The sequence below is a fragment of the Convolutriloba macropyga genome, chromosome 10, assembly GCF_964194025.1.
Source record: "Convolutriloba macropyga chromosome 10, txConMacr16.3, whole genome shotgun sequence".
Classification (NCBI taxonomy): Eukaryota; Metazoa; Xenacoelomorpha; order Acoela; family Convolutidae; genus Convolutriloba; species Convolutriloba macropyga.
In genome coordinates, this window is record NC_134477.1 from 55,523,881 (window position 1) to 55,668,059 (window position 144,179).

General features: G+C 35.4%; 3 protein-coding genes across 3 annotated transcripts; all 3 read right to left on the reverse strand.

The window, feature by feature from the left end:
• Positions 1 to 34,707: 34,707 nt before the first annotated feature.
• On the reverse strand, positions 34,708 to 51,805 carry LOC142348212 (uncharacterized). Its single transcript, XM_075399479.1, has 11 exons — positions 51,522 to 51,805; positions 49,902 to 50,086; positions 47,644 to 47,754; positions 46,789 to 46,987; positions 46,378 to 46,525; positions 44,820 to 45,695; positions 43,641 to 43,856; positions 40,991 to 41,163; positions 40,363 to 40,527; positions 39,657 to 39,844; positions 34,708 to 35,845 (listed from the first exon to the last, which is right to left on the reverse strand). The coding sequence occupies exons 1-11, from the start codon at positions 51,703 to 51,705 to the stop codon at positions 35,786 to 35,788; spliced, it is 2,505 nt and encodes an 834-aa protein (XP_075255594.1). The 5' UTR covers positions 51,706 to 51,805; the 3' UTR covers positions 34,708 to 35,785.
• Positions 51,806 to 51,859: 54 nt separating this feature from the next.
• Positions 51,860 to 54,027, reverse strand: LOC142348214 (rab9 effector protein with kelch motifs-like). Its single transcript, XM_075399480.1, has 2 exons — positions 53,963 to 54,027; positions 51,860 to 53,434 (listed from the first exon to the last, which is right to left on the reverse strand). Exon 2 carries the CDS (start codon positions 53,423 to 53,425, stop codon positions 52,169 to 52,171), a length of 1,257 nt encoding a protein of 418 aa, XP_075255595.1. The 5' UTR covers positions 53,426 to 53,434; positions 53,963 to 54,027; the 3' UTR covers positions 51,860 to 52,168.
• A 1,657-nt stretch (positions 54,028 to 55,684) lies between these two features.
• Positions 55,685 to 70,744, reverse strand: LOC142348726 (lipoamide acyltransferase component of branched-chain alpha-keto acid dehydrogenase complex, mitochondrial-like). Its single transcript, XM_075400195.1, has 5 exons — positions 70,150 to 70,744; positions 61,756 to 61,851; positions 61,229 to 61,423; positions 60,516 to 60,693; positions 55,685 to 56,291 (listed from the first exon to the last, which is right to left on the reverse strand). Exons 1-5 carry the CDS (start codon positions 70,705 to 70,707, stop codon positions 55,873 to 55,875), a joined length of 1,446 nt encoding a protein of 481 aa, XP_075256310.1. The 5' UTR covers positions 70,708 to 70,744; the 3' UTR covers positions 55,685 to 55,872.
• Positions 70,745 to 144,179: the final 73,435 nt, after the last annotated feature.

The following is a 144,179-nucleotide window of genomic DNA, read 5'->3' on the forward strand; positions in this document are numbered from 1 at the left end:
AAGACATTGTAGTAATTTGTTTTCATTTTTCTACGCATTGGCAAAAAGTCGAAGTCAATACAAAGTTGGTTTATTTCATTCAGTCTAATTTTCAATTCTTTTGTTCGAGCGTTTTGTTGACGACAATCGTGAAAGTTCTCAATTTTTTCTGGTTTGACCATGTCATAATGAAACTTGATTTGTGATTTTTTTTCTATTATGAGCTCAGATGGTAGGATTCTTGTCTGTATTAGAAAATCTCTTACTCTGTGATATTTTTCATGTAGAAGGCACAACCTTATAACCCATTTAATCTGTCGGTTAATCCGTGGCAAGTTTTTCCTAATAAATCTTGAAAAAAAATGAAAAGACCAAGCGTGAACACAAGTGATTTCAAAAACAACTCGCATGTTCATGCAAATTTGACGTCTTATTTGATATATTGATCGGATAGCATGCGCCATCGTTTGTAACCTTTTATTCAGCTGCTCGTCATAACTAGGGTTCCCGTCGATTTAAATACCAAGGTACTTGCAACTTTTGTGAGTTGTAAAAACTTCCCACTTAAAGAAAAATATCCCAAACTGCAACTGTTGCGTGAAAAAAATGAATTTGGTTTTCTTTGTATGCAAGGTAAGCTTATTTATCTCCATTTATTCTTCTAATTTCTGCGTGATTTCTTTGACTTTTCCATGTAAACTACTTTCCTTTCCACTACAGACAGTACTTAAGTCATGTGCGAACTAAATTAATTTCTCCCTTGTTTCTATGTTAATTGAAAAATCGTTCACATATGAATAAAAAATGGGTGGCCGTAAAGTGGGTGCCCGAAAAAAATTTCTCCGCAAAATAACTTGTTCCTATTTTCCCGCAAATGTAATCCGTCATTTTGTCTTACTTTCAATTGTATATCACTGAAATATGCGTCACTTGATAATAAACTTTATCGAATATCTATGTACATCCACCAATCGCCCGACAAAACGGAAACAATTTTGTTACAGTGTCGGAAGGGAATTTCTCTGTTCTATGGCCCAGTTTTGAAAAACCATGATGAGTTCACGCATATCTTAAAGTAACATCCTGGCAGTAAAAATTTATGGTGAAATTCTTCTCAATAAACACAATGTATTTTGTGTGGAAGTATTACTGACTATAGCAGTCAGTGTTTTAGATACAGCATGATGAATACCGTGTAGTTAATTTCATTTTTTAGCAAGTCATACTTTTTTGTTTTGGATAGGAAATGATCATAATTAGGAAAATTAGCTAAAATTATTTGTGAGTGCTTTGTTTGATTGCTTTTTAAACATAATCATTAACCTGTGCATTGAGTGTTAAATAAGTAATTTCCAAAAAAAATCATATAGAGCGTTCCCGACTGACATACAAAACATCAACTGCTTTCAAAAGTTGTCGAGGACAACTAGAGTTTTCTTTTTTGTACTTGAAATCTAACGAAAGCCACATCAAGAAATTGTGGATATTCACAGACTGTTAGGTCCTTGTTTCTAACTCTACAGAGCGCTACAGACATCAAGTAATTTTTCAAACAATTTGTTTAGTTCACATAAAACTTGAACATAGTGTTAAATGAATGATCAAAAATGAGATTTCAACAGTTCCCTTGATAATATTATCAAGTCAAGATTTCATAACTAATGAAACTGAAAAATATACTCAAGAACATCCTTTTTGAATTTTCATCCCAATTTTTTAAAAGAATCAATTTGTATTTCGTTTTTTTTTGTTGAATATGGCTTTATAGAAAAAAATTGTCTAAATAGTTTTTGTATTCGGTGCCTATTTTTTTCCAAAATCAACAGCTGCCTAATTACTTTGCGCAAAATTTTAACTCCCGTTACTTAATAAGGAAATGAGAAACGTTTTGTGTTCTATATAAAACCTCATTTGTATGCAAAATTGGAGATCAAGTCGGAGATAATCATCAATTTAAATCAAAATAATTCAATAAAAAACCGCACTTGTAAATTTTAACTCGTAAAATATTCGTTGAAACTCACTATGTTATTAATCTTAATATCAAGCCTGTTTTTCAACAATACTGTAACTTTCATCGCGCTTCCTTAGTTTAAACCTCGACCTATAAAACGACCTCACTTGACCAAAATTGCTGACGAAAAATCTCTTATTGCTCAACTTACGAACAGCCTTTTGCTCGAATCATGAGAAGCTTGGGCTTTGGTTTTTGCACGTGCGTTGAAATAAATTCGCCGAGTTGATGAGAGCTAAGCTCGAAATTGAACTCCTTTAAAATTTGGAACAACCTTATTGAAGTAAATTACCTCAAGAGTTCAAGACCGAGCTTCAAAACCCGGTGAGATAGTTCTTGATCACCCCACCCCCCCTCCAACGTCGTACCGCCGCCAGCCCTTAAAAAAAAGCAGTCGAGTACTGCAACAGAAATAGAAAGCAGTGGTCGACAACAACACGATCAAAAGTCTAGCTATCGCAAAAAAGAACCTTCGATTCGGGAAAGCACTTCGTTTTTTTTACGATTTGCAATCCCCCGTATGATATAAATACAGTTTCGAATATGGGAAAAATGAATTACAATCTAAGAAAAACTGTTGTGAACGATAGTGTTCGTCTGCAAATCCAGTCTCAAGATAATGCTAGCTCACGAGACATCATTGATGACTCTGACCCCATCAGTGATGCAAATACTGGTTTGACGCAAAACTTTCAAGACTTGAGTGTAAAAGACCAATTCCACACAACACCAGGAACCATACTTTTCATCCCCGACACTGTCAACAAACTCTATAAGGTGCAAGTGTTAGAAAACTCGGGGCATGAAACCAAAATTAGATATAGTGGTTGGGGCTCAGAGCACGACACGTGGTTTAATGCGAAATCAGTTTGGGCCTATTCGAAGCACAAACGTAACTTGAAGAATCGCAAAAAAATAACAAAAGAAATTTCAGATAAAATTGACCTACTCCTCGCGTCGTGTGAGCAGAACCAGCTTGATGATAATTTCTTTGAAAACGTTGAACAAACAATACTAAACGAGAACAAAAAGTTGCCCTCTTTACAGACAATAGTTAGTTCACATGTTCCAACATGCCGTTTCGTTCCGGTCAAATTTAGAACTAAGTGGTCACAACTGCTAACCAGCATTCTGGATGATTGTGCCACAACACCAGATGACGAACTAAATTGGCAGAAATTGTTTTCTGTTTCGAAGTGTATCCTGCGTGCGAGCAACCGAGGAGGTAAAAACATAAACGAAATCACGATCAGCGGCTCTCCGATCGCATCGATCGATGGAATGCGGGTGAATATGCAAACCTTTGGACAGAAGCTTTGGCAATGAAACAAGCGAGGAAAAAATTCACAAACGGAATAGAAGAATTAGCCAGCAGAGCTAAAAGTCTATGTTTGCAAGGTCAATTTGGTCGCGCCGCAAAAATACTGTCATCTGAGGGACTTTCGCCTAATAACAGAGGTACTCTGAAAGCACTAGAAGAGCTACATCCCAAAGAAGTGCCTCCAACTTTGCTCCAACCAGACAATGTTGCTTCAAGTGCGTATCAATTTAGTGATAACATAGTTTTTGAACAATTGAAAACTTTCAGCAAGTACACTGCAGCTGGTCCTTCCAAGATGTATCCAGATCATCTATTGCACGCAGTAGAGTGTACTGCTCCCGACCACCCTGAATCCGCCCTTAAAGCAATAACAAGGTATGTAAATACAGGAAGCAGGGGTAATTTCCCTTCATTTGTTCCAAAAGCCCTCTGCAGCGCATCGCTCACCGCTCTATCCAAAAAGAAAGGAGGAGTACGTCCAATAGCTGTCAGTGAAATCCTGAGGCGCCTGATTGCTAAATGTTTGGTGAAAGAAGCAAAATCAGAAGCAACTGAGTTGTTCGATTCCATTCAGCTAGGGGTTGGAGTCAGCGGAGGTGCGGAAGCAATTATCCACTCTGCAGAAATCACCTACGAAAAGATCCTCAACGCTGAATCTAATGAAGGAGTGCTTCAGATTGATTTCCGAAATGCCTTTAATTCGGTTAAGCGTTCACACTTTTGCAAGCAGCATGCGATTTCACACCAGGTATCGCAGCCTTCACATATTTTTGCTACTCTCAGCATGTGCCACTACTGTACAATAACGCCAGTCTTCAAAGTGAATCGGGTGTTCAGCAAGGAGATCCCTTGGGTCCACTTCTCTTTTCGTTGACGTTATGGCCTGTAATAGAAAAAATAAGAGACGCGGTTCCAAATCTTACCCAGCACACTTGGTATTTGGACGATGGTTTTGTTGCAGGTTCAGAAGATCAAATCCGAACTAAGCTCGATATCTTAGCTAATGAAGGTCCAAAAAGGGGTCTGTATTTGAGGAAAGACAAGTGCGAACTCTGGTCAATCGTAGATCTACCTTCAGTTGATCGAGAAGTTACAAGAAATATGGGCAATGGTTTTGAAGTACTGGGTGCCGTAGTCGGATCACCAGAATTTGTTTCTTCTTGCCTGCAGAAACGTATTCAGAAGGTTGTGTCGCTCTTGGAAAATTTGAGTTATCTGGATGATCCTCAATGCGCTCTCGGCATACTTCGTTATTGCCTAGGGACACCAAAGTTAGTCTACTCTATACGCACTAACACGCCGACAAGACATCTGATCGATGTTTTAAAAGTTTTTGATTCCAGCCAACGGGATGCGTTAGATCAAATAATAGGTGCTGTCACCTCTGACAATGCGTGGCTGCAGTCAACTTTGCCAATAAACAGTTCAGGCCTCGGAGTGCGACAATCGCAAGAGCAGTACAGAGCCGCATATGTGGGCTCAGTGATAGCATCTGATGACTTGGTTCAGAAAATTACAAACCAGCGCGCGTCAGACAGTAGAGTTTTTAAGGAACTCTATGCAAGCCTTGAACCTTTCAACTTAAATTCCTACACACAGAAGAAAATTCAAGAAGCTGTAGATACTGAAAAGTTTTCAGAGCTGCTAAGAAATCAGTCGTCAAACAGGGAGAAGGCAAGACTGCAATCACTCTCTTTGCCTCATTCCGGCGCATGGCTTGCGGCACCTCCAGTTCCTGCCTTAGGTCTCCATATGTGTCCCAGTGAATTTCAAATTAGTGTCAAATACAGACTAGGTATTGCAGTTTATGAAGATGAAAGAAAATGCCCTTACTGCAGGTCTGGGACCCTTGACATTTTTGGTGACCACGCCGTCATCTGTCCTGGAAGAGGGATGCAATTTCTCGGCATGACAGGATTCGTGACCGTTTTGCATCAGCTTGCTCAGCAGCTAATTTGTCCCCAGTCATAGAAAAACGGAACCTTATTGCAAGAAACGGTTCTCGCCCAGGCGACATATTCCTGCCTTCATGGAAATCAGGTCGTCCAGCTGCTCTAGACGTCACCGTAACTTCTCCACTGCAACCAAACATTATAAATCATGCGGCAGAGAAGTCTGGTTACGCGATTGAAGCAGCCGATGAGCGAAAGTATGCACAACACAAAAATGATTGCTCTGAGCAAGGAATTTTGTTTGTTCCCCTTGCTGTTGAGTCATTGGGTGGTCTGTCAGTGACTCTCAAGAAAGCGTTAAAGCGCATAGCCCTGTTAGCTGACAGCAGGAATTATCAGTCGCAAGGACATGCTATCGCTTTTGATAGATTGGCTCAGTCGGTTTCCGTTGTGATTGTACGAGGATCGGCTACAATGTTGCTTGCACGAGTCCCGTAACCCCAACTTTCGCAATATTTTTGGACAAATTCTATTTTGGGCAAACATTGTGAACTCCAAGAAGAGTGGAATCTTTTGAGAAGTGTCACCCAATGAGAGGGGACCTTCGTTTTTGTAAATATTGTCTCACCCAATGAGCAGGGAGAACATAAATAATTTTCAAGAGTTCATAGAAGATTGAAACGAGAAGAATTCTGAAACTTAAGGAGAACAGGACTGATGTTATAGAGTGCGATTGAGAAGAGTGAAGAATTCTTCAACAAAAAACACACTTATTTGAACCTTTAATGAGCAAAAACTTTTGATTCCGAATCAAAGTTTGATAACAAAGATTTGTATTAATTCATTAATTGATCCCTGGAAAAAAAAATTAATATCATGAATTGCCTTCTTTGGAAATTAAAAAGATTCCGATTTAGTGCTGTATCTTGCTGGAACATTGTTCTCATAACCATCGACATTTACGGAGGCCAGAAACACGAATCGACATCTGGCTGGTACAACTCGTTATTCATCCGGAAATGGCGACTGCGCTTCCTGATTTTACTAACTTGGGTATTCGGGTTTTCAGTTATGATCCATAACGTCTGGTGTTACAGCGAGCGAGACCGCAAATGCGTTCTCAATTGGTACAACGATGCCCTGAGATACGGAAGCGGAATTATTCAATGCACTTACCTTATAATTTTACCCCCAGTTATTATGATAACTTGTTATGGAAAGCTACTGTTTAAATTAATCGACGCTAAGAGGTACTACAATGCCAGGCGGGAGGTCTACCCCGGGCAAAAAACAGAGATGGAGTACCAGACAATCAAGAAATTCCTATCATCGTCAAGAATTAGAATCGCGGCTATTTTGGCGGTCTATCTGCTAACTTGGATTCCTAACCAGTGTATCTGGTATTCTTACCTTTTCGGGTTTGCAAGTCCAGATATTTTTCAGTCCTGGTACGGTCATATAACCCAGTTTTTGCCCTTTTGCAACTCTGCTCTGAACCCGGTTATCTATGGATGGTCTTGGTTCGAGTTCCGCCATGTAGCGTTGAGAAGAATTCACGCTTGCTGTTTCAGAGAGCAGAATGAACAAAACATACCGTCAGCGTTGCCTTCGGCTAGAACGACGGGAGGCTTTTTGGGCGTGTCTGCTAGTCAGAAAAGGTTTGCGGATAATCAGCAACTAATTACGAAAAGCGGAGGAACGAGCGGTGGAAATAATCCGTCTTTTTCTGAGGACTCTTCGCTTAGTAGCAGTGAATCTAATTGAGCAAATATTGTAACCAAATATGCAGTTTATTCATACTAGTGATTGTTCTAAAGAGAAACCAAGAAATTTTACAGGTTAGAATTGCTTTTAATTATTAGAGAATCAAACATCCCTATAAATTAAAACACTATGTGCGGTTTAACTAATGGGAATGAGGTTGCAACGACAATAATTTTAGAATTGCGTCTACTTAGAATTTCAAAAAAAAATGCAATCATGTCGTACTTTTTTATTTCGCGGCTGTTTCAGCGGCGCGAAAGACACTTTTTATTTTAATTCGGATTTCGCCCAGCGAAATACTTAGTAAAAATTCTGAGCTCAGCTTTGCAGCGCAAAATCACCAGAGAGCTTGATAACTGAATTTGAACTGGTTAAATTAAAAGAATGAAAAGTGAAGTCGTTTTCAACAAACGTGTGTATGAACAGGCTAAAAATTTTTGAACTTTTAGAGGCGGGTAATCCAAAAATTTTCAGCGATAAATACCGACTTATCCCCGATCCCAAAAATAATTTTAAGTGTGCGGTAATGAGCGTGACTGTTTTCAGGCATTACAAAAGGCAAACATTGTTACAATGGTGCTTCGAAATTTTTTCTAATTTATTTTGGTTTGAGAAAATTGTTGCGAAAAATGTTTTGCTGACACAAAAGCACGAGGTTTTAATAAAAAAAAACAACATTACAAACAGAACGAATTATTTACTATCAATGTCTCATGGTCGTTTTTTAGGCAGCGCAAAAGAATTATCATTTTTTTGAAGTTTTAATTGAAATTTTTTTTCCAAAAACGAACTTAACGCTTTTACCTTAATAAAAGCTTATTAATTTAACCCTGGCTACCCACAAATGTGTTGGAATATTAGGTCAAGGAGGCAGACTCGTAATAAAAACATCAACAACTTTCAAGTCATCTGAATTTCGTGATGCAATAAATAAGATGCCTGGCGAATAATTTCAAATCGAATTCTTCCTGCAATCATCTAGTTTGAGATACGAACTAACTTGATTCAAATTCATTCAAATCCGTTTTCTTCCAGAGCACCCTATTTCTGCCAATTTTTTCCATTAATTCCTGTTTTCAAAACTGTCTCAACTTTGTTTGATTTAGTTAATTTAAACAGGAGTTGAACTAAAATAGAAAAATGTTTGATGTTCGCAAAAATTATTGCGAAATCTACTTTTAATACAGCTACATTTATTTTCAAAAATCAGAACTATTTCCATCTCTATTGGCGCAATAGCCGAGAAATGAAGCGCGTTACTAGCACGGCAATGAGTGACAGCTCCATCCCCTGCCTCCGAGAAGCTGTCTGCATGAGAATGAGCCCTCATTTGTCTGTGTGACGATTAACTCTTACTTAACCATAGCTTCAGGTTCACCATAGCCTGACCAATGTTGGCTGCAATGATGGTACCACGTGAAAGTTTCAGACGCCAAAAAATTGACTATAGTCACCAAAAAAGAGCAATGTTGCTCATAAAAAGATTAGTCTGAAATGTGGGGAATAATAAGAAAAAGTACAGCTGAGAACAGGCCGCTGTGGCCTAATGCTATTTCGCTGCAATTACGCAGGAACTACAATTATTATTAATTATTATTTAGCCATAGTTTCAGGTCAGCCATATCCTGACCAATTGCGAATTAATATATGGTTTAACGTAAAGTTTCCTTTTTTAGGATTGCAAATATGTAAACACAGCAAAAAATAAACAAACGCAAGGAAAGTTTCAGTCAACTAAAGAAAAAAATACAATTAATCAAAACAACAGTTTGAAATGTTTGAAATGTGAAGACCAATAAAGAAAAAAATAGCTAGGAACACAGCGCTATGATCTTATGCTGTATCGCGAAAATTACACCAAAGCCTTATTTTTTATTATCATCAGAATGGCGATTCGAGCAAAATATTTTTGCTCTGCTTCAGAGATAGACTGAGTCTGAAATCACAGTAATTATGAGAAAACCTAGTCATGGTTCAAAACTCAATCAAGCTCTGCTTCTTGTATGAATAAAGAACAATTTCTGACCCACAGACGTGAAGTATTTAACAGAAAAATTTTGCACCTCAGAATCGTCAGTATTAGTCAGATTGAAAAATAAGCCAGTCGTCATTAAACCGAAATAAAACATCATCTTAGACATAAAAAGTATTCTACCATAAAGGCTTTTAATTTTCAGCGGATTCTGAAATCCTTTCATTTGCAGTGTTGTCAAAATAGCCTCAAAATTGCTGTCAAAAACAATTCGTAGTTAGTTGACGGCGCTGGATGTAAAAGTTCACGAGTAAGTGAAATTGTTCTCAAACAAATCAATTGAAATACTCTGAAAAATATTCTCAATGGCAAGTTGTTATGTAATTCCAAAATTTTTCACCTGTGGCAAGAAGAAAAGGAATGAAAGACAGTTTTTTCCAAATTATTTGGCCTGGCATTAATCTAAACTTACTTCGACTCCTTTCCGTCAATGCATTAAGAAATTCAAAATGAAAAACTTTGTCTGGGTGTAGTTTGCAGAAAGTAATAGAATTTTGAAAACTAAAAATTCATAATGTCTACTTAGAATTTAACTAAAATGCCATCAAGTTAAAAGCGTAACCAAGGCTATCTCTGAGAATCATTCTGAGTTTCCGAAAGAATATATAAGCTTCTGAAAAAATAACATACTGAAAAATCGAATGATTCCGCTGCTCAAACATTGGTTTGGTGATCACAGTGACATCACATCAAACTGTTTAGTAAGCTCTGAACAGAAGATTATTCAACGATCCAAAAGGGAAAAGAGCAAATACTATACACAAAAACCCTAAACTCCTTAAAGCAGATTAAATTACAGCCGAAAACAGATTCACACGATAACTTAATAATCTTAGAACTGAAGCAATGGGCAAATACAAAAATAAAAAATTTTATAGATTGACAGACTCACATTGAAATCTAAAAAGCGATGAGTTATACTGCTATTGGAGTAAAAATTGCGCATTGTTGTCCGTACGCCATTTATTTTTTGCCAAGAAATCTAAAACTAAAAGTTTGACAAAAATATGAAACACTTGAAAACAAAAAAAATGCACATTGAAGCTCACTTTGACCTAAGAAGAGATTTTAAAAAAATGTTCGGATGACGATGAGGAAAGAGACGCTGAAATTTCATCCAAAATTGCTTTGGAGTTCTCAATCTGAGTTGATATGTGTTGAAGAAAATCTTGACATCAACCAAACGGAAATGTTGTAAACAAACCGCTACTGGGGAAATTTGGCACTCGCGAGGGGCTATGTACGCCTTTGTGGCTTAACAATCAGGGGGGGGGGGGGGTGCAATCAAAATGGAAACGCAGAGGGCAAAATTGAAGCTCATAATATCGATGAATTTGATACTAAAGTACAGGGTAATCAATTATTTCGATAGCATTGCAAAAGATAACCAAAAGATCCTGATTTTCAGGTTAAAAATCCCGAGAAGAATTGAAATTCCAAGCCAGCAACAGTTAAACAGAGCCAACGCCCAGAAAAAGCTGTCAATTTTTCCAAAGCGAACTCCTGCCAATCAACCTACCTGCGTGACTTCAGTGAAAAAGAGCGACAGAATTATCAAAACTCACAACGGAGTTTGAAAGAGCACTTTTTTCAGATACTTCAATGCGTTCTGATTACCGGGATTGGTTCAAATAAACAGAAGCAAAACAAAAAAGTATTGCATGATGAAAAAGCTCCACAAGATCTTGAAGAAACCTAATTATAAACAGGTGCTTTGCGAATTTGATAAAAATTGTTGAAACCTATTTTGCAATCGCATGGAAAAAGATATCGCATGGAAAAAGATATCGAATTTTTCAAAACACAAACTTCTAAGGTTATTGGCAATTTACTTGAGAGACAGAAGACGTCAAAAAGCAACAGTCGTGTTGATCCTCCAGTGAAAATTTATCAACCAAAAATGGTACCCCAATTTGCCAAGCAATTAGTTATATCTGATAGCACTTTTCGAAAAGTAAATCAGCATGACATTTCGCAGCAGACTGCAATCCACTCATATTCTTCTGCAACAATAGGAGACATTTCTAATGTAGTTGATTGCTATTCTCCTGGAGCCAAAACGGAAACTTTAATTGTACATGTTGGTCATAATTCAATTGACAAAGGTGTTGCTGGACAGGAGGCAGCGACTCAACTCAAGGAAACAGTCGATAAATGTATGCAAAAATTGAAACCTCATCGTGTTGCTATATGCAAAATTGGTCCGGTAAAAGAGGGTTGCTAGGAAGGAAAACAAACAACGAGAAAATATCTAAACTCAATGACCCTCTAGAAATGATAAGCCTGGAGCATGATGGATCCTATCCTTCGTCACGGATTGAAGTTTTGGAAAATGCGCTATCAATTGATGATATATGTTTTGATGGAGTGCATCCCAATAATGGCGGTATAAAAAATCTGGTAGAAAGCATGCGTCACTATAATATAATACATAACCTACCGGCATCACAGAATACAGTTCAACCTCGGAAATTACATAGAAATTTGAACTTTGCTTGAGTTCAGTAGCTTTTTTGACATGATATTTTTATCGTTTGTTTTAACTTTCTGGTTTTTTTTGGAAATGTGAAAGACCAGGTATACATTAAGCAACGTTACTTAACTCAAGTAAATAAGAAACATGATAACTTAGAAAACCTGCTGATTTATTGCCAGAGAAAGCTGATTTTATTGTTCATTGCGGCTGTTCGTTGTGTTTCACGTTTTCCTAACAGAAGTTTTTTGCTTCTTTGTGTTGACATAGAAAAAAGTTCTGGAGCCTTTGATGCTTCAAAACTTTCTACTTTGGACGATGCTATATTTGGCGCTCAAAATGGCATCAAATTTCTACTTTTCAACGCTCGCAGCATACAAAATAAGTATAAAGATATATCAACTTGCTTCAGCAGCTGGATTCGGAAACTATTGTTATAGTAACTGAAACTTGGATGAGCGAAGAACAAAGCTTGGATATAAACCTCAGCGCTGAGCACAATTTTTTTAATAAAAATTGGTCACATCAAACAGGAGCAGCTAAGGGTGCTGGTGTAGGAATATGGATTCCAAAGAACAAAAATTTTAAACGCAGAAGAGTTAGCTGATCCGAAATTTTTTGGAACCTTGTGGCTGGAACTAGGCAACCCATTAACGGAAAAATGTCTAATTAGCATCTCCTATTGTCCACATCAAAGCCTGGGTGACTTCTTTTTAGACGAATTAAGTGCAGAGGTTTCCAAAGCGTTTTCAGCTACAGATAATTTTCTCTTATTTGGTCATTATAACATTGATATGTTGAGTGTAAATGGGAAGAAAAGCCTTCAGAATTTTGCGGCAAGACTAGGATTACAGTTATCTAACATTGATATTCCTATACTCATAAGCAACAATAAAAGAAGTTTGATAGATCACTGTTTTTCGACTAATGAGCAAATCACTAGTTGAAAAGTTTGCTTACCTCCTTTCGATATTGATCATAATGTAATTTTTTTTCAGAGCAAATTTTTTTATTAGAAAAAAAAAACAAAATTGTTTTATTAAACGAGATACAAAGAATTTTGTCGATGAATTTTGTCGATGAAATAGAGATCTGGCTCTTGCAGATTGGAGAACAGTTTATCAACAAAGAAACTGCGATGAAATATTTGCAGAGTTTAACAGAAATTTTATGACAATACTCGAGAAGAATGCACCAACAGAGAAGAAATTAGTTTCTAATATAAAAAAAGACTAGTTCAGAAAAACCTTGGGTGCAAAAAGAAATTCAACATTTCGTTGCCGAGAAACATCGTTACTTCAATGACTACAAGTTGACATAAAGTGCTGAATCATTTGTGTCATTTAAAAAGTATCGCACCTTGTAAATCGAAAGTTAAAAGAAACAGAAAATCAATTTTCGGAGGAGTTTTTAAAGAAAATTGAAACCTCAAAAGTGAAATTGAATTTCATTAATTAAAAAAACGGAAAGAAAAACAACAGTCCAAAGATCACAAAAATTGAGGAGAATGGTAGAAAAACGAAAGACAAAAAATCAATATGTAACGCTTTTAACAGAGTTTTCTGCGAAATGGGCATCTACAGAGGGCAGATTGTTCCATTGAACGTCAAAAAAATAGAGCGAAAATATCAAGAGTTTAACATCAGACCTTTTACTTTGAGGGAAATTATAATGTTATTGACAATCTAGATAACAACAAAGCACCAGCGCCGGGATACATCAATGCTTGGGCATTGAAAACCCGATAATTTGCTCTTGGGACACATCTTCAGATTACATTTAACGATTGTATTCAAGAGAATGTTTTTCTAACAATTCTCAAGGATGCGCACATCACACCAATTTTCAACAAAGGAAATGTTTTTGTTTTAACTAATTATCGTTCAATTTCTGTAACATCAACTTTCGCAAAAGTTTTCGAAAGGCTTTTACTTAAACAGTTAGTAGAATATCTTGAAAATTTTGGGCTCTTGAACAAAAACGAAATTGGTTTCCAATCTCGAGAGTTGTCTACTGATGCTGTGCTTTATTTTATTAAAAAAATAATAGGAAATACGGAAGATAACAACAACACAGGTGCTGTGTTCTTAGATCTTGCAAAAGCTTTCAATTCAATTTCACATATGAAATTTCTCAAGAAAGCTGAAAATTTCAACCTCTCTCAATCATCAATTTTACTTCTTAAATCTTTTCTCGAAAACCGAACACAATAAGTAAAGCTGGGTATTGACTTATCAGATAAAATAACTATTAATCAAGGTGTTCCACAGGGAACTGTGTTAGGACCTCTTAATTTTCTGTTATATGTCAACGATTTTTCTGAAAAGCTGGAAGGTGAAAATGATATTGTTCAATTTGCGGATGACACTAGTATTATATGCAAATTTGAACGTAATGAAAACATTCCCCCAAAAATTAAAAAAAAAATTAGAACAAACAGGCAAATACCTGGCAGAGAATCAACTCACTTTAAATGCCGATAAAACAGAGATGTTATTCTTTGCATATCATATTAATTCGGATCATTTAGAGGCGGAGTTTTCATTTAAAGGCGAAGTTATCAAACCAGCTCATACATGTCGTTATCTGGGAGTACAAAATGATTCAAACCTAACTTTTGAAAATCACTTGAACTTAGTTTTAAGCAAAATGGCTAATGCAATTCGTTCTTTGTATCCTGTAAGAAATCAAATACCTTTGAAGGTAAGAATTGATGTTTTCAAGTCAGTTGTACTCTCTCATCTCTCTTTCAGTGGAGTATTCCTTCAAACTCTTACAGTGAAAAACATAAACCGCCTAAACAGGCAAATTAACTGGGGAGTAAAGTTTGTTATTTTCGTCAAAAAATTGACCACTCCATTGTTCTTCTCATTAAGGATCCTATCCTGCCAACCGAAGTGTTTATCTCAAAAGATAGCCTAATGAAGCTACAAACAGACATAAGACAATGGGAAACATCCGATATTTTTGAAATGTTTTCTAGTCGCCAAGACGCTAGACAGAACAAGAGAACAAATCAAATTATTTTAAAAAAGAAAACGAAAACGAAGTGGAGTAACAAATCCTTAATCTTGAAAATCGTTCAAAAATGGAACAAATTGCCCTCTTCAATAAGAAATTTTAACAGTGAAACTTGCTTTAAACATGTTTTAACCGAGTTTCTGCTCGATCAACACAAGAAAGTACCCGTTAATAGACAAATAGGAGCCATCAAATCCTATTTTTACCTATGAAAACGAACAGCCACAATTTGAAGATTATTATATTAATAACAATGCTGATTAATTTATTTAACATTTTAGAGCATGTAGATATCTGACCTTAGGGTTATAGTCTGAGTAATTTACATGTTTCAAAAAAACAAAAATGAAAATATTTCATAATTTGTTTATCTATTGTTCTGGCGATGATTAAGTCAAATAAAATTTTCATATAGTACTCGATATCCTAACAAGCAATTATACATATTAAAATTATTATTTTCATGTCTGCAATTATCTAGTATTTTCTAATTTTTTTTAACATAACTGTTCTCATCGTTGTTTATGTTATTCATTTTCTGTTCCATACTTTAAAAAATTTCGATACACCAGTGGAAATGCGTTGCAGTAGTTGATTGCTGTTTACTGAATTTTAGTTCAAGTTTTCTTCTCGTGATCTGCGATATTACTCCCGGGTCGAGAAATTTTCCAAATATTATGTAAGAAAAGCGCTGAGAAGCGCTGTCTTTTAAAAATTCCTGTGCAAAAACCTTTCATAATAATGCTTTGAAATGCGCTGAATTTTTGCAATAAATGAGTTAAAAATTTCAATTGGTTATATATATATATATATATATATATATATATATATATATATATATATGAACTGTTTATTAAAAAATGCGCTGAAATTATGTAAGAAATGCTCTGAAAATTCAGCGCATTTATTACATAATTTCAGCAAATTTCATCGCATTTCAGCGCATTCAGCTCCTTTCTTACATCATTTTAACACATTCGGCGCTTTTCTTACAAAATATTGCACTGAAACGGAGCTGACATCTCGACCCGGGCTGCGGTTGACATAGGTATAGCAAAAGGATCAAAAATATGGCCTTCAATCTAGTAACCGTGCCGTGAATTATTTTTTCTGTCCTAATTTTCTTTTAAATTCATTCTCCTTAATTTGACATGCAAGAAAAGTTGTGCCTTTTAATCTGTAAATTTGTCCTGTGTTTTAACTGGGTCACTTAGTCAATATAGATGTGATCGTAGCAAACGCGCACTTGTTTTCAGTTATAAGTCAGTTTTGAGCATCGCAAAATCCATTGGCAATTGTAAGGAATATAAAAAATGGTAGTTCAAAATTTTTTTCGGTACGTCACCCTTGCGTAAATCATAATAATTGTTGCTGGTGAGTTTGTCGACTTTTTGCACATAAGACAGCCATCAAGCTGGACTAAGGAAAACTAGTTTCTTCTCAGTTCTATTACCTGTCATTGGTTTGCATTCTTAATTTTCAAAATACTCTTGATCGATTGTTATTGACAATTTTTTTATCAGATATCAATTAGTTACGGGTTCTAGATGGTTCTATCTGCCTGAGTAAACTGTATTAATTAGCGAATAAATCAGTATTTTCTAGGAAACTGAAATAAAAACAAAGAACTAAAGACAAAGAAATTCAACAGGGTCAGTTGTAATTGTGATGGTTTGGAAGAAAATCAAGAAACTTAGAAGTTATTCCTGGTAAAGTTCGGAAAGCAAAAAAAGACCTTACGTGACGAACTCTATTGCTATGTCGGTAAATAATGGCTGCAAAATTAAAATAGATTCTAATTTCATTTTGGTCTTGGCGCCATCATTGTCTTATTTGAACTGTCCTCAGATGTCAAAAGTTAAATCTTCCCGCCTATATAAACTTGATTCTAACATCCAATGACTTATAACCGATGAGCTCGACTCCCTTGAAGAAAAACAAAAATAGAAAATCATGTCCGGGATTGGGAGCAAAAATCTATTCGAATGTCAATCATACAAAATAAATTAAGCTAATCTAACTTTTCTCTGTATAATTTCGGATAGATAAGCCCCTATAAATGCAAGCGAATTTTTGTATACTTTCAACGCATAATTTAATTTAAAAATCTACTTATTGAATTCTTTGAGTTGTGTTACAGACCACGACAATAGCGTCTAGACCACCGACTGACCATAAAAAAGTTTGATCCGCAGAAAGCTGAATCTTGTACTGCCTGAATTATTTCTTTCGAGCAGAAAAAGCAGAGGACAAATCTGACACTCACGGTACCATCGCACCGATGAGGAAACGAACCATCCTACCATCTTATCACGTACTTTCCTACCATCATGTACCATCCTATGAGGTAACGAAAGTCTTTCTTAGCTTGTGTAGGCATTCCTAAAGCTATGAGCCGAATGACTTCCCTGCATTTTTTAGACACTGCGTTTAAAGAGATCAGATTAGCCATTAAAAACATAATCTCTAAAGAGAAAGCAGTAACAGCAGGAAAGGCTAAATTTCACTTCATAATGCAAGGTGTAGGGGAATTAAACTAGCACGCTAAGATAAGAAGCAAGCTATGATTACTCGGAAAAGTTGAAAACAATCGGGCAAAGTTGAAAAGTTATCAGTCGGGAGAACAAATTGGTGAAAACAAAATTAATTTCAGAATTGATAAACCCCGAAGCAAAACTTATAATACAGGACGGTTAAATAAGCAACGCACGTTCTTCAATTAGACTGAGAGTTTGGGGTTCCGAAAACAGGCAATAGCTCTTGCAAAAATTTTATCAGGTATAAAGTTTTATAATTTGAAGAAGAATTTGGATACAACTTCAAACATACTTTTTTGAAGAACAAATGAAAAACTCACTGCCAGCAAAAGAAACAATTTGTGCACTAGATGTGGAGGTAAACTACATTATATTAGGTTTTACCCATCGCCAAAGAAAAAAATGCAACCGCTGTGAAAAGATGGACATTCCTCAAAATTGTGTAGCGGCAAACACCAACCGTTTTAATTAAGCACAATAAACAAAATAAATTTTGTGAAGAGAACAATTTTTCTGAGCAAGCATTTCAGGATTGGAGATGGAAGCCTTTCATACTAATGAAATAATCTTTAGGATGTCTGCGACATAAAAAAAGTCTGATTAAATAACTGCAAGCAATATTTGCAGGTAGTTACAGGTGCGGATAGCACAATGATATCGTCTAAAATATGATCTGAGGTTGATAAACTTCAGTTAGATATTATAATCAATAAACAAAAAATCTGGAATCTTATGACGGCCATCAATTTTTGCTTCTGTGATTAACTGCTTGTGAAATTGAGTAAAACGGAGGCAGGTACATAGAGAAGCAACTAGCAGTTGTGAACTCTGATAAAGAAATTGGACTACCGTCAAGAAACTTTCTACCCAAGCACAGTGTCAACATTATGACAACCGAAGGCTAGCGCGCTATGAAGGGTTACGAAACGTTTGCGAAGTCAATACCAGGATCTCATCCTGAAAAACACTCTAACTCTTCTAGGCAAGGTCGCAAAAAACCTGGAACCAAGCCAAGCCTCCTTGATCAAAGGCAGCAGGGAGAAGTCACTAATGCATCTCCAGTTGTTTTGCAATGTCAGACGAGTGGAGAATTGAGACTTTGCCTGAGCTTGAAAGTGCATATCAATGTGCAAGGTCATGAACGAAGACTGGCTAGTATTTTCCAAAATCTTCATATTCTAAGCAATATTCCGAATTTTAATGGGGCCTCATAAATTATCAGAAATGACCTCTTAAACACCTATTAATCAAAATGAAATTGACAAACAGACAAAGGACATATGGTCAATCAAAACGTCTCAAGGACAATTCGATTTTTACCGACTAACTCAAGAATTAAAAAAGTGTTCCTCAATAAAACTGAAAAGCATAGAATCAACGCTCAAAGGAATCAAGGGTGTACTGATCTTTCAAGACGATGTGCTGGAAAATAAAACTACCAAAAAGCGGTTCGATAAGCAAACGCTTACACTCAAGAGTCAAACAAGTCCGAAATCCTTTAGTTTTAATTAAAACCATCTGACTAAATTAAAATCAATATTAATGGTTGTTCGGCATACCTATTTTTGTAGACGGAATAGAATCGGATCTGAAACGTGCTGAAAAAAAGAAGTTTCGAAAACCCACAACGATCAATTCGAATCACTTTTGGGCTAGCGAATTGCTATGGAAGAATTATTGCCGAATCTTCAACAGAAAACCTACCTCCGAAACACATGAGAAATAGCAAATTCTCGTTGAATCAAATGAAACAGACATCTGTGAAGGTATGAAAAACGAATATTGAGCTCAAGTACTTGAACAGCCTGATAGTTTTCAAAAAGAAGTCGCAGCTACCGCTGACGCCTTTGATAAAGCAGTGGGCGGAGTTTTTTCCTAAGAGGATCATCCAGTAGTGTATATCTCAAACAAATTGACTCCAATGGAGCAAAAGTAATCATAGAGCAGGAAACAATAGCAATTCTCGGTAGAGAGAGAAAATTGCAAAAGTTTCCTTTTGTAAGACAATTTCAGACAGACCGCAAGCCATTGAAATAATTCGTTGCAACAGATGAGGACATCCCAAATGTGGCATCAGCTAGAATCACAAGATGGGCAAAAACTGATTGGGCTTGGGCAAGAGTTGAAGTACACATCATGTAAGCAGAAACCCCACGCGGATGCTTTGAGCAAAAAAGAGTTTGATGAAGACCAATCTTACAGCGATCAAGCGTGCTTAGCGAGAAACAACAGTTTTTCTGCTCAGAGAGTTTTGGTAACCCACGAAGAAATCAAAAAAACTAGAATCAAACAGAATAATCCGAGGCGTAATGAAACGAATCCAAACAGGCTATTAAAAACAATTTTGTGCATTAATTATTTGCACAACAAAACGATTCCTTGGCCATACACAATGGAATCATCTTGAGAGATGTTGTTTCATTTACTCGACCCAAACTGATATCTGGTTTAAGCGGAAGCACAGGAGACGAATGCTAGGAAAAATGCAACCGAAGTGTGAATCAGAATGATTGCCGATAAGATTACCCAAGACTTTCAATATTTTTGTGAGTAAATGTACGAATTGTTAAATGAAAAGGCTTATCCTGGAAAAACAGTCTAAACGTGGCCAGAAACCGACGAATGGGAACCGCTCCATAAACACTGTGATCATGCTAAAGAACTAGCTAACATCTAAGTAATTGTTGACGCCGGTGAAGCTGTCCCAAATTGGAAACAGTCAAAGTTTATTTTTGTCAAATCTTTGCACGATTCGGACTGCCTTTTGAATAAACAGTGTCGTGAATCACAGAATCATGAAACGGAATCACTTGTTTTTTATCCGTGATCTATTAGACTAGATTAAACAGCAGTTCCGACAGTGAAGTGGTCACTATTAGCCTGGTGTCCCAATCTCAGCGTGTCATCTGGCAACTTCTGGCAAAATGCATTGTTGACACATCACATCATTTCAAGAACGAGGTGCAAACTCCAGCCAAACTGCTTCTGGGATGCAGAGTCAAACAATCAGCAACAACAGATTTCGGCTTGTGCGAACCCAGCCTATTCAAAGCCAATGAAAGGACAAAGACTTGTCCTGCAACTTTTGTCATCAGACAGTGCTTGAAAACATCCGTCATACATCCTGAGAAATCAACTCGGACTATTTCAATCAGATAGCCACACCAGATGAGGACAATGTGAAAACTGGACCAGCAGTGGAGAAAAAAGAAATCCATTCAGGACCACAGGTCGGGGATCTTAACATGTTCATTATTCACATCAATTGCATACTAAACACCGTAATGGTCAGAACCCTCCAGGACAGCAACAAGAAACAGACAGGAACCAGATCAATTTGGAAAACCTATCCCCAGAATCTTATTTAGAAAGGCGGAAGGATGTGATGGTTTTGAAAGAACGTCAATAAATTTGGAGTAATTGTTTGTAATTACTCGGAAAGCAAACGAAGAACTTACCGGTAGTACTCTTTTGCTATTTTCATGAATAGTAGCCACAAAAATGAAATCGATTTGCATGCTAATTTCTCTTGGCGCTAGAATTTTCATATTCGACCTATCAATCAGATGTCCGAAGTTAAATCCTCGCACCTATAGATATCTCATTCTCACATCCACCGACCTGAAACTGGCGAACTTGACTTCCATGGAAAAAAAACCAAAATAGAAAATTACGTCCAGTATTCAGATCCCAGTTCTATTCATTTTTCAATCGCGTAATTTGTTTTTAACTAATCTAAATTTCTCTGTATTTTTTTTGGATAGGTAACCACTATAAATATGAGCAAGATTTTTGTATATTTTCGGTTCATAAATTTATTTATTAATCCACTTACTGAATTCTTTGACTCGTTTTATTGGCCACTGCAGTAATTTTTCCTTGAAACTTTTCTCATATAAACATTATATGAATGAACTTGAGCTATTTTTATTTGCTTTTTAATCTCCCATTGCTTTTATCTTGAACCACGGCGAATTGTGAAAATAAATCAACAATCACTTTGCTGATAAAAAAATGCCATGAACTTGAAAAAAAGGTTTAACCAAATTTTTACAAATGAATAACCGCTTTGATCAATATCATCAACTGAAAGACCTTTTAAATTTTTTCAAGCAATCATAATTGCACGCAGGTTTTATGTTTTTATCTTCTTTTCGGCAAGGGCTCGCTGAGCGACAGGGCTACAACACCCCTCCCCCCCCCCCCCTCCCACCACCCACCAGCCTTCACTTGACGTCTTTTTTTTTAAAAAAAAATCACCTTTGGTGACCATGAGTGACCATTGGCTCAACTTGTAACAACATAGATTCAATGTTAACAAGCTTTTTCTATAATTCTGTAAATGTTTGTACTTGTTTGATAGGAATCTTCTAGTTGACCATTTCAGGAACAGAAAATAAAAACTGTACAGCATTAAATTGAAAATTAAATTGCACAATATGATATGTAAGATAGACCCAAAGTCCCACGCCCAATTTCACTAAATGAAACTCTCTCGTCTATGTTTAAAAATAATTTAACCCCCTTTTATAATTTCAACAATTTTAAAAGATTCCAAGTTTGTCAAAAAATGATCTGTTCATAGAAAAATTATGCTTTCCCGTTTGATTGTAATTCATTTAGCTTGCTCCCGCATCTTGTAATTGTGTCCCTTCCGTTCATTCCTAGTTCACATGTTTGTTTGTTTGTTTTTGTTTACTTTGGCACTGCTGGTTTTCCTCTCTTCATGTCTTCCTGTAGCATTTCTGGAGTCAAGTTCTGAACAATTTCTTTAGTGACCCCAGTCGCACTGTTCAACTGTGAGCTGCTGTTCTTGTGTGACAGAGACAACAGATCCATCCTTCGGCTCAACTCGTCTTCGGCTATTATCCCGTCGGCTAAACAGTTTAATATATTGAGGCATAAACAGGTATATATGCATTAGATTGCTCAACTAGCCGAACTATCAATAAGCCAAAAAATAAAGATAAAAATTAATCAAGAAATTGGCAGAATAAATTGATCTTTTGTCCAAATGTACTTGAAGTTAAGCGTTCATATATTGTTTCCCACGAAAATTAAATTTTCCCAGTGTCCCTGGCAGTGCAAATATCACTATGTAGATTAAAAGAAAAAAGTTGAAAAAATTCCCGTTCTTGAAAGAAAAAGGACCAGATAAAAACTTCTACGATTCTTATCAGCAAATATTTCGAGTTTTTATCTTATAAAAATAATTAACTCGACGTACTTCGTAACTCATCTGTTATTTCCGCCGTGAACAAAATTACCATTTTCATAACCAACAAACAAATTCGTTTAACAAAATTATTACCAAATATGTCCTCTATAGCCTAATGGGAGGTCGATTTATTTATTACTATTAAAAATATACTATAGTATAAAATTTTGTAAAATATACTTAGTATTGGTATTAAATATCAAAAACAGATTGTGATAACCGACCTGGGGGGGGGGGGGGGGGGGGTCAGTTTTAATATTTTTCTTTCAAAAAAAAAACTTACACAGAGGCAAAGCTTTGCTGACGACAATTGCGACGACAGCGAAAAGAGCGAAAGTCAAACTGTTCATTTTTACTAATTCAAGCTAAACAAGCCAAATAATCTTTTCACGAATGAATTCAGCTCGCTAATATAACCCCAAAATACACAATGAGTAACTTTTTCAATTTTACGTACAATATATACTATTGGGCTAGCCTGCTTTACTTTTCAAGATGGTCAACCAAAAGTTCCTATCCATTGATTTAGGGAAAATCTATTTGATCGAGTTTAGCAAATGTTGACACCGTGAAGGCTTGAATATCACGAGACTAATTAACCTGGTTAGCAGTTATGATCTACTAACTAACTTAGTAACTTTTCATTACATGAGACCATACTTACCAATGAATGCATGCTCAGTTCATTGCTTGCACCAGAGATAAAAAACTAACAAATTGGATTAAAACAATTTTAGGGGTGGTGGGTGTTAATCATTTCAAGTTACATTAAATTGTTAATATCAGAATAAGTCAACTCAGTTCGAGGTCCTCATTCAAAATGACTCATAATCGGGCCACCAAAAAACCGGGTGGGGGGGGGGGGGTGAGATGAATTCAAAATTACACGCGCGAGGACATTTCTAACAGCGAGCCAAAGTTTGATCGTAACTGACTTTGAACGAGCCATAGTCGGATCAAGACTGAGTTTGAACGAGTCAAAATCTGATCGTAAACTAATTTTTGAAGATGGCCTCGGCATAGGAACAAAAACCGAACTGATGAAAAAAATTAGTTCAAATTTGTTTGATCAGCTGATGTTTCTTAGACACAAAGGCTGTCATGTAAGAAGACAAAAATTTACCTCAACAATGTTCTTGGTTTTCACAAAAACTTTGGAAATTTTTTCGTGAAAACCATAAACATTGATGAGGTAAATTCTTCGCCTCTGTTATCTGATACACTATCGTACCGAAAAGGTACTACAGCGGAATTTGTGCTCCTCAAGAGTTATTTTGCTTAAAACGTTTGATTTGCGCTTAGGCGTGAAGAAAAGGGTGAGGTTTTGAAGTTTGAAACGAGTTTTTATTCTCGTTTTTTCTGCTTACACAGAAAATGGTTAAGCTGCTTTGTTCTTTTACTACTTGCCATTATGTTGCGATTCAAAATGTCAAATTTTCCTGGACAGAAAACAGAGCAACTTAGTCCAAAATTCAGATCAAATACACATTATACATTGAAGCCATTGAAGCTATACCAAAAACGGACAAGGCTCAAGGCGTCGTCTCCAGCGAAAGAGCTGAGCGAGTTCGTTGGAGAAATGGAATATGATTTTCTGACAAAAACAAACAAAAAAACCGTATCTGCCCATCCGCATCTATTGTACCCCATAATATAAAAGATTACTTATATTTTGAGGTACAATGGAGTCAGATGGGCGGATACGATTTCTTAGATGATTAAACACGCTAAAGGTCCTTGTTTACTTCAAACATTTGGAAAAGAGTGCAAAAAATTTGCACCTTCAAAAATTTGCCCCTCTTGTCTTAAATCAAAGATAGTACTCAATTTCGTCCATATAAATTTATATATCTGCTTTACTTCCAAACCACTTTTCAACAGTTATCAATAAAATTCGATTGAAATTTTTGTGCGAATACTACCAATGTTGAACTTAGTCAACGTGCCGGCGGAATTATGAGAAAACATACAATTACATGCATGATGTCATAAAAATTTTCACGTAGTTCTTCCTTGAATCTTTGCAATGAAGCTAAGATCAAGCACACATGATAATTGTCATGGAAAACAAGGAAACCATAAAATAGATCCCAACTTGATTTCAAAGAGAAGCCATTGCAAAAATTGATTTTGAACCCTGGAAATGTTTATGTATGGGTGATCACCCATACATCAACGTTTTTTAGGGTTCAAAATCAATTTTTGCAATCGTTTCTCCTTGCAAACAAGTTGGGATCTTTTTTCTGGTTTCCTTGTGTTCCATGAAAATAATCAACTTTTTACAAACCAATTGTACAAAGAGACCGATTTTCCAAACTTTGATTCAAAAACTTGAGGATAATCTTGTCAAAAAAGCTAAGACCAGCGAAAAAAAAAATATCCTAGCTTAACTGGTGGGTAGGTTGTGAATGCTTAATTTCGCTTTGTATTGCTTATAACTGTGGATCAGGTACTAGAAAAGATTATATTATAATAAATCTTTTTAAAAACAAAACACCATTAATCTACCTGATCATATAGGTGAATCACAAACTTCGACTTTCCTTCTACACACAATAAAGTTATTTCATTATAAGGCTAGAATGAAAAAAAAATGTGGATAATTTCAGACATGGTTGCTTTACTGATATATTTTGGCCCTTAAGATTTGTTAATGATAGAAGCTTTTCCGTCTGTTTTACAACTCGACCACTCTCTAACAAAATTATTCCGTCTACGCTGAGTTCTGTTCCACTTCAATTTTAGTTCAGATTTTTAAGAAATCTCAACTCGTTTTTAATTCACAATTTATCTGCTCGGGTTCAGCATTAATTTACAATGAATCTGCTCCGAAAGCGGCTTTAATTGACATCGTGTCTGTTGCGGAATGAGTATTTTCTCACATCATTTCTGCTCCGGACTCGCCTTCAACTTACTTCCTGAAGGGAAAAGATGCGCACGTCACACGTGCAATGAACAGAGGGGACCCTTAGAAAATAATTGAATTGCGTAGACCGATTTGGTACAACTGATACTAAAAATACGTTGCTGCTACTCTTTATTAAGTCACATTCGAGCCCTCTAGCCCTTTATTCGAAATAGTGCTGATTTATTCGGCACTCTAACTGATTTTTTCTCTAAAGTTATCGGACAGTATTTTGGCATGTAGTTCAGAAAAATTCAGAGAAACTAGGATACTATTTTTTTTCTGTGATCGTTGTAAATTTTGAAATGAATAAAATACCGATTAAACCTTTTTACAGAATAAAATACAGAAATGTTAATTTGATTCAGAGCTGGAAAAAATGTGAGCTCTGTCCGGAATTATAATTCAGTGACTAAAACGATACTAATCTTTTAATTTTTTCAAAGTTTGTAAAAACATTTCAAAAATATACAGTCGATTAAAGATAATATTTTTCGAGTACAACTGATTATTTGGAATTTACATTAGCTCCAGGATGGAATTTTTGTGTCATGAAAAAATATCTCCGAAGAAACTTCTTATGGGAGAGAGCGTTAATAGTATGCATCATTTATGACAACAAACGTCTTGATGAAAAAAAATTAATTACGGAAGCTCTTCAATATAAATTTTAATCAAACCACACGAAATTAGCGGAGTTTTTCCAATAAACAATTTTTGATAGTAAAAACATCCAAGTTCGACCATACCTGAAAATACCATTTTTGAATCAAAATTGTTTTTCGCAAAATTTGTTGATAATCTGAACAGTAATTACTGTTTCGGCCTTTAAAGAAACAAAAAGATGTGAGATATTAGTTGTCATAGTTCACAGGTTTCGATGCAAAGAAAAATTTGCTTCCACTTTGAATCCAATTTCAGCTAACAACAATTTCAAATCTTTGAAGGTTTTATTAAATTGTTAAGTTATTGCAATTTATCTCAACTTTTTTCCATGTACTTATAGACTTTGAATATCTTTTTAAGTGAAGTTTTTTTCTTAAATTTTAGTGTCGCAGAAATACTCTTCTCAACTGAATTTAAAAGTGTTCAACAGAAATTATCCCCGTTGAAGTTTTCTGTAGAAAAATAGAGTGCTTACAGCTCTTCATTTTTATCAGCAGCGCCATGTAATCGGTGGCGAGTTCAAGTGCTAAATAAAAATTAGTTTAAAAAACTGTTGCGGCTGACAAATACCAGCAAAGAAAAAATATAATTCGTACTGCCGCGAAAGAAAAAAGTTACCAATTAAATGCTTTTTGTCTACCAGATTTAATTATTTGTCCTTAATAATCATTACTAAGGTCCAAAGTTCAGGCTATTAATTATACAATTCTTCTTAATAAGTAATCGTAATCTAGGGTAGCCAAAATCCAGAGACTTAAAAAGTGTCGTCAAATGAATGTAGGCCGTTGTAGTTAATATAATTTCTGTTCCGACCCACTTTAGTTTTTTTGTTCAGACAATTTTGGCTGATCGATATAATCATCGTAGAGAGTTGTGAGTAGCATCATTAGAAAACCCGTCCAGCGTAGAATATAGAAATAAATAGATTTTTTCGATTTTCGTTTTTTTTAGGCAGTTATCGAGATTTGAAATATTGTGAATGTTACATGTAATTCAGCTGTTTTTATTCACATTTTCGTTAAACTTTGCTAAAATATGTCAAAATTGTTAACTGTAATGTTATCAATTTTTACTCATAAGATAGGGGAGGGTTGCTGAATTGTTCCATCCGAGTTCTTTGGCAAGAATTTATGCTAATTTTTTCGAAATTCTTAATTTTTTTGTCAAAAACAGGACCAAAATTGATTTTTAGCCGACTTGCTTTGAATTTGCTGAGAGTAGACACCTTAAAACTGCTGCGATATTCTTTTTAAGCTCAAAACAGAGCTAGTTGTAATCCCGTTGGCTTTAACAGTCTTCTGGATTTATAATTTTCCATTTTTTTCAAATTTAAACTCAATAATTGTACAAAATTCACTATTTAATTTTTGACACATTGAAAAATTTTGTATAAAAATGATCTATTTTGCAACCAATTGAACAATTGATTGTTTTGTTAGACGCGCAACCAAAAATTGGGCCGATCTTGTTCTCACCATGGATCCTCACGATAAGTAAATTTTTAGAGTTTAATGGGGCCCAAAATTTTTTTTTTTAATATTTCCGCTATGTAAATGTCTTTTATGTAATTTACTGACAGGAAATTCAAAACAGGGCTCAATTAATGACAGATACTATTTAGAAAAAACGAGTAACAACAAGATTATATGATGGTTTCAGAATTAAGCTCGTGGTTTTTATGGCTGACCAATCGTTTTTGTGAAAATTTTTTGGACTTCTTGAGCTTTGTTTTCATTTATTATACTTTTTGCAGCCCAATGACTAAGTGTCCCCATTAAAAGATCCAATTAGCTTTTTTAAGGTTTAAATAAACCCACACAATTTATTAAAATGTTACTTTATGTCTGCTTTCACTTTGAATATAATTGTTTTAAGAAAAAATCTGTAATTTTTTGATATTTGCAATCAATTTCATTTTTTTCTCTTATTTTTGGTCTCAGTAAAAACAGGAGGAAAGCAACTTGCTGTGAATTATCAATTAATTCTGGTAACGGTTTTATGTTCAACTGTTGGTTTTTTTGTTTTGATAGTATGCGTTTTCAATTTTTTATATTTGAGCATAATTGCTTTTCTTATGAGTTCATTTTGTTTTCTTGTCGAATTATCACATTATTGACAAAACCAATTGAAAAAAAGCATAGTAGGGAAAATGTACAGCGTTTAGAAATTTTGTATCGGGATATGTTAATTGTGTATGTTGAATAGTTTCAGGCTTTTTGTCTGAGAGTCATTTATCTCGCAAATTTGTAGGGTTTTTTTTGTTTTTGTCTATGTTTGTCTCTCTGATTATTGTTGTATTACAAGTACTTGATAACAAAAAAAACTGAGTTTTGTCCCAGGAAGTGGACGTAACTCATTTTAGTTAGATATTTCAGTTTATAGCTGTTTGTTTTAATGATTTTCAATTTAAGTTTAAAAAAAAAGATTGTCTCCTTTTTTGTCTCACCTAAAAAACTATCTCCTTTATGCTTTCATTTTTGTCACCATGTATCTCAATCTCACCAATTAGAAGTGTTAATGACATTTATTAACGCAAATTATTTTTTCGCGCTTGTTTATATGTTGTGACCGATTGCTTCGACCATTCAGTTTTATTAAAAAGTTTTCGAGAATTCTGTACTGTTCAACTTTTGGATTTCGTTTTGTTGTCATGTCTACATAGTCCTCTTATAACGAAGACTCGTAGATGTTAGAATGAGGAAAAAATTCTGATTTACTGTTGTAGCAGGTAGAATACTATAACTCTAGAGCCTTGAACATTGTGAGAAAAAACTGTTTTAAGTTTTGGACTTTTTATGTATTTGTTGTTAATTTGTGATGTCTTGACAAAATCTCATTTTTAACAGGCGCAATTGGCTTCCTTAAATTCGCCATAGTGATCCATTGCTTCTATTTGAAATCTTTTGTTTGTCATGATTTTTGAAAGTAATTGTTTTCAAAATCGTATTTGGGTTTTTGAGCTTCGTCTTTTTTAAGTAGTTTTCGGTCGTTTTGTGGCTCATTCTCTGTAAACAACGGTCACAACCCAATTCCAGCGCGCAATGATTTTATCTACATGACGGTTTTATTTTCAAACATTTGTTTCTTGGCTTTGTTGCTACTGATACTACGAGATTGCATAAAATGTTCGAGATTTTTATTTCTTTGTTCATTTTAAAGGCTTTTTGTTTTCTTTTTGTTTTTAACGGTAATCGTAAGTCCCATTGGCTTTGAAAAGTTGCTTCTTATGAAGATATAAATGAAAATTTTAGTGATTTCAGTTTGGAAACTAATGACATATAACTGTGAAATTAATTGTTTTCAAAAATTGAAACGTATTTCTGAACTTCGCACTTCTTTTTTGTCGACCTGTTAACAAGTCGCATTGAAGACAGTTACCGCATTTTTTAAAATAAATTATAGGTTATAGTGTTTTCTTTAGGTTTTATCTGATGCAAATTTGGTTTTGTTATGGTTTTTTTATTATCGACTTCGAGATTTGGTCGTAAATAATGTTTGTTGTTTGATTTTTTATTTTCCTTTCTATTAGTCTTATTATCAACAACTTTCATCGGCCCTCCATTCTGGCATAAATTTATTCCATTGGTTGTTAATTGAACGATATGTTTTTGAAAGTTTTCTATCTCTTCATCCTTTGGTAGCCAGTTAAGTCAATAATGTGGGTGAGCGGAGTCGGAACATTATGTGCGTACGCACATTAACGAGCCTCCTTGTTCGAAATAAAATGCGCTGATAACTTCTGTTTGTTGATAGCTGCTTAAGTTTTAGCGAATTAGTAGAAAGAGAATACGAAAATATTTTACGTCTCCATTTTAACATAAATCTAACTACAAAAGCAAAAAAAATGTCTTACTAGAACCTTTTATAAAAGCACATTGCCTTCTAGGAACCTGTTAGTTTTTTTTTATTTTTGGGTGGAGTAGAGTTTTTGAGTAGTTTTTGTTGATAATTGAAGTGCTATGAAGGTTTATTCATTATGATTTTTGAATTTAGATCTAATTGTAGTTGATTGTCGAAAAAAAGTAATTGCTGAGAAGTTTTCACTTATTTTAAAACTTTTTTGCTATTTAACATGATCCCACTAACGTCGGAAAAATTGCTCTCAACCGACTGGCGAGGCAAACTATTTAGAAGCGGGCTTTAGCTTAAAAAAACTTCAAGCCCTAGATAAGAATTAGCATAAACAATTGTCGTGGCTAGCAAGTACCAACAAAGAAAAATGTAATGCCGCGAAGAAAGTTAGTTAAAAATTAAATGCTTTTTCGCTTACGATATTTACCCAGGCTTTAATAACCAATACTTAACCAAAGTTAATGCTGTTAATTATATATATTTTTTTAATAAGTAATCGTAGTATAAACTAGTTAAAACCCAGAGACTGAAAAAGGTTGTCAAATGAATAAACGCCATTGTAATTAATATAACTGTTCAAAATAAAATACGTTTAAGCGAATTAGTAGAGAGAGAATATGAACAGATTTTTAGTTTTCCTTTTATCATGAACAAAAATCTAACTACGAAAGCACACAAAATATTAATTTGTTCACTGTGAGTCAAAAACTCCTTTCAGTTAAAGCCAAATCTCTTGTCCTTCTTGTACTTCGTTCCCTCGGTCAAATTTTATGTCAGCATCCATGGAATAAAGAACATTTTTCTTTTTCATAGTGAACGCGTTTCTTTTTGAAAAAGATGGCAACAGTTTGAAAAATTGTTGTAAACTCACGGAGGACTCCAAGTAGTGTGTTAAAGCAATTAAAATTTTTTTGCAGGAGCTCATTTTTTGCACGTTTAAGTTCGAATACGAATCTGCGTAGCCAACTATGATAAATTTTAATATGGGCATCCACAGTATCTTATCTTCTTCCACTGTTCCCTGCCCAACTCCAACTGGTTCCACCAAAAACAATTTAATCAAAATTTCTTGCTAAATATGATAAAGGTTATCTGTATAACGCTAGCACTTCAAGATTTTCAAAAAAAAACCAATGCCCAAATTTCTTCTAGGTCTATAATGTATCAAAAATTTAAAAAACTTGTTTGGTTTTTCTATAGCTTGAGTCAGCTGGTAAAAGCACATCGTCTTCTAGGATCCTGTTTTTTTTAATTCATGGGCGGCATAGAGCGCTGCGACGCAAAGCAAGCCGACAGAAAAGTCAGACAAAAATATGTAATGCAATTGCGTAATGCGTAGAATAACGCAGACAGCAGATAAGATGTTACGTAATCTCCCTTAACCATGCATTTACCATACGCTTGATCACTTGCTTTGTTTTAAATTGCCGTTAACGAACGTAGTTTCAAATTTAAAAAAATGAACAGTATTACATATTATCTGGGCAAAAATAAAGGACGCAATTTGTTTGAAATGTTTTTATTTAAAATAAACAAAAAAGCCCCCAAAAGTGTTTTTTAAGTGCATTAACAAAATCTGCGAGAGTCGAATGGCTCTTTCAAAGGACTTGAGAAATATGTAAATGACCTAGCCCGGAACGTAATCATTCAGCGCCCGTTGAGCAAATCGAAAATGTTACTTTCAGACAAAAAGTGTTATCGGAGATTCAAAACAACCTAAAAAAATGATTGAAAGAAGTATACCAGGAAAAAATTGAAAAAACAACCGAAAAGTTTTTTTTTCCTACAAGCAAAAAAGAAGATCAATGCAAAACACGAGAAAACGATCACTGCAGCCACTTCCAGAAAACGTCCACGAAGTTCTTTTTAAAGGAGAATGGAAAAACTTACAACGGAGATCAATTCTTCTTGGCGGAAGATCACGATGCTGGTATTTTTATTCCTTTCACAGCAATAAGTTAAAAATTTTTGGGAAGTGCAACTGCTATTATATGCAATGGGAACTTTAAATTGGCATCAAAACCATTTGCTCAGCTTTATGTTTGTTTGCCCTATTCGAGGACCACAAGTTGCTTGTTGTTTGGGCACTTCTTGCCCGAAAAAATGAAAATATTTACGGCATTCTATTGTTGACTTTGCAACCTAAGTGCCTCGAGCAAAGCCAAAAAAAATTTGAACTAGACTATGTTTTGTCTGATTATGAATCGGGATTCCTGTCGGCAGTACGGCGCTATTTTCCTGATTCCAATCAAATTGGATGTTATTTGGATGCACGCAGTGTTTGTACCAAAAATTTCAATTTCTTGATCTGACTCAAGAATTCAAAAAAAAGTCCAGCATTTCAAAAAGTTGTCCAAAGAATGTTCATTTTGCTCTATTTGCCCGAAGACAACGTGTATTCATTATTTGTTCAATACAGAGATTCCAGTCTCAGCAAAAGAGCTGTCATTTTAAATCCTAATCTAAAAAAATTGTAGGTTCATATCGAAAAAAACGGATTGCTTCTGTTACCACGCCGATTAAATTGTGGAACGTTTACGATATACTTCTGGGTCTACGAATAACAAATGACTGAGTCTTAGAATAGTCATTTCAAAAAACAAATTGGCCGAAAAACCCTTCTTTGTGAGTTGTTATTAGAGGACTAAGAATTCAAGATAAAATACAAAAACGGCGATTTCGAAGCATCAATCGCGTTGAGAAACCAAAAATTCAACAAAAAAATCAGGGAGCTTAAAGAAAACTAGAAAAAAACTTAAAACCTCACTTGAAGTAGAAACTATTGATATCGATACGTACTGGCTTAAGGTAAGCCAAATTTGTCGGCGACTTTGAAACAAATCTGATTTCGGCTTCCTTTGTCTGTTTTTGAAAATTCCGCTTACTTAAACTTTTTTCAAATTTTTGGCTTACTTGAACTCAATTTTGAAATTGGGTTTGCTTGCTTCTCCACAATTATTTCTAGAGTTTTTTTTGTTCGTCTTTGAATTTCTCAATCAGTTTGGGTAGTGAAGGATGTTTTGTGTCGACCAATTTTACAAAAATAATGTTCCAACCTTCGACGGAGTTGTTTATTCTGGCATACCCTCTTCTTGTCCGAACACGCTGTTTTACAACTCTACCACTCTCTAACAAACTTATCCTGTCTACGCTGATTTCAGTTTCACTTCAGTTTTAGTACAGATTTTATAAAATCTCAACTCGTTTTTAATTCACAATTTGTCTGCTCGGACTCAGTATTAATTTACAATTAATCTGCTCCGAATTCGGCTTCACACGTGCAAGGAACAAAGAGGGGCTTGAAAAATAATTGAATGGCGTAGAACCGATTTGGTAAAACTGAATATAAAATACGTTGCTGCTACTCAGTGCTAAGTCACATTCGAGCCCTCTATTCCTTTTTGTTCAGGAAGTCAAAAGCTCCTGTCAATTAGAACCAAATCTCTTGTTCATCTTTTACTTCGTACAAGATGAACAAGCTGAAAACAGTTTGAAAAATTGTAACGCATTCACTATGAGGACTCCAAGTTGTGTGTTAAAGCAATTAAAAATTTTGCAGGAGCTATTTTTTTGTCTTTTTCGGAACTAAATTTCACGCTGAAATTCGAATCAGAAGAAATCTACGTAGACAACTTTGATAAATTGTCATATGGGCATCCACAGTATCTTATCTCCTTCCTCCACTGTTGCCTGCCCAACTCCAACTGGTTCCACCCCAAAACGTTCAATCAATATTTCTCGTTGAATGTGATGATGAAGATTATCTGTATCGCGCTAGCACGTCAAAATTGTAAAAAAAACCGATGCCCAAATTTCTTCGAGGTCCAGAATTTATAAAAAATTTAACAAAAAAATTGTTTTGGCTTTCTATAGCTTGTCAGCTGGTAAAAGCATATTGTCTTTTAGGAACCTGTTAGTTTTCGGGTGAAATAGACTGCTGTTTGTAGTTTTCATTGAGCATTGTAGTGCTATGTAGGTTTATTTATTGTGATTGTCGGATTTAGACCTAATTGTAGTTGATTGTCGAAAAAAAGCAATTGTTGAGAAGTTTAGACTTATTTGAAAACTATTTATGCTATTTAACATGAGCCCACAACTGACCTCTTGGATAAAAATTTCTGACAACCACTACTCCCGGGGGCGTGGCGTAAAATCTTTATGCCCTCAAGTTAAGGGGCGAAACAGAAAAGTTCCAACTTTTTCAGCGTAATTATATTTGCGTTGACAATCTTTGCGAGTGATTCACAGATATGCACAAACACTAGACTAAAAGTTAATAACTTGGTCTACAAGATTTCAGACTAATTAAAATTGAAAATATCAGCAGAATCTTGCTTACATATGCTGCCAGTTTTACTTATTGCCTGCTTACTTATCCTTTTTTTACTCTGGTCGGCAATTTCACATCAAGTTGCCAAGGGAAAAAAATACATTTTATGCTTGGTCGAACAAAAGAGTCAATATAAAAATACTGTATTTTGAATATAATTAACAATACAGGTGTCGGTGTATGAGCAGATAGCATGTAGATTTATTTATCATTTCACAGTAGTAGAATGGAAGAAAAGGGCCAGACATGAAGGTAGGAGGCTAAATCATAAACACACTTGCGCACACGTTTGTGTCCGATCAAATCACAGGGACAAACGGATAAGATGGCAACGGGGGACACTTAAAGCCAAACTCAAAACGTCTCAAATTCAATAGTCAAGAACAAACAAAAAAGAAGAAAACAAGAAAGTTTTCAACCCCAACAATGCAAAATTTCAACTTTATAAATGTGAACTAAATAATACTGTCATTGCTAAACTTTCACATTGCAAAAAAATCTGCAAAAATTATACATTTCAATTACTGAAAAAATTCGGACAAAATTTTTCTCTCTCGACTTTTTGAAATTTTGTTCTCTCGACTTTTTGAAATTTTGTTCACTCTTGACTTTCCACACGAGGCTCTTTTTACGTTCACAATACAGTACTTGAAATCTTTCAAAATCTTTAAAACTCAATTTAACAAATTTCATATTCACTTACCAAACAATTTCTCAATTTTTTCATTTGGTGGGCATGAAAAAAGCCTCGCAACATTTCGTTTTTCAAACTCAAAAATGGCCCAGAAATTAGTCCAAACATACACTGAACATTGAATAATATAGCAAAATAATTGACCAAAGCGGGGAGAGAAAGAGTTAAATCCGCCATATTAATAAATTCAGAAATTCCACTTTCCACTTAAACACAAGACGCAGTATTATTATTATAATTACAAAAATTGAAACAACGTCAAATGAACACCATATAAGCACAATAGTTTGAAATTGAGAAATTGAACTTAAAAATTCAGGAGGCGTTTAGCAGACACGGCGAAAGAATTCCAACAAGCTACTATTTACTGAGGCGGAAGAAAAGAGAAAATAAGTTTAAATCGCATCTTTATAAATCAAGTTAGCATTATTAGATTAACTTTTAGTTATAACAGCAACATCAACGCAATTTAACACAATCTTATTATGATGCGCAATAATATTCGATTTGACAAAAAAATTATTTAAAAATTGTTTTGTTAAATTGCATTAATAAAAATATCGAATCAGAGTTAATTTTCATAATATCAAAAGTCAGCGCAGATACAATATAAATATTAACAGTTGATAAATCAGTAAATGAGTCAAATTATGAAAAATGAAGTTAAGAAAAGGAGAAAGTTGCACAAATACGAAATCAAAATAGCCAAAATTGATAAATCTTCATTTAAATGCTTGACATTTTTTCTAATTAGAAACCAAACAAATAGTAATAAACGAACTTGAACCAAATACAATTTATTTAAACAGTTCTCTCAGGCGAACAATTCTCGGTTAACTTTTTTTGAATTTTTCAGCAACAATTGCAGGATAACTTCTATGTTCAGTAGATTTTCAGTCAATATCACACACTGTTTCAGTCACTGTTCAGCAATAGTTCCTTTCTGATCAGGATGTTCAAACAGCAGAATAAGGTTTAAATTCTTTCTAAAAAGGCTTTTCGTTTTGTGTCGTGTCAAAACCAACCACCGAGGGGGGTATCGACGGTCAGTTCAAATTGGCTGAAGTGTTTATGCTTCAATCTTCGATCAGGAGTGATAATCATCATCATCGTCTGCGTTTAAAACTGCAAACTTGTTCAGGACGCTCTGAAACACATTAAAAATGTTGAGCAAATTTGTTGCAATGCTATAAATACAAACATAGACGGCAAATTGCCGGATAAAAGCCGCGAAAAAAAGACTGAAAGGACCTGTACAACGACAGACAAAAAGTGCTGCTGCATAATATCGTTAAGTTCGCACAATCATTCGAGAATCAAGGGTAAAACATAGCTGGAAGATTGCCAGAAAATAGCCGCAATGGCTTCATAAATCTGTAGTCTAAAAAAACAGTAAAAAAGACACCAAAAAAATTCGTCTGTTCATTGAAGGCTGATATGTAATATTTTGATTAAAAATCTGTATAAGTTTTTGCTGCCCCTATTAGCTGCTTTCTAATAACCTTCATTTAGAGTGACACACACCCATTTGACCTTATATTTTTGAATTAAAGTAAACAAAAGTCAATTTCAAAGTGAGGAAGTCATTTTTGAGAGTGAGGTAAGTCACGTGTGACCAAAAATCAATCACGCGAATGAACACAAAAACCCGCTCCACTAAGAGCGAAAAATGGCGTCACACACGCACTTCAGTTGAAATTGCATGAACGAATGAAAAGCAAGTAGATTTGAAGTGGTTGTGACGTCATATGGTCGTAACAAAAATCGCGACGACGAAAAATCATAGCAGGACAAGTCCTGACATACAATTCAAAGAACTTTCATTCACTAAACAGAAAACTAGATCTAGAACGGACATTGAATGGATTGGAAAAACCATTTAGAAAAAAATCCGATCCAAAAAATCGATAAAACAGTAAAAATCAAAGTGAAATTGCCGCAGGTGATTAAAACCACTAGCGAGAATTGAATTTTTGTTCAAACACCGTTTTCTCACTCTACTTTAAATTTAGAGCAAATAAATTTCACGCCGCAAAACCACTCGCTTTTTCGCTCCACTTCCTGTTTCGGCGTGACCAAAATCACTACTCCAATTTGACTTCAAAAATAGTGAAAATGTGTGAAGAGATCTTGAAAAAAACTGAATTTTCGTACCCTACTTAATTGACCTAAATCTAAGTTTCTTACCCTAATTAGTTGCCCTCTCGCACCAATAAAAGCTTATTTTTAACCGGTGTTACATTTTTCACCATAATTTTAACTCGTGGACCAGCTTGACGCAGATCGTGACTAAAACAGAAAAGAAGGGATAGAAAACGACAGAATTTGTTTCTAAGTATCGAATGGTGTACAGTTTTGGTTATAATCTAAAACTACTTAATTTAGCATCTAATTTGAAGGCTATTAAGCTTGATACTAATGCCAGCTAGCAAACGCTCCTTGCTTTACGGGTTAATATTGTTTGTTTTGATTTTGCTCTTTTGACCTGGACGCAAAAATTTGACAACGGAGAGGTTCGAACCGCCTCTACCCGGCGTAAAAATCAGAAGCAATAACAACTCCATTAACAAGCCCTGATAACGGTTTATCTTACAACGATTTTGTTTTCGCTTCAGACATTCAGCAATTTCAAATTTAAAAAGCAAATTAAGTTCACGCAAAAAGCAAGAAATCAAGCGTGAAAAAGTCAAGCAAAAGAATGTTCTAGAAAACCAAAGTAAAACGGAAAAGAGCGTCAGACGACAAAACAAAAAAAACCAAGAGCTCCAAGAGGGACACTTGATCAAAAATGTCACGGAATCGGTCAAAAATATCCAATTTGAAAACCAAATTAAGGAGCCACTGAAAACATAGCTGGCAGATTGCCAGAAAATAGCCGAAATAGCTTCGTTAAATTTTAATAAAGAATCTGTTTAATATATTGGTGCTTCAATTAGGTGCTCTCAAAAACCTTCAATTAGAGTGACCCACACTCACTTGAGCTTATCTTTATGAATTAGGGTAAAGAAAAGTAAGAAATAAAGGTAAGTCACCTGAGACCAAAAACTTAATCACGCGAGTGAACAAAAAAATCTCTTTACAAAGTATGAAAAATGACGGACGTACACAATTGCTTGAGCAGTTGAAATTGCTTGAGCGAATGAAAATAAAAACAGATTTGAGGTAATCATGACGTCATATGGTCGTAACAAAAATCTTGACGAAACAAAAAACTCAGCTATCGCTTTGCGGCAATCAAAAAGGATGCACAAGCTTCCGATGGTCCACCAAATGCGAGTCCAAACCGTTTATTGAGTTTTGAGACAACGCAATTGAAAAAAAAGAGGCAAGACAGATCAACCGTACGCTCGTGCTAAATTTTAAAAAACTATACCAAACTATTGTATTATTGTATTACCTAACGGGCTATTTCAAAATTGATGATAACTCAACTTATCTAGACATGTTTAATTAGAGAATACATTCTCATTGACTTTCAAAAGAAGTCATACGTAATGCTAGTGTGTTTAATTGAACATCGAGGGCACGAACGAACTCAATCAGATTAAAAACAGCCAGCCTATCAAATAAAATTTAAGATTTTGATTAACCAAAAGATTTTGATGATATTATGATTAACCCAATTCTGACTACATGGCAGAAAAAATTATTGGGACATGCAAAGCTCGAAAATAGATATGTCCTGCTAACAGTCAACATCATGGCCACTCCTTTCAATTTGTTTCCAAGCAGAGCAATTGGATTTTTTCCTTTCTTATCAAAACTCAGACATGTCAATCACTGAAAACAATAAAAATTTACCAATAAGCTGAACAACTTCTCATCCCACCCAAAAAATTTCTTCATTTTGCAAATCTGTTCAATTTCAATACAAAATAAATCTTATATTAAATAAAATGCGATGCGAACCACGATTTATAGAATCGCTTGGTTCTCTCAAAATTGACAATTTGATACTTTATCAGTTTCAAGACAAACCGATCTACTTTTGATCAAACATAGTCGACCACCCGCCAGATAAAAGACGCCAATTAGACTGCTGAGACCCTTATCTTAATGGGAACCAAAGACAAAGAATGCTAACAAGATTTTGACTTCAAGTTCTATCCTAATTAATTTCAGATCAAATGTTAAACACCGATATCTTTCAAGTGAGAGCTTTATTTGCCGATATGATATTGATCAGCAAAGAAAATGATCACTGAACACTATATAGCTGTCATTCTTGGTGCAATAATAAACATAGCTGGTAAACTGCCAGAAAATAGCCGCAATAGCTTCATAGATCTGTAGTCTCAAAAAAGAAGGTAAAAAGGACAGACCAAAAAAGAAACTTATTCTTTTCATTAGGGACTGAGATGTTAAATTTTGATTGAGAAATCTGTATAACTTACTGCTGTTTCTATTAGCTGCTCTTAAATAGCCTTCAATTAGAAAGACAAGCACTCATTTGACCTTATCTCTGTGAATTAAAGCAAAGAAAAGTCAATTTCAGAGTGAGGAAGTCATTTTTAAGAGTGAGGTAAGTCACGTGGGAACAAAAATATAATTACGCGAATAAACAAAAAAAAAAAACTAGCTCCACTAAGAGTGAAAAATGACGTCACGCACGCAATTCAGTTGAAATTACATGAACGAATGAACAAAAAGTAGATTTGAAGTGGTTGTGACGTCATATGGTCGTAACAAAAATCGTGACGACGAAATAAAAAAAACCATGAGAAGGCCAATAATAGCCTCAGCTATCGCTTCGCGGCTATTAATAAATTGTTTTCTGACGCTATTGTTACAACAAATATATAAATGAACACCAGTTATAAAGAGAAAGCACCATCTATATCGCTATTAGACCACATGACCCAGCGTCTCGCAAGTGGCAGAAAAAAATGCGATTGTTTTACAGTTGAGGGCTGAGAAAATTTCGAAAAAAAAATCGAATAAATTTTTCCGGTCCTTACCTCCGGAGACATTGGCTGGTCACTTGTGTATGCACTTTGGCCTCCGCCACTGCTGTTAGAATGGGGCTGTTGCTGCTGCTGTTGGTTGTTACTACGGTGGGGAGGTCTGTACACATTACCACCGCCACCTCCAGTAGCACCAGGTCGCTTGCTGGCATCCTTGCCAATGTCAACTTGCAGTTTCTCAGCTGAAACAAAGCCCAATTCCATTTATTGTGTTTCCATAAAAAATGGCTTGAACTCGCACATTTTTTCGAATTGACAAGTAAATTTCTTTCATAACCAGTCGGTTTATAAATTACTTTCATAACAAGTTTACAAGTCAGATATAATATATATACATTCTATTTTCCAGTACACTATTTAAGGTTTCGTATCAAATAAAAGGTTCCGAATTCTGTTAAACATAAAGATGAAAGCGCACTCAACCGATTTTCAGGAAAATGTGTCAAGAGGAGCTAAGGAACTGAGTATGGCTTTGATAAAATTCCATTTCAGCTTTGATTTCGATGAACAAACTAGAAGTTTATTTTAAGCTTACTACTATCCTAAACCAATACCTCGATAACTTCTACGCCCTTACATTTGATTGCATTGTAATACCACCCCAGCTTTCTGTGTGTACATACAAAGATAACAAAAAGTCTTCTAGATAAAAATGCATGATTTGCAGATAAGGCCGGCATAAAGGTGTCGCCCAACTAACCTTTGGCTCTTCTGGCTAGTATCTCTTTCTCCCTCTGGCTTGTGTCAACTGGCTTTGCAGCCCCAAATATAGACGAGGGTCTGTTCTCTGCCTCCCTTCTTTCTGAGGGTACAGTTGAGCCCCTCGGAAGCAACTCCAACTTCGGTCTCTCGCTTCTACTTGATTCTAAACCAATTTTCATAAAATCATTTTCATGACAGCACCAGACGTTAACTTTGAAGCACGTTCTGCAGACACGTATTAGTTTCTCAGAGGACAATGAAAACGACACAAACTTTGTTCATAGCCGAGTGTTCCATTTTGAAATTTTACGCGCTTGGGTGATTAAAGAAACGAAAACTTTTGCTCAGATGATGATTTGCGCAGCTAGTAAAGAAGAGTTACTTACTGCACTATCAATTAGTAAACAGGTCCCATCGCCACCTTAGTCGTATGTCCTCAAAATTATATTTTTATTACATTCATTCTTCAAATAATCATTCCTGGGCCTTTTTGTGGTGGCGGGGCGGGGGCTAAGCATATCCAGAGTAACTGATAGAGAATTGATGTTAGCTCGCGAATCTTATCAATCGAAAAAAACTTCTGTTCAATTAAAAATGTTCGCTGCTTGTCATGAACCTATACGAACCATTTCTGCCGTAACTGTCGTATCTGCTGTCTTCGTTGTTGTAAGACTTGTTTGGTGAATAGGGTCCCCCTCCCCTTCTATCTCTTCCCTCGTAGTAATCATCTCGCCTGTTGTATCCCCCACCGCCGCCTCTACTCTCATAGCCTCGATTTCCACCACGATCGTTGTACGATCTGCAAACAGCAACAGCATAATTTTAAGTCATAACAATATAAGCAGTATTTATGATATAGTCACAATCCAAATTTTCTACTCCAATGAATTTTTTAGTACCAACAAAACCTTTGTCTCGTTCATCGCCTGAACTATTAAACACGTTAATTGCAGTTTATAATCAATCCAAATATCTTTAATGCTCTTAATTCACGTTACAGCATTCAAACCAACCATTTTGGCAACAAGGAGGCTCGGTAATGGGCGTTCGCACATAAAGTTCCGCCCCCGCTCATCCAAATTTTTGACTTAATTGTCGAAATGAACAGATTGATATAAACAAATAGATGTTTGTGTAAAAAATTGTTACAAACCAAAACTACTTAATGAATTATATAATGTCATGCCGAATTAGAGAGCTCACGATATCTGCCATTAATGAGACTATGAGAAAATACAAAAGACAAAATAAAAAAAAACAAAAAATATTTATGACAAAAACTCAATATCTTACTTTAAAAGCAAATATTAGCAAAATCAAAATAAACACATAAAACAAACTACGAAAATTACTTGTCCTTAACTACAAAGCCGATGGGACCTGTTCATAGACGAATTAGATAATGAGTCCACAAAAAAAAGAAAAAAGAACGAAGTTCAAAAATACATTGAATTTTTTAAAACCAAACAATTTCAAAATTCAACAAAAACAATTAGCTTTTAACTAAAAATTCTTGATAGATTTAGTTAAAAGTCCTCCAGGGATCTGTCTTTGGTGCGATTAAGAAATAGGGGAGCAATTCAAAACCAATACAGAAAAAAAGAGAAAAATTCGCAAACTACATACGAAAACACATTTACGAAAGTATTGAAGCCATTAACGTCGTCAGCTATTATCTTATTATTATGTTATTATTTCAAAATCAATTCATATTAATTCATTAAACATATAAATGAAAATTTGTATACGTTCACTTGAGTCTCATCTGAAAGTCAATGGGACTTGTTATCAACGCCAATATTTTAAAGGACATCAAAAAGAAACAAAATTTTGACACTAAAAAACTTTAAAACGCTTGTTTCCGGGGTATAAAACATCGGCTGTAACTTAAAACTCAAAAAGATTTTTAAACTTTAAATTGCAAGAAAGTGGATGGGACCTCTCATTGATAAGACCAAGTTTCAAGCTGCCATAAGAGGAACAAAGGAAAAACAAAAAAAATCAAAAAAAACATTGAAAGCAAATAAAATCAAAATTATAAAAACCAATAGTTATCAACTGAACGAGTTGCATAAGTTCATTTACCCCATCCATCAACAGGAGGCTATTGAGACCAGCCATTAATCAGTAAAATCCGAACCCCGACCTCCGGTATGCCCCAATCTCGACAGAGGCATTAACCACTCGGCTATCAGGGCCTTGTCATCTCTCTAACAATCGGTTTTCTTTGAACAACAAACTTTATTTCGGAGTGAGAACAATCAAAATCACTCAAAAATCAATAAGTGCGGTAAAAAGTCATTTGAGAAGTCAAGGGAAAAATTTTGCATAAAAAAGACACGTTTACAATAATTGCTTATCCATCGAGAGCAATAAAACAACAATTACAGACAACAACCAGAAATTTTTTTTAAAAATGCAAGAGAAAAGGGTCGAAGTAATTAGAAAGTATCCAGTGAAAAAATTGTATCAACTTAAATGATTTTCTTTTCAACGCCAATGGGATCTCTCAGAATTATGATGTGACTTCAAAACATCAACCATTACGAACTGATGTACAAAAATCACAAAACATTAAAGACAGCTCGTAGTCTGAGCCATAAAAACCAATAGCTTTAGCGGAAAGCATTAAACATAAACCGACAAATGTCGGAAGAATTGCTCTTGACAAACAGCCGAAGCAATTTAATTCATGGTCTTTAGTATAGATCAATTTTTTATGGGTGCAAAAATCCTTGACCCCACCGGGATTCGAACCACTGGCCTCCCGATCCATGGCCACCCGCACTAACCACTGCGCTACGCGTCAAATAACTTTGCGTGCTGCAACCGATTTTATATTAGCAACAAGCTTTACTTCGGAGCACTAGAGATCACTCAAAAATGATGAACGAAAGCGTGAAAAAGTCACTTGAGAAGTCAAAGAATGTTCTAGAAGAAAAGCGCAAAATGATCAAGCGAAAAATTTGCATAAAAAAGACACGTTTACAATAATTGCTATGAACTGCGTTCAAGAGCAATTAAACACGTTAACTTATATCTCGATTGGAAGCCATTTGGATCATTCTTTAATAAGAAGAAGTCAAATGTTTACGAAAGGACAAATACTGGCAAAAATCAAAAATTCAGTAGAAAAGTACCAGAAAGAAGTGTAGATCCCATTATTACACGTTTTCTGCTGCCAATTTTCTTTTATGTTTAGCAAAGACTCTATTTTGTGTGGAGGGACTGTTTGAGTATTGTTATTTATGGCTAGAATTCCCGACTCATTCTCACCTGTCGTTCCCCCTGGAGAACCCGCCCCCTGAGGAATTATAGCCTCCACCTCGACCATCTCTATCTCCTCTATTGTTGTAATCACCCCCACTTCTGTACCCGCCCTGGCCTCGACCCGAATCGTTGCGTCGGTTGTCGTACCCACCCACGCCAGATCCACTTCCGCTGTCTGTCCGCCTGCGGTTGTCATAGCCCCCTCCTCCGCCCCCACCCGATCTGAACATCATACTTGATATTAAAACACCGGATCATGGCTAGCTATCACAAGTTGAAAGCATTGCGTGTTATATGCACATTAGTTACGCGACTCTGGGGAAGTCACTGACAACTTTTTCGTTACCCGAGGACCGCGAACCCATTCAAGATGTTAGCCAGAGCTTTGAAGCGACTTTTACAAAGATTTTGTATAAGACAGTTCAACTAAGCTGCCGAGTGTTAATATTCGTAAAAAAAATAAAATCTCATTTGCTGTGCTTTCTACAATTACTACTTTTTCCTAAATAAAATTTTAATTTGTGAATTGTAGCCTAAACCACTGGGAAAAAAACCCAGAACTTAAATAGAGAGATAAAAATTGTCATAAAATTGTCATCACTATGCGCTGTTCAGTTTTGAATGCTTACTTTTCAAGAACTTTCTGTGAATAATATTTGCGTAATCAATTGCAATTTTTTCTGGTGTCCCGTTTTTTCACCCCTATTTATTTAACTCCCTATCATTTCACCCCGATTTCAATCTTTTGTAAAATAAAGACTATTTAATTAGCAATATAGTCATTTGGCCATGCCTCGCGGGCCATGGCTATGCCTTAGCGGCCCATGGGACTTGATATGAAACTATCATAGCGAATATGGAATTAGGTTATCTACCTAATTATGACAAAATATGCCTTTAATGTCGACTCCTAATTGGCGGTATGAAATGATGAAGGGGTGAAATGATATAGGGGTTAAATGATAGAGGGGTTAAAAGATACAGGGTTAAAATATGCGGGATTAAATGAATCGGGGTGAAAAGAAGTAGAACCTTTTTTTGATAAATATTTGAGTCTTAGAAATATCTTACTTAAGAAATACGCGATACAGACCGTAATCAGTTTAAAAACACGAATAAGTTACACACGCTAGTGAAAACGAAAACTTCGTTCAAGGGAAAAGATGCGAACTTCTGTCTTCCTACCTGTCATCAGCTCTCGGAGCAATGTCATTCTGATATCTCTCATACCGTCTCTCATACTCTCTGTCTTTATCAGGTTCCCCATATCTAGTCCTGTTACTATTCGAATATCGATCACCTTCATAATCATTATACCCTCCTCCGTTTCTTGACCTATTATCGTTTTCTAACGTGTACCGTTGTTGCCCGTCACCGTAACTATCTCCACTTCTTTGTGAGTAGGTTCTGTTTCGTTCAGGGTACGTGTAACTTTCACTATTTGAGTTATACGGTGGAGTCAAGTGATCGTTTCTTCGGTCACTCGATTCTTGATTCCCTCGTGACGTCACTCCACTCTCGTGATTATCACTACTGCGATTATAATAGTCATCTTCAGTACCACCACGTTGATCTCTGTACCGACTCGATTCTTCGCTGTAATCCAATGATCTGTTCATACCATTCTCAGCCGGTTGTCTTCTCGGACTGGCATCGCGATATTCTGGATCTCGATCTCTGGGAGGGGGTCTATCTCGCTCATCATAATATCTATCATCCCTTCGAGACTCCTGGTCGTAATCTGACCTGTAGCTATCACCTCGTTCACGCCGGGCGGGGCCTCGTCCATCGTACCCGCTACTATAGCTATCACCATTCCTAGTTCTTTGACCCCCATCGTAGTACCGACCACTGTCGTCGCCAGAATTGTGCTGTCGTCTTGGGTCATCCGACAGTCCAGGTCCTCGACGACTGCTGTCATAGTTGTCGTATCTGTTCTCATTGCGTCGGCTGTTGTCGTATCCACGATCTCTGTCGTTGCTCCTGAAATCCCTGTCGTAGTTGTTTCGTTGACTGTCGTATCGGTTGTTCCCGCGATTGTCTCGGGAGTCATTGGAATACCTAGAGATATGGAAAAATCAATTGCAATCCACTATCAATTTCAAATTAAAAGCCGCACATCAAGAGCACTATTGCACTCTTAACATCTTTTCACATTCATAGATTTATTCTGGGATCAAAATTATTCATTTTATGAAAAAATTGGACCCTTTCTTTTATTGACGAAAACCTTCAGGAGCCAACCAATGGTTCGGAACAACTAAAATTTTAAATCTAAAATCGCACTAGCAAAAAGAACACCGCAATTTGTTCTAAATGTCCTAGCAACTCAGCGCTACCGCAAAAATTGTGTAAAATGAGAGGCGTGGTCTGCCGTCTGCGTTCTCTGAAAATAGCAAATTTTGAGGTTTCAGAAGTCAATTTTCTACTACTACCAATTTAGTTCTTTAAGCTGATTAAGCAAATATGAACATGTTTAAATCAGTTTAATTGATTCAAAATTTTAAGGACCGTCACAGGTGATAGATATGTACCTGTTGTCATGATTAACTATTTGTTTAAAATGCTTGATTACTGAATTTCAATTAGACTGAAAATCACTTTGTTTTTTGAGAGAGTGAGTAAATTTACGTCGAAGAAGTCAAAAATGATTCCACAAACGTCACGTGTCTTTAAATTGTGCGACATCAAATTACTTTGTTTTCGAATCGAATATTTCACATTATGTAGGCTTCAACAGTACCTGTCATTGGAATAGTTGGCTGAAGAGTTTGGTGGTCTGTAGATTGAAGAAGAGCTGTTATTGTGATTTGTGGAGGAGGAGGAAGATGGATTGTAATCCCGCCTTCTATTGGGAGGCACATATCTGTCGGTGGGGGCGCTGTCGTCGGCTAAAACGAACTATCTATTACGCATCTAAAAATCAGGCACCTTGTTTTATTTTTTTCTTGCTCTTGATCCGTAGAATTACATGATCAATATTTTCGACAACAGGAGTAACAAATCAACACTACCACATTAGCTACATTATTTGTCCAAAATTGTCCTAATAGATCAAGCCCTTAACCGACACCCAATATTGACATAAAACAGCACAGGACTCGAAGGAAGAATAAGATGATTTTTTTTCAAAACGATATCAATTCGCACCCACCTGTGTTAGATGATTGGCGCTGGAAGTCCTGGCCTCTGGTCCAGCTATCGTCTGATATCTCGTTTGCTACTGGGTTATATCCCCCTCCCCTTTCGGATCTGTCAAAATCCCCTCCTCTGTTGCTCCCGTAGCCATCTGTGTTCCTACTTCTGCCTTGGCTAGTTGACACTTCCACTCGGATCTGGCGACCCAACATGCTCTGAAGCATCAAATTTGAAACTATCAACAACATTGATAAATTATCACCATTTTTAAATCCCCATTCCGAGTTATTTACGTGTTTTTGTGATTCAATCGTTGATGTTTCAGGTGGTTATAGATCAACACAATAGAGTGTCTGAACTGTTTTTTTTTCTTGACATGTTTCGTTCCCTTTAACTCCAATTTATTCACCCCACAATCACTTCACCCCGACCTTAATTCTTAATATAACAGAAAGTACAACAGCATTCAAAATTATGGATGTGTCGGGGGAAAGGGTTTTGCGGTGAAACGTTTTCGGGGTGAATTGATGCAGGAGTGAAAAGAGAAGTAAAACAGTTAACTGAGGATTTTGAGACTCGAAATTATAATTATCATTATTATGCATTCTACAATGATCTGCATCATTTGCCTTTTTCTACGTGCTAATAAGTGAAATAGAAATAGTGATCAGATGTGGGGAAAAAAGAGGGATCTTTTCCGTTTGTCCCCCCCCCCCCCCAGTTACAGACTACGTGCCATTACATAGTAAAATCATTATGTAAAAATATGGAACGTGCGTCTGGGGGGTGCAAATAAGATGCGTCCACTAAGCTGGGGGGGCACCAACGGAAAAGATCCAAAAAGTGAATAAATAATAATAGTAGTACTAACTGAAGCGTGTAAGTGTAGTGCACTGATGAGACCTTCTCTGGTTGCAAACTCAATGTTGGCAGATCCCTTGAAGTTGCCTTGGTCATTCTGGATCATGTAGATGCTTCTGATCTAAACATTTCGGCAAAATTACAATTCGCCTTGCTGCCCTATTTTATTGAAAAATGGTATATTCTGTTTCGCAATTGTTTTCTATGTCCCCAGTTACAAATGTATTGTTATATAGCACGCTACTATGTAAGAAAATTAACACGTGCGCATGGGGGCTTAAAAGATTTCCACTAAGCTGGGGGGATAGATCCGGAAACTATACTCGTTCTTTTTGAAAACATAAACCGACTAACGTCGGAAAAATTTGGTTTCGAATGACAGGCGGCGTAATTTATTTTAGGGGCTGTAGCCAAAATAACCTTTTCTTTATGGGTTGAAAAACATCCGCCCAGGGTTGGATTCCAACCCCGACCTCATGAATCCGATTCCGTAACCTCGATGGAGATATTAACCACTCGACTATCAGAGACTTGCCATCGTGTCTCTAAAAATCGGTTTTGTTTGAACAACAAACTTAATTTCGGAGTGAGGGCAATTGAAATCACCCAAAAATCAAGAAGTGCGTGAAAAAGTCACTTGAGAAGTCGAAGATTATTCTAGAAGAAAAGCGCAAAACGGTCAAGAAAAAATTGCATAGAAAAGACACATGTTTACAATAACTGCTTCTCATTCGGGAGCAATTAAAAAAATGTTTGGAATTAAAATGACAGCGAACCAACAGTACGCTTCTTGTCTGGGCATAGGATATAGCCCCCCCCCCGGATAAACCTCTATGTTGACATTAAACTTCTGTCAAGATAATTTTCATATCACGTCTCACGGGCCGCTAACTGATGTCTATTTCCGACGAGGAGCCAAATGCGCAGCTCTTTGTAAAAAAAAACAGTTTATTTCCGTAAGGTTATTTTTCGTTGAGAGCTTCTTTCTGTCCAAAATTGGTAAGTTTTTTCCCTTCGGTTATTCTATCAAAACCATTCTCAGCTGTATTAATCATTCAGTGAAAAGCAGCAAATTTGATAAGTTTGAACTTAATCATTCTTAACTTAGACGCACATGAATTTTGTGTCTATTAGTAAGTATCGCAATGCTAAAAATCCTGGCCAATGATTTGAGAGTCCATTAACACTATACAATCCTAAACTTAAATAGAATTGGATGCTAAAATCACGCGCGCTATAAAATTATGCACATTAGACCTCAATTTCGCTGTTAATAAAAATCAACAATAAAGTACTGCTTGATCACTAATTTGAAGAGCCATTATCTCATACTTTATTTATGCGTCCCACATTTTTTTACAAGATTTCGCGTTTGATATCAAACTACATATCTAAGTATCACAAAAAATAACTTTGGCAAACAGAATTTTTGTTAAGATTATAATTAATTCAATTTAAAGAAATAAATTCATAGTTTGCTCATTTCTAAAACCATAAAGAGTAACTCTGAGAGTGACACAACAGAGCCTGCTGACAACTTCTGCAATCCTTTTGCTCCTACAACTATCAAACGATTATTGGAGATTAATAAAAAAACAGTGAAGATGAAACGTCAAAAATTCCGAATAGAGAGTCAGAAAAAAATTGGATGTGAACAACGATTGCGATTTGGAACGAGAAATGGTTTTGTTTGTCGAGCAGGAAGAGAGTAAAAAACTGGGAATAGAAAAACAATAAAATTAACTCTAAGAAAAAACGAGTTGAAAAAGTATCCTTTCGAAATATGCAGAATTGCAATGCTACTGCAAATTTCAATTGAATTCTGTCTTCGAGTTTTGAAATTGATGTCTAAATAAGTTAGTTCGAGCTGAGCCTCGGGCGCAAGCGCCCCAGTTTTGAGCTCGAATTGCCTTAGGGTTCCCAGAACTATACTCTAGCATTTAGTTAGACAACTATTTTGACACTGGTTATCAAAGCGAGGCCTGCAGGCCTCGATTTTAATTTCTTGATACTTCGAATAGCTGTATTCTAATAACACAATTTTAATCTGATTTTTTCCCTTTGTCCCCATCCCTCCCCCCAGTACGTTACGCAACCCCCAGTTACATAGTACGTGTCTTACATAGAAATCATATAACAATTTACGCAGTAAATCATTACGTAAAAATATATGTCGCGTGCGTCTGGGTGTGCAAACAATATGCACTCACTAAGCTGGGGAGGTTCTCACAAACAGAAAAGATCCTGCAATTTTCTCTCTTAACTGACCTCGTCTCTCCCGCCGAAGTGCTCTTTCAGGTCCTCCCTCTGGGCATTGTAGGACACATTGGTCACGAATGCCTTGAAAGGAGGCTCGTCTGGCACTTTGGAGAAGTCTGGACCCTCTCCCAAATTGATCCCACCTCCACGCTGGTTCCGAGAGGGGGAGGTGTCACGACGCTCCCATGATGGCTCTAGAAAAGTCTCAGATTTTAAAGATTTACTACAGAAAATTTTCTAGTCCCGAATCACTTCAGATGAAGTCCAAATTAAGTCGAGTAGTACTCCAATTATTTAATGAAAAACTTTAAGTTCTTTAAATTCAAGTTCTTTCGCCACTGTAAATTAGGTCCGCATTCACTTTAAAAGGAATTTTAAAGAGGCGAGCAGTGCCCAGTGTTTATACAAAATAAAGTTTACTTCACAAGGTTAAACACGCTAAATTTACAAAACCTGGTTTTCATATCAAGTTAATTTTCGCGACTGTTTCATTCTCCATGATCGCATATTACTATCTGTAATTGATTAATTTAGACAATTATAATGGTATCTATGCACTAAAGACGGCTAGCCTTACTATATTACGTCTGCTACGTTTTTCAATCGATCAGTGCCAATCACGCATTAGTCTGCTCGCACGCGCTAATCAATTCTAAACATAACCGACTAAACGTCAGAACAATTGCTCTCGAACGACTAGTGGAAGCTCTAATCAATTGCAACCTGCTTCAGTCGGGTGGAGGGGGAGCCTAAATGGGACTAAGAAGTTCAATAGTGGGCTTCAAATAACAACATTAGAGGTTAAGATATACCACTATTAAGATTTAAAGTGAAAAATGGCACCAGTTTCGGCGCAATTTTCAGTTGACTTTTAGTATTGTGGCCTTCCATGAATTGAAACAACTAAAGAAATAAGATAGAAAGATCGACCACCAGTCCTTTAATGACCACACTTTTTGGGTTAGATTCGGACTGTCAATTTCTTGACATATACGGTCTATAGGGAAAAAGCCTAAGAGAGCTTTTTGAAATTGATATTAAAAATCAAAAACTCAGGACTAATACTCAAAAACTAGGGCATATAAGTTTGGCACTACTTAGATGCACACTATTGATCCTTAACTAAAATGTTGATAAAATTTAAAGTTCCATAAGAGAGTTCAGAAGTCATTTTTTTGAGTGAGGTAAGTCACGCAATTGACCTAAAAGCTGAAATGACGTCACGTACACAAATTTTAACTGCAAAGCAATAGAAGTCACTGAAGTCAATTCCAAGAAGTCAGGTCGTAAGAATCATAGATGGAGAGGACGAATTAAAAAAACATAGCAGGACAAGTCCTGACGTACAATTCAAAGAATTTTCATTGAATTAACAAACAACTAGACCTAGAACGGACAATGAGTGAATTGGAAAAACCATTTCTAAAAAAATCAGATGAAAAAAAAACAAAAGAAATCCAATTTGACTTCAAAAATCATGAAAATGTGTGCACAGATCTTTAAAAAAAGACAGCGCCCCAATACAACCAAAAAAAAACCACGATGTCCCCAATAATAGCCGCTATCGCTTCGCGGCTATTAAAAAGACACGTTTACAATAATAGCTAGTATTTTTTGTGTTGTACTCACTGTCGGAGGGTGTTCTGAGATCGAATGGGGCGTCTGCCCATGAGCCCTGGTCAGTGATATTGGCAGCTGGGGGTGCTAACGATATTGCATTGACTGCCTCGGGTCCAGCGTTGCTGTTGGCCAGGAACTCGTCCAGACTAACAGTCTGTTTCCCACCACTCTTGCCTCCCTTTTTGCCTGGCATTTTCTTCTCACTGTTTTATTCACTCTCACACCATACACATACAAAGGTACTATACCTGCCACACAAACAATTATCTGAAACATCGTCAAATAATTCTAATAAACAGTTTTTTCACTTTAACACAAACGTATGAATTGAAACAATAGACTTAAAATCAAATAAAAACATTAGTAGACTTCAAATTACTTTTCGAAAGTTTTGCACACAAACCTATACTTGCGTTGAACAATTGAACATTTTTGAGGAAAACATTTCAGAATGCACTAAAACCAACTCTATGCCACTAAATTGACCACCAAAAAATTCAAAAGTTTCAACAAAAATTTAGCAAACGCGACTACAAATTAACACAATAAATAATTCAAACCCGATAGAACCTGTAGCGCAGAAATTACTGTCAGTTATGAAAGAAAAGAGATTTATAGATTGTATTTACAGATATTTTACACGCTTTTCGTTTTATTTATAACAACTTTATCAACAAAGTATCATCAAAAATAATCCCACTAGTGTCTAATCCGCCAAAAACCACAAATTTATTCACAGCTCCGTCTAAATCCAATCTATGGCGAGCAATACTGGCCAAATCTGCCTTTTCAACCGGCATTGAACTGGATTCTTTTAGATTAGACTTAGCGGCTGAGTTCGAATTTTCGGATTGGCTTTCATCACCAGCATCGGGATTCGTAAACTGTCCAGTTACATCAACAATTTGCGGTTCCGAGCTCTCCCCACTTTCTTGATTTGAAGTCGCAGTCGAGATCTCGGATCCGTTTTCTCTAACTGCAGGTTCGTAACATTTCAGGCATTCATCGGGCAACGGTAAAATGCAATGACCAAGCCTGTTACCAGGTAGTGGCCCGTTAATATTAACCAACTGCCACTTATAATTACTAGTATTCAAAATGTAAACATCTTGTAACGAGCCCTGTGCGTCTAAACAAAGACCGCCGTTTACTATTATTTTCTCACCAATAACACAACTAGCATGCGCCGCTCTAGGGCAAGGTAAAGACCCTTTAGGTTTAATTTTTTGCCATGATTCGTTTTTCAGACTGTAAACAAAAACATCTGAGTAAAATTCTCCAGCGTTCATGCCTCCAAAACAAACCAAACTATCGTTAACTAAAGATACCGAATGACCCTGTCTTGGCGAAGGCACTTGTCCAGAGCTTTTCAGTTTTCTCCATTCCATGGTTTCTAAGGAAAGACAATAGACGTTCGCATCTGCGGTCGCTTTAGACGTTTCTAGTCCTCCTCCGAAAACGTAGAAATTTCTGCCGTCGCAACAACTGGAAGAGCAGAACGTCCTGGCACTAGGCGGAGTTCCACTAACTTTTTCCACCTGACACTGCAAAGGTAACTGGCGTAAGTTGATGGACAAAACTTCGTTCGAGTTCCCATTTTCTGTACAGCCCGCGAACATAAAAATTTTTTCAGGCGCGAAAATTGAGCTAAACATTGTATGTTCGTATCGTCCAGTTAAGTTTTGAACTGGATATTTTTTCCACTGATTTTCACTAAAACTAAATTCAACCAGGTCGTTGAATGTTCCATCAGGATTAGCACCACAAGTTATAAGTAGAGAAGTGTCAATAATTAAGGACCCATGACCCGTTCGCATGCCGGGTCCTGTGTCGGAGTCACTGTGGACTACGAACCAGAGCTTGTCCGGAACTTGAGCAGCCAAATCTGGTTCCCAGAAAGGAATCAGCTCCATTCTACTGACCTGAAAATAATTTAGATACGATTCATTACTTATCAGCTAATTATTTCTAACGCAACAAAAATATTATTGTTCATGATCGATAATTCACGCGTTTAAACTGATTTTGAGTTTATTAAAATTTTGTAATAAAAATTCTAATTAGGATTAGGCACGAGATAAAGTTCAAATTTTTACAAAAAAATGTAAACTGCTCAGATTGACTACCATGAAAAACAAAAAAAGCAAGAACGCATGGCTTTCAGAAAACGCTTTGAAATAAGGGAGTAAAAATCGAAATAAACACCACAGTTATTTTTAGGATGTTTTCAAAATTACTACTTCAAGTAAAAGGAAAAGTCAAAATTTAAAAATTCATTAAAATGTTCTACTTCATGGATTAATGAAAAAATACGATGAAATTTAAAAAAAAGTTAAAAGATGAAATACAAAGGAAGTTGTAACTTGCAATAAATGCCGCTCAGTTTTTTTGGATAACCTGAAACTTATCAGGAAACCAACCATCGTAGAAAGAAATAAGGAAAGAATTACCACAAAATATAGAACAACAAATATATGAACTGTAAAGTAGCATTCTTATATATTATTTCAAAAATGAATAATATTATAAGGGTTAGTATTATTCAAATAAATTGTTTTAAAAGGAAAATTATAAGGTTTAGTATTTTTCAAATTAATAAAATTTTTCAAATTGAATAAAATTTTAAGGTTTAGTAATATTAAAATTGTAAAACAAATAATTAAACTAGAAGGTTTAGTGTTCTTCAAATAAATTATTTAAATAATGAATGAGATTATAAGTTTTAGCAGAACCAAACATGCGAAAAACAATCTTAACTACGCTTTTTAAACCAATTGTTTCAAAATGAACCAAACAGGAGAATTGCCTCAAATCAAATAGACGCCATAATTATTCACGCATTTTTCCAAAAACAGTCCTATCCAATTAACCATTACACGCAATTAACTAATCTTGATTAAAACTCGGAAACTCAAACGATTAACTTTACACCAATTGAGAAAATTATGTTCTCAATCTAAAATATTAAGCCTGGCGATCGCCCAATTGGCCGAGAGGCGGCTACAGCCGACAACCAAATCAAGCGTCGGCTAAACTTAACATTCTCATGTTCTTGTCGACTCAATGTCCGCCGGCTAATATTCCTAACACCATTAATCCTATTAAAGATAATCTTTCCGAGGATTAAATTTATCTGAACTAACACGAAAGTGAAATGTGATACAAAACTATGTCTAAATAATACAAAGATAACAACAACATACTTTAAACTAAGATAAGTTAAATACTGCTCAAATTACCGCATCATATTTCGCATATTATTGCAAATAACCATAGATAACCCTGATATCTATAAAACCAGTTAACCAAATAGAAGTAAACTTAAGAAGATAGAACGTGACATCTGTCAGTATGGAAAATCTTTTTCAGCAAAATCGGAGACCGTAAATGTTTTCAACACATGTGGTTAAAAGATCATCAGATGATTTCAGATTAAGAAAATTTTTCATTTAGAGCAATCCTAATTTTTTCAAACACTAAGTTTGGTTAACGAGATTTTCAAAATAACTGAATATAATAAACAACGATAAGTAATCATAACCAAACGACCAAAGTCAGACGAATTGCTCTTTAACGACTGAGAAACAATTGAAAAATGAGGCAATTTTCATCGCAACTTTCTGACCATCTGAGTTCAGGAGCAAAAAATTAAGAAACATACCCGGCAGATTGCCGGAAAATAGCCGCCGTTGATTCCAATAAGCATGATTGGGATTGAAATAACAGAAGATATTGAAAAAAAAAGATTTTTGTACAAAAAGATTTTTTAAGTCCGATTTATTTTGATGGCATTTCGTAGTTGAACATACTTCTGTTTCTTAGAGAGAGGCTACAGGGGCTACTATCAATAACAATAAGCATTAGAGATGGTAAATAAGACTTATAGGAACGACGTTCAAATAGCGGGCATCTAAAATTGGGCTTTATGGGTTTATCCCGTTTCTATTTCTGACATCCATTTTTGTACTAACTCTGTTCATTTTGAATTGCTTTGCTGAGCAACTGATGTTCAAAATCACTTTTAGCAGAATGAGAGAAGAGAGAAACTAGCCTAGAGAAGTCAAAAAGATTTCACGCAAAATGTTGAAAAGGCGGCAAAATGAGGTAAAGCGAAACATTTTTTTATTCGACGAAGTAAAAAAAAAAATAGGAGCGCTATAATAGCCGGCTGAGATGATGAGGGCGGCTATTAATAATGGCGATTTGGCTCTCAAACTCAAGGGCGAAAAAGTTACTCTAAAAGTCGAATCACTCCTGCACAAGACACGCGCTTACAATAATTGCTGCAGACTTCGTTTAAGAGCAATTGAAGAATTTTTAGGTAGTTTTTAGGAAGTTTTATTTAGGTACAACTGCAGTTCTACTTCAAATGCAGAAGCATTAATTTAGGATTCTCTAAGTAAGATTTCCACAAATTTGAGAACCTGCACACTGTTGCTCCATCTAGCACTCTATGATCAGCGGACCAACTAATGTTCATAACGTTAGTCGGTATTACTTCATACTGCGAACCGGACGTCGAAGGTTCGAACCTCGGTAGGACCGAAATTCTTCCCATAGCACCAATTGCGACTTCTGGAGGGGCGATTACTGGTTTGGTGTAGGTTCCTCCGAGGAATCCAATATTCGAGAGACTAAAAGTTCCTCCCGATAACTGGGATTGCTGGAAGGATACTTTTCCATTGTCGTCATTTCCCGCCTTCTGAAGCTCGTTCAAATCTTGAGCTATTTGGACAACTGATTTATGTTCGCAGTTTTTGATATTCGGCACCAGTAGACCTATAAAAACAGATAGCTTAACTACGCTTGATTATTAAGTACGCGAGGCAGAGAATGCTGTATTATTTTAGCAACCTTACTCGACGCTAGCAATTCAACAAAAAAAAATCAACTTATCGCAATCAAAAAATATATAGGAACTAGACTAAGGGCTGAGCCAAAAGGACAAAAATCATTTAGTGTAACAATTGCCATAATTCAAGATTGAGTAAATCAATTGAGGTTACTCTTTAAAAAAAACCCTCAAAATAAGTTTCCTGTTTCCACTCAGACTATAAAATTGAGGCAGAAATTAGCATTACTAGAAACTTTCAAATGAAAACAGTCCTCAATTCAGAAAAGGCAATAATATGAATTAAATCGATATAGTATATCTGAAGAAAACCTCAAGGTGGAAATTCACTCAAATCAAGCACTCAAAATATATGGCGGGCAGATTTTGGAAAAGCGGCGATTGACGACGTCAACTTTCATAGGGATTCAGACAGGCAAGGAAAGTTGAAGCGACACCGTTTTCTTTCCCCAAAAATTAAAGTTCCAATACGGGAAAAAATTTTGATACCATCAAAAATTCACATCGTTTTCAAACGCAATAAAGCCATTCATGTTAGATAGCTTTGCTAAGCAGTTTAAAGGCTGTTTAAAAGCAGTTTGAGCAGAAAGAGCAAAGAATAAAACTAGCAAAGAAAAGTAAAAAGAGACTAAAGAAGTAAAAAGATTTCCTACAAGATTTCGAAAAAACGGCGAAATGAGGTAAAGCCAAAAAACTTTTTTTATTCGACGAAGTAAAACGCAGGACACGTCGTGACACAATTCAAAAAATTTTCATTGTTTATACAAGAGACTAGACTTAAAAATTACTATAAATGGATTGCAAAAGCCACTTAGAAAAAAAATCCGACCGAGAAAAGAGAAAAAGACTAAGTCAAATTAACGCATGTGAACAAAAACAACAACCGACAAGTCGAAGTTTCGTTCAAACAACGTTTTCTCACTCTCCTTTGAAATTGGAGCGAAAACATGACGCTGCAAAACTACTCGAGATTTGTCTCCACTTCCTGTTTTGGCGAAACCAAAATAATTTCTCAAAAAATTTTGAAAAAAAAATTGAAAAAAAATTTTACAAATTTTTCGAAATTTTTCTAAGTTCAAAAATCGAAAACTTGACTTCAATATCATGAAAATATGTGAACCTTTTGTGAAAAAAGACAGAACCCCCAATACAATTCAAATTCTATGAATTGTAAACACAGGGCCGCTATAATAGCCGGCCGATAAGATGAGGGCGGCTAGTAACATCCTCTTATTGAAACTCAAAAAGACTAACAACTTCAGTGCCCGAAGTTTCATGTCATTAAAATTTGAAAAAAAACAACAAAGTGAACAAAAACTTAAAATGATCAAAAACGAGTAATATTGAACTAATAAATGCCTATGAAAAACCAATTCATCTGAAAATAGCCGGCACACTGCCGGAATAGCTGCGAGAAAATAACTTGCGTGCCATATAATAGAGATAGAAACAAATACATATTAGTTGAAAAAGTTATCGACGCCGCTCCGAAAGCTATGTAAAAAACATTCAGCGATAAATTAAAAAAGCTTGTTAAAAATAATTGCGCAGAAGCCTTTTCAATAGGGACCTCTATTACACTTGAGTTCTTCTGACCTTAAACTAATTAAAATTAAACTGAAGTTTTAAAGTGTAAAAGTCATTTTATTGAGTAAGTCGCATATGATCAATCACGCAAATGAGCAGCAAATGTTGGCTAAATATAGTGCAAAATGACGTCACGCGCGCAAATTCTGTGAATGAGAGGAAAAAGTCAATGAGAAAATTTGACTTTGAGCTTTGAACAATGTGTGAACAAATGTAAAACGACAAAGAGCGTCAGACGAAAAAAACTTAGCAGGACGTTGGGTTAAACATACGCATTAACCCAAGCACAAGCCTTGAAAGACGTTTATTGGTCAATAAAGATAGCAAAAGTCGAGAAACATGACAAATACTTTAAGAAAATTGAAAGTTGCAAAATGTTTCTTAATTTCCCAAAAAAAAAAATTCAATACAACTTTTGTCATCTGAAATCTGTCAAGTAAACTATCTGCAAGACTTAAAAAAGTTTCAATGGCCCTTGGCCCGCAACGATTGATAAACTTAGAAAATGACTAACAACATTTAGAACAATTGCAATTTTTAATGAAAAGCTGCTAAAGCGTTGAAAACCGTTTCATTGCAATTAAAACTCCAGTAAATTATTATCAAACCCTAGAAGAGAAGAGGGAAAAAATCTCAAAAAGACTGAAATTTTCAAAATAACCTAATAAAAACAGTCAAAATCAGTATTTTTTGTGATTATGCTTGCATTACAAAAACATATAGCTGATAAAAATGGCCATAAATCGTAATTATATCTTGCAAATGACCTTTTTAACTTTGACAAACGTCAATTCAAGAGCAGTCAAACCAAAAAGATAAAAAAAATGACAAAATAACCTGACAAATTGCGCCATTTTGGGTTCCAAAACTCCCAAAATGACATTCAAACCTTGAATTAAGGCATTCCCAGCAGCTGCAGCACTCGAAGCACTTGAAGGACTACTAAAGCCAGCTAACGGCTGGGCTTTACCTGTTTCGAAAGATCAGAGTCATGAAAAATGTTTAAAAACATCTCACAAAAAAGACAGAGCACCAGTACAATTCAATTCTTGGACTTTAAAAAATCAAGAGCACCGCAATATAACTCCGCTAAGCTTAAAGCTTCGCAGCTATGAAAACATAATCAACTAATGTCGGCCGAATTGCTCTCAAGCAACTGGCAGGCGGTCAGCTTCGTCAGTAGCTAGCTGCGGCTTAGGGAAGCTAGCTTCAGCTTAATTGTGGTTGTGGATTGGTAGGTACGAGCGCGCGGAGCTACGGGTGGAATGAGGTGAGGTGGGGTGCGGTCAAACCCTTCACGCCATGAATTTATATATCAGTTTTGATGAATCGCATGCTTAGACAATGGTGAGCCGTCAGGCTCTAAAGGAACTTACTTTCTTCCAGGTTTTAACTATTTATCCCATTTCTCAGGACGAATATCTAAATGCTCAGCGAGAAAAAAAGAAAAAATGGTAGTACGAAAAATCGCATAAAAAAGACCAGCAGGACTAATATAATATCCATAAAATTCTTTTGACAGCAATTAAACACTTAATGCCAAAAACATGAATCAAGTATCAAACCGGAAAGAATGCCTGTACATTGAATTAAGATTGTATGGAAAAACCCTTACACCGTTCAAAGGAACAAAAATACAGATAGTGCAAACATTTAAGAAATTCAATATATCCGAGAATTTGCAGACAAATTTGAATTTTTCTCCAGGAAAGACACTAACGAGCTTTAGAAAACAAATCAATGTTTCACAAACCTATAATTTTCTGGATGCTCCACAGAAAAATATCTTCAAGTAAAACTACTAATTAACTACTAATTAAGAAAAACGGCAAAGTATGTTGAACTCTTCTGTTTAAAAAAATCTCATTTTAAAGATAAATTTAGGATACAAAACATAAACCGACTAATGTCGGAAGAATTGTTCTCGAACAACAGGCGGGTAGAAAAACATTTGAGCCCGCCGGAATTCGAACCACTGACCTCCCAATCCATAACAAGATTCAGTGACCACTCGGCTATCAGGCCCTCGTTTTTGCTATGCTGTAAGCGACTTTATAATAGCAACAAGCTTTATTTCGGAGCGAGAGCAAAAGAGATCACTCAAAAATGAAAAACGAATGCGTGAAAGTCACTTGAGAAATCAAATAATGTTCTAGAAGAAAAGCGCAAAATGGTCAAGCAAAAAATTTGCATAAAACAGACCACCACGTTTACAGTAATTGCTATGAACTTTGTTCAAGAGCAATTAAAAAGTCTCTAGCTCAGCAAAAATTTGATCAGCGCCATTTGTCAAAACACCACCTAAACAAATGGCATTTCTGATAAAGAAAACCGGTAGAATTCAATACTTCTCCCAAGCTACTTCATCTTTTTGTGGCTATCAAAGAGCCGAGACCAAATTTACATCAATCAATCAATCAATCAAAAACTTCTCGCTCAAATTTTAATTTGGCGATAGTCCTCAAAATTTTGGCAAAAAGTATCATATCTGGACAAAAAAATACTTTCTATTCAGAATCGATTGAAATGATCAAATTCTAATCAGGATATTGACTTCTGTATACCTTGTTGTGTGTCAACTGCTATGCCAATGTTGTGACTACCCTTCAATAGTACAACCTCCTCCTCTGGTAGGTAATGGGCATTGAGTTGTGGGTACTGCAATAGGGCTAACGAGGCTGCTTTAATCATAAAGGGCATCAGGGTCAATTTCACTCCCAGTGATTTGCCCAATTTCTTCAGCTAAAACGTAAAATTCATGGCTTAGCAATAAAAACTTTCGAGACACAAACGAGACTGTTCAAATATTAACCAAAAGTCAATCGAAACCGTTACCAATTGAAATCTAAAAACTCAAAATATTTTCTTTCGTTTTTTAAACTAATTTTTTAATATAAAAAATGCTCAGATACAGATCAAAATTGATCAAAATTTCTTCTGGTCAAACTTCAATCATCGAAGCAACTTTTTTGAATCATTTTTTTTCAAAGACGGCATTTGAAGTACCATATGCAGGCAAAATTCTTCAGTGTGTTCAATGAAAAGAGAATTTTGGTTTTTCCCATTATAATCATACCCTTACGACGGCTAGAGCCACAGATATGCTATAAATACCTTAAAGATGGATATACGCCCTATACCCACTAAGTGGACGGTGGGACAGGAGCTATAATCGGGAAAAGACCTGAAAAAAAATTGTCCACGAAAGGAAGAAAATTTTTTTTACAAAACTCCTGTAAAACCTATTTACCTGGCCTTAATTCCTAAACTTAATTACCTGGCCTTTCATAGCCACAAGTTCATTCATATTGACTTCGTCAGAGTATGTGAAGTGAGGAATCTGAAGTGATGACGTCATGGCTTTGTGCATACCCTTCTGGTACGGGGTTAACTTAACAACCGTGTCATGCGTTGAGGAAACTGGCTCTGGTTTAAAATTACTGGCAAAACTCGGGCTGACTGTTGTGGTATCCTAGAACATTAACGATTCAGTAACCAATTATTTTGACAAACATTTTGCGAGAAATTTTGAAACCGTGGCGTATCAATGTACATTTTGATTACTATCGTTATGGCATCCTTTTCGATTTTAATTATTCCATTAAATTTGAAAAACAGTACAATATCCAGAAAATAAAATTCCACAATCCGTCATTTAAAATTAAACTAAAAAAATAGGAACAATAACTTTGAAACTGGTCGCTGTGCATTAAGACAATTATATCGCAGTCTACTCGAGAAAAAAATGAAAAAATTTTCATATAAGTTTAAACTAATTTTTATTATGTTTCAGATTAAAATTACCTGAGGCGTTATAATTGGCAACGACTCGTCGGGTTCACCGGAAAATGCCAGCAGATTTTCCTTCAGAATTCGTCCCTTCGGACCTGATCCGGACACCTAAGAGGAAAGAAATTACCAACGAAGGGCACTTGGAATCAGATTAGTTTCGCAGAGGAAGTATTGCAACTAACCGATTAATCATTTGTTTCATGGGTGGGGGTGGGGGTGTATGAGATGAGAAAACATCGGGGGAGGGGGGGGGGTGTATGAGATGAGAGAAAACGAGCTAGTATGGTTATTAACTTAAAAGGCGTATAAAACTCAACTGAAAACATATAAATTTGATTCATCCACAACCCCGTTGAAAAACTGCCTTGTTCTCCGTTCTTTCAGCAAATACACTGGGAAAACGCTTTGATTAGTAACATTGAAATCTATCTGCTGAAAAAAAAAACTGAAAACAGAATGAAAACAAAATTTATTAAACTCTTAACAGATCAGACAGTCATAGCAAACATTCTGGTTCAAATTAGCAATTTCATACGTTTCAAAACTTTAATTTATAGGATGTTTAATTTGAGGGACTTTCTTGTAGCAACTTCAAGGGATCAATTTTATGATTAATTTGATGTTAATTTTATGCACCTAAATGTAAAAAAAAACTTGTAACGTTGAGAACTGCAGAAAATTATGAAAATCAAGCCTCAATTTTTCTTCGAGAATAAAAAATTTGAAAGTAACTCTGATTTAATTCAATTTTGTATTCAATGCCTTTTTTGTATATCCCGCAGAAGATATCCGTCGGTCCAAAAAGAGCAGCGATTGTATGATTTTCCAAAATCGAAAATTTGGAGGGTTTAAAAAATAATAAACAACCAAACATTCTTCGAACTTTCTGGGAACTACTGAGTAAAAAAAACAGCAAACAGGTGATCATCCAATCTTCTGAGAATCATGATTTTTAATGATCTCAGGATTTTCAATATCATTCGAGAAGCTAAGAGACGGTGCTTAAGATGCCAACGGACAAGGGCAAATGCAAGTTTCAAATTCTAAATAGACGGACCTTTTTGGCCAATTTGGCGACAAGTAATCTGGTTTCAGATACGAAAGCAGAGAAAGTATTATAGGATCCAGGATCAAAAGGCTCTGGCAACACCACGGAGACACTCCTTAAAAACAGTAAATCCCATTTCACGCAAAATGGGGATGATGATGGTGTAACAAAATGAAAAGCGATTTCATTCAGGAATTTATGAATGACGACAAACCTGACGCAGAGAGGTAGCTTGAATAACTATGAATCTTGAGATTTTTCCCCTCATGTTCCTTAATAAAAACAGGCTTTATTCACCGAGGTTTCAGCAAAAGGTTTCAGGTCTTAAACAAAAAGCTCCTAAGTTCCTATGTTGATAGCTAAGAAGAACTCCAGAGCTGATCTAAAGTGAATTTTCCAAACAACGCCAAAAATGAGGAATAGATACCGGCGGTAAGTTTTAGATCCCAACATGAGGGGGACCGCCATAATGACATTCGCAAAAAAAGTTCTTAAAAATTTGTCAAGATGAATGATTCTACGAAACACAACTGCGTGAAAAGTGATCACGATCGGACCGACAAACTTAAGGTCATGTAATAAAAGATATTGATGCAACCACATCGTGTTCTACAGAAGATTTTGAATACATAAACTCAAGTTGTTTCCTATTGCTTTATCGTTTTCAGGCAATTACGAAATTTGCATAACCATTTTTCTATCCAGGCATGAAATCTTTTCAACCTTAAGCTTACACGTCGCATTAAAACAAACAGAAGCAAACTGATATAAAATATAAGTTGCTATTAACTAAATCAGTGCTTTTGAAAACTATGAACTCTTTCTCACATTGAAGTAAGAAAACTCTTTTACGACAGTATCACGAAACCAATTCTTTATTGCGCAAATTGCCATGAACACTTACAAAGCCCCTGGACCTGGGAAATTCAATGCATGGTATATACAGGCTTCAGAATTACAAATAAGACTCGTCTACAGACCATTTTATCATTCACGAAGCAAAACTTTCATTTTGGTTACGAACACGCAAATCCTTAGCAAGAACTGTTTTACCTTTAATTAAAATTTCGCAAAACCAATAGAATAATCATGCGACGCCGATGGCAATGAAATGGAGATCTTGGTAAAGCTTTCTCAATTCAATATTCACATATTTTGATTTGGGCTGAAAGCCTAACAGTTATTTAAGAATGGAAAATCAATATAGGATTTTCGGGACCCAAATATCCGGCAATATTTCACTTTTGAAAATCTTTTAGTTCTTGGAGTCAAATTGGGAGCGCATGTTGAACGATGATACAAAAACAATGACAAAACCAAACATAACCGACTAACGTCGGGCGAAATGCTCTCAAACGACCGGCGACCGGTCGACTTCGTCAATACCTAGCCACTGTTTAGTGAGGTTAGCTTTAGATTGATTGAAGGGGCCTTGGATTAGGGTAATAGACGATGACATCACGCCACATAACAGCCGCTGAAGTGCGGCATCAACAAAAGAATTAAGGAGAGAGAGAGAGAGAGAGAGCTTAAACGTGAGCGAGAAGGAGAAAGAAACAAACGCCAGCCAACACAGAGAGAGCGAGAGAGAGCTAGGAAATTTTTCCATGATGAGATTGGACTCTACATTTTCAAGTTTTCTAAACTTGTTAGTAACTAAATCATATAGAAAAAAAAATGAAAGTGCAAAATTCCAAAGAACAGTTTCCACATTTCGCAGTACAGAAAATGTTCAAAAACATTTTTGTCTCTGGATTTTTGTCATGCAACCCATCTGCAAGACTTAAAAAGCTTCGAAGGTCTGTAATGATCGTTAAACCCAGAAAAGGACAAAAAAATTCAAAAATTTTAAAAACAATTGCAAATTTTAACAAAATCTTGCTATTATTCGTTATACTAATAACACAATTTTAATGCCTCAAGAGACCATCTAGTATGCCTATTTCATGCCTTAAACAGTTTCACTGGCTCATAAAGATCCAATCACTTGGAACATGATAATAATTTTTCAAAAAATTTTCAAATTAAAAGTTGTCAAAAAATTTCTAAAACTCGAGTTATTAAAATAATGATAACCATTCCATTAACTCTAGAAAATAAACAACAGCCTAGTATCAAATTTCGAAGGAAGCTTCTTGGCTCTTGAGGCTGGAAAAACCTTAAAAAATAACAAACAATTTAAAAAACATGAAGATTGCCAAAATTTCTCAAAAAAATGCTAAAACTCTTTAAACGTTAAAACCTTTAAAAACACTCCATTGCATCTAGAAACTACATAATAACAGGTTATCAAACTCTAGAGGAGGTTCCTTGGCTCTTGAGCCTAGATAAACCTATAAAATGACAAAAAAATGTCAAAAAACTTAAAATTGCAAGTTTTATAAAAAACAAATCGATAAAATTTGTGATATTAAAAAGTAGAAAACCATTCCATTACCACTAAAAACTATGCATTCACATATTATCAAACCCTTAAGCAGGTTTTCTGAACCCTGAGGCTGAAAAATTTTGAATAATGACAATAAATGTTCAAAAAAATTTTAAAAAATACTAATTTTTTCAAAAAAATGCTAAAATTCGTGATGTTAAAATCTTGAAAAAAATTCCATTACTTCAAGAAACTATGAAGTAGCCTATCATCGAAACTAGAGGAGGCTCCTTAGCTCTTGAGGCCGGATAAACCTAAAAACCGACAAAAATTTTCAAAGCTTGAAAAAAATTGTGAAAATTTGTATACATTTGCGTGTTTTTAGCGAGCGGTTGTTCTCGTCAGTAGCTAGCCATGGGGGATGCTGATGGGGGCGGCAACAGTCGGGTGGGGGCAACAGAGCGGTGGGGCGGCAATAGTGCGGGGCCAACAGTGGGGGGGGGGTTTCAACCGCTAAGAACCGCTCTTCACACCATAATTATAAGTCTCCAAAACAGTTTGAGCTGAAACAGAGCTGAAAGGCTCTAAGAGCACTTAATGCCCGCTGGGCGCTACCTGTTTATCCCGTTTTAGAGGACGAAAAGTCAAAAGCGTCAGACGAAAAATCCGTCAAGCGAAAAATCACATAAAAAAGACCAACAGGTCTAATATAATTGCTACAAACTTCGTTTGAGAGCAATTAATTATCTATCAAAATTCAGTTTGATTAAAGAAGGTGGTTCAAGGAAGAGTTTCTCAAGTTGTGCAATACTTTCAAATAGTTTTATTTTATTCGAGCAATTAGGTCAATTCTTTTAATGCGACATCAATAACCTCGCGAAGACAAGATACTGCAACTTGAAGCACTGACGTAGCCAAGATGCTGCGATTTGAAGCACTGATGTTATCTGTCTCAGAAACTTTCAGTGTAAGTTTTTCTCAAAAAACTCAACTGCAGTGCAATTTTGCGTTTGAACCGACAAGCTGCGTAATCCAGTTTGATTCGTACCAAAAAACTCAAGTAGGTCATGGAATCTTCTTATGAAATCACATAAATCACATACTACCTCTAGAACTCTTAATAGCTCAAATGAGTATTCGAAAACATCGAAACCATATTTTTCTAGCAATAGTAGAGAAAGATTTAGAACAGCTTTAAGGGTTTTCACACAGTTTCTTGGTCCAGTTTCAGTTCGAGTGATTTTACTCATGGGATTACAATTTCCGCATCTCCATAGAACTCTCAATGTGCATTTGTTTTTTTTTTGGTTTTAGTTGAATTCAAAGAAGTGCCAGTATATTTTCCTCAGTTGTATAGTTTAAATTACCACACAATTTAAACTTATCCCACTGGATAGATAAATTTTTAACGTTATCTAAAAATTGTTGCATGAGATAGCTCACTGAAGCTTTAAGTTTTGATTTCAAATATCAACATATAGTATTTGTAAATATATATCTGATTTCAGTGTAAAAATTTAACCCCAGGGTTATAACTTTAAGCACGAAAAATATTCACAACTCATTGTGAAAGACTCAAACATAGTAATTGTGGGATTACTACATTAGGATTTTTTTTTATTATAAAATTTAAATTAGAAGGGAACAAACTACAATAGCATATAGACAAAATGTATGTGAGGTTTAATCAGAACAGTTACAGAAAGGTCGAGAACAGTATTTACAAAAATGGTGGCAAAAATTAGTTCAATCGGTACCAGTTAAGAAAAAGAACGAATTTAAAAAGGAGATGAGAGAAGGTTGGGTACAGCGAAGGGTTTGCTACAAACCAGCAACTAACTTAAAGTCAGATAAAAATTATCAGAACGCAAAACAAATCTAAAAGAAAATCAAATAAAGGAGTATCAACTTAAAAGCCTACCTTCCTCGACAACCGCCCCCATGGAAGCCTCGACCGGCTGCGGTCGTCGCAGCGAGCGGGAACCGCGCAGGCAGAGCACGGAGCTCCGGAGTAGCGCAAAGCTGATTTTCGTTCGGATAAACGTGATGATGCTGGCGTAGGAGTCGTCGTTCTTAAGGCTCAGTTTGCTGGCAACTTGCTTTATCACCCGAGTTGCTGAAGGTCCTGCTCCTGTGCAAGAAAAATCAACGGACTGAAAGTGCCCTTCTCAACATTTATGACTCGAGGCTCGTATTTCAATTTTTTGATATTTTCATGGTAGCTATACGCGTTTTCGATATTTTTCGGGCAGCTTTTGGCAAAGGGGTTGAAGATTTTTACATCGAAAAACGTTTTTGTGAATCTGCTGTCCCAGAGGCCATTGGCTTTAATATCCAATCGTGCGTCATCTTCAGTGCTGGTAGTTTTATTTGTTTGCTGTAGTTTCATTTTTCAACATCAAAACAAATTTCCTCAAGCAGATTGGAGAAAGAGTCACGGATGTCGTTATAACTTAAGTGGGTATACCCGCCTGTGGGACAGTGAAGGGCATGGGCAACTGTGAACGGCTCGCCACAAACAGTTGGACGCAAGTTTGGGGGGCTCCCAACCATACCGAAGAGCAATACCATCTCGGAATTCAGACTTGGACAGATTGAGGTTATACTTTTTCAATCGCATGGCATTAAGCCAACATGAAGCTCCTTTTTCAGAGGCTAGATCAATTGCATACATTTTGTTTGCATTCAAACAGTTTTTAATGCTGGATTTTTTCTCAATCATTTTCACTGATTTATCTTTTCTGATCTTCTCAACTCTTTTTACTTGTTCGGACTCGACGTTTGATACGTCCCCGAGGGATAGCTGCTCTGAAATGGTTTTTGAACGTTCGTATTCGAGAATTCTATCTTCAGGGCGAATGATGTTGAGTCCACCTTCGCGTACGGGGAGTGAAAATATGTCGCGATAGGTCTCGTCATAATTTGTGTTACATACAAGGTTAGGGATTAGGTGATCATTGATAACTTTCTCGGCTTCTTCCAACAAGTCAAACGTGTCTGGCGTTGTCCTCGATAAGAAGGTTAATTTATGCTGCACAGAGTTCGTCAAGCATTTGTACACATTTTGAGGTGCAATTTTCGCGTGTTTGGCTAATTTTTGCAATATACGTAGATAGTTTTGCTTTTGATCTTCTATGTATTGTCTGCAGGAGTCCACGTTTCCGATAACAGATCCAAGGACTCAATCATTTTCACCGATTTATCTTTTCTGATCTTCTCAATTCTTTTTAATTGTTCGGACTCGACGTTTGATACGTCCCAGAGGGATAGCTGCTCTGAAATGGTTTTTGAACGTTCGTATTCGAGAATTCTATCTTCAGAGCGAATGATGTTGAGTCCACCTTCGCGTACGGGGAGTGAAAATATGTCTCGATAGGTCTCGTCATAATTTGTGTTACATACAAGGTTAGGGATTAGGTGATCATTGATAACTTTCTCGGCTTCTTCCAACAAGTCGAACGTGTCTGGCGTTGTCCTCGATAAGAAGGTTAATTTTTGCTGCACAGAGTTCGTCAAGCATTTGTACACATTTTGAGGTGCAATTTTTGCGTGTTTGGTTAATTTTTGCAATATACGTAGATAGTTTTGCTTTTGGTCTTCTATGTATTGTCTGCAGGAGTCCACGTTTCCGATAACAGATCCAAGGACTCTTGATCCATCAATAATATCTACTTCTTCACCTTTAAACACGTTTTTTGCGTCACTGACGACCTCTGCTTTGGTGATAAGATGGCATTTGATAACATTATAACCGAATGAAGGACCATGCAGTTTCAAATTCGATAGAAGGACTTTCAGCGCTTCGACCGATCCGGCGGCGTTTCCGTCATCCGCGTACCATTTTTGAATCAGGTTGTCGTCGGAAACCTTTTCGATGAGGGGCAAAATAGCTAGTCCATACATTGCCATTGCAAGTGGGTCGCCTTGAGTAGTTCCCTCTCGGGATTGCAGAACTTTGTGAGAAACATAGAGATTAGATGGGGTCTTATAAGAGTTGGATAAAGCCAGATAAAGAGATGGACAAAGAACTTCGATGTTTTTTAGGGCTAAGTCTCTGTTCAAACTGTTGAAGGCATTTTTCGCATCAATAAGGAGGATGGCCTGTGTCTCCGGTTGCTCGAAGGCCTCACGTAGAGAGTGAATGGCATGTTCAATGCCGCATCTTTGACCAAGGCAAAGTTGAAGATTACCTCCGAGGAATTTGAGGTCATTTTTGACGCACGTAACAATGGCCCTACCAATGATGCGTCGCATTACCTCACCAACGCCTATGGGCCGTACACCAGGGCATTTATCGAGTGATATCAACCTAGAGCTATTGTATGCATCAAGAAAGCACAACTCGTGTGTCGCAATCAGGATCATAAAAATGCTTTGTGGCTCAAAAAATTGGGGGCTGACGCAGAAGTAATCCATTTTTAGTTTAACTAATCTAATCCATTTTAACTAAATCCAAAATCAATTGAAGAAGCCTACAAATATCACGAGCAAATCAAGAAACTAAAATCTGAACAGCAAATCAGACATGTCGAGAAGGCCACATTTAATCCCTTAATTTTTTCCTGCATTGGAGGAGCAGGTCCCACTGCGTCCAAAGTTATGGAACGCATCGAGGGAAGCTGAGCGAGAAAAATGAGATTCTCACCTGTGGTGCTTTTCTTTGATACAATCAACCCCTTCATAAATCTCGAATGTATATATCAATCTTCTACATGCTGCTCTATATAATTGGCATTTGATGGTATTTCGATGTTGACTAGTGTCAGAATTCAAAATTGTATATAGGAGTTGAATTGCGCCCCCGCGTCGACTGACTACCCTATAAGGAGAGGCTCATTCTTTTAATCGACATTAAAGAGATCAATTATGTGTCAATATAGCATGCGCACATGGGGTGCACATATGCACACACTAGGCCGGAGGGTCACAAACGAAACAGATCATTCATTTTACTCCGTACATCTGAAACTAAAGCCAATACCAAACTTGCCTTAGATATGTCAATGTTCATTTCAGAGGCGATCCGTCTCACAACTGGAGTTGCAAGTACTTTCCCATTATTTTCTTCACTTATTTTGGTATCACTGGGAAAATCATCGCTCGGAACTTGAACTGTTTCCACGATTGAATCTACAGATGCACTTGAATCATCGTCTTCGGCTACCTCAATGTCAATCAAAGGAAAACCAACTTGGGCTGTATCATCAACTTCGTAATATAGTTTTGTAACAACTCCATCATAACGACTAGTTATGGTAACCGAGGCTTTGTCACTTTGAACTTCGCAAATTTGGTCGAATTGATTAACCGTATCACCTTCCCTCACAAACCATTCTTTGATAACAACTTCTTTGATGCCTTCGCCGATGTCGGACAATTTATAAGGAACTACAGAAAAACTTGTTTTGCTAAGAAATATACTGCGTTCAAAACGAAAAACAAACTCCCTCTGCCTAACAACTCTGTTTGAAAAACACGACAGAGCTTGAGGTTTACAGACTGTAGACGACTTTGGCCTTAAAATCTTCAAAGCTAGCGCACGTTTCATTTCCGATACCTGAAAAAATAAAGTGCAAAATAAAAACTCTGATCAATAACCGACTAACGTCGGGCGAATTGCTCTCAAACGACCGGCGAGCGGTTGGCTTGGTCAGTAGCTAGCCACGGGGGGGGGGGGGGGGGGGGTGAACCGGGGGCTGATGGGGGCAGCACTGGGTGGGGGGGGGGCAAAAGCTCGGTGGGGGGGGGGGGGTGGAGCCAATAGCGGGGGTGGGGGGTCAACAAAGGGGGGGAGGGTGTCAACCTCTAAGAACCGCCCCTCACACCATAAGTATAAGTCTCCAAGACAGTTTGAGCTGAAACAGACCTGAAAGGCTCTAAGAGCACATAATGCCCGCTGGGCGCTACCTGTTTATCCCGTTTTTGAGGACGAAAAGTCAAAAGCGTCAGACGAAAAATTGGTCAAGCGAAAAATCGCATAAAAAAAGACCGACAGGACTAATATAATTGCTACAAACTTCGTTTGAGAGCAATTAATAACTAGATACTCAGTAACGTTTTCAGTTCCAGCAGATCTGCAAATCCAAACTGCCGTAGTCAAAATACTGTAGCATGAGATTTGCCTTGTGTTAGGGTCGTGTTCAAGGCAAAAAATGACACAAAAATTCTTTTTGTCGCTTATTTTAAGTAGAAATTGAGCAGCATCGCTGTCCAAAACCATGCAACAATCTATAAATTTGTGCCATCTGTAAAAAGTTTTCGAATCTATTCTGTTTGCCTCCCCCCCAGCTTAGTGGGCTTATTTATATCTTTTAAGCCTCCGGTCGCACGTGCTGCTTTTCACATAGTAACGTGCTATATGACATAATTTGTAACCAGGGAGGGGGGCACGGGGGGGGGGCAAACAGAACAGATCGAAGTTTTCATCTTACAACTCCGAGCGTATGCAGAAAAAAAATAGTATCAAAAATGTCCTTACAGATACCATCATTGGATTCAACAAAACTTTGTTAACCAAAAATGTTGAAATAATAATTGGATTTAGGCAGAAGCATTCAGTAAATTAACAAGATTTAATTGAGTGTTTTACTGTGATTGTACGAAGGCTTTTAAAGATCCTCACTTTTGAGTCCGTTCCAAAACGGTTTTTCCTCTGGCATCAAAAGTTCATACACGTACTCAGAATACAGGTTGACGAGAATTCAAAAGTTTTGGTTTATGGTTAACCCAATCCTAAATGCATTCAGTTCATCGAATCAAATTGGCAGAAATTGAGAGCCCAGCTTCTTGAAAGTCTCAACCACATCACCTCTATTTTCCAAGTATTTTAACAGGCAAATGAGCAAATTGTATCACTATATGTCAAAAATTGTATCACTATATTTATACACCAATCTCCACGTCTCAGAAGCAATCGAAGTTGCTCTACTCGATGTTTTTTACTCCGGTGACACCCCTCCCGATTTTGAAAGATCGACACTTAAGCTCCTACTCAAACTAGCAGTCAAAAATGTTTATTTTGAGTAATGGTATCTGGTACTGTCAAAAAGACGGTTTGGCAATGGGGCTTCCCTAGCAACTATATTGGCAAATATTCGGATGGAAACTTTTGAAGAGAAACTTAGTACTGAGGATGCGATGAGCTTGGGAGAAACAAAAATATCACATCTTCATAAAAAAGGGGTTTGTAATGGCGAGACCGTCGAGTGCGAAAATGTGAGAACTGGTATCACATAAAATGTCAAATATAAGTGAGGAGCAATACGAAAAAATGGGGATTAAGTTCTGGAAATAATTTGAATAAGAAAAACTTACCATCTCATAACAAAACTAGAAAACAAAAACAATTTGAAAGATATGTAGATGACATAATTTGCACACTAAAAGACGACCCCAATAAAATGCTTCAACTAGGAAAAAAATTTGCAAAAAATTTTAGAATTCGCAATGGAAAAAACGGATGAAAAACATGGACTAGTCTTCCTGAATATGGCAGTCTACGTTGATGAACAAAAAAAGTCTCTTGTAAATGGTACAAGAAGCCAAAAAACAGTGGAACAATTCTGAAATTTCGAAGCTACGCTCCCTTCCAGCATAAAGGAAATATTGTAGAGGGTGCTATCCAAAAGCTATTTTGATCTACAAGCAACTGACATTACCTTGACAATGCCCTAAAAATCGTTAAAAATATATGGCGAAAAAAACAATATGATGAAAGTTGGACGTCATTGTTAATAAAGCAGTTAAAAAAAAATTTTGTTGATGATGAAAAGACCGCTAAAGCGACAGCAGAATACGAATCAAACGATAATTTTTTTACAGTATGCAGGCCAATTAGGAATAAGACTCAAGGGAAAGCTGCAAAAAATAATGAATCTTACAGTAATCTACATAACACGGAAACTAAAAATCTGTACATCATCACGAAAGTCCAGTTTTGACCAGCATCTGAAATTGCACGTGGTATACGAAATAACTTGTAGTGGATGCAATTGTGCCTATATTGAGGAAGCTACCAGACATATGACCACGCGGATGACAGAATATCAAAAAAGGACTCAACTGTAGGTCAGTATGCAAGTGAAAGTTGTGGCACATCAAGTGCGTTTAATAGCTGTATAATGGATCAGTGTTATGTGCCAAAATTACTCATGACACCCGAAGCGCAAAATATACCGTATCTGACTTATTTTTCTTGTAGTATTTTCATATAGATAGAATTTAGATTATTAGCTTAATTAGGACCTAATCGGCGCTGACTGCAGTCTTCGGACTGCCTATATTTATTCCGAAACAATGACAGCTTTATCCCCGCGCCTCCCTCATCCGAGCCCCCATGCACTCGCCATCCGAGCCGCCATGTACAGAACAAGAACGCGTTATCTGTGTTCGATGTAAATCTAAATGTGTTCATGGATCTTGCCTTGAAACTGCTCAGAAAAATTGCATTGGAAAGAAATTTTGGTCTTGTCCGAGTTGTTTGTCAATTTTTACAGCAGAGTTATCAGCCTTTGATCGAATATCTGCTCTTGGCTGATTTCTGAAACTCAATCACTGACGCTGGAGATAAAATCTGAAGAAATTTGATTACCCGTATCTTAGAGCTGCTTTCAGAAATCGGACTGACAGCACTGCTAGCGATCGTAATTCAAAGAATCGGAAAGCTGAAGGCAATCAAAACTTGTTTGCTCACAAAGAGGCACAAGACAGAAATTAAAAAAATTTTAAGACGGGCACAAATAGTAAACATCAAACGACAGTCAGTGCAATTAAAAGGCCACCAAAAAGACGGTATCTCTACATCAAGTGGAAATTTAGACCAAACTATAACATCCGAGGAGGTTGAAGTGTCAGATACTCTTGTAAATTTCATTAAAAGCTCGGATCATGGAGTTGTGCACTTTGACCTTCTGCAAAAGCACAAGAATTTAGCTATATATAGGGCCCCGTGCAGAAATTGGCAAAATTTTGACGTACAAGCGTTTGCAGAAAATATTGTTGCTCTGATCGACAGAGATAATCCTGAAAATGTTCGAAACAGTGTTTTAACGAACGAAGTAAATTATGTCATTAGGAACCATCCTCTGAACACGAAATATGTTCAAAATCATACGCGCCCTTTCTTCGACGATGAGCTAAGAACCATGAAAAGATTCAGAAGAAAGTTTGAGAAAGCTTGTCAGAAGAATGGAAATTCCGAAGACAAAAGCCGGTTTATTAAATCAGTTTTGGTGTATTTTGAGCTAATTACCAAAAAGAAATGTGAATACCTTGACCAATGTGTCACTCGTGAAAATAAGCGTGTTAGGTATTCAATTTTTCGATATTTCAGCAACTCTTAGGACAAAAAAATTTTGTCCTGTCGCAGTCACTAGGCAAGCCTGAATGCCTAGCAAAGAAGTTTAATGCTTTCTTTGTTAAAAACCGTGTAAAAAACCGTGTTAGTTTCAATACCTCTAACAAATGGTTTAGAAATGAATTTTTCACATATAACTACCCTGGAAGCTTTTCAGGTTTTTTCACAGAGCAATTTGAAATTACTTTTAATAAAAATTTCGAAGAGTACGGCACCGAATGATGGAATGCCAACTAGGTTATGCAAAATTGTTTTGAAAATTTCTCGGGACTATTTCATTGCATTAATTAAATTAACTCTCCAGACAGGGTAATTTCCAAATCAATTCGAACAAGGCGTCGTGAGGCCGCTCATAAAAAAGTCTAACCTTGATCCTGAATTTGAATTATTGTCGAGTTATCGCCCTGTGACAAATCTAAGATTCATATCAAAAACTGTTGAAAGAGTTGTTTTTGAGCAGATCGAATTGTATCGGGAACCTAATGATCTCAGGAGCAATTATCAGAGTGCTTTTCGTTGCTCGCATTCAACAGAAACGGCTTTACTGAAACTCTTTAATGATCTTCTTTGTTATTTGGACGAGTCGGGTTCCGTGATGTAGATTGGGTTAGACTTGTCCACAGCGTTTGCTATAATTGATCATCAGTTTCTTTTTGAGATATTATCGAAAAGGATTGGTTTGCAATCTGTTGTGTTACTGTTTATTAAAAATTATCTTTCAAATCGCTCGCAACAATTTATCATAACTGGATGTCTTTCTGGTGATGTTAAAGTTAAGACGGGTGTGCCACAAGGGTCGGTTCTTGGTCTTTTACTTTTTCTTGTTACATGTTGCCTTTAGAAGATAAGCTGAAAGAATTAGAAATAAACTACTATTTCTACGCAGATGATACCGTTCTTTATTTTGTATTCGGTTCGACTCTCGGTCAATGAATGTTTCATAATATTTTGACCTCGATTCAACGTTGGTTCAGCAATGCGAAATTGAAATTGAATGCGGATAAGTGTGAGTATAAGATTTTTCGGAAATGTCAAAATTGTTAAACATGGTCTAGTACGTCTGCCAGAAGATGGTAACTACGCTGAACAGGTAAAAGTTCCAGGTTGTTATATTGATTGTCAACTTAGTCTGCAACAACAGATTAACTTTGTTTAATCTAATTTGTTTTATTATCTCCGTAAGGTATGGTCAGTTCGAAATCAAGTTAAAACATCAGCCATAATTGAGTTAATTTGAATTTTAGTGTTATTACGTGTTGACTGTTGTAATTTGCGTTATTGTGGTCTGCCAAACGTTTTATTAGCAAAACTTCAGCGAATAATGAACTCTGCCGCGCGTTCGATTTCTCGATTGTCACCTTCAACACCAACCTCTTCATACCTGAAGCAGCTATACTGGTTGCCTATTAGTCAACGCATTATCTTCAAATCCTATTGTATGCGCATCGCTTTGTACATCAGCCTGGAAAACTGCCACCATATTTACCGGATTTAATGAAACAAAAAACGATGGTTAAAAGATCTCAATATTTTTACAATTTACATGTTCCCAAATTTCGCTTCAATTTTGGAAGACGTTCTTTCTCGCATGCCGTTGCTTTTGAGTGAATAAACTCTCTTTTGAGTTGAAACTTTATGCAGGCGAAAACTCAAAACTTATCTGTTTTAATTTTCCTGCAGTGTTGAGATTTTAAATGGTGCTTAAACCAATGATAATAATAATAATAATAATAATAATAATAATAATAATTATAATAATAATAATAATAATAATAATAATAGCAATAATAAAAATAATAATAATAAAAGTAATAATAATAATAATAATAATAAAAATAATAATAATAATAATAATAATAATAATAATAATAATAATAATATACCAAAAAAAGAAGCCAATGCTGAACACGCGCGATGAGTACCGTAGCCAGAGCTGGTATCACATAAAATGTCCAATATATGTAAAGAGCAATACGAACAAATGAGGATTGTGGTCTGGAAATAGATTGAATAAGAAAAACTTACCATCTCATAACAAAACTAGAAAACAAAAACAATTTGAAAGATATGTAGATGACATAATTTGCAAACTAAAAGACGACCCCAATAAAATGCTTCAACTAGGAAAAAATTTGCAAAAAAATTTAGAATTCGCAATGGAAAAAACGGATGAAAAACATGGACTAGTCTTCCTGAATATGGCAGTCTACGTTGATGAACAAAAAAAGTCTCTTGTAAATGGTACAAGAAGACAACAATTACTGGAACAATTCTAAATTTTCGAAGCTGCGCTCCCTTCCAGCATAAAAAATATTGTAGGGAGGCTATACAAAAACTTTTCAATCTTCTGACCTTACCCTAAAAATCAAAAAAAAGTATGGCGAAAAAAATCGATATCCTGAAAGTTGGATCTCAGGCATTGTTACTAAAGTAATTGAAAAAATTTTGGGTGACTATAAAAAGTCCGCAAAAGCAACCGCTAAAATTGAGTCAAACGATTAGTATAAGCAGAATAACATGATCACAATTCGCTTCCAAAAGAGAGGCCAATTAGGCATTAGACTCAAGGAAAAGATGCAAAAGATAACGAATCTTTCAGTGATCTACATAGCACGGAAACTAAAAACCTGTTTTCTATCCCTAAAGTCCAGTTTTGACCAGCATCTGAAATTGCATGTGGTATAAGAAAAAACTTGCAGTGGATGCAATTTCGCCTATGTTGTGGAAGCGGCCAGATATATGACCACGCGGATGACAGATCATCAACAAAAGGACTCACTTGTAGCATGTAAGTGAAAGTTGTGGCACATCAAGCGCGTTTAATAGCTGTATCATAGATCAGTGTTATGTGCCACATATACTCATGACTCTCGAAGCGCAACATGGCAAAAAAAGCCAATGCTGAACACCCGCGATGAGCACCGTAGCCAGGAGTTGACAATGAAATACTAGTCAACAGTTGTCATGTTGCAGAATTCAAAACTTATGATTTAGCTAATCAATAATTGAAAGGTTTAAGCGGAGTTACGGAAGCAATAGAAGATCACTAATAACACCAAAATACTTATTTTCAACAATCTATTATAAAAAATTTAAAACGAACTAGAAAAAAAATTTCAGAAATTTTTTCGTTTTTACAAATAAACAATATTGCGAGAACTTCTTATTTTACTGCTTGGTTCAGTATGTTAATTTAGATTAAATTTGATGTGAAGAGAACATTTTCATGTTGAATTTTACCTGATGATGCTAGGTATAGCAAAAGTTTGCAATGTAAATAAAAGATTTTCACGCTAAATTTCACAAATGACTTACCTTTTTAAGAACATATCTCAAAGATATCTCAAAGCCGTTGCTCGCAATTTTCGTTAGTCCGGAAAAATGTTCGAAAATTTTTTTCAAATGACGCTGCTATTTTGGCTAATGTTGCGAAGTCAACAGAATTCCTCAAAGCAATCGTTTAATGTGGCCCAAATGGATAACCTGATTAATTGAAATTGATTAAATTTGAAATTCCTTAGATCTTTTTTTAATTGTTAGTCAAGAAATTTACCTCACTTTTTTTCCACAAGTTCTGTTTGAATGTTAATAAGGTTAAAAATTACGGGTGCCTAACAGGTGACTGGGATTAGAGTCTGGAATTATCAAAACAACTCTGCAATGTGAAGAAAACTGTTCTTACTTTACAACTCAGAATGTATGCAGAAAAAAGTATCAAAAATATCCTGACAGATACCATTATTGGATTCACCAAAATTTTGTTTACCAAAAATGATTGAGAACTAAATTGACCACAGAATTTTGATGCTTGTTGTTTCAGCGATTTTCAGGTTGATGGGACAGCCCCACCTGTGCATGCGATGTGAAAAAAATGTTGCTTTCTCCACATCAAATAGTCTTTCTTCGTTTTCGTTCTTTTCTATAGATTCATGGTGTCAATAGGCTTCGCTAGTGCTTTCAGAGCAACTTTTGCCAGCGGGTTAAAAAATTTTACATCAAAATATGCTTCGTTGAAACTGGATTCCTAAAATCAGTTGGCTTTGATATCTAATCTTGCATCATAATCTTTTGTTGTTGATTTAGGACGAGAGGTTTCCCCTTGCCACCGCTGAAGTTGAGGTTCGATCTCGACATCATGACCGACATCACTTAACAATTTCGAAAAAATATTGCCAAGTTTAGTATGTTTCAAGTGGTTTTATTGTCCTTTCATACAACGGAGGGCATACGCCACAAAAAACTTTTCATTGCATACATAAAGTTATGGCGTCTTCATTGGTTCCCAACCATAGCGAAAGGCAATGTCATCTCAAAACCCGCTTTTCGTTTGGTCAAACTGATATAATTTCAATGGCATGGCTTTCAACCATCTTGCCGCTCCATTTTCACTAGCTAACTCAATTGGGCAAATCTTGTCTTTATTCCATTGGCTCCTAATTGTCGTCTTTTTCAAATTGATATCAACTTCTTTCTCTTTTATATTTCATGTATGATTAGTTGTTGTTTTAGTTTCGTTTTGGGCAGAGATAAGGGTCTTTAAATTTGAACTGATTTTTCATATTTTTAGAACGGTCTTCATGTTTAAGTATGTTCACGCCATCCTCCCTTATTAGCAACGAACAAATATTCCGGTAACTTTGACTGTATGCGGGGTTCTTTAATAGATTAGTTAAAAACTCAACGTTGACTGATTTATCAAAACTTTTAAGCAGGTCTGCCATATTAGCTGTCGTAAGAGCAAAGAAGGTCAATACCGCTAAACCGATGAAACGAACGGTTTATGAACATTTTGAGGTGAAATATTGAACTGATCGCTAAGCTTTTGTAATTTCAATTTCTTCTATTTTAGACAATTTTCCAGCAATTTTTTTCCTCAATATGAGAACCTATTACAATATCAAGTACTCTACAACCACATCGTTGTTGAAAAAGCTGCTGTTTTAAACTAATTATTTTGCACTTGGTAAGATGGTAACTGAAAGCAGGTCCATTTTTGTTCAATGAGTCAAAAAAAAATTTCATGTCATCAGAAGAGCCAACAGCGTGAACAAAGTCCACATACCAATTCTGATTTTGAAGCAACCGTCAAGAAATTCAATTAGGGGATAATGGCAATTCCATACATCGATATTGCATAAGGGTGACCTTTGTTTGTGATCTCCTGGGAGAAACTAGTTTGTTTCTTAACAAGCGATTTTGATGGCTCACTATATGGATTACATATATTTTATAAAGCAAGATCAAGTTTGAGATTAAGAAAAGTTTTTATATGCGTCGCTAAGCAAGATCGCTTTCGAATCTCTTTCTCCAGAAGCAGCTTTTTTTGAACGAATGGTGTGTTCAATTCCTCTTTTTTGGCTTACAATTAGTTGTTGACCACCACCTAGTATCTTAAAGTCAGTTTTAACACACTTGATAATAGTTCCTACATGAATTCGCCTTAGGACTTTTCAAAGCCTATCGGCCCAATACCGGATCATTTGTCAAGAGCCGTCAACCGACATAAATTATACGGAAGAAGGAAAATCAAATGAGAAACAGATATGCATATTGTTAGTTTTGCGATCATTTTGCATATATCAGTCAATTACGCATTAAAAGATGTCAGAAGCCTTTGCAATTTTTGGCATCCATGCAACTTGATATCAGACTTTCTAACTATTCAGGCATTGAGTTTTTGAAATTTGGGTTGACATTATGGTACAATTTTGGATGTTCATTGACCACTGCATTTTTTGAATTTGCTCTCAGTGGTCCTTGCTTCTTGTTGCTCACAATAGACATCAAGGATTGTTTTCCTGTCAACTTTTTACTTAAAGAAGAGTCACCACTTTCCACTTCAGCGACTTCGATAAGACTTCAACTGGCATTGGAATTTTTTCCTGCTGACATGTATTTGTCAAATTCTCTGTATTCATCAAAAGATCGTTTTGTTTTAGTTCTCCACATAGGTTCCTGGACATTTTTGCTTCCAGAAACCAAGAATCTATGTCCCAATTTAGCTATTGATCTGACTCTCCTGCAATGATTTTATTATTTGGGGCGTCATTCTTCTAATTCTTTTTGCAAAATTGAGATGACGCATCACCATTGCGCAGTGCATTGCCATTTTTGCGTTATAATCATCGAACTACTTGTTTGCGGATGCTGTTCACCAGCTCGTTTTGCTTTCCTTGAGGTTAAGTCAGTAGCTGGAGGGTACAAGAAATGCTTCCATATAAGCGTGAAATGTCTGGCTATCAGCCAAATCCTGCTTAGAATTGTTGCCTCTGAGGAGCTTAGATTTGCTTCGCAACTTTCGCGGCAAAAGTTTTCATGGTGTTCTCGCCTTGCGCTGAGTCCGCTACATTTGGCGTTCTGATTAGTGGCGCATGAGTAACACTAGCCCCTCCAACTCTGAGTGTGATGGATGCAACAATAAATTGAAGCATACAATCTAGCGATTTAAATAAGAAGCAAAAATACGGTTACCATAGAAAGAAAAACGTATACCATCTCTTTAGAAGTGATTAATTGAGAAATTGAAGCATGAAAACACAATAGATGGATGAGAATAATAAAAATATTCATATAGAGCATAACTTATATTAACAATTTTTTTATTTCTAGAACTATTATTTGTGGAGCCAACAGTTTTTGGGACGAAGATGAAGCGATAATTAAATTTGTCAACGATTTTGTTTTTTTTAAGTTTCTTCAGGTTTTAGACAAGTTATTTCCATTTTAATCATGATAATTAGAACCAGCAATGACAGTTACATAATGTAATTTATTTTTTTGTCTATCTTGTTGGAGGGTTCTGGTCATCTCCTCAAAGGCAGCAGCTCTGAAGGGATGTATCGTCGCCTTTGTCTTTCTAGAGTCCAAGTACTCCTTCTGCAATGTTTCAACTACTAGTTTTTTTGAGAAGACTAAAATTCTCTTCTGAGAGAGGAGCTAACATTCATCTAAGAAAAACTATGTGGTAGTACGTGGCGAACAAATGATGGAATAGACTTCTTTAAATGTATATCTTTGAACCAAATGAATACTTTGATGTGAAAAATTAACCTGGCAATGTTGATGCCTGACGAGTGACTCAGTGTGTGTTCTGCCGAGGTTCCCCTCACTTGATGGCCGGAACGAGATCTGAAGAACAAACTCATTAATTAGCGAACGATATTTATTTAGTTATCAAATAGCAAACACTACTTAAAAAATGTAATTCCATGTACATGGAGTTACATCATCTCCTGTTTTTCTATCATAATTGGACAACATAAATAGTTCGACGATACCCAATCAAACAAAACAAGACAAAGCCAAGACTTCAAATTTCCGAAACACAGGTTGAAAAAATTCGACAGAAACTCCTGATCCCGACCAACAAGACAGTAAATCATAGCAAAGGAGCTACTGACAAACGACGGGGCGTGAGCCTTCTGACTCAAACGCAAACAGACGTTTTTGACAGACGCTACCAAGAAATTGACACCTGCAGATGGTGATCTTTGTGCGACAGTGGAAATTGCAACACCCGGAAGAAATATAAGCTGGATGATAAGTGGAAGGGTTAACAACAAAGACATTGCCTTAAAGCCTCTTCTACTACTATTGCTACTAAAAATGAACCTCATTGTTGTTTATCTATAGTAACACATTCATATAAATTGATCTTTTCTCCACACTAATTTCTCCTAGACTTCGTTTTTTTGTTTCCGGATATCTATTGTACTTATCGGTCACTAAATTTAGATTGACAGAGAGCTGTCAAAGAATAGACGCATTTCATCAGTTCCTCGGACCTGGAAAAATAAGAACTTATGAAACAGTGACGTTGTAGACTCTATCCAAACTGTCTTAAGCGAGGAGATATTTATTTTGATGAGAGGAAATGAGCTGAATTTTGGTGAAGAGGGAGGATAATTTCTCATTTACTGTTCGTTTTGCTACAATCGTGGTAAGAGATATATTTGGCAAGTGTTAGAACGGAATGAACACATTGTCATCAATTGTTATTGTTATCTCTGATGAAATTAAAAATTTTTGACACAAATAAGACGGGCAAAATTTTTCATCTTGTTTTTTTTTCGTTTTCATGTGCATAAAAGCAATTTTTTTTTCAATAATCTTCCATCAAAAAGGTTTCCGACCTTGTAGCTAACGTCAATTAGACTTACATACTGTGGTCTTTGTTCAAACAGAAAAAAATTTTGTTTGAAGCATCTCTTAGCTTCTGTTGTGTACGTCTTTCCTTTTAACACGTGCTTTTACCTGAACTTGAGAAATTGTTTTCAGAGTTTTATAGAATGATCTCAACTTGAATCCTGAATTAGGATAGTAGCTATCAAACCCCCCGAAAACTTAGTTTGTTAGTTTCTTCTCTTTTTACTTTATTGGCCTTTTCATTTTGTCGACCTATTTGTTGACTTTGAAGTATCTGTACAGGTTACTTCAGCACTAATAGTAATTCAAAGGTGTTGCAATAAAAAATCGCCAATTTTTTTTGATGATTGAAATCATAGACTGCATTTTTAATAATACTTTTTGAAGGTTTCCGCTCTAGGGCATAAATTTAATCTTCATTTTAATGTTCTAAATTTAATCAAGGAAAAAAGTTCTACCTTGTAGCTGGTGTCCGAAAGACTTATACACTGAAGTATAAAAATTTTTAGCAGTAATAAATTCTTGTTCGTAGCAGTAATAAATTCTTGTTCGTAGCACCCATTGGAATTCTGACGAATACATCCTGCCCTTTAGCACGTTCTGCTGTTGCCTTCATTTACAAATTTTGTTTCACAAATTTTGAGAATAACCTTAATTTCACTCTTGAAATAGGCTTGTAACTATCGCCGAACTCAAAGAAATCAATTTGTTGAAATTGCTATTGAGCTTGAGTTTTCGGTCTAAATAATCTCAAGCTTGTAAAGGCACCAAGTTTCAAGAATCATACTTTATCTCGCCCACACACACTTTTCACCCCCAGACACATTTTAGCCCTCCAAAGATATTTTATTTCCTCAATTCCATCCCCTCAACCTATTTCAATTGGTGCTTTTTATATTTGTTGATTTAATTGAGAAAGTCAGAAGTGGTTGACATTCAAGTCCAATATTATCTATAGCAAGGGATTTCCCTTTTTGACCAAAACTTGCGTGCCTAAAACAACTCGCTCCATTGAAACGAGTTCGCGACATGTGTGCCAATGGCGCGAAATATAAAATCTGGTTTTGATAAGTTCACAAATTTTTTATCGAAAACATCACAATCACAAAAAGTCCACCTCATTTTGAATCTCTCCCTAGAAGTGAAATGAGTTCTCCTGAGAAGGGTGCTTGCGTGAGCTGCTTTGTCACGACAGATAGGATAGCCTTACTTGGGTATTCGAACGTCTCTTTTTGAAGACAGGATTTCAATAGGCGTCTAGGTATCTGTGGATCAATATAGCTATCTTTCAGTTCCGCATTATATTCGAAAGAAATAGGTCCTCCTGTTGCTGAAATGTGAAGCACCACTAACACACACAATGACTTTGGATTAGTTGCAAGACCTCGTATGCCCTTGCTGCAACATTTTATGGAAACGCGGTGTTATTCCCCCATCAGTGTCCATAGTCACACACATTAATCAAAAATTAGTCACAACAGGCTAAGACTTTTTCTTCCGCGCTCAAAAAGCAAATAGGCAACCGGTCAAACATCACCTTTATCTAAGCTTGTACGAACTTCACTGACTACTGAAAAGGTTTACCTCTATAGAACTTTTGATCAGTGAAACATCACATCTATATAAAACATCGCTGATTACTGATAGCGACAAACAAACAAAGCAGAAACTCATTAAACAAAAGCATTAGATAGGCACAAAATGTAACAGCTTCAAAAAAAAAATAATAGATTTACCAGAACAAAACCAAGAATAGGGCTGTTACAAGGAATCATAGTGCACTAACAGTGCAGTAAAAATTTTGTAAAATAAAACAGTCTTCCAACACAGTCAACATGCCAAACACGTTCAAAGCATCGCCAGCGAAGAATAACCACATGCAAAAATTTCATCTAAAACTGATAGAGGAGAACGCAGCAAAAGATCTCTTTGAACCACAAAGCAATAGTAACGAAGGTCTAAGCAAACTACGTGAAACTTTGGAACTATTGAGGTCACAAAATTAGCAGTTAGACAGAAGTTGCAGTGAATTCATGAAGCTACAGCTAACATTTGAAGAGTTAACAACACTTGCTAGTAAATCGAAAAAGGCACAATCATGCTGAAATGAAAACAGAGAGCAAAAAAAAGTGATGCAAGTGACACTGAATTTGCTTTTAACACATCAGCTGCGCCTTCCAATAATCTACCGAGGAGAAAATACCCGTTTTGCAATAGAACAATGAAGTTTCAGTTTGTAAGGCTCCACGATGAGGAGAATAACAGCGCTTTCTCGTCAGACTCAGAAGACCCTGAAAAATCTCAACACCTTCTGAACATTGAAGAGAGAAGAAAGCACAACAATTTTTTCTCAGGGGCACTAAGAAGAAATAGACTCTGGAAAAATTCAAGTCGATCGAGAGAAGAGAACCAAGTTCGAGGAGAGAGCCGATATGGGAGTGAGAATAGCAGATCAGGCCAATCCCAACAACCAATTGTTTTTCTCAGCAAAAACCAATCCGGTCCGACCATGAGCTTTAGGTACAAATCACAAAACAATCAAAAACGACTAAACAATTGTATTGGACCTGATGGACACTATAACAACGGTATAACAACAACCTATATAATGGCTTTTCGAGATTGCCAATTTCTCCGCCAGACTTGATGCAACAACGAGCACTGATGTTCCGGAACACAATGAGTTTGCCTAGGACATCAATTGATAATTTCACATGTGATCGTTTGAAATTGCACCAGTGGTTCGGTTTCTTCAAAGCAACCATTCATAACAACGATGGCTTTTCAGATACCAAAAAATGACCTACCGGCAAAACTCTGTAACTCATAGAGCAAGATATTCCATAAGTGGATACTCCTACAGTGGGCATTAGTACCATGAAGCCATCGCTGAACTTACAAGCAGAATATGCAACTCAGAGCGTAATAACAGCGCTTTCTCGTCAGACTCAGAAGACCCTGAAAAATCTCAACACCTTCTGAACATTGAAGAGAGAAGAAAGCACAACAATTTTTTCTCAGGGGCACTAAGAAGAAATAGACTCTGGAAAAATTCAAGTCGATCGAGAGAAGAGAACCAAGTTCGAGGAGAGAGCCGATATGGGAGTGAGAATAGCAGATCAGGCCAATCCCAACAACCAATTGTTTTTCTCAGCAAAAACCAATCCGGTCCGACCATGAGCTTTAGGTACAAATCACAAAACAATCAAAAACCACTAAACAATTGTATTGGACCTGATGGACACTATAACAACGGTATAACAACAACCTATATAATGGCTTTTCGAGATTGCCAATTTCTCCGCCAGACTTGATGCAACAACGAGCACTGATGTTCCGGAACACAATGAGTTTGCCTAGGACATCAATTGATAATTTCACATGTGATCGTTTGAAATTGCACCAGTGGTTCGGTTTCTTCAAAGCAACCATTCATAACAACGATGGCTTTTCAGATACCAAAAAATGACCTACCGGCAAAACTCTGTAACTCATAGAGCAAGATATTCCATAAGTGGATACTCCTACAGTGGGCATTAGTACCATGAAGCCATCGCTGAACTTACAAGCAGAATATGCAACTCAGAGCGTAATAACAGCGCTTTCTCGTCAGACTCAGAAGACCCTGAAAAATCTCAACACCTTCTGAACATTGAAGAGAGAAGAAAGCACAACAATTTTTTCTCAGGGGCACTAAGAAGAAATAGACTCTGGAAAAATTCAAGTCGATCGAGAGAAGAGAACCAAGTTCGAGGAGAGAGCCGATATGGGAGTGAGAATAGCAGATCAGGCCAATCCCAACAACCAATTGTTTTTCTCAGCAAAAACCAATCCGGTCCGACCATGAGCTTTAGGTACAAATCACAAAACAATCAAAAACCACTAAACAATTGTATTGGACCTGATGGACACTATAACAACGGTATAACAACAACCTATATAATGGCTTTTCGAGATTGCCAATTTCTCCGCCAGACTTGATGCAACAACGAGCACTGATGTTCCGGAACACAATGAGTTTGCCTAGGACATCAATTGATAATTTCACATGTGATCGTTTGAAATTGCACCAGTGGTTCGGTTTCTTCAAAGCAACCATTCATAACAACGATGGCTTTTCAGATACCAAAAAATGACCTACCGGCAAAACTCTGTAACTCATAGAGCAAGATATTCCATAAGTGGATACTCCTACAGTGGGCATTAGTACCATGAAGCCATCGCTGAACTTACAAGCAGAATATGCAACTCAAAGCATATTGTCACTGAATACCTAGATCAAATAGAAAAGTGGCCTAAACTTAGGTTAGAAGAACCAAACACTTTTGTGGGCTTCCCATTTTTTTTGAGGAGGCTGGTACAAACTTTCCTGCTTTACAACTTTGAAGCTCATCTGAAGTCCTCAGCCGTCTTGAGAATGGCCCGAGACAAACTAAACGCTACCATGATGATCTGATGGAATCAGCGCACAAGAAGCCAGGCTTTGCTGCAACCTAATTTTATCTACTTTAATGATTGGATTGACTTATACGGAGAAGCGTGCGAGGACATATCCCCACAACGAAACCAGAGAACCAGAGTGAAACGTTCTTCTAGGAGGGGGCCAACGGATGTGTCATGTCAACTCTGCTCATAAAACCAGAAACTTGGTCGATGTCCCGAATAATTGGAAAAGTCAGTGTATGACCCACAGGGTTGTATAAGGAGGTTAAATCTTTGTCTTAATTGTGTGAGGGCTCACGAAAAGGGTCTGTACCAATCACAAACAAGCTGTTTCGTGGACGGATGCAATGGCTTCCATCACTAAACACTGCATAGGACAGATGCAGGGCAGCAGCAACAAAATGCATCACCAAGTGGCAACTGAAATAAATTCTAACAACGTTTTATCTTCACAAATCAAACGAAACAAGACCAGTCAAACTAAGGACGTAACTTTAAAAATCAAAACCAAAGGCAATAGACGAGTTCGAACGAAAATTAACAAAATGAAAATCACAATCTAACAGCAGCACTTCACACAGTGGCAACTGGAAAAAAACCAGTTTTCACCCTCAGCCGAAGAACGCGCACAACAACAACATTCAGCGGAATAACATTGCGCAATGTAGCCCAACAGCAGGCAAAGACTCCGCAACAAAACTACAATTGCCGCAACTAACCGAAAATTTCTTGGATCAGAACGGAGATGCATTTGCAGGTGATACTAGTGACACTTTTCAACAAAGATTTCTGCAATAAAACCTACGCAATGCTGGACAGTGGCAGTGACAACACACAAATAACACAGAATATTGCCGATGCATTTCAAGTTCAACAACCCAAAGGTATTACCCTACCACTAGCTTCACTTCATGGTGAACACTCAATTTAAACAGCAGATGTCATGATCCGAAAAGGTGCTTTCTGCAGCACTTGTCCTTTGTTCGCAACAGCAATGTAATGTAGGAGTTTTGAGTGCCAAGATATCAAAATGAAATGTTGAATCAGATCCGCAGAGACCATTAACATCTCCAAAACATAAGTTTGCCAACATTCACAGACAACCGAATAGTAATATTGATTAAAGCAGATGCATTGACACCAACAGATCCCAGACAATTCACAACGGGACCCAGTGACAACCCATACGGAGTGAGTATTCTGCTTAGATGGACACTGACAGGGCTCAATACTCAGATGTACAAAAAGAAAGAGGTCGGACAATCCGACAAAACAAGTATAGCACTTTTCAGGAGACAACTTTTTCTTGAAAAATGAATCCCATTGACAACGGCACACGAGATCTCACCCCATCAGGCATACCAAAGCGGTGGCTTGAATAGCGAGACATTCTGAGCACACCTCAAGATTCTTGGAACATCGCCGAGGACAGTTATCACCACATATCTGCTACACAATTGCCACAACTTCAGACGCCTATCCTTGAAGTTGAAAAAATTTCAGCATGGATTTGCCTCCTCAACTCAACCAGAATGACGTTCCAGGCAAACGACACTTGAAGGCAAAGTTCCGAACAAAAAGACGAAGCGAATCACCTAATACCTCCAACACTGATAATTTTGCATCAGATAGGAACATGCTGCACATCTTGCAGATAAGAGTATGCAGCATCAGAGCAAGGAACTACTTCATCATGATGTCCCTAAACGAGTTTTTCTTAACAAGGCGCCTCTAACCTACAGTGCAAACCATCCCTTCGTTCTCCATAGCAGGAAGAGAATTGCAAGGCTGTTGATTGAAAATACGCACCAGACCTTCCTGATGAGTGGACTGAAAAAGTGTGCTGCGAAGTCTGGTGAAAAACTGTTTCATTTGCAGACGATGGAGGCCGGAAAACATGAGACCGAAGATGGCTGATCTATTTGAATTTAGGTTTACAGATGTAAGCAAGCAGTACCTATCCGTCAATTTAGGAATGGACATGTTTGGATCTCTTTACATTGAAGACAAGACAGAGGGAACTCAGATGCGCTGCGCCTGCTTGTTCACTTGCTTGGTCACCTAAAAATATGCCATGACCTCTCAACTGATTGTCTTCTCATAGAAATCCGCAAACTTGTATCACCGCGTGGATACCCTGACATCAATGTGAGTGACAATGACAAAAACTTCGTTGGAGTCAACCAAAAAAGGAAGTTAAAATCCAGAAAAACTACCAGCCAGACAATGAGTATCTCAGATTTGATTGGCTCAATAAAACATTCTAACATTCGGTGGGTTCTCAACCCATCATTAGCAACGAACTTCAGACGAGTCTGGGAGAGGAAAGAAAGGACACAGAACGCAAAGAAGCTGAGCAGTCGCACACTAACACTCTCATCTTTTTGAACAGTTGTGGTAGAAGCCTAGGCAATTCTGAACTCCAGACCATTAACTCATGTAGGCTGCAGCATCCCAGACGAATGACCACTTACGCCAAATCATTTTCTACTTTGCAGACCTCACGTTTTTTTTGAAAACTCTGGTGGATAAAAACCAGCGGTTCTCCACTAAGGACTTCAAGTTTACGCAGTTGATACTTGATTGCTACTGGAGCATGCTGCTAAAGGAATTTGTTCCTGACCTCAACAAGAGAACAAAGAGAAAAAAACAAATGAGGAGCTGCATGAAAGTGACGTAGTGTGGGTGCTCAAGGACTTCACACAGGCTCGAGGCTCGTGGCTTCTTGGGAAGATAGTGAAAGCACACAGCGGTTCAACCGGAATAGCACGGAGCTTCGAAATCCATACGGCTAATGGAATTGTACAAAGCCCAGCAGTACACCCAAACCGTGTTTTCCCACAATTGTCTTTAGCTCCGGAAGGTCACTGAAACAAGTTTATTGAAAGACACACACACACACACACACACACACACCACACACACACAGACACACAGACACAAACACACACATAAACAACTCAATATCAGAATGAAAAAAACTTTTGTGCTTTATTTTATTGTGATTACAATTCAATCTCTGTTGTTGTCTTTTGGCCGAGAGTGTAAAGAAAACAAGTTCTTTTTTATTTTCTCTTCTCAAACACATTTTCCTCTCCTCAGATAACTTTGCGTCCTCAAAAACCGTTTTGTTTCCTGATTTCCATCGCCCCAACCCAATTCCCTCGATGCTCTTCTTTATATTTGTTGATTTAATTGGAGAAGTTAGAAATGGTTGACATTCACAGTCAATATTTTTGTAGTTAGGGATATCGCCTTTTTGACTACAACTTGTGTGCCAATGGCGCGAATTGTAATTTAAGTATATATATATATATATATATATATATATATATATATATATATATATATATATATATATATATTGATTTGCGACCATGAGTGCGACTTGCAACTTTCAGAAATACGGAAAAATTTTGACCGAAGAGCCAAGAACCTCAGGCTTAAGCAAATTTTATGCCTGGGAGCCTGCTGTTACACGGGTCGAGGGTGAGCAGTTATATGCAGATTTTTTTGTAACAATTCCGCTGAATATGCGGAAGTTCTGTAAAAGTTGTGCTGATTACCTTGAAAAATGAAAAATAGGTTCAGCATCTTTGGATTCCCACGACCTTACCTTTTTCACATATTTATGGGACTTGTGAAGATTTAAAATTCAGTGGTTTCAATTTCTTTCATACAGATTTTCAACATCTCTGAAAATTTCCAACTTCAGTGGATTCAGCGCCTTTCCTGCATAATTTTACGTTCAACTTTTTGCTCACAGTTGCTTATATTGTAGTCTGCTTGAACTGTTTGCCATCTTATATTGTAGTCTGCATGAACTGTTTGCCATCTTTTGCATTTCTTTAGAGCCATTATTTAATCAAAAATCTGCGTTGTTTTTAGTCATAATTCTTGTTTTTGAAGGCGAGATCAACTGAAAAACGATATACTTTCATCTTTTCTATTGGAAGGATGAGAATTATACTTAATCTACCTCGTTTTGTTTAGTCACGTGTTTTGGCTATATACTCCAACTGATTGAGTTATATGCCGATTACAACTTGCACGGGTGATGCTTCCGTATGTACATTAGCAGTAAAAAATTCAAAATTGTTTTCCAAATTATTTTAGGAAAGTGTTGAAAATGAGTAAGGTGAGTAATGAAATAGTTCAATATATGTGCTGAAATTACTGAAAGTAATGTACAAAAATGTGCTCAGAGCTACTGAAAGAAAAACTTTGTCAGCGGATAAATCATACATAAATAACCGCTCAACAAAACCCTCGACAGGCGTACTTGGTAGGATATTTGAAATATGGGACATGACATTTCTGCTTACCTAAATGAAAATTCTACTGATGATCTTTATTTAGGTAATTAAAAAAGATAAACTTCAAGTAATTGGACTAAAACAGTGTAATTATATTGTAAGAGTGGAAAAACTCTCAAAAATTGTACTGCATTTCAAAGAGTTTTATTTTTCTCTAAAACATAAGTGCATTTCTAAGAGTGTAATTTCTTTAAAGTTACAGTGTATCTCTAAGAATGTAGTTTCTTTAAAATGACACTCTTGCACACATCCATTTGCTAAAAATTTGACCAAAGAGTGTGATTTTTTCAAGTGTAAGAAGAGTGGAGTAAAGAGGGTAAAATTACACTCTTTTGTGTAAATTTCTTCAAAATTACACTCGTACACTCTTTTCCCCGCTATTTAAGAGTGGAAAATGCTTTTTACTTTATTCCCAATTAATAGCGGTGGAATACGTGTGGACGCTTTGCCCGGCTATTAGTTTGTGTTAATCTCTGGCTCGCCTGGCATCGCGTTTTGCTGATATGCTGCTTTTGAAAAAAAGGGATCAGTTGACGATTGATGACATATTGGATACAATTTCACACCCAATTCTAGCTCTCTACGCTCAGGCGTAGATCTTACATAAATTCAACGCGTTCAACGCCAATCTTACATAATTTTGCGTTTTTTAGCGTTGACACCCCGGCCCGGGTGGCGAAAAACTAAATCTTCATCAACTGCATTTGAACAAAAATCTTCTTGAAGTACTTTTAAGCTTTACCAACGGGTACGTGAGCTATAACAAACTTGAGAGGCGGAATCAGACACTATTCAACGCATCTTCAAAAACATGAGAACAATGATAGAGCAATTCAGGCTACTGCTATTAGCGTTGAATGCGTTGAATTTAAGTAAGATCTACGCTCAGGCGTAGATCTTACATAAATTCAACGCATTCAACGCCAATCTTACATATTTTTGCGTTGAATTTTGGCGTAGATCTTACATATTTAGCGTTGAATTTTAGCGTTGATCTTACATAAATTCAACGCATTCAACGCTAATCTTACATAATTTTGCGTTGAATTTTGGCGTAGATCTTACATATTTAGCGTTGAATTTTAGCGTCGATCTTACATATTTAGCAGTGAATTTAGCGTTGATCTTACATAAATTCAACGCATTCAACGCTAATCTTTCCATTTTATTTCAGACCACTTCACGATTTCAAATTTTTTTTTTCAAACAGTCAATTTTTTCACTGTTGAGAACCCCTATACTTCACAGGTGAGAAACATGAGGTCAGAAAAAATCAATTTTTAGTGCTCTTTTCTAGTGCAAAATCCAATTAAGACCATTTTACGATTTCAAATTTCTCAAGTTTTTCCAAATAATTTTTTTTTACTGTTTCGACCCCCTATACTGCACAGGTGAGAAAAGTGAAGTCAGCAAAAAATCACTTTTTAGTGCTCTTTTTTAGTGGAAAATCCATTTCAGACCATTTTACGATTTCAGAAATTTTTCAAGTTTTTTTTCAAAAAATCATTTTTTTCACTCTTTCGAACCCTATATTGCAAAGGTGATAAACTTGAGGTCAGATAAAAATCATTTTTAGTGCTCTTTTATAGTGCAAAATCCAATTAGGACCATTTTACGATTTCAAATTTCTCAAGTTTTTCCAAATAATTTTTTTTTACTGTTTCGACCCCCTATACTGCACAGGTGAGAAAAGTGAAGTCAGCAAAAAATCACTTTTTAGTGCTCTTTTTTAGTGGAAAATCCATTTCAGACCATTTTACGATTTCAGAAATTTTTCAAGTTTTTTTCAAAAAATCAATTTTTTTCACTGTTTCGAACCCTATATTGCAAAGGTGAGAAACATGAGGTCAGAAAAAAATTGTTTTTAGTGCTCTTTTACGGTGCAAAAACCATTTCAGACCATGTTAGGAATTCAAATTTTTTTCAAAACTTTTTAAAAAATTTAAATTTTTCCCACTGCGCCTCACATGGTAAATGCGTTGAATATGCTAACTTATATACTACGCAAAAACAACGCAAAATATGTAAGATCTACGCTTTATAAGAATTGCGGCTCTTAAGGAAACCAAGGTACTGTGGCACAATGGTAGAAGAGGCAACAAGCAAACAGGAGGTCAGAAGTTCGAGTCCCATACGCAACTGGAGGTTAATAGTTCAAGTGGACGCTTTGATTTTTTGTAAGATCAACGCTAAATTCAACGCAAAATTATGTAAGATCTACGCTAAATTCAACGCTAAATATGTAAGATCTACGCTAAATTCAACGCTAATTATATAAGATCAGCGCTAAATTCAACGCAAAAATATGTAAGATCTACGCTAAATTCAACGCTAATTATGTAGGATCTACGCTAAATTCAACGCTAAATATGTAAGATCAGCGGCAACTAGCGTTGACAAGTCGGAAAATTCACCGCAACTTTCTTAAACAATTTTGCGTTGAATGCGTTGAATTTTTGTCTTCAAATTCAACGCAATCAACGCAAAATTATGTAAGAAATTTGCGGTGAATTTTCCGACTTGTCAACGCTAGTTGCCGCTGATCTTACATAATTTTGGCCAAATTCCTCGGCCCGGGCACTCGTACTTTCAGAACTTGAAAATTTAGGAAGGAGTTTCATCCTATTCACAATTCCATATGTGCTCCTTGAATAATTCCTTGTGAACGAACTCTGGCTATTACTTGAAAAATTATATCGTATTGACGATGTCCACGGCCTCAGTGCTGTCCTTCAGATTTGTTACTTAATCTAACCTAATTAATAACTGCTTGATCGCTATTTTAACTAGTCACGAAGTAGTATCCAATTAATTGAAGCTTGAACAAAGTACCCTTTTTGATATTAATAGGATATGATGTCAGGTTACTAGATCTGTAGGATCGTATACTGTTCCGCTGGAGAAGAGCCGAAAATAATAAGCAATTTCATAGAATTAAAGAATTCTAGATTCCAGTTCCTGTTGTACAACTGGTTAATGTTTTCTATGGGTTCCGAGCCACAAAAATTATAGTTTGTACATACAAAGTACATGTATTTAGAGTTACAAGAAAGGGATCTAGAAATAGAAAATGGCTGCAAAATTGCTAAGATATTTTAACGAAAATTATATTTGCCCCAATAGTCTAATTTCAACAAGCTTTCTAACTTTTAGCACGGTGACAGAGGTCTGTTAACTCACTCGTTGATTCAAATATACTCTGCAAATTGGACAAAAAACAATATGATTTATTTTAGACCGGTTTTCATACAAAAATTGGCAAATATCGAGCCGTATATATGTTGCTTATCTGTGTTTGGTTATGACAACTAAGTGCAATTTTTAACAAAGATATAAAATCTTTGAATGAAAACTGCTTTTTAGGGATAAATTTTTTTGGAGGTTTTTCATAACTTCGATGAAATTGGTCCCCAATTTGGGGTCATATTCCTTTATTACTTGTCTGAGAATCTTGTGGTAGATCTATAATTGATTCTTTTCAGCTTTTATATATACTTAATGAAGCGTTCTCATCAGTTTAAGTTACTTCAACCATGTTAACTTTGTACCGCTTTAAGGTTAGAATACGCATTTGAGTGGGGAATAATTCAGTGTGAGTATTTGTTTGGTTCATTTCAACGCAAAATTTCAAACTACCGTTCCTACATCACAACCATTCGGACTAGCCATTCTCCGGAATAATAAAATTGACTGCAAACAAATTGAGTATCATTGTAGAAAACGCACTATTGCCTGTCGTTCGGTACCAAAAATCTAGTCAACATGGGTTTATTCAGCTTGCAATGTTTCTACTAGGTTAAAACGGTCAAGTTTCGTTTTCAGGATCTGTGTATTGGTTATTTGACGGGCCTTTCACAAATGTTTTTTTCTGTTAATCACGTAAAATTTCTTTGTTAGCCTTGGGACGGGATCTTCAGAGTAATCAGAAACTCGTCAATGACATACACATATCTTGACTGTGGTAAGTTGCAATCAAGGATTGCTTCTCCAGGGTAATGGATAGCTATTTGCCGCTGAGGAGAAGCTTCGAGATTTTTCTTGTAATTGCAAGTGAGTTTTCAATATTGCAAGTTATTTCCAGTATCTAGAAAAACCATAGATGAAGCAAACTGTGTTCTTTGTTCTGTCATATACGGAAATTATAGCTCATTTTATACTGCAATCAGTGCCTAGGTGATGTTATTGATTACACTCTGGTCTCAGCAAATATAGAAACGTCAGTCCTCCGTTGGTCACGCGCAGGAGATTGTTTCAATTTCTCTATTGTTTGTTGAAGTTTGTCCAAGTTAGATCGCAGTCTTCGACAATTGTGTTCTGTGTAATTTAACACTCGTTTTCTGTCTTGGTGAAGCTTAAAGCTGCTGCTGGCTAGAACATGGGTTAATTTGTTTTCTTCAGCGTTAATGCTCCCGGTTTATGATTTCAGATTTTGCAATATCCTTTTCATTTTTTTGCTTATGTTTGTGGCAGAGAGCAAATGAAGCATGGAGAAAAATTTGCAGCCAGCTTTTTTTGAACATCGTAGCTTACTGCAGTGGCGGCTCCCATCGCAAAAAAGAGGTGAGATCTTCAGTGACGTTGTGTTCATCTGTCTGGTTAGTGAAGATCTTCACTTCGTCAATTATGCGTTTTCTTCTCATGTCTTCTCTGCAATAATTCGTTTTGATGGAGAACATTGAATGATCAAAACGAGGCTGTAGTGATAGGCTCAGTTCCTTACTGTTGCAGGTGTTTGAGCTGACCCAGGTCCTCTTCTCCACTGTCCCTACTTCCTGAAGGGCTGTGTGAACTTAAAGTTTTTGTGAAGCTCCAAGTTTAGCACTCTCGGAAGAAGTACCACAAAGTCAAGAGTTTAGTAGGAGTCTGCCAGAGAAAATGATTTCTGTGGTTGAAACAGAACAGGAGCGCTAGATCCTCCTATTTGAATTGTATTAAGTCGTACCGCAATGGCAAAAAAGAAATCCAAAATTTTGACAACATCTCATGAAATAATACTGCTCTAGTTGCTTAGAGAGGATCAGGGAAAATATTAAGATTTTTTTAGGACTTTTGGGGGAAAATGACAAAAAAACTGATATATAATTCAATTGTTCCTCATTTTAAAATAAAAACAGTAATTGCTCCCTGACACTTTATCAATTTTTGTTAAAAAAATTAACTCCATTTTTTTTAAAATTCTTTATTCGTCGTCAACTCCCGGAGTGGGCATCGTCGTCTGTTTTTGAGATCAGGAGTTCTGCTAAAATTTTGGGTGTGCACATTTCACTCTTCGCTCTTGCAGGTGTGGATATTTGTTGTCTGGATTTCCCTGGATAAATTTTGAGTCCTATCGGGTGAGCCTTGCTCTTGAGTACATTGTTCAACTGGTATTATTTACTTCTTTGGAGTTTTTAGGCATGGGTTTCTCCTTTGGGCCAGCCGAAGTGAGTTCAAATCTTCCTGGAAATAAAAACTCGTTGGTTTGTTTAAGAACTCATTTTAACTAGGTCAATTCATCCCACGGCGTCCTCTAAAAAAAGTTTTTGGCGGGTATATGCCAACCATGTTTAGTCTCTCAGTTTCAATTAATTAGGATGTAATGCTGCACTGTCCTAACTAGCCGTAAGCATTTCCATTCCAGTCCATTAATCTTATTAATACTTGAAAATTGAACTCCTACGTTCTTTGGAACATGCTGAAAATTATGCCGTCATTGTATTGTTTGAATAACTACTGCAGCGACGCATGATCTGTTATGAGTACAGACTGATTTCTTCAAACGTAAAGTCTGACCCATATTATAGCCTAGATGAATGCTAGTTCTCTTCTTTTGGTTGTTGAGTAACAAGATTCTGTTGGCATCAAAATTCCGCTTGCGAAGGCTACTAGATTTTCCACTTCATCGAAAATATTTGAGAGTGCTGCTCCAAGATTGATGTCACTTGAATCATTTTACAGGATGAAAAAAGAGTTAACCCGGCACTTACAAACCGAGCTATCATTCAAAGCGGCTTTCAGGTTTTTTTTTCAAACACATTATGTGATTCAGGCCTCCAAGCAAACCGGTTGTTCTCCTTTGTTGTTTAGTGAAGCGTCTGTGGAATAAAAATCTTTGACAAAACGTCTGTAGTAACTGCAAATTTCAATAAAAGACTTCACTTCGCTAATGTTTTTTGGTCATTTTCAGCCGCATACTAAAACGAAGCTGTCTTCGTCTCCTTCAATTGTTTCTGGGCTCATTTTCTATCCTGGGTATGTTACGAAGTGCAGATTAGATTGCATCCATCCCTCTTGGTAACAAGAGAGGTGGATGCACTGTAAGTGCTGTTTCATGGTCGGATAATCTTCTGTTGCAGAATGTTATTAGTCTCCTTCTTAACTAATGTAATTTTCCCAGGTGCAAATCTATGAGGAGCAATTTTGATGAATACGTGTTTCAAATATGGCTGCAGCAAAAGTGGCTGCACAAATTTGTTGTCGTTCAGTGCAAAGCTGTTCACTGTTTAAAACTTTGAAAAATTTGGGTAGGACTTCCCGTTTGTTATGGTCATTCCAATTGACATGGACTCAAAATGTCGAACGCATCTTTCGAAACTCTCAATTTGCAGCTGATTGTTCGCCTGATTTTGTCGCTGTTTTTTGTTGTTCGGTCCGAAATTGACTTTTGATAATCGCAGTAATTTTTACAGTAAAAGCAGAAAACAAATAGATTAAATTTTACATTTGAGATTAATTCAAAGATCTAATTCATCAGTTAAAAACTAAATTACAACTAATTCGAATTTCAAAAAATCAAAAACAGCCTCCTTATCATTATAAATTCCTCTGTGGTTGCCAAAATAAACTTTTATTTTTTACGAAGAAATTTCGCAATTCCTCAAGTGTTCCTAAAAAATTTTCTTAATAAGAGTTGTTTCTGGGGGAGGGTTGTAAATTCACAAACTTACTGCGCTTTATTAGACCAAAAATTTATACAAATCTTTTCTTTCAATATCTAAATAAAATCTAATTAAAATTTAATGCGGTCTGTAGAAGTTTACGCAATTGCCAATAAGTAGTAAAAATGTAACATGCAACATGTATTTATATGCCTCTCTATTTAATGCCATATTTGAATAGAAATTTAATGGTAAAGAGATATAAATGGTTGTTGCTAAGATTCAACTAACTAAGTAATCGATCAAACATAATACTTAAAAAAAGAAAATTGATAGCGTGAAGAGTTCGTTGATGTTCAATTCACAACAAAATCAGACGAGTGACAACCAGATTGAATAGAACGTTACGAAATTGCTCATCAGGTACTTTAGGTTACTGCAGACCATTTTAATAGCCTACCTGGTTCAGCATTCCTCTTTGTATGGATTTATTGAAACAGCCAGTCTTCTACGAGGAGGTAAACATGACCTCAGAGTGTCTTCACTATTCGGTCTCCTGGATGAAGCGTTGCAGACAAAAACTTTCAAAACTCAATCGAATTGTTGTTGTATTCTACGGCCTCAGTGCTGTCCTCCATTTTTGTTACTTAACCTATCCGGAATATTAATTCATTGATCACTGTTTTAAATAGTCACTAAATTATCTAATTAGTTGAAGCTAGAGCAAAGTATTATTTTAGATCTTTAATGACATGAATTGAAGTTACACTAAATCTGTACAATCGTTCACTGTTCCTATTCAGAAAAAAAAAAATTATTTAGGATTTACGCAGTATTATTGATTAATAGGCCCCGGTTCCTGTCGTAAAACTAGTGTATGTTTTCTTTGGATTGCTGTTGTACAACTGGTTGATTTTTTCTTATGACTTACAAAACGTAGTGTTTACCTACAAGGCACTTGTTTTTTTTTTCAAATAAGTAACAAGAAAAAAGACTAGAAAAAAAATTGGAATTAAATGCTAAAAAATATTTGAATACAGATCCAATAATTTCAATAAAAACTACTTTTTTTGCACAGCTAAAGCGATCTGTTAAATCACCCAATCATCGACTCAAATAATTTCCGCGCAATCGACTAAAACAACAATACATTTGTTTGCAAACAGATTTGTCAAAATTGACAAACAGGGCTCTATGTAGACTGTTAATCTTTTTCTTGTTATGATAGTTTAGTCCAACTTTCACCTAAAATAACTAGTCTTTGTGTGAAAACTGCCTTATGAGAAAAAACTGCTGGAAGGTTGCTCATAACTTAGTCGTTCGTACTTGATAACATCAGTCCCTAATTTGGGTTTTTTTTCCTTTGTTACGTGTGAAAAAATTGTTTGTAGATCTATAGTTAAACCTTCATCAGAATTAATATTTACTTAATGAACCGTTGTCGTCAGTTTAAATTACTTTGCCTTCATAATCTTTGTACAGATTGAAATTTATAATGCATTTTAGTGTTAGGAATAAATCAAGATCAGTATTAATTTGGTTTTTTTCCAAAAAAAAACGCTTAAGTTCATAGTTGACTATTCGTGCCGCACCAACCATTTCTTTTATTATTTGTTTCCTTTTAACGAAATTATTGGAAGGAAATTTACAGAACAATGCAGGATTTTTGGGAGGAATATGTGTTATGTAAACATCTTCGTCTTCAAGTAATTGTTTTTAGCAAACTGCTACTCGTCTGCTAAAAGTTTAGTTTGTCCTACATTCTTCTTGGGCAACAGCAGAGCTAAAACAATCTGAAAGGGTTAATTGTGTCAATATTAAATAGCAATGCATCAAGACTTTTTGCTAGCTTGATTGCAATTACTGCTGGTTAGTTTTGCTGCAAAATTGCGATTTACAACATTTTGTTGCTCTGTTCCTAAAATAACAGTTCAGATATAAAGCTTTTCCTGAAGTATGGCATGAAAGTTTGGCCATGACAGCTTTGAATTTTTTGTTCCAAAAATGGATTTCCTTGTATCAGAGGGATGCTATATTAAAATATTATTATAATAAATATATATCTTTTCTTTCTTTAATTTTCTTAAGAATGAAAAAAGACTGTTTGCTCTTAAGCCGCGAATTACAATCCAATGAATGAGTATTGATCCGCTACAATGAGACATTTTTGCATCGTAAATAATTTTAAGGCAGGGCACTATAATTCTTCAAAGCCGCGTCATGAGAGTTTAATTTCTGTATAAGCTAATTTGTCATGATTTTCGTCTCCCTTTGCGCACTATGGCACTGCATGAACTCTCAGTGTCAGTCGGCCGTTTTGAACCAAGGAACTCTCTGAGGCATATGATAGCGCTGCACAGGAGAGCAAAGCTTATTATCGTGCGCATGAATGTTTTTGGTTCTGAGTATGACTCGTCTTTCTTTTTTGCAATTGTGATAGCTAGTTGTTTTAAAATGCGCGTTGCGGACTTTCCTGTTTTCGACGTCAAGTATTGGTTGCTCATACTTGAAGAACTTCAACGACTCATGATTTTTGTAGGGCTCTTTATATTACAAATTTATAATATTGTTTTGATTATAACAACTGCAAATTTCAATAAATAAATTAATAGTGTCTTTGATGTACGCAACAACTTTGCATCTACTATTTTGAGAAGTCGTGAAAAGGCATTGAAATTAATTAATTAGAAGAAAAATAGTAGAACCATTTTAAAGAAGTATCAACTTTTAGTAAGGATTTGTGAAATTTGAACGAGAGAGCAAAAAATTTGTGACAATACCACAAAAAACAAGTTTGGGGAATGCCTCGCCAACTTTTTTAATGAAAACTATGGTTCTTCAAATCAATTTCAAATTTCTGTGCGAAATTCAGTTTAATTTTCAATTCACAATCTCAACAACTTTTAAATTCAAAAACCATGTATTTTTATCTCGCCTTAGTACCACAAAAACCCTTTCCAAGTCAGGATATTTTTCTTAAAAAATTTTTATTCTCATTTATTAACTAAAAAATGCATTAGCAGCAGGAGAGATAAAGAATTTTAGTCTGTCCTAACTGAAAAAATGGGTGTTCTCTATCTGGTCCGATATTAAATCACGTTTTATTTCCCTTGTGGTAATGTTGAGAGGTTTAAATTCGAGTAAACAAAAAATTTTCAGCTAGGAAGACATTTTTTATTGAGTTCGGAACAAAATTCCTGTTTAATTTTTGTATTCTGTGTGTGTTTATTCTCCTTCTGCAGTATAATAGCCTCCTGTACGCAATTAATCATATCTTTTACATAGTAGACCTGGTACTTGGTGACAGCAAAATCAAAGCAATTAAATTTTTAGGTGGATTTAGGTAGAAAATTTCCGTAATTTCACAATTTCACAAGGTTTATTCAAGTAATGTAGTCTGACGGCACGAGTGGTTACCTTATTTGAAACATTTACTTTTGGGTAATTTCGAAACCTGATTTCGTCACTTTTACCTGATATATTTTACCTGAGTCATTTTTATAGATCTGTTCTGTTACAGTACCTCGATACGGGATTTTTTGTTCATGAAATGTCTATTTTAATTCTGTGACGTCACTGTACCCCGTCTCAACCATATATCATGTAGTTTATTTAAAATGGATTATATTTAAGACCTTAACATAAATGATTTTAAAATCTTTTTTCTTATACGCTTTAAAATCACAAAAGTAATATGTACAAAAATCTTTGGCGATTACTTAAACCCATGGCGTCTTGAGACCCCTTTTCTGAATAGATTATTTGGATATTTTACATCTATTCCTCCCATTACGTTATCACACCCTCAGTTACGGAGCATGCGCTATTACGTAAACGTTCCTTATGTAAAATCACAAATAACAACCACCAACTGATCTTTGGGGCACAAACAGACAAGATTTGATCTTTCCTTTTGTTCGCTGACACGGAATTTTTCTTCTTGGCTGCTTATTGAGGCAATCTTCCAGATGCATATACAAATAATCTCGTAATTTTTGTAAATTAACATAAATACAAATCTAGTAGCTGCTGTTCCGTCAAACAAGTTTCTTTTTTAAAGAAGTCCTTGAAACTGGTGGCTAGCTGTCATGCGGGCTTCCAAAAAACTGAATCGGAACTCTGAAACAATCTGTGGGTAAAGAAACTATTTGATAAAAGTTTTGCTGTTTCATTCTTGAATCTTCCCCTTATACAAATGGTAAGTCTCCCTAAGTAAAGTTATTTTAGCTATTCAAAATTCGCAATTCTGAGCAGCTCACTTAGTGTAGAACCGTTTGCAATTTAAGTGCTGCAACTTGCTGTATAATGATCTGCTTGCTTACTTTTTTATTCAGTTTAAACAAGATTCTCTCTGAATTGGCCATAATCCTTGCGTGTTGAAAACTAAGACGCACTTTGATTATCTCAATTATCCTAACTTAAAGAGGCTTATCAGTTGTATAAATGAAAAGATTCAGGAATGAAAGAGCAGCATTTTTTTATCTACAAGTCTGTTTACCAACAGATTTTAGCCGTTTAAGCGCAATGTTTTTAATGTAATATTGTTTTTTCATTTGATGCGTGTTGTAATTATTTTGATTGTAACAACTGCAAATTTCAGCAAATACTTTTTTTATGTCTTTGATGTACGCAACTACTTTGCATCTACTAATTTGAGAAGTCGTGAAAAGGCATTGAAATTAAATAATTAGAAGAAAAATAAGAGAATCATTATAAAGAAGTATCAACTTTAGTAAGGATTTTTGAAATTTGAACGAGAGAGCAAAAAATTTGTGACAATACCACAAAAAACAAGTTTGAGGAATGCCTCGCCAATTTATTAATGAAAAATATGGTTCTTCAAATTAATTTCAAAATTCTGTGCGAAATTCAGTTTAATTTTCAATTCACAATCTCAACAACTTTTAAATTCAAAAACCATGTCTTTTTTTCTCGCCTTGATACCACAAAAACCCTTTTCAAGTCAGGATATTTTTCTTAAAAAATTTTTATCCTCATTTATTAACTAAAAATGCATTAGCAGCAGGAGAGATAAATAAATTTAGTCTGTACTAACTGAAAAAATGGGTGTTCTCTATCTGGTCCGATATTAATTCACGTTTTATTTCACTTGTGGTAAGGTTGAGAGGTTTAAATGCGAGTAAACATAAAGTTTTCAGCTAAGAAGACATTTTTTATTGAGTTCGGAGCAAAATTCCTGTTTGATTTTTTTATTCTGTGTGTGTTTATTCTCCTTCTGCAGTATAATAGCCTCCTGTACGCAATTAATCATATCTTTTACATAGTAGACCTGGTACTTGGTGACAGCAAAAACAAAGCAATTAAATTTTTATGTGGATTTAGGCACAAAATTTCCGTAATTTCACAAGGTTTATTCGAGTAATGTAGTCTGACGGCACGAGTGGTTACCTTATTTAAAACATTTACTTTTGGGCAATTTCGAAACCTGATTTCGTCACTTTTACCTGATATATTTTACCTGAGTCATTTTTATAGATCTGTTCTGTTACAGTACCTCGATACGGGATTTTTTGTTCATGAAATGTCTATTTTAATTCTGTGACGCCACTGTACCCCGTCTCAACCATATATCATGTAGTTTATTTAAAATGGATTATATATAAGACCTTAACATAAATGATTTTAAAATCTTTTTTGCTTATACGCTTGAAAATCAGAAAAGTTATATGTACAAAAATCTTTGGCGGTTACTTAAACCCATGGCGTCTTGAGACCCTTTTTCTGAATAGATTATTCGGATATTTTACATCTATTCCTCCCATTACGTTATCACACCCTCAGTTACGGAGCGAGCGCTATTACGTAAAAGTTCCTTATGTAAAATCACAAATAACATCCACCAACTGATCTTTGGGGCACAAACAGACAAGATTTGATCTTTACTATTGTTCACTGAGACGGAATTTTTCTTCTTGGCTGCTTATTTATTGAGGCAATCTTCCAGATGCATATACAAATAATCTCGTAATTTTTGTAAATTAATATAAAAACAAATCTAGTAGCTGTTGTTCCGTCAAACAAGTTTCTTTTTTAAAGAAGTCCTTGAAACTGGTGGCTAGCTGTCATGCGGGCTTCCAAAAAACTAAATCGGAACTCTGCAACAATCTGTGGGTAAACAAACTGTTTGATAAAAGTTTTCCTGTTTCCTTTTTGAATCTTCCCCTTATACAAATGGTAAGTCTCCCTAAGTAAAGTTTTTTTAGCTATTCAAAATTCGCAATTCTGAGCAGCTCACTTAGTGTAGAACCGTTTGCAATTTAAGTGCTGCAACCTACTGTATAATGATCTGCTTGCTTACCTTTTTATTCAATTTAAACAAGATTTTCTCTGAATTGGCCATAATCCTTGCGTGTTGAAAACTAAGACGCACTTTGATTATCTCAATTATCCTAACTTGAAGAGGCTTATCAGTTGTATAAATGAAAAGATTCAGGATTTAAAGAGCAGCATTTTTTATCAAAAAGTCTGTTTACCAACAGATTTTAGCCGTTTAAGCGCAATGTTATTAAGGTAATATTGTTTTTTCATTTGATGCGTGTTGTAATTATTTTGATTGTAACAACTGCAAATTTCAGCAAATACTTCTTTTATGTCTTTGATGTACGCAACTATTTTGCGTCTACTATTTTGAGAAGTCGTGAAACGGCATTGAAATTAAATAATTAGAAAGAAAAATAAGAGAACGATTATACAGAAGTACCAACTTTTAGTAAGGATTTGTGAAATTTGAACGAGAGAGCAAAAAATTTGTGACAATACCACAAAAAAACAAGTTTGAGGAATGCCTCGCCAATTTTTTTTTAAAAAAATATGGTTCTTCAAATTAATTTCAAAATTCTGTGCGATATTCAGTTTAATTTTCAATTCACAATCTCAACAACTTTTAAATTCAAAAACCATGTTTTTTTTCTCGCCTTAGTACCACAAGAACCCTTTCCAAGTCAGGATATTTTTCTTAAAAAATATTTACTCTCATTTATTAAATAAAAAACGCATTAGCAGCAGGAGAGATAAATAAATTTAGTCTGTAATAATAGAAAAAATGGGTGTTCTTTATCTGTTCCTATATTAAATCACGTTTTATTTCCTTTGTGGTAATGTTGAGAGGTTTAAGTTCGAGTAAACAAAAAGTTTTCAGCTAAGAAGACATTTTTTATTGAGTTTAGAGCAAAATTCCTGTTTGATTTTTGTATTCTGTGTGTGTTTATTCTCCTGCAGTATAATAGCCTCCTGTACGCAATTAATCATACCTCTTACATAGTAGAACTGGTACTTGGTGACAGCAAAAACAAAGCAATTAAATTTTTATGTGGATTAAGGCAGAAAATTTCCGTAATTTCACAAGGCTTATTCGAGTAATGTATTCTGACGGTACGAGTGGTTACCTTATTTAAAACACTTACTTTTGGGTAATTTCGAAACCTGATTTCGTCACTTTTATCTGATATATTTTACCTGAGTCATTTTTATAGATCAGTTTTGTTACAGTACCTCGAAACGGGATTTTTTGTTCATGAAATGTCTGTTTCAATTCTGTGACGCCACTGTACCCCGTCTCAACCATGTATCATGTAGTTTATTTAAAATGGATTATATATAAGACCTTAACATAAATGATTTTAAAATCTTTTTTGCTTATACGCTTGAGAATCAGAAAAGTTATATGTACAAAAATCTTTGGCGGTTACTTAAACCCATGGCGTCTTGAGACCCCTTTTCTGAATAGATTATTCGGATATTTTACATCTATTCCTCCCATTACGTTATCACACCCTCAGTTACGGAGCGAGCGCTATTACGTAAAAGTTCCTTATGTAAAATCACAAATAACATCCACCAACTGATCTTTGGGGCACAAACAGACAAAATTTGATCTTTTCTATTGTTCGCTGACACGGAATTTTTCTTCTTGGCTGCTTATTGAGGCAATCTTCCAGATGCATATACAAATAATCTCGTAATTTTTGTAAATTAACATAAATACAAATCTATTAGCTGTTGTTCCGTCAAACAAGTTTCTTTTTTAAAGAAGTTCTTGAAACTGGTGGCTAGCTGTCATGCGGGCTTCCATAAAACTGAATCGGAACTCTGCAACAATTTGTGGGTAAACAAACTATTTGATAAAATTTTGCTGTTTCATTCTTGAATCTTCCCCTTATACAAATGGTAAGTCTCTCTAAGTAAAGTTATTTTAGCTATTCAAAATTCGCAATTCTGAGCAGCTCACTTAGTGTAGAACCGTTTGCAATTTAAGTGCTGCAACTTGCTGTATAATGATCTGCTTGCTTACTTTTTTATTCAGTTTAAACAAGATTCTCTCTGAATTGGCCATAATCCTTGCGTGTTGAAAACTAAGACGCACTTTGAATATCTCAATTATCCTAACTTAAAGAGGCTTATCAGTTGTATAAATGAAAAGATTCAGGATTTAAAGAGCAGCATTTTTTATCAAAAAGTCTGTTTACCAACAGATTTTAGCCGTTTAAGCGCAATGTTATTCAGGTAATATTGTTTTTTCATTTGATGCGTGTTGTAATTATTTTGATTGTAACAACTGCAAATTTCAGCAAATACTTTTTCTATGCCTTTGATGTACGCAACTACTTTGCATCTACTATTTTGAGAAGTCGTGAAAAGGCATTGAAATTAAATAATTAGAAGAAAAATAAGAGAATCATTATAAAGAAGTATCAACTTTGGTAAGGATATATGAAATTTGAACGAGAAAGCAAAAAATTTGTGACAATACCACAAAAAACAAGTTTGAGGAATGCCTCGCCAACTTTTTTAATGAAAAATATGGTTCTTCAAATTAATTTCAAAATTCTGTGCGAAATTCAGTTTAATTTTCAATTCACAATCTCAACAACTTTTAAATTCAAAAACCATGTCTTTTTTTCTCGCCTTAGTACCACAAAAACCCTTTCCAAGTCAGGATATTTTTCTTAAAAAATTTTTACTCTCATTTATTAACTAATAAATGCATTAGCAGCAGGAGAGATAAATAAATTTAGTCTGTACTAACTGAAGAAATGGCTGTTCTCTATCTGGTCCGATAACAAATCACGTTTTATTTCCTTTGTGGTAATGTTGAGAGGTTTAAATTCGAGTAAACAAAAAGTTTTCAGCACAGAAGACATTTTTTATTGAGTTCGGAACAAAATTCCTGTTTGATTTTTGTATTCTGTGTGTGTTTCTTCTCCTTCTGCAGTATAATAGCCTCCTGTACGCAATTAATCATATCTTTTACATAGTAGACCTGGTACTTGGTGACAGCAAAAACAAAGCAATTAAATTTTTATGTGGATTTAGGCAGAAAATTTCCGTAATTTCACAAGGTTTATTCGAGTAATGTAGTCTGACGGTACGAGTGTTTACCTTATTTAAAACATTTACTTTTGGGTAATTTCGAAACCTGATTTCGTCACTTTTACCTGATATTTTTTACCTGAGTCATTTTTATAGATTAGTTTTGTTACAGTACCTCGAAACGGGATTTTTTGTTCATGAAATGTCTATTTTAATTCTGTGAGGTCATTGTACCGCGTCGCAACCATATATCATGTAGTTTATTTAAAATGGATTATATTTAAGACCTTAATATAAATGGTTTTAAAATCTTTTTTCTTATACGCTTGAAAATCACAAAAGTAATATGTACAAAAATCTTTGGCGATTACTTAAACCCATGGCGTCTTGGGACCCCTTTTCTGAATAGATTATTCGGATATTTTACCTCTATTCCTCCCATTACGTTATCACACCCTCAGTTACGGAGCACGCGCTATAACGTGAAAGTCCCTTATGAAATGACAAATATAACATCGACCAACTGTTTGGGGGCAAACAGACAAGATTTGATCTTTTTTTATTATTCGCTGAGGCGGAATTTTTCTTCTTGGTTGCTTTTGCATGCAATTTCTCAGGTGAATATAAAAATATTATCGTACTTTTTGTAAAGTAACGTAAATACAAATCTAGTAGCTTTTGTTCCGTGAAACAAGATCCCTCTTGTAAGAAGTCCTTGGAACTGGTGCTAGCTGGCATGCAAGCTTCCAGAAAACTGAATTGGAGTTCTTCACACTACAAGTTATGCTTCTGAATTTCCTAGCAGCCGGGTACGAGTGCTCCAATTTTATACTAGTGCTAGCTGGAAGAACAAAAAACGAAACTAAATTTTAACTAGTTATATGATTTTTAAGTAAATTTAGTGGATTTTATTGATGGTTCGAAATGTTGGGGGTGACTTTTTTAAAGTCCCTTTTGATACTGGTTCTATCACCGTAGTTTTCAATTGAGTCAACACGTTGTTTGTATGACATGTTCACGACATCAACATGGTCGTTATGTAAATGATTTTTTCCTACAGACCCTAGCCAACAAGGAATGCTTCCGCCGCCATGACAAGGAATCCTAGTATGGAGTTTTTTAGTGGTGTAGTTGTTCTTCTTGATCCCTGCAGTAGTAGTTTCATTCCCAGAAATTCTCTAAATTAAGTAGAAAACTTTATCGTTTCCTGTTTGTTTCCTGTGTTTTGTTATTTTTTCTGACACCAAGTGATCTCCATCTTTAATGATAGTGACTTATAAAAGATAGTTTTCATATTGAGGTAAAGGAGGTGTTTTGAAGAAGTTGTTGCCTCTAAATGTCTTAATGCTTCTTCTATTAAACATGGTATATCTCTTTCTGTTGAGTACTAAAAATGTAAAGAATAAGCATGAAAAACAATTATTGGTATAATTTGTTCAAATTTAACAGAGCGAAACACAGTTTCACTCCATTGACACAGCTCGTCTCAAAATTACCAACTACATGTGATTTGACTTCAAACTAAAAAAACTACTTTTCATCTTGAACTCAACCTAACAGCAGCCTTCGGTACACTTGATCATATTATAATGGATGTCAGCGTAGGATTCGATGATTCTGTTATCTGCTTCCTAAAAAGCAATATTTGTTTTCAGTTCGGTGTGTCTTGAGAAAGTCTGTTCATTTAGGAGGTTGAAATCTAAAGCGGGATACCACAAAATTCAATTCTGGCTCTTTTGCTTTCGAGCTTTTGTTCGTTGTCATTAGAGTTCAAGTTCGACTGACTGTAACTCGACTACCACTTTTCAGATAATGCCGCAAAATAGCGTTAATTCAAGACGTTTTTGACTTGATAATAATAATTAATTCGACCCGCGTTATAGAAATCTTTTAGCGGCGTCAAACTACAACTGAATAAGAAAAAAAAAACATTTCGTGAAAATTTTTTGCAAAAAAATTTTTTTAATACCAGATCGCGTAATCTCAGAACCTTCCATGTTTTCAAATAATGTTTTACTTCTTGGATTGGAGGCAAGTTTGTTTTTAATTTTTCATCCAATCAGTTTATTTAATCGCGTCTGCTACTGCATGTTATACAGATCTATTCTACCAGAAACTAATTTGATAAGAATGTAATAATAGAGCTGGTGTGATTAGTCAATTTTGCGTGGCTTGAATATAATATCTCGCTAGATTTTGGTTTTCCTGCTTTTGTTACTCAGAGGTTAAAACTTATAATGTTATCTTCCTGAAGGCTGATACTTCAAACGTCGTCTGGAAAAGCAACGTGAAATTATTCAAGCAACAGCACTGGATAACTGAATACAAATTTTTTTTATTCAAAGTACTTCTCTTTGACCAGCGTTCATTTGACCACTCTCAACAATCTCCAGAAAACCTGAGCAAATCTTTTCTTCGTTAGGATAAAAATATAGGAAGCCAGAAAATATATAACTTTTAAAGACCTTCTGTTAAAACTGCTTTTGAAAAGACAAAAGAGAATTTTCAGGAAAGGAATTTTGAAAGGAATTTTCAGTCCTACAGTTCCTCCTGAGAGGAATTGAAAATCAATCCAATTGAAGCTGTCACCATATAACCTTATACTAGTAAAAACTGAAAATTTGGATAATATGTATCGAAACAGTTTTAAATAATGAAATGGTGCTAAGAGGAATGCTTAAAGTAATAAAAATAAATAATGATAATGATAACAATAATAATAAAGGTAGTACTAATAATAGTAATAATCAAGATTTAAAAAAAAATAATGAGCCCAAAGCTCAGTACAAATCGACAAGAGATGTTAAATTATTAAGCTCAACTTCATGCGTTCCTTTTTTAGTAATAATTTGAACTGACGGAACTTCCAGTCATCACGTGTAAGTTTCTTTCGAGCAAATCAGTTTTCGTTGTTATTCAGGTGAAAACTTGTTGCGGCAGTCTTCAGATTGTGAGATGAAATCTTTGAATAGGTTACTTCTTTCGTTCAAATTGTTTGTGTTGTTTTTCTTTGTATAATCAATGTACGCATATTGTGTTAGGATAGCGCAAGTTAAAGGTGACTTTAGTTTCCAGCTGAAGGAAGCAGCATAGATAAACAATTTTTTTTGGAAACATTTGGCATGAGACTGTTCTGCATCTCCTAGATACGTTTGTCTTATCCTTCTACTTTAAAGCTCTATTACCTACCATTTACTATTTGCATTACAGTTACGCAATTGCCGTTGGTGTTCTCTGTTTTTTTTCGAGAAAACAATTTAACATCCCCTAGCAGGCTTTTCCTATTCTCCCTCAGAATTAAAGTCTTCTATGGAAAGGAACAATGAAACATTCAGTGTTATTCGGTAATTTATATTTTCGGTTTTTATATTTAGTGAAGAAAAATGTGGAAATCCATTGTTTTGAGCCCCAAAATTTTAGTGTATCAAGATTTTACCAAAACAAATTTGCAGATGAAGGACTATTTAGTATTGATCAATTATTACGTGATAACGTGATCAAACATTACTATATATAAGCAGCTCAATTTTTACAGTAGAAAAATTTTTAACAAGGCTTCTTATATTTGAAAGAAGATAGTGGCATTTCGGAATTATTCTTTATAATGACGTATAATTGGAATCTTGGACAAATGCATGTGCAATTTTTTAGTCCAAATGCTACCAACAGGTATTTTAGTATCCTAGTTACCCAATATTCAACAGATTTTGGAAAACTGCGTTTTTAAAGATGCGACCTTATGTTGAACAGTTATCTTTTCAGGACATTTTGGGTGCTAAATGATAACCCTTCAAAAAGAAGGAATGGTTCTATTAGCAACTGCCGTTCATCCAATTTCCAAGTAGAATAAAAAATCTGTTGTTGAGAAATTACCAGCTTTTAAAAAGCAAAAGTTGCTTTTCGAAAGCGTTCATCTGACAAGCTTTTGGACTTTGTCATAACTTTCAAAAACATACCCAGTCAAATTCTAGCAAATATAATTCTTAAAATGTCAAACTATGAAGAAATTTGTTTCATATAACGGGATTAAAGTATAATAAAGCTTAACCAACATATTGTCTACAGAAATTGAGAACTGACCAACACTGCATTTTAATTAGAGAATTTTCAAAAGTAAAATAATCCTGCAGATATTGATACCGCATAGAACACGTTTCTAGCAGCCGAGTTAAAAAATGGGTTTTCTTGTTCTGCTTTAAAAAACGTAAAAACTCACATATGTCTCTTTATAACGAAATATCTTGAATCTGAAGAGAAAGAAAAAACGGAGCGTCTATTTTCAAAAACAAAGAAGTCACAAGAGTTTAGCATTTGTAATGACGCCCAAGTACTTGTGTACAAGGAAACAGCACTAAAGAATGAAAACCGCATCATTGGAATCTCATGCAGGCAAAGAAGAACGTCAGTTGCCAATACATGAAAGCAGAGACACTCCAGACTTTGAATTCAACATAAATTCAGTACTAAAAATAAAAATATTTACATGAATATTTTTATCGACGTTTTGTTGAAAATCAATGATTAGGAAAGAGCGTGAAATGTTGTTTGCGGCACTTAACTTTGTATGAGTTGAGACAAATAATTGAAAACTTACAATAATCATGACGCTTTTTGCGTAATTATTTCCCAATAATCTTTTAACCATCTTCAAAGCATCATTGCATCAACTATCCCTTTATAGTCAATTTCTATTACAGCAATTGAGAATCCCGAAGACAACCACATCATATGTAAATTCCAAATCGCTTTTAGGAAGTTTCTATGAACTGATTTAACAACCATGAAAGAGCAAATATGTTTTTCACAATTAGATTAGGCTCGATAAGTTTATATAAGTGGCTCGATATAAAGGCTGCTTTTGGTAGTCCTCGCCAACATATACTACCATCTAATCTGAAGGGACTGAGCATCATGTTCTCATCTGTATAAACATCTTAGTGGCGGTCTCAGAAATTTTAATCACTTTTCCCAGTCAATTTAACCGATCGTTGCTCCTGTTTACAATTTAAGCCATCTTCTTTTGGCTAACTATCGGTTGCATTAACAGCTTGTAAATGAGACAAAACGTAAATGATCTTATCTAGGCTGATGAACCGATTGTTTAATTCGTCTAAGACTACAATTTCACTAGAGTGAGCTTTTCAGCTCAATATTGGACACTCTAAAAAAAAACGGTTTGAGGATGCAAAACTCCAACAAAACTGTATTCATGAGAGATGCCCGAAAAATGGCTTGTGATGACAGAGGTGTCAGAGGCCTTCGCAATCTGTTGGCATCTAGGCCTGAAGGGCCATGGCTTCCATGCGACTTCATGGCAGATTTTCTAACACTTCAGGCCTTGAATTTTTTGAAATATAGGTTGATGTTATATTACAGTTTTGGATTGACCAATGGATTTTTTAATTTTGCTGTGAGTGGTTATTGCTTGTTGTTGCTCGCGATAGATATCAAGGGCTTTTTTCTTGTCAACTTTGTTACTTAGATAAAGGTCACCACATTTTAATCCTTCAATAAGACTTCGAATTGCATTGCAAATTTTTCTTGCTGACATGTATTAGTCAGATTCTATTTATTCATCAATAGATCGTTTTGTTTTAGTTCTGCTCATAGGTTCCTGGACAGCTTTTGCTTCAAGAAACAAGCAATCTCTGTCCCAATTTATCCATTGATCTGACCGTACTTCAATGATTTTGTTATTTGCGGCATCATTCTATGTTCTCGTTCGTGCAAAATTGGGATGACACATCACCATTGCGAGATACATCGCCATTTTTGCGTTAAAAATCATTGAACAACTTGTTTGCGGATGCTGTTCATTGATTTTTTCCCTTTTTTCATGACCTCTTTTTTGCTTTCCTCGAGGTTGAATCAGTAGTTGCAGGGATCAAGAAAAGCTTTCATAAAAGCTTTTAATGTCTGACTATCAACCATTACGCAGCAACAGAGAAATGTATAATAATAAGGAAATTATTAATAATAATAATAATAATAAAAATAATAATAATAATAATAATACTAATAATAATAATAGTAATAATAATAATAGTAATAATAATAATAATGATAATAATAATAATAAGAATAATAATAATAATAATAATAATAATAATAATAATAATAATAATAATAATAATAATAATAATAATAATAATAATAGTAGCAATAGTAATTATAATAATAATGCTAATAATAAAAATAAAATAACATTAATAATAACAATAATAATAGTTATAATAATAATAATAAAAATAAACTATAAGAAATATAATAAAGATAATAATAATATTGATAGTGATAACAATAATAATAAATATAGAACTAATTTTAGTAAAAATTAAGTCCTAAAAACAGAAAAAAAATAATGAACTCAAAGCTCAGTACAAATGCACAAGAGATGTTAAACTACTATTAAGCTCAATTTCATGCGATCCTTTTTAAAAATATTTTCAAATGACAACAATCCCAGTCATCACTTGTATCTTTCGAGCAAATCACTCTTCATTGGTATTCATCTAAAAACTTGTCGCGGCAGCCTTCAGATTGTAAGATGAAATTTTTGAATAGGTTACTTCTTTCGTTCAAATTGTTTGTGTTGTTTTTCTTTGTATAAATAATCAATGTACGGACATTGGTTTGGATAGGGCCAGTTAATGTAATCTTGGTTTGTAGCTGAAGACAGCAATATACGGTAAGCATTTGGCATGAGACTTTTCCGCATCTCTTAGATACGTTCACCTTATCCTTCTACTTTAAAGCTCTATTACCTACCATTTACTATTTGCATTACAGTTACGCAATTGCCGTTGGTGTTCTCTGTTTTTTTTTCGAGAAAACAATTTAACATCCCCAAGCGGGCTTTTCCTATTCTCCCTCAGATTCACGTTTTTATCCCCGAGAGAATATAAGTAATCACTTCATTCGATTTTTGAGCCACAGTGCGTTCTTTGTATTAAGAGATGTGAATAACAAACAATTGCAAATTCCAAAAAAGCAAAAAACATACGTTCATCTTGCTTGATAGTTATGATGAACTGTTCATATTTTGAGGGAATGATTTCGTGATTCTGCAAAACATTCTTAGCAAGTTATGCCACCAAACTATCACTTGTTGTCATTACAACAGCTATAAATTACAAAGGAATTAAAGTCTTCTATGGAAAGGAACAATGAAACATTCAGTGTTATTCGGTAATTTATATTTTCGGTTTTTATATTTAGTGAAGAAAAATGTGGAAATCCATTGTTTTGAGCCCCAAAATTTTAGTGTATCAAGATTTTACCAAAACAAATTTTCAGATGAAGGACTATTTAGTAATGATCAATTATTACGTGATAACGTGATCAAACATTACTATATATAAGCAGCTCAATTTTTTCAGTAGAAAAATTTTTTAACAAGGCTTCTTATATTTGAAAGAAGATAGTGGCATTTCGGAATTATTCTTTATAATGACGTATAATTGGAATCTTGGACAAATGCATGTGCAATTTTTTAGTCCAAATGCTACCAACAGGTATTTTAGTATCCTAGTTACCCAATATTCAACAGATTTTGGAAAACTGCGTTTTTAAAGATGCGACCTTATGTTGAACAGTTATCTTTTCAGGACATTTTGGGTGCTAAATGATAACCCTTCAAAAAGAAGGAATCGTTCTATTAGCAACTGCCGTTCATCCAATTTCCAAGTAGAATAAAAAATCTGTTGTTGAGAAATTACCAGCTTTTAAAAAGCAAAAGTTGCTTTTCGAAAGCGTTCATCTGCAAGCTGATTTTAATACCTATTTGAAAACAACCACTTGCACTTCAACTCTACGAAATATAATCATGCAAGCTTAAATACAATTCAGCACATAGAACTACAAACAAATAAAAGAAGAAGCTTTTGGACTTAACCAACATATTGCCTACAGAAATTGAGAACTGACCAACACTGCATTTTAATTAGAGAATTTTCAAAAGTAAAATAATCCTGCAGATATTGATACCGCATAGAACACGTTTCTAGCAGCCGAGTTAAAAAATGGGTTTTCTTGTTCTGCATTAAAAAACGTAAAAACTCACATATGTCTCTTTATAACGAAATATCTTGAATCTGAAGAGAAAGAAAAAACGGAGCGTCTATTTTCAAAAACAAAGAAGTCACAAGAGTTTAGCATTTGTAATGACGCCCAAGTACTTGTGTACAAGGAAACAGCACTAAAGAATGAAAACTGCTGTGGCATCATTGGAATCTCATGCAGGCAAAGAAGAACGTCAGTTGCCAATACATGAAAGCAGAGACACTCCAGACTTTGAATTCAACATAAATTCAGTACTAAAATTAAAAGTATTTACATGAATATTTTTATCGACGTTTTGTTGAAAATCAATGATTAGGAAAGAGCGTGAAATGTTGTTTGCGGCACTTAACTTTGTATGAGTTGAGACAATTAATTGAAAACTTACAATAATCATGACGCTTTTTGCGTAATTATTTCCCAATAATCTTTTAACCATCTTCAAAGCATCATTGCTAACTATCCCTTTATAGTCAATTTCTGTTACAGCAATTGAGAATCCCGAAGACAACCACATCATATGTAAATTCCAAATCGCTTTTAGGAAGTTTCTATGAACTGATTTAACAACCATGAAAGAGTAAATATGTTTTTCACAATTAGATTAGGCTCGATAAGTTTATATAAGTGGCTCGATATAAAGGCTGCTTTTGGTAGTCCTCGCCAACATATACTACCATCTAATCTGAAGGGACTGAGCATCATGTTCTCATCTGTATAAACATCTTAGTGGCGGTCTCAGAAATTTTAATCACTTTTCCCAGTCAATTTAACCGATCGTTGCTCCTGTTTACAATTTAAGCCATCTTCTTTTGGCTAACTATCGGTTGCATTAACAGCTTGTAAATGAGAAAAAACGTAAATGATCTTATCTAGGCTGATGAACCGATTGTTTAATTCGTCTAAGACTACAATTTCACTAGAGTGAGCTTTTCAGCTCAATATTGGACACTCTGAAAAAAAACAGTTTGAGGATGCAAACCTCCAACAAAACTGAATTCATGAGAGATGCCCGAAAAATGGCTTGTGATGATCATTTATTTCTGGAGTATAAATGACCAAAAATGCAAAACTTTGATATTCCAACTTTGATGTCACTCTCTTTGCAAGCAATTTAGTTCAGTTTGTGCTACTATTTTCTACCTCACTTCTATTGCATTTAGGACTTCAATTCAAAATATCTAATAATTCTTTCACTGATAGTATTGATTCTCACTAGGCTGCACTATGGTAAATTGCTATATTATGTGGTGCCTACGTTCGCCTCCAGAAATTACCGCGCACATCGAACTAAACACCAAGAATAATTATTCTGCGGCACACACCACGAATTTTAATAAACTGGGTGGATACCTGTACAAAAACGCAATTCTTAATTTTTTTGGTATTTATTTAGCTCACCAATCCCAGGAGAATCCAGACTATCTGAGAGCTCGGAATGCTAAATTGACAAGATCGCAATACAATTACAGTTTCACAACTCACGTTATCGCCAGTGATCAGGAATTTTGGCCTTCGGACTTTGGTTAAATTTGTCAGTTATAGTGCTAGCAATAGTTCGTGCAGATTATTTGTTTTTGCTGACTGGTTCAAAATTGCATTGGTAATAATGCAACAGAAAGTAACCATAACAACGCACTAAATTTCTTCTTGTTTTATCGTCAATTTTCACCTGCTCGGTCCACTCCGTGGCGACTGTTGAACCACGCCAGTCCTGACTTTGCTCTATGTAGAAGATATAAAAAATGAGAAAAACTCAAAACTTCTCCAAAATTGGAGAAAACTCAGCCAGCAGCTCAGTTGGCCCAAATTTTCAGATTCTGGCATAAAAAACACTTGTCACGCCTCTATTTCGTGCCTCAAAGTTACGTGATGTTTTTCCTTTAAATATCTATAAATTGTGCTACAATATAGTTTATATTCACATAGATCTCAAGGCCATGTATAGTCAGTTTTGCCATCTAGGCTTGTAACCCCTTATTCGTTTATGTTTACTAAAAACAACCGCAGATTGACAGTTTACTGATAAACATATTAAGTACATGAAGGCCTCAAGATTTAACTTTTTGAGTTCCCTGACGATGAATTTGCATATTTGGTAAAATTCTTCATGAGAAACTATGTACTTGATGAAGTAATTTTTCTGATAAAGTAGGTGGTAATACCAAAATTGTATACGTACTTAACAAACATCGAGAGATACAAAAAGTCGGAAATTGCCAATTTGTAGATCAGTAAATATTTGCGAAGGACCAATACAACTCAAGGTACAGCACTGCGGAACCTACAATCTCCAGAACACCGGTGAACCAACCTGACAATCTGCTGATAATTAAACTCAACAATAATCTAGAAACTTCTTTTTCTATCTCTAAAACTTTGTTTTATTTCTGTTAAAATAATTAAAGATTGAACTGAAGAATCTTTATAAAATGCTAAGTTGAAACAGGTTTCCTTAGAGCTTTATAACAACTGAGTAAAGCCTTAAAACAAAAGGCAATTATTGGATATATCAAGCATTCGAACCACTCAGTAAAAGACTATTACTAGCTAACTTTATTCAAAAATGATCTGCTAAAAATCGCGCTGTGAAACATCTAAATAAGTCCTTGTACAATGACAATTATTCAAGTTAATTACTTCTAAAATTAACCTCATTAACACAACGAGGAGCACTCTATGAAGTCAGTGCGTAACAGAGAGTTATAAACTGTTACCCAGTTTAACGGACCGAAATTCTGATTAATTCTTTGATAAATTTGATATTTTCTTCCTTCATTTGACTCTTCTCTTTATTTCCTTCACTTCATTGCCTTAAGAAACTTCAACCAGCATCTAGCATACCACTTCTGAGCAAGACAATAATGCAAAAAGTAGTAACAAAGGAAAGAAGGGGTGAAAACTGTGTTTCTGTCTTTGTGGACTAAATGCAACAATAATTCAAAAGGGATTGATTGGATAACAACTGGAGCAAACTCAACCACAACCGCCACAACGGAAAAACATCAACAGAGGGTATTTACAAACGAGGATAATGTGAGTCAAAGAATTTGTAAAATTACTTTATGATGCTTTATTTATGTCAATTTATAAAGAACACATTCTCCCCGCTATAATAATTGTAGCGCTTCCCCCAATTTCATTGATCATATTGAAGGAAATAAAATTAACTCTGCGCAAAACAGCTAGAAAACGCAAGCTCAGATAGTAAATGCTTTCTCCTCTTCAATCCATAAGTCTATTGTTATTTTTATGCTAGATAATAACGATAAAGTTGTTGCAATTTGTTGGATAGCAAAAAGTCTAAATCAAAAAATACGCAAATTTGGCCTTATTCGTAATAAACTTCAATCAAATAGTAATAGTAACCTTGATAACATCATCGCCAACTACCAGATAACCTCAGAATAAGCTAAATTATTGAAACCACAGTCTGAACATTAATTAATAGAGGGCAAACAAAATTTATTTAATCAGCTCCAGAGGTTAATGAATCAAACAGTGACTGAGGTCATTATGCTGTTGTCTATCTGAGTCGAGATTCCACAATGCCTGTGCGGTCGTAAAAATTTTTGCTAGATTGATGGGCACTCTTTGGTGGTGAGACTTTGGCGGCCCTTACGGCTTCAACGTTGACAGTGACGATTCGACCGGAGCATTAGGTATAATTTCATAAGCAGTCCATCTTTATTGTTTTTCGAGCAAATGGTTTCAGAAGTTTCTTTTTCTGACCTCTTGTGCTACTCATTAACTAATAAGGATAGTCATTTTTCATTTCATTTATCTTTGTTAACCAATTAATCTCCCCATTAAGTTGAATTAAGTGTGCTACTTAATACTTTAGAACAAAATAAGACTGATTGAACAATAAGTATATAACCTAAATAGGTAAAAAGCAAAATGGTCCACGCGCAAATTACAATCACACCCTTCTCTGGATTAGAAACGGACATTTTTAATGGGTTTGAACAACGAATAACGGGAGCAATCGGAGTTGCAGGAATTGCAGAGGCGCAACACTCAAATACTCTGCAGTTACACTTAAAAGAAGAGATGCTTTAAAATGCTTCTTAATCTTACCAGAGTCTACCAGATTGGGTTTTGTAGATAGTATAACAGCTCGAAGAAATAGATTCACCCAAGATGACTTGAGAGAGAAGACGGATTTAGTGAAACATTTCTTAGTAAAGTTAAGAACTGAAGCAAATAAAGCATATCCAGCACAAAAAATAGTGGTAGCGCCCGCAGAAGGAAGTGATGATTAAGCTCTTGGGTTTAAACGAGAAACAGCAGCAAGAGATTCTGCCCTTCAGATGTCAGAAAATCGAAAAAATGAACAAATAATGCGCCTCTTTATAAAGTCGATGCCAAATTGGCTTCAGCCTAAACTGCTGGAAAGGCCAGACACATATACAATAGATCAATTATGTACCTTAGCTAGCCAATAGACGGCAAACAGGGAGATGTGTAACAGAGAAGAGTACTTTGATGACGGATTTAATGAAATAACTGAGTCAAAAACCAACAAAATTCTAAAAGCAATAACTGTTACCTCAAATAATCGAAAAGAACTTGCACCGAATCTTGGACAGAAAGTAGCACCTAAAAATGAGGCATCACAACAAGGCCCAGTAATCATTTTCGCGCCATATTGCCCTCAAGAAGTCTACAGACAAAGTTATAGATCAAATTTCTTCCCCCAATATCAAAATTATCAGCCAAATTGCCGCCAATATCAGTCTAATTATCGTCAATTTCAGTCAAACTATTGTCCCCAACAAGATTATGTCCACCGTCCGAATAAATACCGAGAGTTTAGACCGCAAGTTAATGATCCTAGACCATCTTATTACAATGAACAGCCGCAAACTCGGAATTATTGGAGCGAACCTCCAGATAGCCCCCCATTTGATCACCAATCTTATGTTAATAGGCCTATTTACAGGCTCCGAACAAAAAAACCTCCTGAAAATCTTCTTCGACAGGGACTACTTTTTGATAGCCCAATTTTAGCACAAGACCGATATGGTATTCAAAAAGCAAAAGAGTTTAGTTATGCACTTCAACACAAAAAAACCAGAGGTATGAATTACCCATTTAATCAAAAAAAAACTAATAAAGACATCCAATCATAAAAACCAAAATAAAAATTATAAAAAGCCACAAAACTCCAGTTCTAATTTAGATAAAGTAATAAAACCAGTTTATAGCGAAAATAATAAAAAGCGTAGAAAACGCAAAAGAAATAGTAACAAAAATAAAGTGATTAAATCTCAACAATTCCCAACTCAAGTTTCTCAGCCCACACCAAAGCCAGTAACCCATGTTCAACATTTATTCAGCATTTTTAAGGAAAAACATTAACCTATGTGAAAATTAAATTTAATTGAGAATTAAATAGACATGCACTAATTGATACAGGACCATTGGCAAACGTGATAAGTTTAGATAGAGTTTTTCAAAGATTTCTGTAACACAAATATTAATGCCATAACAGAAACAGAAAAAAATGGACATAGATAAAGTTAAAATGGCGAATGAAAACATAGTTAAAATTGATAAAGCAATTAAAGTTACATTTAAATTGGGCACAGAAACATTCACTGAAGACTTCTTCCTTGTGTTAATTGTCACAACTACTGTCTTAGTAGGAAACTCTTTCTTTATTAAGCATAAAATTAGCATCTCCAGGACGAAGCTACATTAAATTCTCCGATCAAACTCTACAAACAATTAAAATAAAGCCAGAAAAGCAACCCAGAAGGGTAGTAAAGCGGAAGAAAATTGGAATTTAAACGAAGAAAAAGCAAGTATTATCAACCAATCAACAAACAATTCTAGAATGCAACCTCCGGAATAAGCTAGAATTATTCACTGACCTTTCTAGAGTAATAATTCTGATGAAATCTTTGAAAAAGTTGGTGAAGTAAAGTTCTCTTTAAGTAAAGTTGCTGAAAATAATATTCTTTACATCTATGTCCTGAACATTACTGAACACCTAATTACTGTAAATGAAGGCAACGAAATAGCCAATTTCTCCTTTTTAACGTCTGGCCAAGCTCAACAGTTATTTGAAGTAGAACCTTAATTAATAAATCTTGCTAAAATGAGCAAAAATTGTTTAACAGAAAAAAACCAATTAATTCAATTCACAGATACCCCAAGAAGAAAAGAGCAACCAGCTAGACCGGCACCAGAAAATGAAAAAAAGTGGTTGCCAACGCCTGAAAGGTGCCTTGACCCGACAAATTTGTCGCTCTTGCAGAGAGAAATCTATGAGCAATTGCTAAAACTGCAAGAAATGGAAAACTAGATCCAAAAGGTTATCATCAGGACAAAATCAAGCAATTTTTTTCTGAGCAAATTTCCTGGGGAAAAATGCTCGGCTCTCAATGAGGAAAAAAAGACAGCAGTAGGTGAATTATTAGTTGAATTTAGCGACATCTTTGCAAAACAGAGATTTGACGTCCGATACAATACAGATTTAAAAATGAAGTTTGATCCAGAAAAAAGCATACCAATTTATGAACAAGGCCCTCCAACACCTATTCACTTGAAAAATGAGTTGCAAGTAGAACGAGCATTAATGCATTACTACGGATTAAAAACGACTTTGTCTCAATCAAGATATAGTAGTCTCGTTTTTGCGCAACGAAAAAACTCAGGAAGACTTAGACTGTTAATTAACTTGAGAAAAGTAAATTGTTTGTCGAAAAATGATTAAATGATACAAACTTCCCCATTTCAATTATGAGTGACGCAAAAAAATTAATTTGCCGGAAAAAGGTTGCTTACAAAACTTGACTGTTCTCAAGCATACCATTGTGAGCAAAGGGCTGACTATATATCAGTGCAACTGCTAGCATTTAAATTTGCTTCGAGGACCTATGCATACAAATGTTTTACCCAAAGATTGAACTGGTAAGTAACCAGATTTAGCTCTCTCATTAGTTATCACTTGGATCCATGCTTAACCTCAGGAAATTGTACCCAGTTTAAGGATGATATCGGAAACGTTGTAACAAATTATGAACAATTGGTGCCCTCTTTACTAGAAATATTAACCTGTATACGTCAATCGGGACTAAAATAGTCCCCGGAAAAGTGTGAAATAGCAACTGATTCAATAAAATTCGTTGGAAATAACATAAGTGCAGAGGGAATATCGTCAGAAATGTCAAAAATCACTAATTTCTTTTATAAATTCAAAATGCCGAAAACAACAAAGCAAGTAAAGCGATTAATCCGCTCCACGTATTCTTCCGTAATTACATCCCTCAGTTAGATGAGAAACTAATCTCATTTTACAAGCTCCTGAAGAAAGATACAGCAATAGAAACCACAGAAGAACACGTAAAAACATTAGACGTATTAAAGAAGGATTTAATGAAAGCGACAAGTGTAACATTGCGATTACCAGAACCCTGTTTACAGTATGTAATTTTTTGTGAAACTAGTTACCACAGAGCAGATTAGGTTTTGTACTAATGGTGGAAGATTAAATAAATGGAGCTGGAAAAAATGAAAATAAAACGTACGCTCCTGAAATGTTTGAATCGCAGTTAAAGTTCTCTATTTATTAAAAAGAGTTCCTAGCATTGTATTTTGCTCTTGACTACTTTTCACACAATATTTGAGGATCAACCAAACATTTAATTATTCTCACTGACATTAAAATTCTCACACAATCTTCAATCAAAATTAATGGCGCCATCTCTTTGGAACTCTTTAGACAGAATACTCTACTTCAACATAGTAATTGCTCACATTCCTGGACGGGCTAATTATGCAGCAGAGTTCTTTTCTAGAATGGAGCATTATAAAACAGCAACAAAGTCAGTGACGTTAACAGAGATAATTCTAGTCAGAAAAATAGAAATAAACACAGAAGCACAAAATCTTGACGTCTAATTAAACGTGTTATTTGATACCGAAAATTTTTGCGGCGAAATAAAAAATGATAAAATTGATGTGCTCAAAAAACTCGGATATTACGAGGACTACAAAAAACGGGAAAGTCATTTAACCATAAATAAAAATCAGGGGCTATTTAAACTTAAAAAAAACAAATAATTTATATTCAATTCAGTACCCAAATCCAATAAATGAGTTTCCAGACCTCACCGATAAACTAATTAGTCTCAATTTAGCAGAAGAGCATTTAAAAGATGCAGATATTAGAACAGTTATAGGCTGGATTCAGCAAAACAACCAATAACTAGACCTAAAATACGCTTCAACAAATTTAAAAAAGTACCACAAACTTTTAAACAGATTAATTTTTTAAGGGAATGTCTTATATTGGATTTTTTATGATGACACAGGAATAGTACTTAATAAAAAACTCTGTGTAGGTAAGTATGTGTGGAAAGAGGCTATATATATATATATATATATATATATATATATATATATATATATATATATATATATATAGACGCCATAAATCTTAAACAGCAGGACACTTAGGCATCAAGGCTACAATTCGAGAGTTTAGAAAGCGATTCTATTATCCAGGCTTTACTGAACATTTCATCAGTTTCCAGTTTCATTAGAAATTGCCTCGCTTGGCTCCAATTAAACAGAGTTCCAAAAAACCACTTTACAACAAAGTTGTAAACAATTAGCTCACTACAATCATATCCAGGAGATATGCTCCAAATAGATTTAATAGAATGTTTTGAGTTGAATAGATGTTTGCACAAAAAACTTATTCGCAGTCCCATTAGCAAATGGATTTGCTGATACAGTAGCTCGTCAACTAGTAATGGTGTTCCTCCAACACAACTACATTCCTAAAACAATACTTAGTGAATTAGGGACAAATTTTACATTGGAATTAATGTCAGAGTTAGCAAGATTATTAGAATTAAAGTTGAAACATGCCTCACTAAAACAACCGCAAACAATAGGAGCAAAAAAAATAAGACGGACCGTTAAAACGAAAGTTCAACAATGAGGATCAGTGGAAGGATTGCACAAACACGTTCCTCTAGCAACAATCATTCATAACACTTCATTTCATTCGGCAATAAATTGTTTCCCTTCAACTTTATTCCATGCCAGAGAACCAATAAAACCCATCGATATTAGTTTCTCCAGAAAAGTAATGGATACAGTAGGTGCACCATTAGCAGGACCAGTAGCAGCATGCCTCCCGCACCACCTCAGGTCCCACCAAGAGTAGCAGCACCAGTAGTTCGACCACGTAGCTCTAGTATTTATTAATTACAGTAGCTCTAGTAATTCTTTCGGTATTTGACTCTGCACGTTCAGACGAATTAGTTCCAAAATTATTCGAAATAATAGTAGTTCAGATGAAAATTTAGTCAACTTGAACCTAGACGCTGAACAAATAGCCAGAATACCGGTTTAGCCGTTGATTGCAGACGAAATTAGGCAACAACAACCAGAAGTTTGTGTCCCTCTGGTATCATCTTCTTCATCAGATGACGTAACCTTTCCATCTCTTCAACAGTCCCAAACAACAATAGTACTAATCGATATTGAGTCACCTCCAGAAACACATGAAGAACAATTTGCATTAACCGAGAAGAAAAACAGTGCTGGGCCTTTTCACCCAAAACGAAAATAAGAGAAAAGTTCATTTAAATCACCAAAGAGTTACCAGCAACGAACAAACTTACGTGGCTTCAAACTAGAAAAAGAAATCATATTTTATCAAGAGGGAGAGGAAGCTTTCAAAGATTTGACCAAGTTAGAAGATCAGGCAGCCCTAGACCGCGAAATGCACGAGCCAGATTGGAACAAGAAGAAAAACGAAAAGCAAAAAAAGCATCAGCAAAAGCAGCAAAACAGGCAAATACACCAAGTAAACAGACATAATTAGAACAAGTGAGAGCAAGTATAGCATAATATTCTAGAAAAAAACCAGCAGCCAAGTAAACAGACCAGTTACCAGATCAAAAAGAAAAAACACTTCACCAGGCTCATCTAATCAAAGTTTAAATAGTTTCAGTAAAGAAATAAATGCAACATACCTCAGTTTACCAACAGATATCTTACAATATCCGCACTCTTTTGCAAAAAGTAAAACTGAAGACCTTGTAATGGCTAAAGGATTAGCCCGACAAGACGAAAGCTTGTACCCAGCAGCACCAAGTGCCATCAAACTTGAATACCCACCAAATTTTGGCTCTGTTTTAATATATTTTGACCCTTATTTTGAGCGTTATGTATTCAGTTTAGTGACCAAAAATAATTTCTTCGAAAAACCCACATACGAATCAGTGTTAGCAAGCCTATATGAGTTGAGAGACCTGGTTATAAGTGCAGAAATTCACCAATTAAGTCTTCCAAAACTCGCCAGTGGCTATGCTAACTTGGATATCAATATCGTTTTTGAGCATATACGTCATGTCCTCGACCCTCTAATAAAAAACATTGATTGGCCAGTACAGACCCCTTACAGAACAGCATTAACCTCTATTTGTCCCAAAAACCCAACAAGTCTAAGCAACATGGTCCTAAAGACCAAAAATCACCAAAATTTGAAAAAAATCGACCTCAAAATCTATTTATTTTGATACATCTCAAGAAACATCTGTCCGAACAAAGATTACCCTAGTGGTATGAAATTCCTTTGTCCAATAAAAGCCATCCCAGCTATAATCGACCCGCTCCGACCCGTTCTAGGTATCAAAAATCTAGCCCAAATTTGACCTTTCCCAAACTCCATGGTTCACTTCAGAAAATCAGTCATAAAAATGCCCCGTTCACTCCAAGTTTCTGCGCTGCAGGGTTTTTAAGCAGAGGAATCAACCTCCAAATTTTGAAGCACGTTGGAGCATTTAAAAAACTGAGTGACGGCGAGCAGCCGGAAATTTAACACTTTTCGAATCGCTCGAGTTCACTAATAATTCCCACAAAAAATCCCCAATTGAACCATTTTATAGCCCTAGAGCATTTTGCCGCTCACTCTTGACATCCCAGTACTCAAAAATCCTTTCAAAAATAATAAAAGCTGAGTTACGTCAAAAAATACTTAACCCTACTAAAGTGCGTTAAATTTGATAAAATTGTAGTGTAAATTTTACCCTAAAGATATGCCAAAACCTGCTCCAAATACCTCCTACAGCTACCCCGCTGCAACCCACATGGTACGACCTCAAACAACCACTAAGACCGATAACTCCAAATATATGATGTAAAATGACGAAAAACCGAAAATCGCGCTTCCGCTTCAATTAATTGCACCAAAAATTTTGTTATTTATGTCATACATGACCCGATTGATGCCACCTATGCTTCTACTAAAACAGAAAAAATTCCACTAGTTTAGTAGCACCATAAAATCCAGTTCCAGCTTACCCTATTACGAACCATGAAGTCCAAATAAGCTCACAAATTGTCCCAATTTTGCCAGAAAAAATTCAGTTATTTCCCTCTAGAATCAAATATATTAAACTCTGACAAAAATTAATTATACCGACATATTGCACACTTCCATATTTCTCAGAATATGCACTCCCAGCCTCCTAGTGCCAATACAAGCTGAGAAAAAACTCCCAAATTAACAAAAATGAAAAAAAAATTGTATGCAATTCTTGTAAAAAGGGATCAAAAATGTGTCTCAGTACCCAAATATGTCTAATATAATTGTTGATTCAATTAGTCCTACTAATGAGCAGTCCTGTCATAGCCATTTGAACCATTTTGACTAAGTTTAACAAAGCCCCATAACCAATAACCTATCCTTTACTTGAGAGCCATTTCAAAAACCCAGGTTCACTGCAGCAAAAACGTTATAACTCATGAAAAAAAGTTGAAACCACCCAAATTGTTGCGCTGCGGGCTTTTTAGTAAAGGCGATCAAGCGATTCACAATTTTGAGCTTGATCCAAGCAAATTAAAAATCGAGTGACGTCGAGGACCCTGATTTTGAAGACATTTTGAAAATTCACGAAAATGTTCATAAAATCTGCAATAATATCCAAAATCTGTTATAATTAGCCTAAAACATTTGTATGCTCAGGTTGCACACTCTCAAATTAAAAACATTGAAAATTGTTTCCTAAAATGTTGAAACATTAGTAAAAAAAACTCTAGCGAACCTACTCTCAATTTCGTCAAAATAGCACCAGATTTAGACCAGAAAACAGTTCCAAATGGTTATTTACGAGCCCATATTCAATATTCTGTCTTCCTAGTAGTTGTCCTAACGTAGTCAACCCAAAAAATTAAACAAAAATGCAAAAATTTGAAAAAAATGACAAAAAATAAAATCTGCACATATTTTGTCAAATTCAGTCCAAAATTCTGGAGTGAAAAACTCAACATAATGACCTTAAATCATGCAACAAACTGCACCAGTAGTTGCCACTAACATAGTAGTCTAGTCACTAGATTGAGCACCCATTTTTGTTTAATGTCAATTATCTTCAGTCTATGTCGACTTATGCATCAAACATGACTGACACTTATGGCTGACACATGTCTTGAGAATGCTCCATTAGTGGAAAAATCATGCCCAAAAATTACCATTTTGGACTCAAAAATCAATGTTCGGATCCGATAAATTGTCCCAATCCCCAGAATTCAGTGATTCAGGGGGGGGAGGGGGTTGGACCCCCATGTATTAAGATAGGGTATAGCGTCTCTTCCAGGACTAGGGTCCTCCCTGATGTATTAAGATAGGGAATGAGTTTGCATGTATTAAGATTAGGTATAGCGGTCTTAATGTATTAAGATTATGTATAGGCTGCATGTATAACGATTAGGAATAGAATCTCCATGTCTTAAGATTAGGTATAGCCTCCATTTTTTAAGATTAGGTATAGCCGCCATGTTTTAAGATTAGGTTTAGCCGCCATGTATTAAGATTAGTTATAGCCTACACCAGGTATTAAGATTAGTTATAGTCGTCGACATGTATTAAGATTAGTTATAGCCGTCGACATGTGTTGAGATTAGTTATAGCCGTCGACAAGTTTTAAGATTAGTTATAGCCGTCGTCATGTATTAAGATAAGTTGTAGTCGCCGACCTATTATAAGATTAATTATAGCCGCTGACATGTATTAAAATTAGGTATAGCGGTCTTAATGTATTAAGATTTTGTATAGGCTGCATGTATAAAGATTAGGAATAGAATCTCTGTATTAAGATTAGGTATGGCCGCTATGTATGAAGGTTAGTTATAGCCTGCACCATGTATTAAAATTAGTTATAGCCGTCGACATGTATTAAGATTAAGTATAGGATCAGGGTTATTTTTTGAAAAATTGTTGAGATTTTTATACAATTTTGCATCCTTTTTGCTTTTCAAGCTAAATTTTGGCCAAATACTTGATTCTGATTGGTTGAAAATACCAGTTTAAAAAATCAAATGAGTTTAAACAAGACAAAAACGCACACAGATTACACATTTGTCAAAAATACAATATAAAAACAAATAAATGTCATCAACATAGTACTTTACACTTTCGTCAGAGCGAACAGTTTGCTATGTGGTGCAAGTTTTTAGCATTATAATGCAATAAAAAAATTCAAAATTACGCAAAAAAGATGTCAAACAGCATAAAATTTGCTAAATCGAATCAAACTTTAAAAAAAATTTTACTGAAAATTAAATTTAAAAATTCACAATTTATCCTAGATGTTTTAAGATGAGCTTTAGCCGACATTAAATAGCAAGATGGCGCAGTGGTAGCGTGTTGGGCTCATAATCCCGAGGTCGGTAGATCGAAACTACCTCTTGCTAATCTGACATTGTCACAGTACTAGTGAACTCGTAATCGCTCATAACTTGGAAAAATGTCAAATAATAGAAAAGCAAATGAACTAAAAAAGTTATAGCGTCTTTTTTTAGGATTTGGGTCCTTCCTAATGTATTAAGATAGGGAATGAAATTGCAAGTATTAAGATTAGGTATAGCGGTCTTAATGTATCAAGATTATGTATAGGCTGCATGAATAAAGATTAGGAATAGAATCTCCATGTAATAAGATTAGGTATAGCCTGCACCATGTATTAAGATTAGTTATAGTCGTCGACATGTATTAAGAATAGTTATAGCCTTCAACATGTATTAAGGTTAGTTATAGCCGTCGACATGTTTTAAGATTAAGTATAGAATCAGGGTTACTTTTTGAAAAATTTTTGAGATTTTTGTACAATTTAGCCTCCTTTTTGCTTTTCAAGTTAAGTTTTGATCACAAACTTGATTCTGATTTGTTGAAAATACCAGATTAAAAAATCAAATGAGTTGAAACAAGGCAAAGGCACACACAGGTTACACATTTAGCAAATATGCAAAAAAACAGTATAAAAACAATTAAAAGTGATCAACGAAAGAAAAGGTGACTAGTACTATAGAAGTTTTGTCAGAGTGAACAGTTTAATATGTCGTGCAAGTTTTTAGCATTAAAATACAATAAAAAGCTCAAAATTACGCAAAAGTGATGTCAAACAGCATAAAATCTGCTAAATCAAATCAAACTTTACAAAATTTTTACTGAAAACTAAATTCAAAATTTCACAATTTATCATAGATGTTTTAAGATGAGGTAGAGACAACATTAAATAGCAAAATGGCGCCGTGGTAGCGTGATGGGGTCATAACCCAGAAGTTGGTAGATCGAAACTACCTCTTGCTAATATGACATTGTCACAGTACTAGTGAACTCGTAATCGCTCATAACTTGGAAAAATGTCATATAATAGAAAAGCAAATGAAATAATTGAAAAATAACAGACACAGTATAAACTAAGCGCATTAAAATACATACTCAATCTAAGATTTACATTGAAAAATTATCAAGAAACTGAAAACTGAGGCACAATTACCCGAGTGGGTTAATAAAGTCGATAAAAAGAACAATTTGCGTAGATAACTGAGTAATAGTCACAATTCATTAGTCAGCATGATCCGTTTATTCTGTTTTCTGCACTAAATTAACATAGAAACAGGAGAACTACTACCCGCACTCAGAAAACTAGTCTTAAAACGTGTTTAGTCGATTAGCTGGTCAGAATCTATGCTAAATATTTAGGAAAATGTTAATTTTATCAATTTAATGTATTTTGTGTCGTACAGCGCTCTTATCTATATGTTCTAAATGTACTAAGTTAAATACTTGATTCTGATTAGTTGTAACTACTGATCTTCATAAAATATATAAATTAAACCAGTACAAATATAGAGAGCTTATAGTATGAGCAAAATTCAATGTAAAAACTACAGAATACAGATCAACAACTTATAAGTGCAATATAAATTTCGTCAGAGTGAACAGATTGTTATTTGATGCAGATTTTCTCAATTATTATACAATGACAAAGCTCAAAATTACGCAAAACTGATATCGAATGGCATAAACTCTACTAAATTGAAGCAAACTTGAAAACTTTCAATTCTTTACTAAAACGAATAAAAAAGAAAAATTTTAATTTCACCCATCAAATTTAACCAATTTTGTTACAAATTAAAGACGATCGGAAAAAGACAGCTGAAAGACTAGTACACACAATTTCTTGTCAGCTAGTACAAAATGAGTTGATTCGAAACAAATTTTGTGAAGAAATGTGGCTCTCCACGAGAATTTCTCAGGACAGGCAATGAAAGCAAAGGCTTTGCGCGCCCAGATCAATCATTCGTCTGCGTGATACAGCTGAGCTCGCAAAATCTAACAGAAGAAGTACAAAACTCATACAATAATCGTTGCGTATGGCATAAAATTTGTCTGTTCGAAGCATAAAATCTGTAAAAATTATAACTTGTTTTACAAAATCTCCCGGGAAAATCAAAAAACGATAGGTACTTGCCTACCAAATTCAACAAATTGTTCTTGAGACTAGACTGTCGACAAAAAGTTAGAGGAAAAGTGCTAAAACATTTCATGTCAATTAACAAGGTCTGGTAGTATTTTGGATACAGAGCAATGATAATTTTGTCTTCTTGCTACCGTGTTTAATCTGTTATATAGATAAGAAATTTCGGAGACAACTAAACTTTTATCAATTGATTACCAACGCAGAAACAAAAAACTAATGTCTGTTTTATAAAAGATTTTTAAGTAGAACGATTTTAGGTATCAAGAATGAACAATCTTCCAATTGATATTCTATTCTAGCTAAAAACAAGTAAAATTGATGAAAATTAGCTTTATTTTTGTTCAAGCTAGCCTAACAACAAAATCATTGAAATGAAATGTACATACTTATTTCAAACTGTTAAGATAAACCAAGACAAAAATATTCCTACAATTGAGGATTTCGAATCAATTAAAATATCTTTAGCAGAATCCTAACATTTTTTCTTAGGTAATTTTTCTCTCCTTGACTGCTGCCAATAGTCTGATTCCAGCCAAATTTTAACATTAGTTTACAATAATAATGTTAAAATTACTTGTTTTCAATGTTAGGCGGCAAAGGACGCTGAAAATTTACTAAATCAGTTAACAAAATAATTTAAGAATAAAATATAACAATAATTTTTTTTACAAATGCAACCAATCGACTATATGAAACTCATTTTCTTACAGAAATACTCACTAGCACTACTCAAAGCAGTTAACACCTAAATTTCGTAGTATAAAAAAATGTTATTGATAAATATATAATTAGATATCAATAAAAGTCAAGAACAACTATTGAAAACAATATTTTGCTAAAATTATAATGTCAACAGCAAAATCACAATGTCAACAGCAAATCTTTTGTGTTAATTTATTGAGAAACTCAAATTGTCTCTGAAATGTCAAAAAAGCCTACCATAATCAGCGACTACTCATCCTCTAGAAAGATTGCAAGGATCGCCAATAGAGGGAAGCACTAATCACCCTATCTCTGTTTTTATCCAGTTCTTGTGATCCATATAGTTTAAAAGCCAACGTCTCCAATATCGAAAGATAGTCCCGGTCAAAATTCTCTGACTCATGAAATTTTGTAAGTTGTTCCATCTGTTTGTTTTCGTTTTCTTCCACTGATTCATTATTCTTCCTCGGAAGTTGCTGAGCAGGAAAGGAATAGGGAAAATTTTCCAACCGCATAGTTATATGCGTATTGTTCTTTGTTGTATAATTCTTAGAAAATTGAATATTTACTCTTCTTCGTAAAGAATTCAGAATATACGAGAAAAGATAACGTCTCACTGATGAAGAGTTTTATGGTTAATCTTGTTATATTTAGCAATCAAATTTTGAACTTTCAGCATTTCAATGTGAGATTCAGCAAAAAAGTCATTCATTTCAAGATGAATTGATTAAAGCCTAAGAACAACGCTGAACAACTTAATCTTTAAGATGAGTTTAGTAAAATTGACTTAAACTGCGGAGCAACTCAATCTGAAAAAACAGGAAGTGTAATGATTTACGCTACCATGTAGTTTTGGGATCCTCGACGATGACTCATCACTTCCATATATGGAAATGACATCTTTTCTATTTTTAGAAACGAGCATCATGTTAGAACTTTCTAGAAGGCTGCAATTAACCAGATTGCAACATTTCTTCATATAGTTAACTAATTTTTAGTTTAAAGGTAATACATTTAGTTATTTCATTCCGTGGCAAAAAATTCGAACTTTGCCTTTTTTTCTCATTTTCTTCTCACTCATATTTGTTGAACTGTACATGAATTTTCCTTTCCTACACAAATTATTTCACCAAAAAAAGCAACAGAAAATTTTGAATATATGTAATCCAGTTTTGTGTATCTCAAGGATTGATAAGCTGCCAAGGATTGATTGATAAGCTGCCAAAAGTCTGACTCCAGCAAAAATTTAACATTAATTCACGCTAATAATGCTTAATATCACTTGTTTTAAATGTTAGGCGGCAAAAGACGCTGAAAATTCACTAAATCAGTTAACAATATAATTTAAGAATAAAAAATAACAAAAATTTTTTTTACAAATGCAACCAATCTGCTATATGAAACTCATTTTCTTGCAGAAATACTCACTAGCACTGCTCAAAGCAGTTAACACCTGAAATTCGTAGTATAAAAAAATGTTATTGAAAATTATATAATAAGATATCAATAAAAGTCAATTACAACTATTGAAAACAATATTTTGCTAAATTTAGAGTGTCAACAGCAATATCACAAAGTCAACAGCAAATTTTTTGTGTTAATTTTTTGTAAATCTCAGTTTGTCTTTGAAATGTCAAAAAATCCTACCATAATCAGCGACTACTCATCCTCTAGAAAGATTGCAAGGATCGCCAATAGAGGGAAGCACTAATCACCCTATCTGTGTTTTTATCCAGTTCTTGTGATCCATATAGTTTAAAAGCCAAGGTCTCGAATATCGAAAAATAGTCCCGGTTGAAATTTTCAGACGCATGAAAATTTGTAATTTGTTCCGTCTGTTTGATATCACTTTCTTCCACTGATCAATTATCCTTCCTCGGAAGTTGCTGAGCAGGAAAGAAATAGAGAAAATTTTCCAAACCCATAGTTATATGCGTATTGTTCTTTGTTGTGTAATGCTTAGAAAATTGAATATTTACTCTTCTTTTTAAAAAATTGAGAATATACGAGAAAAGATGACTCACCACTTCAATATATGGAAATGACATCACTTCTATTTTTAGAAACGAGCATCATGTTAGAACTTTCTAGAAGGCTGCAATCAACCAGATTGCGACATTTCTTCATATAGTTAACTAATTTTTAGTTTAAATGTAATACATTTAGTTAGTTTATTCCGTGGCAAAAAAATTCGAACTTTGCCTTTTTTGCTCATTTTCCTCTCACTCATATTTGTTAAACTGTACATGAATTTTCCTTTCCTACACGAATTATTTCACCAAAAAAGCAACAGAAAAATTTCTCTGTAAAAACTACTGATTCTTCTTGTATTTTGAATATAAGTATTCCGATTTTGTGTATCTCAAGGATTGATAAGCTGCCAAGGATTGATTGATAAGCTGCCAAAAGTCTGACTCCAGCAAAAATTTAACATTAATTCACGCTAATAATGCTTAATATCACTTGTTTTAAATGTCAGGCGGCAAAAGACGCTGAAAGTTCACTAAATCAGTTAACAATATAACTTAAGAATAAAAAATAACAAAAATTTTTCTTACAAATGCAACCAATCTGCTATATGAAACTCATTTTCTTACAGAAATACTCACTAGCACTGCTCAAAGCAGTTAACACCTGAAATTCGTAGTATAAAAAAATGTTATTGAAAATTACATAATAAGATATCAATAAAAGTCAATTACAACTATTGAAAACAATATTTTGCTAAATTTAGAGTGTCAACAGCAATATCACAAAGTCAACAGCAAATTTTTTGTGTTAATTTTTTGTAAATCTCAGTTTGTCTTTGAAATGTCAAAAAATCCTACCATAATCAGCGACTACTCATCCTCTAGAAAGATTGCAAGGATCGCCAATAGAGGGAAGCACTAATCACCCTATCTGTGTTTTTATCCAGTTCTTGTGATCCATATAGTTTAAAAGCCAAGGTCTCGAATATCGAAAAATAGTCCCGGTTGAAATTTTCAGACGCATGAAAATTTGTAATTTGTTCCGTCTGTTTGATATCACTTTCTTCCACTGATCAATTATCCTTCCTCGGAAGTTGCTGAGCAGGAAAGAAATAGAGAAAATTTTCCAAACCCATAGTTATATGCGTATTGTTCTTTGTTGTGTAATGCTTAGAAAATTGAATATTTACTCTTCTTTTTAAAAAATTGAGAATATACGAGAAAAGATGACTCACCACTTCAATATATGGAAATGACATCACTTCTATTTTTAGAAACGAGCATCATGTTAGAACTTTCTAGAAGGCTGCAATCAACCAGATTGCGACATTTCTTCATATAGTTAACTAATTTTTAGTTTAAATGTAATACATTTAGTTAGTTTATTCCGTGGCAAAAAAATTCGAACTTTGCCTTTTTTGCTCATTTTCCTCTCACTCATATTTGTTAAACTGTACATGAATTTTCCTTTCCTACACGAATTATTTCACCAAAAAAGCAACAGAAAAATTTCTCTGTAAAAACTACTGATTCTTCTTGTATTTTGAATATAAGTATTCCGATTTTGTGTATCTCAAGGATTGATAAGCTGCCAAGGATTGATTGATAAGCTGCCAAAAGTCTGACTCCAGCAAAAATTTAACATTAATTCACGCTAATAATGCTTAATATCACTTGTTTTAAATGTCAGGCGGCAAAAGACGCTGAAAGTTCACTAAATCAGTTAACAATATAATTTAAGAATAAAAAATAACAAAAATTTTTCTTACAAATGCAACCAATCTGCTATATGAAACTCATTTTCTTACAGAAATACTCACTAGCACTGCTCAAAGCAGTTAACACCTGAAATTCGTAGTATAAAAAAATGTTATTGAAAATTACATAATAAGATATCAATAAAAGTCAATTACAACTATTGAAAACAATATTTTGCTAAATTTAGAGTGTCAACAGCAATATCACAAAGTCAACAGCAAATTTTTTGTGTTAATTTTTTGTAAATCTCAGTTTGTCTTTGAAATGTCAAAAAAACTACCATAATCAGCGACTACTAATCCTCTAGAAAGATTGCAAGGATCGCCAATAGAGGGAAGCACTAATCACCCTATCTGTGTTTTTATCCAGTTCTTGTGATCTATATAGCTTAAAAGCCAAGGTCTCAAATATCGAAAGATAGTCCCGGTTGAAATTTTCAGACGCATGAAAATTTGTAATTTGTTCCGTCTGTTTGTTATCACTTTCTTTCACTGATCAATTATCCTTTCTCTGAAGTTGCTGAGCAGTTAAGAAATAGAGAAAATTTTCCAAACCCATATTTTTATGCGTATCGTTCTTTGTTGTGTAATGCTTAGAAAAATGAATTTTTACTCTTCTTTTAAAAAAATTGAGAATATACGAGAAAATATGACTCATCACTTCCATGTATGGAAATGACATCATTTCTATTTTTAGAAAGGAGCATCATGTTAGAACATTCTAGAAGGCTGAAATTAACCAGATTGCGACATTTCTTCAAATAGTTAACTAATTTTTAGTTTATATATAGTACCTTTAGTTAGTTCATTCCGTGGAAAAAAATCGAACTTTGCCTTTTTTTCTCATTTTCCTCTCACTCATATTTGTTAAACTGTACTTGAATTTTCCTTTCCTACACAGATTATTTCAACCAAAAAAAACAACAGAATTTTTTTTTCAAAAATTACCAATTGTTCTAGTATTTTGAATAGATGTAATCCAAACTTGTGTATCTCGAGGATTGATAAGCTTTACTGTCTGAGATCAAATATATTTTTATTGAAAATAGAAAAAATCGCATAAATGTGGTTTTAAAACAACCACAGAGAGATCAAGAAAAAGTTTCCATCTATTATTGAAGAACAATTTTACGTTGTACAACTTAACGTTGTTGTAATAGAACCTCCCATCCAGTTAGACTTCAGTTTTTGAATCTAATTCTCAAGATAAACGAAATCATTTTATGCATTGCTTTCTCTATTTTGATTTTTTTTAATATCAACAGGGTTTTACTTGATACTTTATTCATTTGTCAAAAATGTTGATCAAGAATCACGTACAACTTTTGGAAAAAATATACAAAAGGAAGGACGGAATCCCTGATGCTTACAGAGTAGACGAAATTGATGTTGATTCTTACTTCTTTTACAATTTTTTGGACGTTTTTCTCAAACAACAGAATCATCCGATTTTAAAGGATTTGAATATGCGACCTTCTCCATCGAAGAATTCGAGTATGATTACGAGTATGATTCGAGTATTCGAGTATGATTCGAGTATGATTATGACTACATAACAAAACAATCTTTCGTTTTATCGTCAGAACTACACATCAACAAGTATGAAATGCTTTTAATATTGAATTTTGTCCCAGAAATTATGCAACAATACAGAAATCTGTCTCAGTCTAATTTTATACCAACTCCCCAACCAGTAACCAGTAGTTCATCTCTGCAGAGGGCTCTGTTCTTTCATTATTACAAGGACTACAATGAAGAGGGGGAGAGAGTACGATTTGGAATACGACTCCCCAACATTTATATATAAAAATTTAGTTGCAAATTTGGAACATTTTGCGAGTTAGATTTGAGATTTAACAAGATGAAGAGAATTTATCAAAGCTTGACTGTTTTGGTCAATTACGTCAACTCATTTCCTCTAACTTATCCATCTTTGGCTGTTAATTAGGATAACACGTGAAAAAGCTGCCTTTTTAGTCCATTATTCAGTATTGAGCTTACCTGTTTCGTTTAGTATTGTTAGATTTTCTATGAGTTGATTCCTTCTTTGGTAACTTCAGAACTGATGCATTTCTTTTTCTGGATAAAAACGTCACTTTTTCTGCTAAAAATTACCCTTTTTGCAAACTTTGTTCTCATTGGTTGCAGTTTAGTATAAATAGAGCTGAAAAACTCAACCAACATCACTTGTTTTCTCTTCTCTTCAAACAACATTACCTCTGTCTCAACTACCTTTGACTCTAATCCTTCTTCTCATCTCAACACATTGAGAAGTGGAATTTACAGATGCAGAACAACACCCTTCTCTACTCAGTTCCTTTCACAGAGGGGACTGCTCGGATAAGCATCAGAGACTTGTCGAATGGGCTCTACGGGTCTGTTGTAACCATGCCTTTTACAGTGTGGCACATTAATGAGCACCAGCGACAACAGTTTGACACATATCATCAAGGACAGGTTCTGTCGTACTCTATTTAAATAGAGTTGCTACTCGCGATGCGGGTGCCTTTACTATTGCTTAAATTGCGATTAGCAGAGCAAAATCTTCACTTGAGTATTTTGTGCTTACTCGAGGAGCGGAATTACAAAAAGAATTGTTCAACTAGCATTGAATTGCGAAAGAAACTTGAAGAATGAACTGAAGTGCTTATATGCAAATCCAGTATTTAAGGGCATCATATAAAAATGTACTGCATCAAATTAATAACAAAGGATGATATCCTTAGGTATCACATGCCCCTTGGATCGACAAACAAAATAGTGACAATAACAATCTTCGTATGTATAAAATAATAACAATTTTTCCAAATTAATACTTAGTTCCCGGTTAAATAAATAGTAACAATATATGTACTGGTTATCAAAACTAGAAAATAGATGCTGTTAAACTAGAAAGTTCGTGAATAAATCATTTTGAATTAGAGTTCAGTTTCTATTCTTGTCACTCATCCATATCTTGACCTTCAGCTTCAAATTGTCATGGAGTATACCAGCGTCGGGGTATCGATATCCAAAAGTGATGATGACGCGGTCGGGTTACGAAACTTCTCCTATTCTTGGGGAGATGTTGATTTCCGCCGGCTGCTGGTCTGCAATGTGTTGCACCGTTTCAACAACTGACTAAAATGGGGCAGGTAATTCTCAATGTCACCCGCTCTGCGTGTACGTTTGGGAGGTGCTGCGATCGTCGAATCGGGTGATGAATCTTCGAAACCGTAATAGGAGGGGCTGCGACGATTTCTGTCCGACGATGTTTGTGGCTGTTTAGCGGCTGTCGAATGGGCTCTACGGGTCTGTTGTAACCATGCCTTTTACAGTGTGGCACATTAATGAGCACCAGCGACAACAGTTTGACACATATCATCAAGGACAGGTTCTGTCGTACTCTATTTAAATAGAGTTGCTACTCGCGATGCGGGTGCCTTTACTATTGCTTAAATTGCGATTAGCAGAGCAAAATCTTCACTTGAGTATTTTGTGCTTACTCGAGGAGCGGAATTACAAAAAGAATTGTTCAACTAGCATTGAATTGCGAAAGAAACTTGAAGAATGAACTGAAGTGCTTATATGCAAATCCAGTATTTAAGGGCATCATATAAAAATGTACTGCATCAAATTAATAACAAAGGATGATATCCTTAGGTATCACATGCCCCTTGGATCGACAAACAAAATAGTGACAATAACAATCTTCGTATGTATAAAATAATAACAATTTTTCCAAATTAATACTTAGTTCCCGGTTAAATAAATAGTAACAATATATGTACTGGTTATCAAAACTAGAAAATAGATGCTGTTAAACTAGAAAGTTCGTGAATAAATCATTTTGAATTAGAGTTCAGTTTCTATTCTTGTCACTCATCCATATCTTGACCTTCAGCTTCAAATTGTCATGGAGTATACCAGCGTCGGGGTATCGATATCCAAAAGTGATGATGACGCGGTCGGGTTACTAAACTTCTCCTATTCTTGGGGAGATGTTGATTTCCGCCGGCTGCTGGTCTGCAATGTGTTGCACCGTTTCAACAACTGACTAAAATGGGGCAGGTAATTCTCAATGTCACCCGCTCTGCGTGTACGTTTGGGAGGTGCTGCGATCGTCGAATCGGGTGATGAATCTTCGAAACCGCAATAGGAGGGGCTGCGACGATTTCTGTCCGACGATGTTTGTGGCTGTTTAGCGGCAGTTGTAGCTGCAGAAAAGTTGTTGGTTGTTCGCTATGCGAAACAGTGCTCTCTTCTTGCTGCTGATTGCGAATAGCAAGAAAGTTGTGGATTTTTGGAATCCGCCCTCGCATCGCGTGTGAAATGTTAGACTTTAAAGAGGAGACCCCGCTTCCCGGATCATATTTGCGGTGCGTCATCTTCTTGTCACCTTTTTGCTTCCCGGTAAACTCTTTAATATGGCTTTGGATTAATTCCTCCACAAATTTACCCAGATCGTGGTCCTCTACGGTCCGCGTATGTTTTTAATGGAGTTCGCCGCTCCAGTTGTGTCCCGAAATTAGCTATGTCGCTATTTCAGACTATCACCACGGGTTTTCCAGGCTCTTTAAATGTTGATGTTGTCGGGCTAAATTTGAGGATGTGAGAGCCAGGAGCAAGCACCTCGTATAATCCCTCTAAGTTCTTCTTAGAGCGCCGCTTGTCGTGATTTTTCCTTGCCAAATTCAACTCAACCGCTCGCTTCTTCAGAGGAATTGGTGGAGTGGCCTTCGTGTGTAAGAAGCGAGATTCACCATCCGTGCTTGCCCTCTCTCTGTTTTTGGCTTCTTGCGACGCGCGTGTCATTCCGATCTTGACTTCGATGTCGCTGCGGTAACCATTCACCCACATGTCATCGGGGAGTATATTTTCTGGCGTCACTGTGTCTTCAGCTAAATAGTGGTTTACAATGCTTTCATATGTGAGATTAGACAATTTAGGCTTTGTTGATATCACGCTCAGTGGCGTATTAGGTTTTCTTCCAAAGTTTGCTTCAAAGGGCGAGATCTTTGTTGTTTTCTGCTTAAATATTCGCAATTGGTGTATTATTATCTTTAATGCATGCTTTACATGAAACGCGTTAGTAGACGATTTTTCCTCTTTGATAAATGCAAGTCTATTTTTTTATCGTTCGAATGAGTCTTTCTACCAATCCAATAACGCGATGATCGTTTACTGAAGCTTCAATTATATCAATCTTGTTTTTGTTACAGAAGGTCTTTACTTGATTGCCAACCAAACATTTAGCCTGATGCAATCGAATAGATCGTGGAATTCCGTGATTTTCAATATACATGTCCAAAAATTTTAGAACATTGGTTCCGTTTGCTTTGTTATAAATACAAGCAGTAGGGTATTAAGAAAAACGATCAATAGCAGCTAAGAAGTAAATTACATTACCTTTTTCATCAAAAAATGGATCTCCAAAATCGATTTGGATTTCTTGAATTGGTTCAACACACGGTATTTGGGGATGAAATTGCTCAGCGGGAATAACAGATTTAAGGTTCTTACCAATCAGAGCTTGCACTCTGTAGCTTTTACAATAAGCTCACGATGCGTGTATGGCCACCAGCAATGCGTGGCCATGCATATCATACCCCATGTGCCCGGATGGCTGGAGTGAATGTCGTCAGTTAATGCCTCTCGCAGGACATTTGGTATAGCGACTTTTTTCATCTGTGCACACACAGCCAGAGCGCACATGGAGATCTCTCCAATAAGAATGAGTGCACGGGTTTAGAACTTTAAGACAACTTCCTCTTTTAACACTGCGTCTTTGCTTGTTAAAGACGCAATGATAGACTGATTAAAGATCTTTGACACAATGTAGTCGAAGGTTGGTACATGTGGGCTGGGCGTAAGAGGGGTACTGACATTAGAACAGGGAGCCGGAGATGTCGGTGTTGTTATTTGTAGGGGACCGTGATGCGCTTTTTAGAAGGCATATTGTTACTTTTCTTGCTTATATAGTTTATTTCTGAGGAAGATTTAGATGATAATGAGTTTTTTGAGTTGGAAGTGAATGACTGATTCGTAAGCTAATTGTTTGTAAGATTATTCGAGGAATATCTCCTAATTGGCGGGATTTTAGATTGAGTAATTTGAGTCTCGCGCGGCGCGAGAGCCAATTCATTCCGATTTTGGAATATTTGTTTACACTTATTTGTATTTCGCCTAGCGAGAGAAATGTTAAGTGGTAATTGCGATGCGGGATCTACATTTTTTAAATTTTTAAATTACACTTAATTTTTGAGGCTAGCTTTAACGGAGCGGGGGAATGGTAATAACCATGCTTGTGTACTCGTACAGCATGTACGCTAATTAAGTTTATCACCCTATTGTTGGCTTCAATTTTAGGTGTGATTTTCGATGCGGGATTGTGTGCTTTTAATAATTGGTGTAAATGAGGTGCAGGTTTTGCATTGTTCAATTCCAATGAAATAATAGATGCAGAAATTAACTTTAGTTTGGCTACTATAAATTCCTCGTCATACGCAGAGACTGTTCTTAAGCTTTTTGATACAGGTGTCTAGAAATGTAGTCAACTAAACCCATTTTTGCACATGGTAGATGTTCAATATCAAATTGAAATGGGAGTAAACGATCGAACCAGCGAGTTAATCTACTTTTGTATGATTTATTCGATCTATTTTCTTCCATGATAGACAGAAGAGCTCGATGAACCGTAATAACTGTAAAACTTTTTTTCCGTGAAGATAATTTTTAAAATATTCAATAGACCCTCCGAGGAATTCAGGTTCATTTACGCTATAGCGCTCTTTGCAAGGATTTAAAAAAACGAAACGTGAATGCAATTGTCTTCCACCCATCAACTGTCAGCTGTTCAAATGCCACTCCGAGATCAAAACGGGACGCATCACAATTTACGCGTGTTTCGAGTTGCGGGTTATAATGACTATTTGCAGTTGCGTTCATGATGCGATTCTTTATTTCATTAATGCAATTTTGGTGTTCCTCCGTCCAGATAAACTTTGTTGTCTTTTTCAGTAAAGGACGGAGGGGATGACTAAATTGAGCAAGGCTTGGAATAAATGTACCAATGTAATGAACCGACCCCAGAAAAGAACGGAGTTTCTTTAGCGTTTTCGGAGCATCAAGGTCTAAAATCGCAGATGTTTTACCCTCGAGGGGCGAGATATCCGATTGGGAAAAATGACACTCTAGTCAATCGATTTCTAAATTTCCAAGGTGACATTTAGGTTTATCCTAAGGTTTTCATCATCTAATCGTTTAAAGCAGTTCGTGACATAGCATTTATGTTTTTTCAGAGACCCCTTGCTTACAATCAAAATGTCGTCTAAAAAACAAAAGGTATTCTTTAAACCAATTAAGGTATATTCCATTGCTTTTTGAAATTCTGCTGGCATATCTGTTAGCTCGTAAGTACCGGTCATATCACCACTAATTATGTTAAAGTTACAATGATTTGCCGTGTTAGTATCAAAATTTAATTGGCTGTATGCGTACTTCAAATCTAGCGTAGAAAAATATGTTGTGTTTTGCGACGCGGGACATGACTATGTTGTGTTTTGCCGAGAAATGAATTCGATAAGATGTCAATTTTTGGCATCTGATATTTGTTCTTGTGAATGGTTCTATTTAATATTTTTGAAACGAGTGTAAGCTTTATCGTTTGATCTTTCTTTACGGTGACCACTATTGGTGATATGAAATATTTATCAGGACAACTTGAAATTTTTATTATATGTTTTGCGTCTAACAATTTCTTAATCACGTTATTGACTTTTTCTTGTAAGTTAATTGGAATACGTCTACCTTTTTGATGTCTAGATTGAATTTTTTGTGAAACTGAGATTTTTCCACATGATTTTTAGGTCTTCCGATGCGAGATATCAGTTCTGGAAAAGTTTTTGCGATTTGTTCTTTAAATTCTGGCGATGAAAAAATGTTGTTGTTGCGATTACTTTTATGAGATGTAGATTGTGTCACTGCTAATCCGAGTTGATCAAACAAGTCACGGCCAATTAGAGATTTTTGTCCATCAGCTACAACAGTGAATGTTGCTGAAACACAAGTCCATCCGTTGCTTGTGATTGGAGATTGTATCTTTCTTTCGACCTGGATTGGTTCTTTCGTGAAAGTCCGAAGTTGCGGGGACGTCTTTTCGCTGATCCAGAAGGCGCGAGGACTACTTTGCGAAACTTGTGATTCTAGTGAACGATTAAGAATACTAAATGCGCTACCGGTGTCCACGAGCAGTGTATTATTAATATTACCGGTCTTGATGAGCATGTTGAGGGGTTCTACTTTCTCTACTGCA

What these genes read in the sequence shown, in the direction of transcription:
- LOC142348214 (XM_075399480.1), bottom strand. Translation starts at nt 53,425, where the DNA reads ATGGAGCTGATTCCTTTCTGGGAACCAGATTTGGCTGCTCAAGTTCCG.
- LOC142348726 (XM_075400195.1), bottom strand. Translation starts at nt 70,707, where the DNA reads ATGAAACGTGCGCTAGCTTTGAAGATTTTAAGGCCAAAGTCGTCTACA. An exon ending in TGCCAATTATAACGCCTCAG is followed by an intron (nt 61,424 to 61,755) that starts GTAATTTTAATC and finishes TTAATGTTCTAG; the next exon opens with GATACCACAACAGTCAGCCC. An exon ending in TTGTGGCTATGAAAGGCCAG is followed by an intron (nt 60,694 to 61,228) that starts GTAATTAAGTTT and finishes TTTACGTTTTAG; the next exon opens with CTGAAGAAATTGGGCAAATC.
- LOC142348212 (XM_075399479.1), bottom strand. Translation starts at nt 51,705, where the DNA reads ATGCCAGGCAAAAAGGGAGGCAAGAGTGGTGGGAAACAGACTGTTAGT. An exon ending in ACTTCGGCGGGAGAGACGAG is followed by an intron (nt 47,755 to 49,901) that starts GTCAGTTAAGAG and finishes CGAAATGTTTAG; the next exon opens with ATCAGAAGCATCTACATGAT. An exon ending in ACTAGCCAGAAGAGCCAAAG is followed by an intron (nt 39,845 to 40,362) that starts GTTAGTTGGGCG and finishes GCTTTGTTTCAG; the next exon opens with CTGAGAAACTGCAAGTTGAC.